Source organism: Tamandua tetradactyla, chromosome X, assembly GCF_023851605.1.
Source record: "Tamandua tetradactyla isolate mTamTet1 chromosome X, mTamTet1.pri, whole genome shotgun sequence".
Taxonomy (NCBI): Eukaryota; Metazoa; Chordata; class Mammalia; order Pilosa; family Myrmecophagidae; genus Tamandua; species Tamandua tetradactyla.
In genome coordinates this window covers 99,570,078-99,714,256 of record NC_135353.1, presented here as the reverse complement: position 1 = coordinate 99,714,256, position 144,179 = coordinate 99,570,078, and the positions used below count along the sequence as shown (strand labels likewise).

The 144,179-nt window shown below is 39.7% G+C and overlaps 1 protein-coding gene, 1 long non-coding RNA gene, 2 other non-coding genes and 1 pseudogene across 4 annotated transcripts; 2 read left to right on the top strand and 3 right to left on the bottom strand.

Moving 5' to 3' along the window:
• Positions 1-4,254: 4,254 nt before the first annotated feature.
• LOC143671962 (beta-2-microglobulin-like) lies at positions 4,255-4,687 on the bottom strand (annotated as a pseudogene).
• A 12,757-nt stretch (positions 4,688-17,444) lies between these two features.
• LOC143670443 (uncharacterized protein CXorf49-like) lies at positions 17,445-23,434 on the top strand. The gene is made up of 6 exons (XM_077145237.1): positions 17,445-18,754; positions 21,209-21,377; positions 21,896-21,972; positions 22,245-22,290; positions 23,050-23,091; positions 23,197-23,434. Exons 1-5 carry the CDS (start codon positions 17,570-17,572, stop codon positions 23,088-23,090), a joined length of 1,518 nt encoding a protein of 505 aa, XP_077001352.1. The 5' UTR covers positions 17,445-17,569; the 3' UTR covers position 23,091; positions 23,197-23,434.
• A 15,318-nt stretch (positions 23,435-38,752) lies between these two features.
• LOC143670575 (uncharacterized) lies at positions 38,753-101,550 on the top strand. Its single transcript, XR_013169403.1, has 3 exons — positions 38,753-38,927; positions 39,272-39,377; positions 101,446-101,550. It is a non-coding gene; the product is annotated as an uncharacterized LOC143670575 (long non-coding RNA).
• On the bottom strand, positions 45,405-45,511 carry LOC143672282 (U6 spliceosomal RNA). Its single transcript, XR_013169751.1, has one exon. It is a non-coding gene; the product is annotated as a U6 spliceosomal RNA (small nuclear RNA).
• Positions 80,058-80,165, bottom strand: LOC143672275 (U6 spliceosomal RNA). Its single transcript, XR_013169744.1, has one exon. It is a non-coding gene; the product is annotated as a U6 spliceosomal RNA (small nuclear RNA).
• Positions 101,551-144,179: the final 42,629 nt, after the last annotated feature.

The window sequence follows — 144,179 nt, the reverse complement described above, 5'->3', positions numbered from 1 at the left end:
GTTTACAGAGTAAATATAAAATGATTAAGCCATGAAACTACTAGCCAGGTCAAGAAATAGTGGTTCACAGCTTCAGAGTCCCATATGTGTTCCTTGGTATGAAAGAAGCCAAAGTCAGTAGACTACATGCTATAGGATTTCATTATGTGACATTTTGGAAAAGACGAAACTATAAGGACAGAAATTGGTCAGTGGTTGCCAGGGTCTGAGGGTTTTAAGAAGGGATTTAGCCTAAGGGTGTGTTATTTCCCTTCACATTATTGTTTAAAAAATTTTTTTTGTGTGTGAACTGCAACATATATAGAGGAAATTGAACTATATAAATGTCCAGTTTTATAAATGATTATGAAGTACCTATCTATATGAACATCACCTGTGTCTCATTGGAAGACAATTTTCAGTATCTCCAAAAGCACCTGGTTTCCCTGACTGATTTCAGCCCCATTCCTTCCCAAAATAGGAAAAGTCTGTCCATACTTTTCTGATCATCCTGTCCTCAATTTTGTTTCTGGCTAATTAACCTTAAATAATAGACTTTAATGATGTCAGTTCTTCACATTTTTATGAGAGGTATCATAAGATGTATTTCTTGCTTTTTGCATTTAATGTTAGGTGTTCGGTTTTGGACATATGTGCTTGAGATATCTGTTATACCTCCAAGTGGAGATGTTGAGTAGTCAGAGTTCTGGGTTAGGGTTGGAGATATAAATACAGGAGTCATCACAATATAGATACTTTTTAAAGCCAAGGACATTTATTACTTAGGAAAAGAGTGTAGCTAGGAAAAAGAATAGGATCAAGGACTCCTCCCTTCTGGGAGAAAGGGAGGAAACAAGGACTGAGAAGGAATGACCAGTGAGCTAGGAATAAACCTAAGGTCTTTTACTCCTGGTAATGACAGACTACATAAATCAGATAAACCCTTCCATTGGGAACTACCAGAAGGAGGTGGGAAAAAAATCTGCATTAAGGCATTGGAGATTTAACGAGGCAGTGATAAATTATAAGGCCAATATCTGGAGAAGGATACTCAGAGGTAAGCTCTACCTTTGAGGATGCTTTCCCCCAGGAGTGTCTATTAACTTCATAGCAGCAGCTGGAAAGTTACGAAGCTGAGCAGAGCTTTCGGTTTGGGGAAATAGAATAGGTGGGCAACAATTGGTATCCAGGGCTTGCCAGGAAAGGTTGGCATGATGAAGTTTCCCATGCTCTGGTTTGGAATCCCAAAGAACTATGCTCCAGTAGTAAGGATGTCTGTAAAGATATCAGTTTTAGAAGAAACAGATATCAGTTTTAGAAGAAACTAAAGCTGGCTTCAAATAATCTCTATCACACAAACAGGCTTGAAATAATTCTAATTACATGCTACTCAGTGATGTCTGCTAAAAGCAAAAGTAAATCCACTCCAAAGGAAAAAGAATTCTAGAACTCAAATGATTTCCACAGGTTTTCATATTCAGTGTTTGATGGTCAATAAAGAATAACCACATGCACAAAGAGAAAAGGCTATACTTTTGAAAAGCAAGAAAAACTAGAAAATAGAAACAGACCCACAGGAGGCTAGGTAAAAGAGTCATAAGACATAGATATTTAACTTATTGTTTATGGGCTTATTGTTTATTGTACTGTCTATGCTAAAAATTTCATTGTCTCTTTTGAACTGGGTGACCTTGGTCAAACTGTTAAACTTCTCTGTGTTTCAGTTGTGTCATTTGCAAAATGGAAATAATAATAGCACCTATCTCACTGGTTGGAACAATGGGTTAACATGCTTGGAAAAATGCCAAGCAGTGTAAGAGCTACCTATTATGATTATAAACTAGGGTTTTTAATATAACATTAATATGATACTTTATAGAGGTTTTATAATTCATGTTTTTCATTTAACACTGTATCATAAACATTTGTCCATGCTATTAAAATAATTTTATATGCTTAATGGGTCAAGGAAATAAATGATGAAATTGAGAATTTTGGCAGAGATGTGTAAATTATAATAAAACAACCAAATATCAAATCTACAACTAAACAATACAAGATGCAAAGTTAGAAACTCAATTCATGGGTTTAATAATAGATTAGCTAATGCAGAATAGCAAATTAGTGGACTCAAAGGTATATTAGAAAACAATAACCAGAATGAAGCTTAGAGAGATTTAATGAAGAAAAATACAGGAGAAAGTAAAAAAAGACAAAGAGATAAGGTGAAAAAGTGTAACGTATGAGTTTGATTCCAGAAGGAAAAGAGAAAGATGGTGTATCTGTGTAGAGATAATTTTCCCAAACTGAGAAAATATATCAGACATAGAGTCAAGATTCCTTATGAGTCCCAAACAGGAAAAAGCAAAAGAAAAACCTAGGCACTTTATAATGAAATTGCTAAAAAAAAAAAAAAACAGAGGCAAAGACAAAAATCTTGAAAACATCCAGAGAGAAAAGATTACCTTCAAAGGAGATAAAATTAGACTGATAGCTAATTTTTCAACAGAGACAATTGAAGCCTGAAGGCAGTGGAATAATGTCTTCCAAGTGCTAAAAGACAATCACTTCCAACCTAGAATTCTATGTATATCCAGACAAGTACCTTGAAGAATTTAGGTGAAAATGACAACATTTACTGAAGAATCCTGGGAGGATTCACCACCAGCATATCAGTACTAAAGGAAACATGAAAAGGTGCTCTTTAGGCATAAGAAAAATGATTATGGATGGGAAGTCAGAAATACAGGCAGGAATGAAGAAAATAAAAAGGGTAAATGAGAGAGAGAGTAGGAGAGAAATAAAAAAAATATTGACTGTAATAGCAATAATACCTTCTGGGAATTAAACATATGGTGAAAATTAAATACATTGACATAGTCAATATCTGAAGAAGTCCTCATCCTCTTTAGTAACCAGGAAAATGCAAGTATGAACCCCAGTACTTCTCCATGCCCACTAGAATAGCTAAGATGAAGGAAAATTACACTGCCTAGTTGATGAGAATGTGGAACTAACGTAATTCTCACACACTGCTCATGATATATTCAGAAAATGGCATATACAGAAAGTCACAGATATGTCCAAAAAGAGACATGTACAAGTATGGTTGTAGCAGTTTTATTTATCACAGTTACAAATTGGAAACAATCCAAATATCCATCAATGGTAAAATATGTAAATAAATTATGATGCATTTATACCATAAATATAATGTATAATGTCCTATACAGTAGCCCCTAACTACGTGTGACTCCTTAAATTTAAGTTTAAATTAATTAAAATGATTCAGTTCTTCAGTACTATTAACTACATTTCAAGTGATCAATAGCATCATTTATCTAGTGGCTATTGTATTGGATAGTAGAGGTACAGAACATTTCCATCATTACAGATAGTTCTATTGCACAGCACTGCTACATTGCAGGGGTCAGAAAACCTTATGTAAAGGGCCTGGTAGTAAATATTTTAGGCTTTGTAGGTTATACGGTATCTGTCGTAACTACTCAACTCTGCCACTGTAGCATGAAAGCAACCATAGATGATATACTAATGAATTAGTATGGCTGTGTTCCAATAACACTTTATTTATAGACACTAAAATTTGCTTTTCACAAAATATTGTTCTTCTTTAAACTTATTTTGAAATAGTTTCAAATTAGCAGAACAGTTGCAAAGATAATACAAAACCCATACAAGGAACGCCAACATACCCTCCCCCCCTCAGATACCCAGATTCATCAATTTGAACATTTTGCTATATTTCATATTTGATGTATCATTCTATCTACCTACCTACCTACCTACCTATTCCTCTCTCCCTCCATTTTCTGAACTTGTGAGAGTAGATTGTAAGCATCATGCTCATGCTCCTCGAACATAAAGTATTTCCAAGTACATTTCCTAAGAACAAGGATAGTCACTTATGTAACTACCCTTGGTATAGTTATCAAGTTGAAGAAACTTAACATAATATAAAGTATAGAGTACATACTCCAATTTTTTCATATGCCCCAATAGTGCCTTTTTTTTCAAGCTATCAGTTTTAATGAGTGAAACAAAAACTCATCCCCATTCTACTTTAACAGATGTAAGAGGTAAAAATGAATTTTATATGACAGAATATTTCATCCATTATACCAATCTTCCAATATGCCAGACAATAATGTTTTCTAAAAACATTCTCAAAATCGCAAGCAGAGCATGCAAAGTAGATATTAATATGAATATGGATAAGTGTCTTATTAGTTTTGTGTGTAGAAATTACTGAAGAGTTTAGATTTGATCAAGAGGTTGATGTTGAACCTGAGCTTTCCTCCTTACCTCTAAACTGCCAGCCTTCCTATCACTGCCTGCGCAGACATCCCAAACCCAGGGACGGATCTGAGGCTCAGTGAGAGTAACCTGTTGCATTTGGCATATATATGTATCTTTATCATTGGGGATGAATTCATTGTGGAGCAGGAGATAGAAAGACCAGTCCTTATGAAAGACAGGTCTGACTGCTCAACTTCTGTCTTCTTTCCATTCTTGAACAGCTCCATTTCAATCTGGGGTGGATGAAATCCAGACATAACAGTTCAGGAAATTTGGCTTTCCATTCTCTGCTGGGTGATGTGAGTAAACTTGAATCTGGGGTAAGCTGGAGAGCATCCAGATTAGGCAAAGAGAGAAATGCCAGCATGGCCAAAGCCACCAAGGCAGACATTGTGACCAGAGCAGTTTCCAGACATGGAACATAATTTTTTGAACCTTTTTGAACCTTCGTTCCTCCATTATGAGATCCAGTCTAGGATCAGGTATTCCATTTATCATTGTCACTTTAGTTGCTCTTTTTTTCCCTTAAATATTTTTATGACAAATCTTCACACACATATATTCCATACATGGTGTACAATCAGTGGCTCACAATATCATCACATAGTTGTGCATCATCAGCATGATCATTTTTTAGAACATTTGCATCACTCCAGAAAAAGAAATAAAAAGAAAAAAACTCATATACTCAATACCCCTCACCCCTCCCTCTCATTGACCACCAGGATTTCCATCTACCCAACTTATTTTAACCCTTATCCTTTCTATTACATATTTATTTTTATCCATATTTTTTTACTCATTTGTCCATATCCTGGATAAAAGGAATATCAGACACACAGTTTTTACAATCACATACTCACATTACAAGTGTTTTATCTTTATAAATCATCTTCAAGAATCAAGGCTACTGGAACACAGCTCAACAGTTTTACAGTTTTAGGTACTTCCCTCCAGCCACTCCAATACACCATAAACTAAAAAGGGCTATCTATTTAATGCATAAGAAAAACCTCCAGGATAACCTCTTGACTCTGAAATCTCTCGGCCACTGAAACTTTATTTTGTCTCATTTCTCCCTTCCCCTTTTTGGTCAAGAAAGCTTTCTCAATCCCTTGATGCCAGGTCCTGGCTCATCCCAGAAGTCCTGTTCCTTGTTGCCAGGGAGATTTACACCCCTGGGAGTCATGTCTCAGTAGAGGGAAGGGCAGTGAGTTCACTTGCTAAATTGGATTAGAGAGAGAGGCCACACCTGAGCAACAAGAGATTCTTTGGGAGTGACTCTTAGGCCTAATTAAAAAAAAAATTTATTACTAAAACCAATCAACATACAATATGAACATTTTTTATCACATAGTTGTATATTCATCATCATGATCATTTCTTAGAACATTTGCATCAATTCAGAAAAAGAAATAAAAGGAAAACAGAAAAAAATTCATACATACCATACCCCTTACCCCTCCCTTTAATTGATGACTAGCATTTCAATCTACTAAATTTATTTTAACATTTCCCCCCCTGTTATTTATTTATTTTTAATCCATATGTTTTACTCATCTGTCCATAAGGTAGATAAAAGAAGCATGAGACACAAGGTTTTCACAATCACACAGTCATATTGCAAAAGCTATATCATTATATTTCATTATATAATCATCTTCAAGAAACATGGCTACTGGAACACAACTCCACATTTTCTGGAAGTTCCCTCCAGTCTCTCTGTTATGCCTTAACTAAAAAGGTGATATCTATTTAATGCATAAGAATAACCTTTCAGATAACCTCTCGACTCTCTTTGGAGTCTCTCAGCCATTAACACTTTATTTTGTCTCATTTCTCTCTTCCCCCTTTCGGTCGAGAAGTTTTCTCAAACTGTTGGTGCTGAGTCCCAGCTCATTCTAGGATTTCTGTCCCACATTGCCAGGAAGGTCCACACTCCTGGGAGTCATGTCCCATGTAGAGAGGGGTAGGGCAGTGAGTTTGCTTGTTGTGTTGGCTGACAGAGAGGCCACATCTGAGCAACAAAAGAGGTTCTCTTGGGGGGTGACTGTTAGGCCTAATTTTAAGTAGGCTTAGCCTATCCTTTGTGGGGTTAAGTTTCATATGAACAAACCCCAAGATTGGGGGCTCAGCCTATTGCTTTGGTTGTCCCCACTGCTTGTGAGAATATCAAGAATTCTCCACTTGGGGAGAATTTTTTTAATACAAAAAAGCTATAAATTTCAAAGCATGGCACCACAGTTATATATAGAACACATTTCAGACTTTGACAGGGTTACAATTTCAAAATTTTAGGTTTTTACTTCCAGCTGCTCCAAAATACTGGATGCTAAAAGAGATATCAACTTAATGATTCAGTATTCATATTCATTTGTTAAGTCCTATCTTCTATGTATAACTCCACCATCACCTTTGATCTTTCCATAACTTTCGGGTTGTTTGGGCTATGGCAATTCTAAATTTTTGATATTGGAAGGGTCTGTCACTAATATGGGGTAGGGAGATGGAACTATCTGATGTTCTGGAGAGGCTGGGCTAGGTTTCAGGACTTATCTGGACCAGGAACCCATCTGGAGGTTGTAGGTTTCTGGAAAGTTACTCTAGTGCCTAGAACCCTTGTGGAATCCTATATATTGTCCTAGGTGTTCTTTAGGATTGGCTGGAATGGTCCTTGTTAGGGGTTGGCAGGTTATGATAGGTAGTAAGGTCTACCTGAAACTTGCATAAGAGAAACCTCCAGAGTAGCCTCTCAACTCTATTTGAACTCTCTCTGCCACTGAAACTTTATTAATCACACTTCTTTCCCGTTTTGGTCAGGATGGAATTGTTGATCCCATGGTTCCAGGTCTGGATTCATCCCTGGGAGTCATCTCCCATGTCGCCAGGGAGACTTTCACCCTTGAATGTCATATCTTACATAGGGCGGAGGGCTTAGAGAGACTGAGGCCACATCTGAGCCACAACAGAGGTCTTCCAGAAGTAACTCTTAGGCATGCCTATAAGTAGTCTATGCTTCTCCGCTACCTACATAAGCTTCACAAGAGTAAGCCTCATGATTGAGGGCATGGCCTAGGAGAAATAGGACTTCTTTCTTATTCTGTGCTCCCTGTGCTTCAATTGTTCAAATGAGTTATACAGATAGGTTGAATTAGATTATGCCCTACAGAAAATTTCAGTTCCAGATCAGATAAACCTTACTTCCATTGGTCTCAAAGAGTATGTATGGTTCTAAAATATAGACACTGTCTTCTTTACCCCTCTGTTCTGAATTACTTTAACCCCAACCTGTTTGGCTTCATTCTTATCTCTAAGTATCAGGTTATATATATAAAACAGCCTCTCACAATCCAAAAATAAGAATAATAATCACCACTCTGGACTTAATGTGTCTGCTCTAAAAGCTTACAATCTAGACCTCTGTTATGAGCATTTTCTAAATGTGACCATACCACTGTTGTTTTCTGTTTCTGGCTTATTTTGTCTCACCAAATGTCCCATGTGTTCATCCACATCGTTGCATACCCCACGACACTGTTCCTTTTTGAAGCAGCACAAACCTCGCTCACAAGTATACACCATCGCTCACCACTACTTCTCCATCAGTGCATCCTTCATCCCCCCACACTCACTGGGCACCATGCAGGGGGCCCAAAGTCCACAGTCCATCAATATTCTCAATTTTAGGTAATTTCATTGTCCCCAAGCCTGATTGACTTTTTATAGCTGAACGAGCAGAGTAAAAGATCATCAATAGATTGTATGAGGGTAGAATTGCCTGGAAATTATAAGTTCCCAAGGATTGCATTTAAGGTTTTAGAAAAGCAGGTGGAGTTTCATTAAAGCCATGGGGCATGATTGTCCAAGTGTACTGTTGGTTGTTCAGGTGAAAGCAAACAGGAATTAAGAGTCAGGATATAGCAGGAATACTGAACATAAGTCTTTTACTGTAAAGGGTAAGGGTTTGAGGTGATGGTGGCCAGTAATTACTGGGGCTGGGTGCTAGTGGGAATCAATCCTGACAATTTTGTTTATGGCTTGAAAATCCTGAACCAATCAGCACCCTTTGCTATTTGCCATTTTTACTGCTAAGATGAGTGTATTATGGTGTTTGGAAGTCAGGATGAGGAGTCCATTGCCTAAAAGACCTTGGATAATGGGTTGCATCTCCTGTAAGCCTTGAGGCTTGAGGAGATATTGTGGTAATTTAGGGAGAGGCATAAAAGGGTCTATTTCCACTTTTAGAGGTTCTGCATACCAAATATGCCCTACATCTGTGGAATTTCTTGTCCAAAGTGAATCATGAGGAAAGTCAACTTAAGTATTGTCAGGAATGAGGGGACATAAAAATTCAGGATAGTGAACTGAGTGCATGGGCAGGGATAAGAGGGGGAAGAGTTCGGTACTTCAAGCATTAGTTCATCAGAGACACATTGGATGTGAATGTCCCAGTTCAAAAGTAAATCACATCCCAACACACTTACTAGGGGGTTAGAACTGAGAAGAAAGCTACGAGCAGTGTTCAGAGGTCTCAAGAAAATGACAAGGGGTTCTGAGAGAAGTAAATCATACGGAAAATTGTCAAATCCCACCACTGGCAAGGTATTATGACTCCAAGGATGGGGGATGGGACAAGATGTTGCATTAATAATAGAATGGGTTGTGCCTGTTTCATTAGAAAGGTGGTTGAATGTCCTTATGCCTGCACAGTAATAATGGTCACAGGAGAGCAGCTTCCTCAGAGGAGAGGCATTTATCTTCTTTTATTCTTCCTTTTTCTGCAGTCTGGGACAGTCTCTAGTTCAATGTCCCTACTCTCTGCAGTATTTATAAGTGTCTTTAGGAACATAAGTGGGTGGGTCTTGAGGCACTTATGATTTCCTTTCAGGTTTCTTTAGTGTTTAATAGTGAAACCACAAGCTTGAGTTGTGCGTTTTCAAATTTTTTGAGTGTATTGTCATGATGTTGGGCCAAAGTCTGAAGTTCTATAATGGGATATTTTGACAGTTAATATTTTTCTGGAGAGTGTCTTGCAATCCTGGTCTTTATTCATTTATAAAATTAGTTGCTAGGCCTGATGGGTTCCTAAGCCAGATAAGTCCTGAAACCCAGAGGGGCCAGCCTCTCCAGAATTTCAACTAGTTCCATTCCCCTATCCCATATTATCAGCAGCTCTTTCCAAAATGAGAAAATCAGAATAGCACTAAAGATTGGGAAAAAAGATCAAAGGAGAAAGTGAAGTTATGACAGAGAAGTTAGGATTTAACAAATGAGTGTGACTGCTGAATCATTACATTGATATTTCTTTTAGTCTCCTGTGTCTTGGAGCAGCTACAAGGAGAAATGTAAAATTGTAGAATGTAACCCATATCAAACTCTAAAATCTTTTCTATAACTAATTGTTGTGGTGTGCTTCGAAATTTATTGCTTTTTTTGCATTTATGTTATTTTTTGCAATAGAACAAGCAGAACAAAACAAAAGGTTTGGTAATTAAAAAAGCAAAACAAAAACTAGTTGCTAGGGCTGACACTGTCTGATTATTTAACTCAAGACTAGAATGCTTATTCAAGGTGATTTTTAATCTACGGTGAAAATTTATGACTGATTTATCCTTTGTTGTCTGCAATTTTGTGTGTATGACTAATCAGTCTTAGTATGATAGACTAAAGGAAAAGCTTCTAGGATCTTTTTCTAGTAATTTTCCACCTAAAGCTTTAGCTACTTTATTAGAATCAGGAGTAGTCTGTGACCCTTTAAGATAACCTACTGTTTTGCCTTTTTGAAGCAAAAAGTGCTATCTCTTGGGTCCACTAATAAATGAATAAGTTGATACAAATCAGGAATCCTGGAGAATAAGCCCCTAATACTATTCTAAATTAATTGAAGAATTTTTCTCTTTGGATCAGGAAAATCCTTGGCAATAGTATGTTTTTTGATCAAGACCAAGGTTTAAAAATGGATCTTTCATGCTCCTTTTATCCAAGGTATAGACAGATGAGTAAAAAAAGAAAAATGGATAAAAATAAATAAATAATAGGGGGGATAAGGGATAAAATAAATTGGGTAGGTGGAAATACTAGTTGTGAATGAGAGGGAGGGTCAGGAGTATGGTATGTATTAGCGTTTTCTTTTCTCTTTTTATTTCTTTTTCTGGAGTGTTGCAAATGTTCTAAAAATGATCATGGTGATGAATACACAACTATGTGATGATATTGTGAGCCATTGATTGCACACCATGTATGGACTGTATGTGTGTAAATATTTGTCAATAAAAATATATTTTTTAAAAAGATATTTTAGGTTGAAGGAGTGAGTTGAGACCAAGTTCCTTGTTGCAATGATTCATTGGCCAGGGGAGAAGGTATTCCAGTGAACTAGGTTGTAAGGGGAAACTGAGAGAGTGAGATGGAAGGTTCAGGAAAGAGAGGGTATAAGGTCCTGGTGAGGGAAGGTATAAAGTCCTGGAACAGCTACGAGAAATGGGAGGGGCTATGGAAAGAGAGGATCAGAAGGGGGCAAGTTTAGGTGGCAGTGAAGAAAATTTTGTGTGTTTTTAATGCATTGTTTTAAAACTTCAATGATCTGGTTTAAACTGGGATATAGTTTCTGTTTTTTCAGGCTCCTCATACCCCCAAAAATATACAGATCATTAAGAATCAAAATTTAGAGCCCTTGTTTTCTAAAGGCCTCCCTGGGGGGAATGAGTTGGATCGATCCCAACATCCCCAAAGTAGACATTGGAGCTTGCGGAAGTCTTTAGTGAAATTACGCCAGTGAGAGTTGAAAGTGGACAGAGTAAGCACCATATTGGCAAAGCATCTAATCAGCAGGAGCCTGCAGAGGAGGAGGCTCAGAAGGCTAAGAATTTTCCATGGTGTAGAGAGGTGCCAAAACAACAAATCAAAATTCAAATGAAATCCCAACAAAAGAGGAAGATCAAAAGTCAAATGAGATCTCAACAAACATAAAAGAGGCCTCACAATAGAGGCTAGAACTTCCTAATTGAGAGTCAGGGAGTAAATTCCTACTGGAAAAGAGCCAAGTAAACTTCCACCGAGGAAGATTCTCACTCAAACAGAAAAGAGCAAAGAAAAATCCCACTTAATGGAGATTCGAGATAAAATCCTCACTCAAAAGAGTCAAGAAGGCTTGGGTGCAGTTAGTTTCTTGTACAAATAGTCAACAAAATTTCAGTATACAAGAAGAGTACTCTAAAAGAATCAGTCAAGCCTTTACTATGCTTCAGTGTACAGAGGTTGGAAGCACAGGATCAGGAGTCATACTCATCAATGCAACCCTGATCAATCAGTTGGAAGTGAAGATAAAGGCTTCAGAGGTGCACACATGGGGTCCTGGGTTATAGGTGTGGGGGTTGAGTGATGAATCAGATTCTATCTGACTCACAGCACTAGCTCTGTCAAAGAAATTTGCACCAGCAAGGATACTATATTTAAGAATATTGCAATAAGGGAGGGAGACCAGAACTGCGAATCCAACTCCACTGAAACAAAGAGCTAGTAGAAAAGCATTTCAGAATTTTGGGGGTAAAGTTTGATTACTAGGATGGGTGAGTGATTTTCTGAGTTTGCAATTGGGGCCATTTGGCTTGGAATGGTTTCTTTTGCTCTGATTAGGCCATCTGGACCTTGCATGGGCTGAGGACGTGGAAGAGGGAGATAAGGGATTCCCTGGTCAGTCACTCTTTAGGTGCCTGGACAGTATAAAGGCCTTGATGAGAGGGATGTCAGGGACCTAGAATCAGTTGAAAACTATTTAAAGTTTAGTCAAGCTAAGGGAAAGTTAAATCTGGATCTATCTATCTATCTGTCTATCTATCTATCTATCTATATCTATTATCTTTATCTTCATTTTCAAACCTCTCTTATCCTCTTATCATCTAACATAAGAGGCATTAATAATAGTTATTTTACATCACAGCATTTACGATACAGCATAGCAAGGAGAAGTGTGATCATACACCTAGGACTTTGATCTTTTTCTGGGAAAAATGTTAGTGCCTATTTGCTTGTATGCAGGATAGTTACATAATGTTACATAAAAGTATAACTTTCTTATTGTCTTAATTTGAGATTAAGTATGGTTTATAGAGATGTGTATGGATGCCAACTTGAAAAGGGGTGGACTGTGATGGTTAGTTTTAGATGTCAACTTGGGTAGGCTATGATACACTGATATTTAATCATTCACCAATCTATGTGTTGCTGTGAAAGTATTTTGTATACAAGGTTTACATCTACATCACTTGAACTTAAGTAAAGGAGATTAACCTTGATAATGTGGGTGGACCTCATCCAATAAGTTGGAAGGCCTTAAGTGCAAAAACTCAGTGTCCAAGACAGGAAGAAATTCTTCTTCACGACTATACCCTCTACTTCTTTCTAAGTATGTAGACTGCTGGCCTCGCCTATGGATTTTTGGCTGAAATTTCAACATCACTCTTATCAGAATTTCCCTGTCCTACAGAATTTGGCCTTCCCTATGAAACCGTACTAGCTAACCCCCAAAACTTCATGAGCCAATTATTTAAAATAAATCTCTGAATGTAGATACATACCTATTTCCTGTTGGATCCTTTTCTCTGTAGAACCCTGACAAATGCAACCATTATATACATATATTAAATTCTTTATAGTAGTAACAAATATATGAAACAAATTTCCAATTTTAATTACTTTCAAGTGATATTTTCAGTGATATTATTTACATTCACCAAGTTATGACCCCATCAGTACCATTCAATACAGAAAACCATGGCATTTTTAAAGGGAAGAAAAAACGGCAAGGACCCTTTTCAACAGGAGAGATTAAATACACAAGAGAGAGCAAAGTGGAGAAGGCCCCCCACCAGAAGGTGGGGGCCAAAACCCAGGGACAGGACCGGCCTGGAACAGAAAAGCCTTCTCAGGCAAAAGAAGTGAAGGTGAGAGGATGGGGGCAGGGACAGAAGGTATGTACATGGGGTATCAGAGAGATAATTGAGTCTCTTTCTGGTACCTTTCCTTTTCTATGGGAAGTGAGAAGAAAGTTGTTCTGCTGAGCAAGGGTAGTTGGAGGCAGCAGAGTCCCAGAAATCAAGAAAATTAAGAAGGTGTGGAAAAGCCCTTGGGATTCTCTATGAGGCAGGGATAGAGGAAGGGAATGGAACTGGCAAGTGGTACACTGGAGGCTTCAACTCAATCAATTGGTAGTGCTTCTTAACATGGTTGGTGTGTACAGGAGACTTTGTTATGCCCTTTGTTACACTTTCGATACACCTGAAATACTGTGCTATTTTCAAAAAGCTATTGGATTTCAAAACAGCACACAAACATTGTCTAGAAATTCCCTACCTCCAAGAATCAACTCAAAATTATCAGACCTCTGAAAGTACTCTGCACTCATCTCTGTTAATGCTTACTATACTGTGAGGGTAATTTTTTAAGGGAATGTTCTGTCTCCATTCCTGAGCTCCTGGTGGTGGGCCCATATCTTATTCTTATACCCACTGCATGGTTAGCACATAGGAGACATTCTGTAAATGTCTGCAAAGCTGAATATATGTATGAATATTAGAAGAGATTTTTTTCAATCTACTAAATTTATTTTAACATTTGTTCCCCTATTTATTTTTTTATTTTTAATCCATATGTTTTACTCATCTGTCCATAAGGTAGATAAAAGAAGCATGAGACACAAGGTTTTCACAATCACATAGTCACATTGCAAAAGCTATATCATTATACAATCATCTTCAAGAAACATGGCTACTGGAACACAGCTCTACATTTTCTGGAAGTTCCCTCCAGTCTCTCCGTTATGCCTTAACTAAAAAGGTGATATCTATTTAATGCGTAAGAATAATCTCCAGGATAACATCTCAACTCTGTTTGGAATCTCTCAGCCATTGACACTTTATTTTGTCTCATTTCTCTCTTCCCCCTTTCAGTTGAGTAGGTTTTCTAAATCCCTTGGTGCTGAGTTCCAGCTCATTCTAGGATTTCTGTCCCACATTGCCAGGAAGGTCCACACTCCTGGGAGTCATGTCCCATGTAGAGAGGGGGAGAGCAGTGAGTTTGCTTGTCGTATTGGCTGACAGGCCACATCTGAGCAACAGAAGAGGTTCTCTTGGGGGTGACTCTTAGACCTAATTTAAGTAGGCCAAGTCTATCCTTTGTGGGGTTAAGTTTCATATGAACAACCCCCAAGATTGGGGGCTCAGCCTATTGTTTTGATTGTCCCCACTGCTTGTGAGAATATCAAGTATTCTCCACTTGGGGAAGTTGAATTTTCCCCCTTTCTCACCATTCCCCCAAGGGGACTTTGCAAATACTTTTTTATTCCCTGTTCAAATCCTTCTGGGATTTATCAAGGCATCAATCTGGACAAACCTATAAAATCTCATGCCCCTTCCACGTACTTATGGTGTTCAATTAAGCTGTCCACATAAGTTATATTAGGAAATGCACTAGTCGAAATATAAATTTTGTACCAAATAAACATTTTTTGCTTTAGTCTCACACATAAGTTAAAGTTTTAAAATATTAATTACCATCTATTTTCAATACCCTGCATTACTGACATTCCTTTGTTCTTCCTCATGTAATACATTTTTAAATTTGTATATTTAGTCACTATCATTATGCACTCTAGGCATTCCTAGATTATACCATCTCAGTCTTTATCGTATTTCTTTCCTTGAAGAGATTTTTAACCTGACATAGAAGGTGAGAGGCAGCTTGATCTAGCTTCAGAGGTTCTAGTCTGAGAGGAACTGACCTGTGTTCTGATTGCGGTACTGCCAGTAACATGCAGATGTCCTCAGCCAAGCCATTTACAATCTCCACACATTGATTTTCACATTTTAAAATGGGGTTTGGGGACAAATGGTGTCTAAGTCTTTTGGCTCTAACTTTCTAAAATTTAAAAAATTTGGAAAATCTTGCAGCCAAAAAACTTATAACAACACCAAGTCAAATACTCAGTTGTGTAGTCTAGATTCCTACAAAAGGAGTTCAGAAGGAGAGAATGGATGGAGAAATAGTGTAGAAAAGGTGAAGAAACACAAAGCAAGGCTCTTCTATGGTCTGTTAGGATCTGTTTCATACCAAACTGTGAATATAGAAATAGGCCTAGCCATATTTTACTCTAATTATCATGTTCTTCCAATTCCTTTCTCATGCTTTGCTTCTTTTCCTCTTCTCTCTCTGGAAATACAGTTACTTTGGGAGTTGAAAATTAAGTTTTCATAAAGATATTAAAACTATTGACTTTATTTTGCCTAAGGAAATAAAGTTAAGAGGCAGCAATGGCTGCATTGATGTAAGAGAAGAGCAAACTATCCGCACTGCACATTTTTTGGAAATCTTACTATTTTTTAATCTATTTTATTTTATTATTATTATTATTTTACATGGGCAGGCACCGGGAATCGAACCCGGGTCCTCTGGCATGGCAGGCAAGCATTCTTGCCTGCTGAGCCACCATGGCCCGAAATCTTATTTTTTGACAAGATAATCAGCAAAGTTGGCATCTTGAAATACAAAAGAGAGATGCTAAACATAAGAGGGCTGTGCTAGAAACCCCCATTTTAGTAGCAACGTCCTCAGGAGTATGGACTCTGGTGTGAAACTGCCTAGCTTAATGCAAGCTCTGCTACTTACTAGTTGTGAGACCTTAGACAAGAACTTAATTTAAAAAGTGGGTCTTTTTTAGAGATAATAGTAATTACCTGTGGGATTTATGTAAGAATTTAAAAGATAACACATGTAAAATAATTAGCACAGAGCCTGCTTGCAACCTTTCTATCTAACCAACCTTTCTTGGACATACATTACTTTTTAAGTACTGCACTTTTAGGAATAAAAAAAAAAAGCCATTGGAGGGAGTGGGAGAAGGAGTTCACTGGACAGAAGCAGGGAGTATAAAGGGCTTATTTGAGGTGGGTGGTCACAAACTTATAGTGGACCCAATGTACCTGCCCTTCTCCAGCAGTATAGGCTTCCGGGGTGCTGGCCAAGAGACTTCAGACATTTGAGTTCCTGCACGCAAGAGATGTTCAGATACTCAAGGCCTCTACTGGAAATTGGTCAGAATAGGATGTAGGAAGGAGAGGAAATGGAAAGACTATTGAGAATGAATGGCAGAGAGAAGAAGGTAAGTTTGCAAGAATGGAGGCCTGTTGGAGTAAGGGTTGGGTTGCAACCAAGGGAAATTCTAACCCTCAAGAGTTTTATAAATACCAAAGGAAGGGGATTATTCCTCATATATCAGGGGAGCTCAGTTCAGGGAAGATCCTAACCATTGGTTTCAGTAAATCTATGACAAAAACTGGGTGCTCACCCACCCATCCACTGCTGCTACTGTCACCTATAGCCAGTATTAGACGTTTGCTATGTGTCCTTCCAGACCTTTAAAGATACTTTTATGTAGATATGCATGTATCCACAGACAACATGTAGGATTGTAATTGGGTTTTTAAACTTAAAAATTTGTATCCAATGCTATGCATTGTTCTGCAACTTGGTCTATTAAGCTCAAAATGCTTTTGAAATCTAAAAAACATTTATTATTCATTCCTTTCGACACCCACATTACAATCTATGGTTTTCCGATTGCCCGTGGCCACTTTCCGGAACAAGGCAGAGCTGAGTGGTTGCCACAGAGACCGTAGGTAAACCTAAAAGATTTCCTTTCTGGCCCTTTACAGAAAAGGCACCGTGACTCCTGATTAGTAACTGTTGGCATCTTTTGTCCATATTCCTATTAAGTTGTGTGTCGTGCTTTAGGAATATTGGCTTGCAGATAATTTCTGTCCTAAGAGCTTCACATCCATCACTACATCCCCTCCTCCCAACCCCAAGAGAGCGGGACACCTATTTTCCTGCTTCACAAAGGGAGAACTGAGGCACGCTCGGATGCGGCTCTAATTCAAAGGTAGCCTCCCTTTGAGAGGAGGAGGGGCAGAAAGAGATGAGCCAGAGCCACAAACCACCAAATCAACTTCAGGCAAACAATGGGCTTTGGAGGAAACCAATGGTGCTCGTGCTTTCTGGCCACATGTTCATGGGGCGGACCAACAAGAGATCTGGTTGGCTGAGGGAGAGCGAATGAGAAGGGCCGAGACTCGAAGTCAAACGGAAGTGATCTCGCGTTGTTTGTGGCGATCTCTTGTGGCTGTGGGGCGACAGCGGCCTAGTTTGGCCCAAGCCATCTGCTTGGTCTGCGCACCAAGGACATTCTTCAACTCTTGACCCGAAGCCACCGACTATTGACATGAGCTCCCCTGATGAGGTGTCTGTTCGCGGAGCGGATCTCGGCCCAGAAGGCCTCAAGCAGGGACCCGGACGAGACCTTGATGTGCGGGCTCCACAGAGCGGTGAGGGTGAGGGTGGGCTCCTGGTCCCGGAGGGTCTCCAGGCCGAGCAGGAAGTAATAGAAGCGACAGGGTCAATGCCGTGGGGCCTGGAAGGCCGACCTGGCTCGCCAGCCGACGAGAAAGAGGACACTCTGGATTACACGCCCCAACTTGCTGAGGAATCTGTGGCCGTCGCCAAGCAGCTGACTGACCAGGACACTCCGGAGGTCCAGAGAAACCCATCCTGCGAAAACCGTGCTTTTCAAATGTCCAGCATTTGGGCAGACCTAGACAAAAGTTCCAATGGTAGAAGCACATCTTCGCCTAGCTCTGAGAAGTCACAGCAGGCTTCTCCCAGAGGCCGGGCCTGGGGAAAGCCTAGAAGAGGCCCTAAAAGTGGGCTGAATATCCCTGTGGATCTCCAGCAGCCCTCGAAGAAAGGCATGGTCGGGCTACCTTCTGACCCCGAGTCATCAGATGACTTCAGTGAGATACAGCTGATGAGGGTGCACATTTACCCCAAGGGAGGCCGCCAAGCAAAGTTCAGCAGCCCAGAGGATCCCAGAGACGCACCCCGACGCTTGAATCGCCAAGTCAGGGAGACCCTCTTTCCCCGTCCAGGCTCTTTCCAGGTGGCCACTCCTCGTGGGTTCACATCAGCCATAGATCAGCAGCCTGTTGGAGAACTTGAGGTCTCATCTAAGAAAATGCCAATTGTGGTCTCAGGGAAGCAAGGCAACAAGCCTAACTACGTGGGAGCTGCTGCTACAAGTGGCCTGCCTCATGCTACCACTAAGAAGAAGGTGGCCCAGGTGAAGAAATCCAGCAGTGGTACCTCTAAAGCTGCCCTGGGGAAAAAATACCAGGCCTTTCCTACTTTTGGGCAGAGAGTCTCAGGAGGCAGCCTGGCACCACCCACCTTCCCCCCAATCTCTGGTCTTCCACTACTTGGGAGATCCAAGAGATCTTTGGTGCATTCGGCAACCAAACAGCCCACATACAGCAATTCTGGGAAGAAACCTGTGTCGTATAGGTCAAGGGAGTATCAGCTGGTGTCCGGAGAAGAGAACGACCTAAACAGAGATCCAGTTCCAAAGGGCCAAGTGAGTAGGCTATCCTTTTCCTTTCCTCTCCTCACCTCCCTCTACACACTCAGCACACACATCTTCACATGTGCCCCTTCTATTGTTTACTCAGTGCATGCCATTGGGTGCCCAAGGTCATTAGGATGCCAAACCGGGATCATTTTAAAAGGAGCAGGTATAAAGAGAGCATTGAACATGTGCCAGGCCTTGTTCTCAACTGTCACACATTTTTGGCCTCCTCTCTGGAGAAAGACTGGGAAAGAATCAAACACTGGCAGCTGATTTGGATTGGCCAACTTCTTAGAGGTTGGGCTGCAAGCTTCTTTTTTATTTTTTTAAATTGATATATATTACATATTTACATACCATGTAATCATCCAAAGTGTACAATCAGTGGTTCACAATATCATCATATAGCTGTGCTTTGTCATCACAATCGACTTTTTTCTTTCTTTTTTTGTGAAAAATAACATATATATACAAAAGCAATAAATTTCAAAGCCCACTGCAACAATTAGTTGTAGAACAGATTTCAGAGTTTGGATATGGGTTACAATTCCACAATTTTAGGATTTTACTACTAGCTGCTCCAAGATACTGGAGACTAAAAGAAATATCAATGTAATGATTCAGCAATCATACTCATTTGTTAAACTCTGCCTTCTCTGTATAACTCCACCATCACCTTAATCTTTCTCCCACTCTTTAGGGGTATATGGGCTATATCTATTTTTTCATGTTGAAAGAGGTTGTCAATAATATGGAATGGCGGATGGAACTAGTTGATATTTGGAGAGGCTAGCCTCTCTGCATTTCAGGACTTGTCTAGGGACCCATCTGGAGGTTGTAGGTTTCTGGAAAGTAATCCTAGTGCATGGTGTTTTTTTTTTTTTTTTTTTTTTTTAAAGGAAAGACAGAGAGAAGGAAGGAAGGATAGAAGGAAGGAAGAGAGGAAGAAAGGGAAACATCTTTTAAGCATTTTCTTGTTTTATTGTATTTTGTTTCTCCGTTTTCGTTACATGGGCTGGGGCCGGGAATCGAACCGAGGTCCTCCGGCATAGCAGGCAAGCACTTTGCCCGCTGAGCCACCGCGGCCCGCCCAGTGCATGGTGTTTTTGTAGTGTCATATAACGCCCTAAAGGTGTTCTTTAGGATTGGCAGGAATGGTTTTGGATGGGGTTTGGCAAGCTATGATAGGTAGCCACATCTAACTGAAGCTTGCATGTGGCCTCCAGAGTGCAGCTTGACTCTAGTTGCACTCTCTCAGCCACTGATAACTTATTTGTTACACTTCTTTTCCCCTTTTTGGTCAGGATGGCATTGTCAGTCACATAGTGCCAGTGTCAGGCTTATCCCTGGGAGTCATCTGCCACGCCTCCAGGGAGACTTTCACCCCTGGATGTCGTGTCCCACGTAGAGGGGAGGGCAATGACTTCCCTTGCTGAGTTGGGCTTAGAGAGAGAGAGAGGCCACATCTGAGCAACAAGAGAGTTCCTTCAGAGGTAACTCTTAGGCATACGTATAGGTAGGCTAAGCTTCTCTGCTACATAAATAAGCTTCACAAGTGTAGGCCTCAAGATCAAGGGCTTGGCCTATTGATTTGGGTGTCCCTAATGTTTGACACAGTATCAATAATTTCCCTGGTGGTAAAATTTAATAGTTCCATAATTTTAGTCCCATCCCTCAAGGGACTTTGCCAATACTTTTTGGTTATCTGCTTAATATACTCTGGGATGTATCTAGGCATTACATTAAGCTATACAGCATTAAAGGCCCTCATTCTTATTCTGGGCTCCCTGTGTTTGGGTTGTTTAAATGATCTAACCAGACAGGTTAAGTTAGACCACGTGCTACAGAAAATTTAGGTTCTGGAAAAAATAAATTTTTCTTCCTTTGGTCTCATAGAACAGGTGAGGTTCTAAAACACAGACAATGTCTTCCTTACCCTTTTATTTTGAATTACCTTAATCCCAACCTGAATGGCTTCGTTCTTATCTCTAAATACCAGGTTATATATATATATAACCTCTCAAAATCCAGAAATAAAATTATTGGTCTGGACTAAATGTGACTGCTATAAGAGCTTACAATCTTGGCCCCAATTTTCTTATAAATATTTTCTAAATGAGATCATATAATATTTGTTCATCTGTTTTTGGCTTATCTTGCCTCACCAAATGTCCCACAGGTTCATTCACAGCATTGCTGCAAGCTTCTTGATTCCCATTTCCCAGCTATTGTCTAAGCCTTTCTTGAAGGGGCCTGGGCTTTCTCACTGCTGCACTGTTCTCCCTGACTCAGGTCTGCCTCCTGACTTGGGATTGACTGAGGGAGAAACTGTTAAGATTAGCCTCTTAATTCACCTCCCAATTCCCTGCTTCACTCCAGCCACTACACGTGTGCACGTGTGTGCACACCCCCACACCTACACCCCACCTCCCCAAATCAACCAGGACTTTTTTTTTCTTTTAGCGTCCATCAAACTGGCCGGAGTTATCTAGCCTGTCCATGCGTCGTGGAGAATTCAGCAGTAGAGACCCCAAGACCAGGAACCCCCAAGTTCCTGGAAGCTCACAGCCCCTAGCCCTGATTCAGGGAGGCATCAATCCCAGGGGGCCTACATCCAGGGGGCCTATACTAGGTGAGTCTGGTGGGTTTGGTAGACGTGAGGGGAGAAGGGGAGGTGAAGAGGGAAAATTCGGGCTCTGTCAGTTCTGGTTCTTCAGCCCTGTTCTCAGGCCTTTCTGCCTAGCCTTCTACTCTCACAGGAAACATGGTATAGACAGGGCTGGCTTTTAGCCAGATCATCTGCGTGGGGATTGGCCATTAGAAGTGAGTTGTGGCAGTGCTCTGAACTCCATTTCCAGAAGTAGACTTTCAGAGGAACAGAACCTTTTGTGTTACGGCCTGTTCAGCCACACTGCTCATCTCAGGGACTGGCTGTGGCTGCAGTTCTGCCAGCATGGACTCAAAGCCACACTTCCTGGGGCCACAGTCTCTGATGGGCCTAGACTGGACAACAGGTAGGGCAGGCCCAGAGGGAATGCTTCAGCTGCTGGGCAGAGCAGGGACAACTTATTGCCAGCAGATGGTGGTGCTGCCTCACTTTAGACCCCACTAAGTCCTTTACACCTCATTCCTAGGCCTGTTCTCTTTCAGGTCACCAGGAGCCCCTTGACCTTTCCTCAAGACATGAAAGGCAACAGCAACCACCTGAAGCACAAGACTGCCCTGGGGTAATGCTCTGATTCCTAGAAACCTGAGTCCATATTAGATAGTGGGATCTGAGGCCAGATTAAACTGACTGAGGCTGCCTCCTTCATTATCCATCCCACTCTCCCCACCCCGCAGAAGGGAACTACCTCCTTTCCATTGCGGATCCCATTATAGTCTAGCCATTGGGCTTTGGGATGTGGAGATGGAAGGGCCTGGGTTAGAGGGGAGGACAAGGAGAGAGTTGGCAGGAATATACTAATACTTTCTCTTTTTCTGGTATCTGCTGGACTAGTGTCTCATGCGACAGAAAGAAATTGATGACCTCAAACATCAACTTGGTATGAAGTACATCAGGCTGGGGCAGGGGCCTACCAGGGTATCTTAGTGTGGAACCTGAGGGTGGGGTGGGTTGCAGGGCAGGCTGCCCCACAGAGTCCAACATTCCTGTGGATGGAGGACCTAGCAGACCTGGCCTGGAGTCTTTTCTGCATTTAAGTCCTGGTATGTACATGAATATGAATGGTTTGTAGGAACTGAATGTACACTTTGCCAACAAGGTCTAGACATCATCTTCCCTTAGGACATTTACAGATACCTCATTTATGTTCCCTTTAACTGCTGCTTTGTGTGGGGTGTGCACAATTCTGTTTTATTTTTCATAGAAGACAAGTTGTAGGTTTACAGCAAATTCACCCAGAAAATACTGAGTTCCCATACCCCCCCATTATTACCACCTTGCATAAGTGTGCTATATCTGTTAGAATCAATGAGAGAATATTAGCATAATTACATTATTACCCATGGTTTACATTAGGGTTCCCTTTTTGCATTGTAAAGGCCTATGTTGTTGTAAATGAATTCTAAGTTGCTGTGATATGCACCAAAGTTTGAGATCCACTGGTACATTGTGTTCCAGTTTAGGAAACATTTCCACATTTAATTCAGGTGATGGGTAGATGAGTCAGTCCCTGGGTTGCTGGGATAATGGCTGGAGCGGGTGTCACGTTGCGGGGTTTGACTATTCCCTATGGGAATGAGGAGATGGGTTTCTGTCTCCCTGTGTTTGGAGGGCCTGGTTATACCTTTCTCTGTTTCAGCGGTTCTGCAGAGCCTCACTGATGAGTTCCAGGCCCTTTAAAGTGAGTGTTACACATACCATACCCCTCCCTCAGGCTTGGCTATTCAGGAGGGCTGTGGGCTGGCCCTTGTTTATGCCTCTTCTCTGATTCTACTCTGTTTGACAGGTTGAACCCAGCATCCCCATGCCAGAGGAGCAGCTGGTACCTTTTGAGCCCTGAAGCGGCAGCCAGGCTGGATCCCTCCTGTTCTCCTACCTCCACCAGGATTTTTTCTCTTTCCCTTTGTTTTTCTCCTCCAATCCCAGTTCACAGCAGTTTCAAATTAAAGTATCTCTCATATTCCATGATCTCCCTTTTTGTATTTGGGGGTGTGTGGTGCAGGGATGCTTCCTTTTGTTTTAAAATAAAGTACCTCTTGCATTCTGTGGTCTACTTTCTCTCTGTGGGGGAGCTGGACCAACCTTTAGCCTTGCAGTCAGGGTCCCCATAGCACTCTAGGTCTCCTAGAGTTGAGCCCTGCTCCATTAGCATTTCTTCCTTTTCCACTACCTGCCTTCAGGTTCTTTCCCAGTCTCCTTTTCTTTGTTCTACTAGCTCCAGTTCATCACCGTTTTCCCCCTTTCCTTTCAGCAGGAAGTAATTTCTGTTTTCTAGAACCCTGATCCTTCTTACCTGTTCTCATTATGTCTGGTATGGCTACACACTTTGGGGCTGCCAGAATTGCCATGTGAAATATTCTTTCTTGATTCCAGAATGCACCATTTGCATGACTTCAGAGTGAAGCAGTACCCTTTGGTTTTGCAATGTTGAAATCCTGGTAACAATCACTCAGATTAAGAAATAAAATTTTGTCAGTGCCTTGGAAACCCTCTTCTTTGCTCCATCTCATGTACCCCCTCCTCCCTATTCCTCAAGAAGTAACTACTGTCGTAACATTCTAATAATCACTTTTTCTTTTAAAGCATTGTATTAAGGTTCTTTAGAGAAACAGAACCAATAGGAGGTAACTGTAAATATAAGGTTTATAAAACTGTCTCATGCAACCGTGGGGATGCAAGAGTCCAAAACACGTAGGGCAGGCCATGAGGCTGGCAACTCCAAAGAAGGGCCTCAGCGAACTCCACAAAGAGGCGGGCTGGCTGAAGAAACAGTGAAAATTCTCTCTTCCCCCTTAAAAGTCTTCAATTGATTGGATCAAATCTAGCTGATTGGATTCTGTCATTTGTGGAAGCACACCCTTAGTTGATCATAGATGTAATCAGCCACAGATGCAGTCAGCAGACTGATGATTTAACAAGCCAATCACCAAATATCCTTGTGGTATCGGTTAGGCCAGTGCTTGCCTGACCAGCCAACTGGGAAATATCACCTGCCTAAGTTGACACCGGAACCTAACCATCACAAACATTAACATTTTTTACATTAAGTTAAGTTAGGGGGGTGGTGCAACAGTGGCTCAGTGGCAGAATTTTCACTTGCCATGCCAGAGACCCAGGTCCAGTTCCCGGAGCCAGCCCATGCCAAAAAAAAAAGTGAAATTGTCTGTTATGATGTTATGCATTTTTAAATTATGAAATATAAATACATGTGTGCATAAAATAATAGGCCTACAGATTCATGAATAAGTACAAAGCAAATAAGCCATTTATCATCCCGTTCAAGAAACAGAAATTGCACCACCAGAAGTCCCCTATGCATCCCTTTCCTAACATAGCCTCCATATCCCATAGAGGTCCACTATCCTAAACTATGTGATAACCATTTTCTTTCTTTTTTATCCTTTCCACCTAAGTATATATCCCTAAAAATATAGATTAGTTTTGCCTCTTTTTAAAACTTCATATAAATGAAAGCATACAGTATCTACTCCTATTTGTCCTGGTTTCTCCACTCTATTTCCTTAAGTCACCTATGCCGATGTGTGTAGATGTAATTCTATTTTTTTTAAAATAATTCTTTTATTACCCTGTAGTATTCCATTGTGTGAATCTATGACTGTTTTTGTATACATTCTAATGTGGATGGATATTTTACGTTTTTGTTGCCTCGCTCCCATACAGGGATCACAAACATTTAAATGCTTAAAAGGGCCAGTCAGGGAATGTAAATTACTAAAATGGAAAAGAGGGAGGCCATGGCAAACAGGAGACCTCTACCCACTCTGAAAGACAGGCACAACTTAGCTCTATCTAGTTGGCATTTGGGATTGGGATCCCAAATATTCCTGATATTTCCAAATATTTCTGAGAAGCCAGAACTCCATGTTTTTCTACTTTTCCATGTGAAATCAAATTTTCAGATATTGCCAACTAATTCAGTATTTAAAAAAAGATACCATTAAGATGCAGCTACTGTGGAAGACAGTTTGCCAGGTCCTCAGAAAGCTAGGTATAGAATTACCATATGACCCGGCAATCCCTCTACTAGGTATGTTCTGAAAATGATTGAAAACAGACACACAAACAGATATTTGCACACTGATGTTCATGGCAGCATTATTCACTATTGTCAAATGGTAGAAGTGACCCAACTGTCCATCAATCAATGAATGGATAAACAAAATGTGATATATACATACAATAGACTATTATTCAGCTTTAAAAAGAAATGAAGTTCTGATTCATGGGACAATGTGGATGAATCTTGAAGACATCGTGTTGAATGAAATAAACCAGACACAAAAGGACAAATTTGTATGTTCTGACTGATACAAAATAATTAGAATAAGCAAACTCGCAGAGTCAGAGTCTAGAATATAGGTTGCCAGGGACTGGCTTCGTGGTAGGGAATGGGGAGGTAATGCTTAAATTGTACAGAATTTCTATTTGGGGTGATTGTAAGATTTTGGAAATGGATGTTGGTGATGGCAACACAACACTGAATCATATGTGTGAATGTGGTTAAAAGGGGAAATTTTAGGTCATATGTTACGAGAATAAAAATTAAAAGAAAAACATAGGACTATACAACACAGTGAATCCTATTGTAAATGATAGACTGTAATAGAATACTACAATTATAAAAAAGCTCTTTAATGAATTATAACCATGTACCACACTAATGCACTAATGTACCATGCAGAAATGTTACTAACAGAGTGGCATATGAGAAGAAATACACCCTAATGTAAACTATGGACTGTAGTTAATAGTACATGTAATGTTGGGTTCAGGTGTCAACTTGACCAGGTGATGGTGTCAAGTTGTCTGGTCAGGCAAGCACTGGCTTAACTGTTACTGCAATGATATTTCATGACTGGTTAATAAACCATAAGGCTGGTTTATCAAATAATCAGTCAGCTGATGGCATCTGTGACTGATTACATCTATATATAAAAAGACATATATACACATATGCTCATATATACATATATGCAAATATATATACATATATATGCTCTACTATATTTGTCAATGTAGTAGATACATAAAACCACAATGAGATATCACTACAATCCAATAAGACTGGCTAAAATTAAAATGAGTACAATAACAATTTGAAGTTTCACACATTGATGGTGGGAGGATAACTTGTTTCAACCACTTTGAAAAACTGGTAACTAAGTTAAGTATACATGTACCCTAAAAACTAGCAATACTATTCCTATGTATATAAGCATGTAGAAGAAGCTGTATTATTCATAATAGCCTCAAAGTGGAAACAACCCAGTTGTCCATTAACAGCAGAATGGAAAAATAAATTGTAATGCATTCCACAAAGGATTACCGTACAGCAATGAAAATGACACAATATGTAACAACATAGATGAACTTCACAAATAAGATGTTGAACAAAACAAAAACAAGGCACAAGAGAACACATACCATATAAATGCATTTATTTAGTGTTCAAAGCCAGGCTAAATGAATCTATGAAATTAGAAGTCAGGATAGTGGTGCCTTTTGGGGAGGTGAGAGGGGTTAGGTATTGGAAGGAAGCAAAGGGATCCTCTGGGTGGTCACTACATGGGTTTGTCCATTGTGATAATTCATCAAGCTGTACCTTATGATTGGTGCATTTTCCTCTGCCAGTGTTATACTTTAAACATTATTATACTTGGGAGGGGTTGAGATGGGAAACTTTATGTTGTATATACATTTCCACAAGTACTTAAAAAAAGGAAAAAGAACAACTAAAGAAACAATGACAATTAAATGGAATACAATGTGATCCTGGACTGGACCCAATAATGGAGGAAGAAAGGTCCAAAGGGACATTGCTGGACCATATAAAAAAGTTGGAATATGGACTGTAAGCTTTATATCAATATAAATTTCTTGAACTTGATAACTGTACTTAAGGTGGTTACATAAGCAAATATCTTTGTTCTTTGGAAATGTACATGGCTGTATTAAGTGTTCAAGGAGCATGATATATATATATATAACCTAGTCACAATTGCTTATAAAATAGATAACAGCCTTTGATGTAGGAGACCCGGGTTCGATTCCTGGACCATGCACCGCCCCTCCCCCCCAAAAAAAGATAACAGATGGATAGAAAGGTGATGAGTAGATGGATGGATGTTTGAAGAGAGAGAGAGAGAGAGAGGGAGAGAGGGAGAGAGAGAGAGGTCAAATGTGGCAAAATGTTGAATTGGCAGATTTGGGTATTTGGGGGGATAGGGATATGTTGAAGTTCTCTGTATGGGTTTTGGGTTATTTCTGCAATTGTCTTACTAGTGTGAAGTTATTTCAAAGTAAAAAGATTTAAGGAAAAAAAAGGAGCAGTGAACATCAGTTTTTTGAAATACGATGGACCAGGCATCCTGACTATTCCCACCTGTGAAAACAACTAAACGTTTTGGATACCAACTATTTTAAAAGCCTTCTTGAAAACATCCATGAACTAGCCAGAAAGTAAGGAGTATGTGGGCCAAAAATCAAGTAAAGATGAGAACCTAGAAAGATAAACAGAGGCATATACCTGCCTTGAAGGTAGATAATCCCTTCACCTAAAGGGTTAAACTTGAGCCTAACTATTTTTTTTTCAATTTTGTCAAGATATAGTCACACACCACGCAAACCATACAAAGTATGCAATCACTGGCTCATAGTATCATCACATAGTTGTGCATACATCCCCATGATCGATTTGAGAACATTTTCATTACTCTAGAACAGAAATAAGAATAAAAATTAAAACCCAAATCCTCCCATACCACTTCTCCACCCCCAATGTCGATCCATAGTATTGGTGTAGTAAATTTGATACTGTTGATAAAAGAATATTAAAATATTACTGTCAACTATGGTCCATAGTTTGCAATATTTATATTTTCCCCACATACACCTTTATTATTTTCTTATATTTGTAATGGTTCATGTAAGAACTTATTTGCATACATGACTTTAAACAACCACTTTCAATAACATTCATGTGCAAAATGTTACTATTTCTTATAATCCTAAGAACAAGCTACAATCACTTCCATCCATTCCCAAACACTTAAGTTCAACCTGGTTAACAATTCTGTACATATTAGGTAACTGCTCCCCTTTCCCTAGCTTCTGTCTATCTCTAGATGCCCTATATTCTACATTTTCCCCATGCATGTCTTTATTATTGAGCCTAGCTTTTTAACTCTTTGTGATAGTCAAAATAATGGTCCCCCTAAACCCTGGAACCTGTGAATACGTCACATTACCTGGCAAAAAAGGACTTTGCAGATGGAATTAAGGTTGTGGATCTTAAAATAGAGAGATTATTCTGGCATATCCAAGTGGCCACCATGTAATCATTTAGGCCCTTACAAGGTGAAGAGTGCAGGTGATGTGGAGCTGGAGAGATGAAGTGGAGGAGAGGTGGTGGAGAGATGAGGCAAAGGAGAAGAATCAGAGTTTTGAAAGATGAGAGGGACTCAACTTGTTGCTGGCTTTGCAGAGGACCATGAGATAGGGAATGCAGGGAACCTCTAGAAGCTGAGAACAATTCTTGGACAACAATCAGGAAGAAAATGGGGCCTTAGTCCTACAACCACATAAAATTGGACTATGCAAACAACCTGAATGAACATGGGATAAGATTCTTTGGGCAGAGCTTCAGGAAAGAATGCAGCCCTGCCAGCACATTCATTTCAGCTAAATGAGGCCAGTATTGGATTTTTAACCTACAGAACTGTAAGACAATAAATGGATATTGCTGTGCTTTTTAAAAATGCATTTTATTTTTTTAATTAGAGAAGTTGTAGGTTTATAGAAAAATTATGTAAAAATAGTGTTAGTATGGTATGTATAACCTTTTTTCTGTTTCCGTTTTATTTCTTTTTCTGCTCTCGTTTTATTTCTTTTTCTGAATTGATGTAAATGTTCTAAGAAATGATCATGATGATGAATATGCAACTATGCGATGATATTGTGAATTACTGATTATATATGTAGAATGGAATGATCATACGTTAAGAATATTTCTGTTCGTTTGTTAATTTTTTAAAATTAAATAAATATTAAAAAAGAGTTAAGGGGAAAAGAAGTCAACACCAAAAAAAAGTACAGTGTTATTGTTTTAAAGCACAGTTTATGGTAATTAAAAATTTTTTTACAGTGATAGAAAGTTAACACACACTTTATGGGGCAATAGTGAGTGGAAACAAAGCCCAGGACCTGCCCAAGAAGTCAGACAGGCACACACATGATGAAGGTGAACTAGAGATAAACCAACTAACACAAGAAACTGCAATGAAAATTGCTTCTCTTGAAACTTGGTGGTGAGTCAGGAGTCTAAAAAGAAATCTTAACGACTGTAGAAATCCTAACGATGTCGTAGCTCTTAGGTGGGTTTACAACTGAAAGTCACAACATGTGAGTGATCTGAAAAATCTCAATACAAGAATTTGGTTTTCCTTTTTCCTTTCTTTGAGCAAATGTTATCAAAATTTGTGGTCATCAAATATATTCTGAAAGAAAAATACAGTAACATAGAACTCAAGATTGGTACTACAGTACTGTAGGTATAATTCTTATTACTGTTAGCAAAATCTTTGAGAAAAGCCATTACTTTAAATACCATTATATTATTACTAATATGAGGTTTCTTAGAGACAGAAATTGGTTGTTATGTTTTGGTTATAAAGTAATTACACTTGAATGTTACTTGCATTATTTTTTATCAATTTTAAGTGAAATATAATATATATAGAGAAAATTGAATAATATATATGTGTAGTTAAATAAGTGATTGTAAAGTGAACCTCTCTGTTAACACCATCCACGTCACAGAAGAGAACAGTGCCAGGATCCCTCAAAGCTTCTGGTGTTTCCCTTCCTGATCTCAGCCCATTCCTCATTGAAAAAGGAAGACTCAAAAAAAAAAAAAAGAAAAAGGAAGACTCTATCCTTGTTTTTGCAATCATTTTTCCCTCACATTTTTATGTTTTATTGTCCTATGTATGCAACCTTAAATGCTGTAGTTTAGTGCTGTTATTTACTTTATATGAATGGAATATTAAGTATGTTTGTATTGTTTCTTCTTTCTTTCATTCTATATTATGCTTGCAAGATTCATGCTTATTATTCTGTGTAGGAGTACTTGCACATTTTCACCGCTGAAATAGTATTCCATCATATGACTAATCCAAATTTACATATCTGTCCAATGAGAGTGGAGATTTGTGTTGATTCCTGTATTTGGAATTGAATGATAAAAAGAAAACACTACAAAATAAAAAGAAGAAAGAAAAAAGAGAAAACACTACATATAAAAACTTGTGTGTGGGGGGGGGGTCCAAGGATAGTTCAGTGGTACAATTCTCGTCTGCCATGTGGGAGACCCAGGTTCGATTCCCGGCCCATGCACTTCCCAAAAACAAAACAAAAGTAACCAACAAAAACAAGCAACATAAAAAATTTCAACAAATGGTGTTGCAATAATGGGATACTCACATTTGGAAAAAGAATGAAATGTGACCCTGCCATACAGCATACAACAAAATAAAACAAACAAAAAACTAGTGTGATGCAACCAGAGCAGTACTTGGAGGCATATGTGGAGTGTTATGTGCATGTATTTAAAAAGGAGATAGCTGAAAATTAATGTGAAGAAGCTAGAAAAAGAATGGCAAAATAAGCTCAAAGAAAGTGGAAGGAATCAACAAAGTTAAAGCAGAAATCAATGAAATAGGAAACTAGCATATATTGAAAGGATCACAAACCAGAAGTTGGTTCTTTGAAAACGTAACAAAATTGGTAAAACTCTGGTGAGACTGATCAAGAAAACAAAGGAGAAGTCACCAATATCAGGAAAGAAGGCAGAAACATTACAAATGATGCAGACATAAAAAAGATGGTAAGAAGATATTATGGGGGGAACTGGATATCCACACAGCATCAAAGTAACACCCAATAAACTCAAAAGGAAAAAGGTATCTCACAATGCCACAATCTGAAGGATATCTCCCTGACCAAATGATCCAAGTTAACATCACCAGTAGTGGGACAGACCAACATCATGTTATCTCCTTGATGGTAGGCACTGAGGAGGACAAGTCATCGCCTGTACCAAAAATGTTTAACCCGAATCTAATCAGGAGGAAACAATCCAACAAATCTAACTTGAGAGGTTTTCTGTAAAACAATTGGACTGGATTCTTCAAAATTGTCAGTGTCATTCAAGACACACACACAAAAGTTTTGGAAAATTTTCTGGTTTAAGGGGCACTAAAAAGATTTGACAACTAAATGCAGTGCATAATTTTTGATAGGAAACAAAATTTTGTTAGAAAGAACCCATAAAGGTAATAATCGGGACAATTGGAAAATTTTGAACGTGGATCATATACTAGGTAAGGGTACTGGTTATGTTAACATTTCGAAGTGTGATAATTGTATTGTAGTTTTGTAAGAGAATAATCTTTTCCTAAGGAAATACCTGCTGAAATATTTAGGGATGAAATATCATAATGTCTACAAGTGACAATTCAGCAAAACAATGAAAAATACAGAGAGAGAGTACTAGCAAATGTGGGTGCACACTAAAAGCACAATTTAAAACTGTTGACAACCATGAGCTTTAGACAGTGATGTCTATTATTATTTTAATTATGGAATATAGAAAAAGCAGTAAATATAGAAATGTTATTAAAACATGTAATATTTAAATTTTAAAATTCTCATTTACATTTCAACATCACAAATAATATAGTCTAAATATCTCAAACCTCAAATGGGAATGAAAAAGTTGTTTTTGCAATGGAAACTTACTCTCATGTATATATGAAAAAGATGCCAGCATTTAAGCACATCAATATCTGTTAGTAGTGGGCTTTTTACTATGGGAAGGGATGGCCTCTTTCTGGGGAGAAGGAATAATTATTTATCCTGACATTCCGTTCCATTTACTGTAAGATAAGAATGAATGCCTCTATTAAATCAATTCTGTGGTCAGTTAATATACAAAGCGGCCTTTTCCTTATTGTAGACACTTACTCACCTTTCAATAGAAACAGCTAGCTCCTAGGAATAAATCTGAAAGTTTATAACATAGGAGATCATTTTCAGTTTGGTAACGCTTACTACCTCCAGGGCCATACCTGTTTCTATGGATTATTGACCAGGGAGGTGAAAAGGGAGGATGAAGTTATGGGTTTGAATGAGGCAAAACAAGAGTCTGATTGTACTGTTAGGATATTCCAGTTTATTTGGTGACAATTTTTTTATTTTGAAATATTTTCAAAGTTACAGAACAGTTACAAAAATGATGCAAACCCCATACAAAGAACTCCAACATAACCGAAAAACTCAAATCCATGAATTTTAACTTTTTTCCACATTTGCTGTATTATTATATTTATCTAATATCTATTTATCCACCCATTTTCTGAACACTTGAGTGTAGGTTGTATGCATCATGCCCCTTGAAAACTTAATACTGCCATGCACATTTCCTAAGAACAAAGATATTCGCTTACGTAACCACCTTAAGTATAGTTTTCTAGTTCAAGAAATTTAATAATGACCTAAAGTTTAGTTTATATTCCAGTTTTCTCGTTTCTCAATAATGTCCTTTTGAGATTTTTTCATTCTTTGTTAGATCCCATCCAGGATGTTTTCCGTTTAATTTTCATTGTTACTTTAGTTGCTCTCTCTCTTTTTATAATTATGGGAACATACACAGAACATCAACTTTCCATCACAACCACTCCATTTCTAACTGCCTGCTGCAGTTCCCCCAAGTTTGCCCGGAGGCATTGAACTGACTCACTTTCTCTACCCCCAATCCCAAGATTAACCTGCTTCTTTCTCCTGCGCTCCCTGTACTTTCTCTTTGCTCCACAACTCACTGCAGTCTGACTTCTGCTTCCATTGCTCTGCTGAAAGTTTGGAGGAAGATTTGGTAACTCAGTTTCAACGTTTAAGGCTTAAGAGGAAATGTGATGACATGCAAGTTTCTGGTTGAGTTGTCCACGTGCATAGTGGCACCAGTGGGAGAAAGAAGACTGGGACTGGGAAGGGGAAATAGAAAGCTCAATTGTGAAATAACTGTGAAGGATGGACAGACCCGTGAAAAGCCACGGAGAGGTCACGGATGCCCATGATCGAAGAGAAGGGGTGAGAGGGCAGTTACAGGACATTGATCCTGAGGAGAAAAGGTAATAAGGGACTGAGGCTCTGGAACACAGGAATTACTTCCTGCTGAAGGGGAAGGGGAAAAGCGGTGATGAACCATAACTAACAGAAAAAGAAGAGAAGATTAGGAAAGAACAAGAAGCTGGCAGGTAGGAGAAAGGGAAGAAATGCTAATGTGGCAGGGAACAGCCTACATGGTGCTGAGAAGCAGGGTGTTTGGTGAAAAGGACCTCAGGGCGCCTGTGAGAGGCTGGCCCAGCTCCTCTACAGAGAGAAGGCAGAGCATAGAATGCAAGCGGTACTTTGGTGAAGATGGCTCTGATATGGAGTACTGCCACACTGCCCCACACCCACCACAACACAGAGGGCTGACAATGGAATATAAGAGGTACTTTAATCTGAAACTGCTTAAATTTGAAATGGGGGTAGAGGGCAGGGTGGGGAGGAGACAAATAGAGGGAAAGAGAGGAAACCCTGGTGGGGGTAGGAGAATAGGAGGCATCCAGTCTGGCCGTGGCTCCTGGGCTCAAAAGGTACCAGCTGGTCCTCTGGCATGAGGATGCTGGGTTCAACCTATCAAACAGAGTAGAACAGCAAAGAGGAACAAGCCAGGGTCATCTCACAGCCCTCCTGAATAGCCAAGCCTGAGGAAGGGGTATGGTATGTGTAACACTCACTTCAAAGGGCCTGGAACTTGTCAGTGAGGCTCTGCATGGCTGCTGAAACAGAGAAAGGTATAACCAGGCACTACAAACACAGGGAGACAGAAACCCATCTCCTTATTCCTGTGGGAAAGACAGCCAAACCGTGTAACCTGAAACCCCCTCCAGCCCCCATCCAAGCAGCCCTGGAATTGACTCAACCCCCATCACCTGAATTAAGTGTGGAAATGTTCCCTAAACGGGAACACAATGTACCAATGGATCTCAAACTCTGGTGCATAGCACAGCAATTCAGAATGCCTTAAAAAAACAAACTGAAAACCCTGACAGGACTGTACAACACAAAAAGGGAACCCTAATGTAAACCATGAGCTATATTTAATAGTGCAATTACACTAGTATGTTCTCATCCAATGTAACAGATATAGCACCCTAATGCAAGGTGGTAATAATGGGAGGGAGGGATATGGGAACTCTGTCTTTTCTATATGAATTTTCTGTAAATATACAACTTCTCTATTAAAAATAAACAAAGTAAACAAACAAAAAAATTGTGCATACCCTACACCAAGCAGGAGCTAAAGGGAAATTAAATGAGGTATATTCATATGTCTTAAGGGAAGAAGAGCTCTAGATCTTGTTGACAAAGTGTATACCTAGTAACAGCAAACCGTTCCTATTCATACATGTACCTCGATATAAATGCAGAAAAGGCTCCAGGCTAGGCCTTGCTAGGTCCTCCGCCAAAAGGAAAGTTGCTCCTGCAACCCACCCCAACTCCAGGTTCTGCACCAAGATTTTCTGGTGGGCCCCTGCCCCAGCCAGAGTAACTTCATACCAAGTTGATGTTTAAGGTCATCAATTTCTTTCTGTAGCATGAGATTAGTCCAGCAGATACAGGAAAGAGTAAGTTTTAGTATATTCCTACCAATTATCTCCTTGTCCTTCCCTCTACTTCAGGCCCTTCCATCCCAATATCCCAAAACCCACTGGCTAAACTGGAATGGAATCGACTATGCAAAGGAGGTATTCTCCCCACTATGGGGTGGGCGGAGTGGTTGGTAGTGGAGGGGCATAAGTCAGTTTAATATGGACTCAGATCCCACCATCTAGTTTGGACTTGAGTTTCTAGGAACCAGAGAGAGCATTACCCTAGGGCAGTCCTGTGCTTCAGGTGGCTGCTGATGCCCTTCCTAGCTTGGAGAAGGTCTTGTAGCACCTGGACACCTGAAAGAGAACACAAAAATCCTACTGCCAAGCCTAGGAATAAGATGAAAAGGATATAATAGGGTCTAAAGCGAGGCAGCACCACTGTCTGCTGGCAGCAGCTGCCTCTGTTCTGCACAGCAACTGCAGCCTTCCACGTGGGGTTGCTCTCACTGTTGTCCAGTCTCAATTCACTGGAGACTGTGGCCCCAAGGAGGGTGGCTGTTGAATCAATGCTGGCAGACCTGCAGCCACAGCTGGTCCCTGCGATGAGCAATGTGGCTGAACAAGCCCTATCGCAAAAGTTTCTGTTCCTCTGTAAGTCTACTTCTGGAGTTGGAGTATCAGGGGACACTGCCACAACTCACTCCTAATGGACAAACCCTATGCTGAGGACAATTTGGCTTAAAGCCAGCCCTGTCTACACCATGTTTCCCATGAGAGAAGGGAAGAATAGGCAGAAAGGACTGAGAGCAGGGCTGAGGAGCCAGAACTGACAGAGCCAGAGTTTTTCCCCCTTCACCTCTCCTTCTCCCCTCTACACCTACCAAACCCACCAGACTCACCTGAGAGTGTAGGCCCCCTGGGACTGATGCCTTTCTGGCTCAAGACCAGGGACTGTGAGCTTCCTGGAACTTGGAGGCCGCTGGTCTTGGTGTCTCCACTGCTGAATTGTCCACAATACATGCACAGGCTAGATAACTCTGGCCAGTTTGATGGAAGCTAAAACAAAAAGATCTGACTGATCTGGGTGTGTGTTTGTGTGTAGGTGCGGGGGTGTGCACTTATGCAGGGGCTGTATTGGAGCAAGGAATTGGGAGGGGAATTAAGAGGCTCATCTCCTTACCACATTCTCCCTCAGTCAGTCGGAAGCCAGGAGGTAGACCTGAGCCAGGGACAACAGTGCAGCAGTGAGAAAGCCCAGGCCCCTTCAAGAAAGGCTTAGAGAACAGCTGGGATATAGGAATCAAGAAGGTTGCAGCTGGACCTCTAAGGGGTTGGCCAATCCAAATCAGCTGCCAGTTCTCCATTCTTTCCCAGTCCCTCTCCAGAGAGGAGGCCAAAATGTATGAAGGTTTTGAACAGCGCCTGGCACATATTTAACGCTCTCTTTATATCTATTCCTTTTTAAGTGATCCTGGTTTGGCATCTGTCATGGTGAGGAACATGTGTCAACTCGGCCAAGCTGTGGTAGCTGTTTGTCTGATTGGGCAAGTACTGGCCTGTCTGTTGCAATGAGGACATTTCATGGGATTGGGTCATGATCAGGTCAGCTGCATCCACAGCTGATTCCATTTGTAATCAGCCAAAGGGGTGTGTCTTCTGTGGTTAATGATGCTGAGTCTAATCACAGGAAGCCTTTTAAGGAGGACTCAGAGGAGACAGGCCCCATTCCTGCTTCGGCTGGTGAGCCTCTCCTGCAGAGTTCATCCAGACCCTCCATCGGAGTCGTTGGCTTCACAGCCTGCCCTGTGGATTTGGACTCTGCGTTCCTGCGGTCACATGAGACACTTTTATAAACTTTATATTTGCAAGTGTTCCCTGTTGATTCTGTTTCTCTAGAGAACCCTAACTAATACAGCATCCTAATGACCCTGGGCACCCAGTGACATGCACTGAGTAAAGGACAGAAGGTGCACATGTGAAGATGTGTGTGTTGAGGGTAGGACAGGGGTGAGGGGAGGAAAAGAGGAGAATGGCTTACTCACTTGCCCTTTGGGACTGGATCTTTGCTCGGTTCACTGTCTTTTCCAGCCCTTGGCTCAGACTCCCTTGTCCTACACAACATAGGTTTCTTCCCAGGTTTGCTGTATTCAGGCTGTTTGGTTGCCGAATGAGTATCTCTTGGATCTCCCAAGCAATGGGAGACCAGAGATTTGGGGGGAAGGTGGCTGGTGCCAGGCTGCCTCCTGAGACCTTCTGCCCATAAGTAGGAATTTGGCCTGGTATTTTCTACCCAGGGCAGTTTCGGATGCACCACTGCTGTATTTCTTCTCCAGGACCACCTTTTTCTTAGGGGTGGTGCCAGGCAGCCTGCCTGCAACAGCAGCTCCTGTATAGCTAGGCCTGATGCCTCTCTTCCCTGAGACCACACTTGGCATTTTCTTAGATGATGAGAGCTCAAGATCCGTGGCTGATGTGCGCCCATGAAAAGTGGAGGCCTAGAAAGAGCCTGGGCAGTGAAAGAGGTTCTTCCTGACTTGGAGATTCAAACATCAGGGTGTGTCTCTGGGATCCTCTGGGTTGCTGGACTTTGCTTGGTGGCCTCCCTTGGGGTAAATGTTCACCCTCATCAGCTGTATGTCATTGAAGTTATCTGATGACTCGAGTCAGAAGGTGGTCTGATTATGCCTTCCTTCGAGGGATGCTAGAGATCCACAGGGATATTCAGCCGACTTTTAGGGCCTCTTCTAGGGTTTCCCCAGGCCCAGCCTCCAGGAGAAGCCTGCTGTGACTTCTCACAGGTAGGAGAAGGTGCACTTCTACTATTGGAACTTTTTTTTTTTTTTTGCATGGGCAGGCACCGGGAATCGAACCCAGGTCTCCAGCATGGCAGGCGAGAACTCTGCCACTGTGCCACTACTGCCTTCCTTACCACTGGAACTTCTGTCTAGGTCTGCCCATGTGCTGGACATTTGAAAGACACAGTTTCCGCAGAACGGGTTTTTCTGGACCTCCGGCATGTCCCGGTAGTCGGCTACTTGGGGATGCCCAAGCAAGGTGGGGCGTGTAATCCAGAGTGTCCTCTTTCTCGTCGGCCGGCGAGCCACGTCGGCCTTCCCAGCCCCAAAGCACTGCCCCTTCCCAATCTGCCTGGAATCTCTCCAGCACCTGGAGCCCACCCTCGCCACTCCACGGACCTGGCACATCAAGGTCTCTTCCAGGTCACTGGTGGCCGCAGTTCAGCTCCCACCTCTGCGATCCGAGATCTGCTCCCCAGTCACTTCATCCAGGAAGCTCATGTCGTCTGTCGGTGGCCCAGGTCAAGAGTCAAAAAATGTCTTTGGCACACGGGCCAGGCAGGTGTCACGGTTCAAGCCAGGCCGTCGGAGGACAAGATGCAGTCACCACCACAGCCACAAGAGATCGCCACAAACATGAGGCTCGGCCTTTGTCATTCATCCTCCTCCAGCCAACCAGCGCTCTTGTTGGCCCACCCTATGAGGACGTGGCCAATAAGCATGAGCACCATTGGTTGCTCCCAAAGCCAATTGTTTGCCTGAAGTTGATTGGATGGTTAAACCCCCTTCGTGGCTCTGGTCTTTTGTTTTTCTGCTCCTCCTTCCCTGGACGTGAATCTGCTTTCCAATAGCAGTTGCATCTCTGAGTGCCTCAGTTCTGGCCCTGCGAAGCCAGGAGAAAATTCTCGCAGGCCCGGGAAGAGGCAATGCAGTGATTGATGTGACGTCCCCATGGCAGAAATTATCTGCAAGCCAGTATTCCAAACTGAGAAAGAATACCAATGGTTAGTTATTGGGGTCAGGGTAACCTTTTTGGTAAAGGGTCAGATAAGAAATGATTTAGGTTTACTTACAGTCTCCATGGCAGCTTTTCAATTCTATCTTGTTTCAGAAAGAGGTCACAGAGGATTGGTAAACTAGTCGGCCTGGCAGTGTACCAGTGCAGCTTCATTGCCAGGAGGGTTTGGCTGGCAGGACAGAGTTTGTTCCACACATACCTCCCCTCCCCTCTCCTCCACGCGAAGTAATTCAAGAAGAGGGAATCCCCAGGGCCAGTGGACATCCCAGAAGTTGCTTGCCGTCACCAGTCGCAGAGGGAGAAACTGAAACCACAAATCCATTTTTTCAGTTTGCAGCAATTCAGGGCTCAAAAATTCCAAAAGTTGCAGAGTTTATGAGGAAACCAGCATTTCTGCATTCCTGGTGGGCTGGACATCAACAGACAAAGGATTTAGGTAAGTGGGAATCTTTGCCTTGTGCCTCTGTACCTGCCTCCACGACCTCTTTCTGCACGTGCACATTTGGGGAGTTTTTTTTTTTTCCCACCGATTTCAAAGGTTAACTCACTTTTGTTGGACAATTAATTTAGTCTATGTGGTGGTTTGGTGGCTCTATGGTGGTAAATGCTTTCCTTTCCAGCATTATATGAAGCAAAAATCTTCATGCTTTGTTCCCACTTCCATATGTCCATCCACACCTCTACCCAGAACTCCTTGTCTCTGATCTGTCTTTTTCCTTCCAGATCCCTGACCACGTGGCCAGCCCATTGTCCACTGCCCAGAAAAGTTTATATATTATCGCTGCTGGCCACTTCCCCTTCACACAAAGTGGATGACCAGTGCACTGCTGAAATCTCTGCCAAATAGGAAGATTTTTCTCTGTCTTTCAATGCCCCCACCCCAACGTGGCAAAAATGAGGCTGCCAGCTAGTGTTGGCATGTATTACAAAACGAGCTGATCCATTCATAAACCAAGCTCAGACCAGCCACATAGGACCTTTCATTTGTCCTAGGTTTGAGCTAGGTGACAGTCCCTGTTGAAATTGCAGCAGGTGTCATAGTAGTTTGTGTTTCTTGCATATGCAGCTTATTTGGGTTATTTACTTATTTTAAGCCCTGCTTGAGTCTGATGCCCCTTGTATCATTTCCACCTTACAATGGATAGCTGCTGGGCCCATTTGACTTTGTGACTTGTAATAATAATTTCTAATTCATGGCCCTTGGTGCCCCATGGCAAATATTTTGTCTCATCAAGGCCCAGTAAATCACCAGTAAAACTTTTTCTCAAAATTTTCCATCATAGATGGCATTGGCTTGATCATAATCACAGGGACCTGCATTATGATTCTCCCATTTGGGCTTGACATGTTGACATGAGCTCCACCCACACTGGCACTTCCAACATTGTATGGTCTGCTGAATCATGTGAATTGAAGCCTGGTCCTGCTGAAGAATCTTTTCCTGCTCCAGGCCCCACCAGCAGCCTTCCAAGTTATCTAGTTTACATTAGGTGTTTCATCTGTTGCCTCCCTAATAACCTACCAGGAGCTATGCTTTCTTCTTTGTGGTAGGGGATGCAAAGTGTAGCAATTTGTCTTTTACTTTGGAGGGACAGCCCAGCATTCTCCTGATCACCAAACCCCTAAAAACTCACTGTAGTGGCATATCTCTGAAGTTTCAAAGGCTGCTTGTCATCTTCTAGATCCTATTTGCTTCACTAAGACCTCACACAAACTAAACACCCTTTGCTTCATTTGTCTGATTATCATGATGACATTCATATAATGGATCAATGTGATGTTTTGTAGGATGACAAGATGGTATTGATCTCTTGTGAAGAGGGTACGAGAGTTAACATCGCCCTGGGGTAAAAATGTAAACAAGTATTATTGTCCACCCCGTATAAATGTGAACTTTTTTTGATACTCTTTTCTGATTTACAAAATCAGTGGCCATATGCCTCATAACCGAGATTTTATTTATCTGCTCTGGCAGCAATACCATGTCCTTCATACCAGGGTGATTGAGCATGTGGTAGTTTACGGTCATTCCGTTTGATGCATCCAGTTTCTGCAGAGGCCAGACTGGCAAATTAAAAGGGCCACTAATCCTGCCACCTTTAGGTCTTCAGTGGTGGTGCTAAAAGCTGCCATCCCTCCCCCAACCCCTAACTTCTGATATTGTTTATTTTCCTTCACAAACCTGTTTAATGTGTGCTTATCACTGACTTCAAAGTCTAAGAGAATTTTGATGCTTATTCCAGCCCCAGCCTGTTCTCAGTAGTCTAGATCCAAGACTTTGCTTCATAACTCAATGAAATCAGGTTGCTACCAGGTGAGGGTGAAGCTAGAGGGCTGAGGGGAGAACAGACTCTCCCTCCAGTACTACTCTATTTGTAGCAGGTGATGGAAGTGATATGCACATCACTTGCATGTGTATCTATTTCCATAGCTTTTGTGTGGTGGTTGAAATGATGCTGGTGGGCAGATCCTGATTCCTTTGGAAAAGTGTTGGGTAGCTGATGGCTGGGGGTAAGCGGCCGTACTCAGTCAGTCACACAGACACACAGCACACAACTCAGGAGACAACCCTCAGGGGTGAGTGGAAGGCATCCACTTTATTGAAGAAGTGCACAGGCTTATATAGGCTGGGAGCATGCAGGGACACGTGTTGGGCTGGGATTGGTCACCATTGTTGCTAGGGTGGAGGGCAGATTTCTGGGATTGGTCTCCGTTGTTGCTAGGGCGGAGGGCAGATTTAAGGTCAGCCATTTTGTGTTGCCTTGCATCAGCCACGGCAGCCATTTTGGCGATATTTTATGATTTCTCCATCAGAAAAGGAAGCTATGAGAGATGGAGAAATGAATCCCTCTTTGACTCTCCTTTCCTCTTCCTCCCTAAGATTGACTTCCTATATTCTGCCCCCCTCCCTAAGCACATATGCCTGACCCACCAACACATAAGCTCTACAACAGAAGAAAACTATCGCCCAGTCCTTGGAGGAGAAGACAGTTTCTGAGCAATCGTTCCTACCAGGAAACTTCAGGATCCTTCGGGAGCACCCTTAAAAGTCAAACCTCTGGGTCCTACCTGTTTTCCCAACAATTTCAGGAAAAGAAATAGGGAAGGGATTCCTACTTGATCATTGGCTATTTTCCAACACATCAGCCTGATGGAGGATGTCATGAAGGCTGTGTTCCTGGGTGGCTACATTTTTCCAGCCCAGAAGAGTTCAAAGCAGACCCATCAGACCTGCTTTGTCAGTGATACCCATTAGACCTCCTTTGTCAGCTATTGATGTGCGTTTAATTTGTGGCACTTCCCTTGTGATGTTCCTTTTTCCTCCTTTTCAACCAACAATTTCTTTTAATCGCTCCATCTTTCTAGTAGACACTGTGGCCTGACACAGCACCTTTGCCTTCATGGCTAGCATTCTTAAAGATTAATTAGACTCTTAAGAAATAGTAAGTAAAAAGCTTTTTTGTGGGGAACTGATTCCCTACAAATTTGTTTGTACTTTCTGTTCAGAATAAAAGTTCCCTGCCAGGACTTGTGAAGAGAGCCCACGTCATTCATTCTCTTGGGTTTCCTACTGTTTGGGAATTCTCAGATGTGGGGAAGTGTTTTTTCCCTCTTTACCAGGGCAGAGGTTGAATTTGCAACTTGTCATACAATTTTGTTGAAGAAAGACAGACAGAAGGTCACAAAGGCAAAAACTCCATTGCTCTTGGGGAGTGGTTTGGGAGAAAAGCTAATGAATAAAAGCTGTGGTGCAACTCCCTTTCTGGAAGGGGTGTGAGGTATGAGGTGGATTTACCGGAAGCTTTGGCAGTCTGCTTTGAAGTCTTCTGGGCTGGAAAAATGTAGCCACCCAGGAACGCAGCTTTCATGATATTCTCCATCAGGCTGATGCGTTAGAAAATAGCCAATGATCAAGTAGGAATCCCTTCCCTATTTCTTTTCCTGAAATTGTTGGGAAAACAGGTAGGACCCAGAGGTTTGACTTTTAAGGGTGCTCCTGAAGGATCCTGCAGTTTCCTGGTAGGGACGGATTGCTCAGAAAACTGTCTTCTCCTCCAAGGACTGGGAGATAGTTTTCTTCTGTTGTAGAGCTTATGTGTTGGTGGGTCAGGCACATGTGCTTAGGGAGGGGGGCAGAATATAGGAAGTGAATTTTGGGAGGAAGATGAAGGGAAAGTCAAAAAGGAATTCATTTCTCTATCTCTCATAGCTTCCTTTTCCAAAGGAATCAGGATCTGCCCACCAGCATCATTTCAAACACCACACAAAAGCTATGGAAATAGATAAACTTGCAGGTGGTACACATATCACTTCCATCACCTGCTACAAATAGAGTAGAACTGGAAGAAGAGTAGTGTTTCCCTAGGTTCCCTTCTAGGAATTTTAAATTCTTATACTTAGGTCTTTGATCCATTTTGATTAACCTTTATATATGGTGAGGTAGGTATCCATGTTCATTCTTTGTATATGGATATCCAGTTTCCCCAGCACCATTTGTTGAAGAGACTATTTTTTTCCCATTGAGTGGACTTGGCACCCTTGTCAAAAATCAGTTGGCTGTAGATATGAGGGTTTATATCTGAACTTTTGACTTGATTCCGTTAGTCTACATTTCTGTCCTTGTGCCAGTACCGTGCTGTTTTGATTGTTGTAGTTTTGTAGTAAGTTGAGATGTGAGTCCTCCAACTTCATTCTTTGCTTTCAAGATGGTTCTGTCTATTCCTAGCCCCTTATCCTTCCATATACATTTGATTATTGGCATTTACATTTCTGCAAAGAAGGCTATTGGAATTTTGATTGGGATTATGTTGAATCTGTATATTGCTTTGGGTGGTATTGACATCTTAACAATGTTATGTCTTCCAATCTATAAACATGGGATGTCCTTTCTTTTATTTAGGACTTCTTTGATGTATTATAGCAATGCTTTTCTAAACAAATAAATTTTAGCAACATGTTCTTGATATCCTCTTCAGATTGTTCATTGATTTTTTTTAACTTTTTTTATTGTATAGTATAACATATGCACAAAGCAAAGAAATAAAGAAGCAATAGTTTTCAAAGCACTCTTCAATAAGTAGTTACAGGACACATCCCAGAGTTTGTTGTGGGCTACCATGCGATCCTCTGATATTTTTCCTTCTAGCTACTCCAGAATATAGGAGGCTAGAGGGCTTAAATATTTTTTTATCATCACAATCGACTTGTTTTGTGTGAAAAATAACATATATACAAAAAAAGCTATAAATTTCCAAGCACAGCACCACAATTAGTTGCAGAACATATTTCAGACTTTGACATGGGTTACAATTCCACAATTTTAGGCTTTTAATTCTGGCTGCTCTAAAACACTGGAGACTAAAAGACTTATCAATTTAATGATTCAGTATTCATATTCATTTGTTAAATCCTATCTTCTAAGTATAACTCCACCATCACCTTTGATGTTTCCATACCTCTCTTTAGGGCTGCTTGGGCTATGACAATTCTAAATTTTTGACATTGGAATGGTCTGTCACTAATATGGGGTAGGGAGATGGAATTATCTGATGTTCTGGAGAGGCTAGGCTAGGTTTCGGGACTTATCGAAACCGGGGACCCTTCTGAAGGTTGTAGGTCTCTGGTGTTCATTGCTTTTGAACAGAATCACAACTGATTTTTGGGTATTGAACGTGTACTCTGCAACTTATAATAAAAATTCATTTATTCTACTAGTTTTCTTGTGAATTCTTTGGCATTTACTTATAAATGATCATGTATTCTGTGAATAGATATAGCTTCTACTTTTCCAATTTAATTTTTCTCTTGCTTAATTGTTCTTTCTAGAACTCTCAGTACAATATTGAATCTCAGTGTTGGTAATGGACATCCTTGTCTTGTTCCTAATCTTAGTGGAAAGATTTCAGTCTTTCATCATTGAGGATAATGTTTGCTGTGGGTTTTTCATATATGCCCTTTATCATGTTGAGGAAGTTTCCTTGTATTTTTATTTTAAGGAGTGTTTTATCATGAATGAGTGTTGAATTGTGTCAGATGCCTTTTCTGTATCAATTGAGATGATCACGTGGGTTTTATACTTCATTCTATTAATAAGATGTATTTTAGTGTATGGATTTCTTATGTTGAACCACACTTGCATTATTGGGCTCAATCCCACAAAGTCTTGGTGTATAATCTTTTTTGATATGCTATTGGATTTGATTTGTTAGTGTTTTGCTGAAGAGTTTTGCAAAAATATTCAAAAAGAATATTTGGTCTGTAATTTTCTTTTGTTGTGATTCTTTATCAGGCTTTGGTAGCAGGATAATGCTAGCCTTATGAATGAGTGAAGAAGAGTTCCCTCCTCCTTAATATTTTAGAAGAGTATGAGAAGGATTCGTGTTATTTCTTCTTTGAATGTTTGGAGGAATTGACCAGTGCTGCCATCTGGTCTTGGAGTTTTCTTTGTTGGAAGTTTTTCTTTTGAATCTGGGAAAGCTTCTCAAATTTGTATGTCATCCTTGCACAGGGCCCATGCTAATATTCTCTGTATCATTTCAATTTTAGTATATGTGCCATTGAAGCAAACACTGTTGGAAGGTTTTTGATTACTCATTCAATGTCTTTACTTGTTATAGGTCTTTTAAGATGTTTTTCTTCTTGAGTCAGTGTAGGTAATTTATGTTTTTCTAGGAATTTGTCCATTTCGTCTAGATTATCAAATTCGCTGCTGTGCAATTTTTACAGTAGTCTCATAGTCCTTTTAATTTCTACAACATCAGTAGTAATGTCACCACTTTCATTTCTGATTTTAATTACTTGCATCCTCTCTCTTTTTTCTTTGTCAGTCTAGTTAAAGGTTTGTCAATTTTATTGATCATTCCAAAGAACCAACTTTTGGTTTTGTTAATTCTCTCAATTGTTTTTCTATTTTTCTATTCTCTATTTCATTTATCTCCACTTTAATCATTATTTCCTTCCTTCTACTAACTTTAGGTTTAATATGCTGTTCTTTTCTAGTTTCTCAAGATGTGAAGTTAGGTTATTTATTTGAGACCTTTCTTCTTTTTAAACATGGGCATCTACAATTATACATTTCCCTCTGAGCACTGCATTTGCTATATCCCATAAATTTTCATATGCTGTATTTTCATTTTCTCTATGAGTTTTTTAGTTTTCCTTATGATCTCTTCTTTGACCCAGTATTTTGAATTACTTAGGTTGGGGTTTTCTCTTTTTTTATTTATTAGAGAAGTTGTAGGTTATAGAACAATCATACATAAAATATCAGATCCCCATATTTGTCATTTCAGATATTGTGGTCTTCACTCCATCAGTTCTGCTTGGTTCCTTTTAAAAATTTCTATCTCTTTACCAAGATTCTTATCTTGTGCATTCATTATTTTCCTGACATTCTTTAATTCTTTCTCTCTAGTTTCCTTCATCTCCTTGAGCATTAAAAAAATTTTTTTTATTGAGAATTATCCACACACATACAGTCCAGCCATATTATACAATCAGTGGCTCACAATATCATCACATTGTTGTGTATTCTTCACCATGATTATTTTTACAGCGTTTGCATGGCTCCAGAGAAAGAAATAAAAAAGAAAAAATAGAACTCATACATCCCGTAACGTTTACCCTGCCCTCTCATTGACCCACAGTATTTTAATCTACCTAATTTTTACCCTTTATCTCCCCCCATTATTTATTTTTTAGTATTTTTTTTTTTTACTAATCTGTCCATATCCTGGATAAAGGAGCATCAGACACAAGTTTTCACAATCACACAGTCACATTGTAAAAGCTATATGGTTATATAGTCTTCTTCAAGAATCAAGGCTACTGGAACACAGTTTAGCAGTTTCAGGTACTTCCCTTTAGTCACTCTTATCCATCACAAATTAAAAAGGAATATGTGTATAATGTAAGAATAACCTCGAAGATTACCTCCCAACTCTGTTTGAAATCTCTCAGCCACTGAAATTTTATTTTGTCACATTTCTCTCTTCCCGTTTTTGGTCAAGAAGGCTTTCTCATTCTGATGATGTCGGGTCCCGGCTCATCCCCAGGAGCCCTGCCCCGTAATGCCAGGGAAACCCCTGAAAATCATGTCCCACATAGGAGTGAGGGCAGTGAGTGCACCTGCCAAGTTGGCTTAGAGAGAGAGGCCACATCTGAGCAACAAAATAGGTTCTCTGGGGGTGACTCTTAGGCATAATTATAAGTAGACTTAGCTTCTCCTTTGCAGGAATAAGTTTTATAGGGGTGAACCTCAAGATTGAGGGCTCAGCCTATTGAATTGGCTGTCCCCACTGTTTGCAAGAATATCAGGAATTTCCCAGATGTGGAAGTTGAATATTTCTTCCTTTCTCTCCAGACCCCCAAGGGGACTTTACAAATATATTTTAATTCTCTGCCTAAATTACTCTGGGATATATTGGGGAATCACACTAACTTATACAAACCAACAAGATCTCACTCTCTATTCAAGATTCCATGTAATTATGGTGTACAAGTAAACTGACAATAGAAGTTAAATTAGATAATGAGCTACCCAGAATATAAATTTTGCACTAAATAAACATCTCTTCCTTTGATCTTGCACAGAGGTTGAAGTTTGAAAATATGGGCCATATCAGCCTATACCCAGTATTCTGATTTACCTTAGTCCTTTCCAGATCAGGTTCATTCATATCTTTACTTGAAGTCTGATCACTTTTTCAGCTTTTTAAACAGTTACTGAATGGGGAAATGCTGACTTTCATAGTTTCAGTGCTCTAATTCTAAGTCTCAGGTGTCACTTAAATACCTGAAATTTCAGGGGCCGACTGGGTTATATACAAATATCTAAGTATTTCAGAATTTAGGAATAACAGTTATAGCACCAGAATATATGTGACTGCTGTAACAGTTTATAATCTAGGACTCTTTACAATAGGCTCCAAGCTAATAGCCCATGGTCTTGACTTCAATTCTCAGAGTATGTATATTCTAGTTAGTCCATATGAGTGAGGCATGGTAATATTTGTCTTTTTGTTTGTGCCATTTCATTTAACATACTGTCCTTAAGGTTCTTTCACCTAGTTGCATACCTCACAACTTCATTCCTTCTTGCAACTGCTCAGTAGTCTTGTATGTATACACCACAGTTCTCCCTTCCATTCCTCAGTTGTTGTACCCTTAGGCCACCTTCATCCATTGTGAATCGCAAACACTGCCACCATGCACACAAGGGTGCAAATGTCCATTCCTGTCCCCACATTCAGTTCCTCCAGGTACATCTTTTTCTTCACGTTTTCTCTAGCACTTGTTCCTCTCTGATCATTTTTTGCATGTGTGCTGTATTGCGGGGTCATATTTCATTATTTTCATGTAAGTATCCTGTTATTGCAGCACCATTTGTTGAATTTTTGTTTGTTGAGAAGTAGTTGGACTGGGAATCAAACCCAGGCCTCCCACATGGCAAGCAAGAATTCTACCACTGAACTACCCTTGCACCCTCTCTCTGTTCATTTTTAATTAATTTTATTCACACATCATGCAATCCAACCTAAGTAAATAGACGTGCCTTCACCATTATAGTCTATATGAAGATATTACCTTTTCTTCTGCATAGAATACATACCCCTCCCCCATGCCCCTCCACTTGTTGACATTTAGTTTTGGCATAATGCTTTTGTTTCATTCAGTGGAAGTATATTACAGTGTTACTGTTGACTATAGACCCTAGTTTGCATTGATTGTACCTTTTAATGTGTACCATCCATTTTCAACCCCTTGCAATTTTGACATTCGCTTTCCCCCATGCAAAAACATTTTTTTATTTGTACAGTTAATCCCCATAATTATCCACTTATGGCATTCTTAAATTATATAGTCAGTCTTTATCCTTTGTCCTATCTTCTGGTTTCATACCTGCCTCCAGCCCTTTTCCCTCATATATTCACATTCAGCTTCATTCAGTGCACTTACATTATTGTGCTACCTTCAGGTAGTGTTGTGCTATACATTTCTGAATTTTTACACTCTGTTCTGCTGTACAATCTGCATTCCTTCAGCACCAAATGCCCAATGTTGACCCTCTTTCTATCTCCTGATAACATGTGTTCTTAACCTTAATTCTCAAAGTTCACTTATTAACATTAGTCCGTATTAGTGAGACCATACAGTGTTTATTTTTTTGTTTCTTGCTAATTTCACTCAACATAATGTCTTCAAGTTTCATCCATGTTGTTATATGCTTCATGACTTTATTCCGTCTTAAAGCTGTGTAATATTCCATCATTTGTATATACCACAGCTTGTTTAGCCATTTGCATGTTGATGGACATTTGGGCTGTTTCCACCTCTTGGCAATCATAAATAATGCTGCTATAAATATCAGTATGCAAATGCCCGTTTGTGTCTTTACCTTCAGTTCCTCTGGATATAAACCTAGTAATGAGATTCCTAGATCACATGGCAATTCTATACTTAGCTTCCTGAGGAACCACCAAACTGCCTTCCACAGTGGTTGGACCACTTTACATTCCCACCAACAGTGGATAAGTGTGCCTCTTCACATTCTCTCCAACACTTGTCGTTTTCTGTTTTATTGATAATGGCCATTCTGGTGCGTGTGAGATGATATCTCATTGTGGTTTTGATTTGCATTTCCCTAATAGCCAGTGAAGTTGAGCATCTTTCATGTGCATTTTAGCCATTTGTATTTCCTCTTCTGAGAAGTGTCTGTTTCATGTCTTTTGCCCATTTTTAAAATTGTGTTGTTTGTCTTTTTTGTTGTTGAGTTGAATAATCCCTTTATATTTTCTGGATACTGAACCCTTATCTGATATGTGGTTTCCAAATATTGTCTCCCATTGCATAGGCTGCCTTTATATTTTCCTGACAAATTTCCTTGATGCATAAAAGTATTTAATTTTGAACAGTTCTCATTTATCTGTTTCTTTTTTCATTGCTCATGATTTGGGTTTAAGGTCTAAGAGACTACCTCCTGTGACAAGATTTATAAGATATTTCCCTACATTTTTTCCCAACTGTTCTCTGGTCTTAACTCTAATGTTTAGATCTTTAATCCATTTTGAATTAATTTTTGTATAAGGTGTGTGTTCTGGTTTTGAATCAATTATGTACCCCAGAAAAGCCATGTTGTAATTCTGATCCAATCTTGTGGGAGCAACCATTTCTTTTAATCCCTATTCAGTACTATAGGTTGGAATCTTTTGATTAGATTTTCTCCAGGGAGATGTGACACAACCAATTGTGGGTATTATCTTTGATTAGCTGGAGATGTGACTCCACCCTTTCCAGGTGGGTCTTGATTAGTTTACTGGAATCCTTTAAAAGAGGAAACCTTTTGGAGAGAGCTCAGAGCAGACAGAAGCTACAGAAACGACAGAAATGAGAAAAATGACAGAAGCCAACAGAAACTTCACAGCAGAGCTGACACAGATGCAGACACATGGAGAATGAAGAGAATATGGATGTTTGGAGATGCTTGGAGCCCAGCAGACGTCACCATGAGATGTTAAGCAAGCCGGAACCTGGAGAGGCAGATGCCAGCCACGTGACTACCCAGCTGACAAAGGTGTTCCTAACCCACGAACCTTCCTTGAATTAAGGTAACCTCATATTGCTGCCTTAATTTGGACATTTTTACTTCCTTAGAACTGTAAACCTGTAACTTATTGAAATTTTTATTAAATTTTTTTTGTTGTGAAAATAACATACATACAAAAAAGCAATGAATTTCCTAGTACATTTTAGCAAGTGGTTATAGAACAGATTTTAAAGTTTGGTATGGGTTACAGTTCCGTGATTTTTTGTTTTTTCTTCTAGCTGCTCCAAGACACTGGGGACCAACAGATATGTCAATATAATAATTCATCAGTCATACTCATTTGTTAAAACTTCTGTTATACTCCTCCTTCTCTTTAAATAACCCATATAAATAAAAGCAATAAATTTCAAAGTACATGGCAACAGTTAGTTGTAAAACAGATTTCAGAGTTTGGCATGGGTTACAATTCCACAATTTTAGGTTTTTACTTCTAGCTACTCTAAGGTACTAGAGACTAAAATATCAATATAATGATTTGGCACTCATACTCATTTGTTAAATCTTAACTTCTCTATAACTCCACCATCACCTTTGACCTTTCTCCCACTCTTTAGGGATATTTGGGCTTGGCCCATTCTACCTTTTTCCTTTTGGAGGAGGCTATCGATAATATAGGATAGGGGATGGAACTAGTGGATGTTCTGGAAGAGGTGGTCTCTCTGCATTTCAGGACTTATCTGGCCCAGGGACCCATTTGGATGTTGTAAGTTTTGGAGGGTTACCCTAGTGCATGGAACCTTTGTAGAATCTTATACAATGCCCTACGTATTCGTTAGGATTGGCAGGAATGGTTTTGGCGGGGTTTGGCTAGCTATGATAAGTAGCGTTGTCTAACTGATGCATGCATAAGAGTGACGTCCAGTGTAGCCTCTTGACTCTATTTGAAGGCACTCAGCCACTGATACCTTATTTGTTACACCTGTTTTTCCCCTTTTAATCAGGATGGCATTGTTGATCCCATGATGTCATCTCCCATGCTGCCAGGCAGACTTTCATCCCTGGATGTCATGTCTCATGTAGGGGGAGGGCAATGATTTCACTTGCAGAGTTCAGCTTAGAGAGAGAGAGGGCACATCTGAGCAACAGAAGAGGTCCTCCAGAGTTGATTCCGGCATACATATAGGTAGGCTAAGCTTCTCCAATACATACATAAGCTTCACAAGAGCAGGCCTCAAGATCAAGGGCTTGGCCTATTGATTTGGATGTCCCTAATGTTTGGCACAGTATCCGGGGTTTCCCTGGTGATAAAGTTTAATAGTTCCATATTTTTTCTCCCATCCCTCAAGGGACTTTGCCAATACTTTTTGATTATCTACTTAATATACCCTGGGATATATCCAGGTGTTACAATTACATTCTACAGGATTAAAAACTCTCATTCTTATTCTGGGCTCCATGTATTTGGATTGTTTAAATGATCTATCCAGACAGGTTGAATTAGATTATGTGCTACAGAAAACGTGGGTTCTGGACATAATAAAACTTTCTTCCTTTGATCTCAAAAAGTAGGTGAAGTTCTAATATACAGGCAATGTCTTCCTTACCCCTGTATTCTGAATTACCTTAATCCTGACCTGATCAGCTTCATTCTTATTTCTAAATACCAGGTTACACATATGTAAAACAGCCCCTCACAATCCAGAAATAACAATTACTACTCTGGACTAAATGTGGCTGCTATAAGAGCTTACAATCTAGGCCCCAGTTTTCTTATAAGTATTTTCTAAATGAGATCAAACAATATTTGCTCTTTTGTTTCTGGCTTATTTTGCTTCACCAAATGTCCCACAGGTTCATTCACATTGTTGCATGCCTCACAACTTCGTTCCTTTTTGTAGCAGCACTGTCTTCGATCATATTTTACACCATCATTCACTAATCTACTTCTCAGTCAGTGCATCTTTCAGCCACCTCTATCTATTGGGCCTAATGCATAATGTCCAAAGTCATAAATTCCCCTGTTTAAAAAGCCATTCCAGTTCTTGTATATTGCATTCTGGCAATTAGCATACTAACACAATGTGAGATTTGGATCCTATTTCATTCTTTTGCATATGGATATCCAGGTTTTCAAACATCATTTATTGTATAGGCTGCTCCATCCCAGGTGGGTTGGCTTGACTGCTTTATCAAAGATCAATTGTCCATAGGTGAGAGGGTCTATTTCTGAACACTCAATTCAATTTCATTGGTCAGTATATCTATTTTTATGCCAGTACCATGATCATTTTGACCAATGTAGCTGCATAATGTGCTTTAAACTCAGGAAATGTGAGACCTCCCATTTCATTTTTCTTTCTCAAGTTATTTTTAGCTTTTTGGGACACCCTGCCCTTCCAAATAAATGTGGCTATTGGTTTTTCTATTTCTGTAAAGTAAGTTGTTGGGATTTTAATTGGTAATACGTTGACTGTATAAATCAATTTGGGTAGAATTGACATCTTAACTATATTTAGTCTTCCAATCCATGAACATGGTATGCACTTCCATTTATTTAGGTCTCCCATTATTTCTTTTAGCAATTTCTTGTAGTTTTCTGTGTATAGGTCTTTTGTATCCTTAGTTAAAATTATTCATAAATATTTCATTCTTTGTGTTGCTATTGTAAATGGAATTTTTTTCTTCATTTCCTCCTCTGACTGCTTATCACTAGTGTATAGAAACACTACTGATTTTGGAGTGTTGATCTTATACCCTGCCAGTATGCTGTACTTATTTATTAGCTCTAGTGGCTTTGCTGTAGATTTTTCAGGATTTTTGATATATACAATCATGTTACCTGCAAGCAGTGAGGGCTTTACTTCTTCCTTTCCATTTTGGATGTCTTTTATTTCTTTTTTTTTTTTTTTTTTTTTGTCTTGTTGCTCTGGCTAGAACTTCCAGCACAATGCTGAATAACCATGATGACAGTGGGTATCCTTGTCTTGTTCCTGATCTTTGAGGGGATGCTTTAAGTCTTTCCCATAGCGGATGATGTTATCTGTGGGTTTTTCCTATATTACCTTTATCATGTTGAGGAACATTTCTTCTGTTCCTATCCTTTGAAGTGTTTTCATCAAGGAAGGATGTTCAATTTTGTCAAGTGCTTTTTCAGCATCAATCAAGATGACATGTGGTTTTTCCACACTGATTAAGTGATTTTCTTGCGTTGAACCAGCCTTGCATACCTGGAATAAATCCACCTGATCATGGTGTATAATTCTTTTAATGTGGTGCTGGATTCAATTTGCAATTATTTTCATTGAGGAGATTGGTCTGTAATTTTCTTTTCTTGTAATATCTTTGCCTGGCTTTGGTATTAGGGTGATGTTGGCTTTGTCAAATGACTATGGTAGCTTTCCCTCCTCTTCAGTGTTTTTGAAGAACTTGAGCAGGATTGGTACTACTTCATTCTTAAATACTTGGTAGAATTCACATGTGAAGCCATCTGATTCTGGACTTTTCTTTCTTGGGAACTTCTTGAGGATGGATTCAATGTCTTTACTTGTGATTGGTTTGTTGACATCATCTTTTCCTGCTCAAGTCAATGTTGGTTGTTCATGCCTTTCTAGGAAGTTGTCAATTTCATGGACGTTGTCTAGTTTATTGCTTATGGTTGCTCATAGTATACTCTCAATACCTCTTTTTTTTTTTTTTTTTTTTTTTTTTTACATGGGCGGGCACTGGGAATCGAACCTGGGTCCTCTGGCATGGCAGGCAAGCGTTCTTGCCTGCTGAGCCACTGTGGCCCGCCCTCAATACTTCCGTTATTTCTGTGGGGTCAGTGGTTATGTCCCCTCTTTCATATCTGATTTTATGTATTTGCATTCTTTCTCTTTTATTTGTCAGCCCAGCTAAGGGTCCATCGATTTTATTGATTTTCTAAGATAACCAACTTCTGGGGGTTTTTTCCTTGATTATTTTCGTATTCTCAATTTCATTTATTTCTGTTCTGATTTTCATAATTTCTTACCTTTTGTTTGTTTGGGGGTTAGTTTGCTGAACTTTCTCTAGTTTTTCCAAGTGAACAATTAATTCCTTGATTTTTACTCTTTCTTCTTTTTTAATATAGACATTTATGGTGATAAATTTCCCTCTCAGTATTGCCTTTTCTATATTCCATGAATTTTGATATGTTGTGCTTTCATTTTATTTGCCTTGAGATATTTACTGACTTCTCTTTTAATTTCTTCCTTGACCCATTGGTTGTTTCAGAGTGCATTGTTTAGCATCCATATTATTTGTGAATTTTCTGGCCTTTTGCCTGTTATTGATTTCCAATTTCAGTCCATTATGGTCTGAGAAAGTGTTTTGTGTAATTTTAATATTTTTAAATTTATTGAGATTTTATTTGTAACCCAGCATAAGGTCATCCTTGAGAATGATCCCTGAGCACTTGAGAAAATATGTATCCTGCTGTTGTGGGGTATATTGTTCTGTAAATGTCTGTTAAGTTTAGTTCATTTATCGTATTATTCAAAATCTCTGTTTCTTATTAATCTTCTGTCTAGATGTTCTATCTATTGATGAGAGCAGGTAATTGAAGTCTCCAACTATTACGGCAGAGGTGTCTGCTTTGCACTTCTGTGTTGTTAATGTTTGCCTCTTGTACTTTGGAGCACTCTTGCTTGGTGCATAAATATTTATGATTGCCATGTCTTGTTGAATTGTTCTTTTTTTCTAATACATAGTGTCCTTTGTTTCTTTCAGTTGTTTTACATTTGTAATCTAATTGGTCACATATTAGTATAGATGCCTCTGCTCTTTTCTGGTTGTTGTTTGAATGAAATATCTTTTCACTTTCAATCTATTTTTGCCTTTGGTCTAAAGTGAATCTTCTGTAGATAGCATATAGATGGGTCCATTCTGCCAGTCTATGTTTTTTGATAGGGGCTTTTAAACCATTAATATTTAATGTCATTACTGTAAAGGCAGTACTTTCTTCTACTGTATTGTCTTTTGGATTTTGTATATCATATCTAACTTCTTTCTCTTTTTACCTTACTGATTGTCTTCATGTCTACATTTTTCTCCAGACCTCTCTTTCCTACATTTTCCTATGTGCCTGTATTGCTCCCTTAAGTATTTCTTGTGGAGCCATCCTCCTGGGAACAAATTCTCTCAGTGATTGTTTGTTTGAAAATATTTTAATCTCCCCCTTATTTTTGAAGGCCAATTTTGATGGGTATAGAATTTTTGTTTGGCAGTGTTTGTCTTTCAGAATCTGAAAAATATCATACCACTGTCTTCTCACCTCCATGGTTTCTGCTGAGAAATCTACAAATAATCTTATCAAGCTTCCTTGTATGTGATGGATTGCTTTTCTCTTGCTGCTTGCAAAATTCTCCCTTTGTCTTTGACTTTGATAATCGGATTGGTATCTTGGAGTATGTCTATTTGGTTCTGTTCTGTTTAGGGTATGCTGCACTTCTTAGATCTGTAATTTAGTGTCTTGCATAAGAGACTAAAATTTTCAGTGGTTATTCCTTCATTAGTCTTTCTTCTCCCTTTCCCTTCTCTTCTCCTTCAGGGATACCAACAACACATATATTCGTGCGCCTCATATTACCATTCAGTCCTCTGAGACCCTGCTCATATTTTTCCATTCTTTTCCTTATATTTTCTCTTATGTGTCAGATTTCAGATACCCAGTTCTCTAATTCACTAATCATTTCTTCTGCCTTCAAATCTTTTTTGTAGGTTTCCATTTTTTGTCTCTTCTCTTGTGCCTTTCATTCCATAAGTTCTGCAATTTGTTTTTGCAAACTTTTGAGATATTTTTATGTTTACCCAATGTCTTCTATATATTCTCCCTCAACTCGTTGATTTTATTTTTTATGAGATTTTGCATGTCTGTTCAATCATCCTGAATTAGTTGTTTTAACTCCTGTATCTCATTTGAAGTGTTGGTTTGTTCCTTTGACTGGGCCATATCTTCAGTTTTCCTAATATGACTTGTTATTTTTTGCTGGTGTCTAGGCATTTGATTTCCTTAATTAGCTTATTCTGGAGATTCTTTGTACTCTTTTACCTAGGGTTTTCTTGCTGAATGCCTTTGTTCTCTCTCTGTTCTTTGACATGCAGTTCAATTTATTCTATAGATCTAGCATAGGTTCTCTCTAACTGATCAGAATTTTTCACTTCTTTTTTTTTCTGTTTCTTGCCCTGTGTATATTGAGCCTTTTTTTTCCTTTTGGAGGGTCTCCTCAGATATTATAGACACCAATCAGATTTTCCCAGACTAAACAGGTTCAGGTCTCATGAGGAGAGAGTAGCCCCCACATCAATTTTCCCTGAAGGTTAGATCCAGCAGGTTGTCAGACTTTTCTATGAAACCTCTAAACTCTGCTTTTCCTATCCTGCTAAGCTTATGGAGCTTGTCTGCCTGCGGCTTCCCACCATCTTGAAGTGATGCAATGCCTGTAATTTCATCAGACTGTCCCTGCCAGGGGCATGGTTGAGACAGAGGTGAGCCAGTAGTGGGCTTTGATTGATTCTGTTTTCCAGTCCTTGGGGCTTGAATTCCTTGAAGGAGGATTCCACTTGAACAGTGCCCTGACTCCCTTTTCTTGGGGGGAAGATATGCTATTTAGTGAATTAACCTCTTTCACCTGACTAGTTACTTTGTCTCTCATACATGCTTTAGTTCTGCCTTTGCCTGGCATAGTGCTAGAGCCTAAGAGTGCTTCTAGTTCTATCTAATGAGCTGTTTAAAAAGTAAAAAGGAAAAGCAAAGCAGCCTTTTCAGAGTTGAACCTCTGCACCTTGGGTTTGTCAATCAAGAGCTTGAGTTGGTTCGTGGTTCTGTGTATCTCCAGGTTCTGTGTGTCCCCTTTTCTTGGGGTCCAGCCCTTTTCCAGTATTTTGTGCTGTCCAACTCTTAAAGCTTCTGTTTTCTTTTTCTTTCTGTCTGCTTTGCCCCCTCTCTGCTGGGACAAAAACTCCTCGTTCCTTTAGTGCTTATTCCACGTTTATGTGCCGAGAGCCTGTTTCCAGTAGTCAGAATTTGTTAATTAATACTTCAGTTGGAGCTTGGTTGAGCTAAGCCCTTGCTACTAGTAATGTCTGTTTCCTTTCCCCTCGGGAAACCAGCCTGCTGTGCTCATGGGGGAGGAGTGCCAGCCTCCACAGTTTGTGGGACTTACAGTTCTTTGTGGGATCTCAGCCATTCCACCTGATCCAGACTGGTGTACACTGTGTATCTGGTCCCTGATGCTCCCCCAGCAGATTTTTGTACCATTCCTGGTTATTTACTAGTTTCTCTGTAGGACAAACTAACCTCCACACCTCACTATGCCACAATCTTGCCCCACCTCCCTCTCTTTGAGCATTTTTTAGATCAGTTTTTTTTCAATTTTTTAAAAACTATTTTTACTGAGATATCTTCTTGCAACATACAGTCCATCCAAAGTATACAATCAGTGACTCACAATATCATTGCATAGCTGTGTATTCATTACCACGACCATTTTTAGAACATTTGCTTCACTCTGGAAAAAGAAATAAAAAGACAAAAGATAAATCCCATACATCCTATACTCCTTACTCCTGTCTCTCACTGACCATTAGTATTGCAATCTACCTAATTGTTTTTTTAACCCCTTATCTCTCTCCATTATTTATTTATTTATTTTCCTTTTTTTTTTACTCATCTGTCCATATCTTGGATAAAGGGAGCATCAGCCACAAGGTTGTCACAATCACACTGCCACACTGTAAAAGCTATATAGTTATATCGTCATCTTCAAGAATGAAGGCAACTGGGAAGCAATTTAACAGTTTCAGGTATTCTCTTCTAGCTATTCTAATACAGTAAAAATTAAAAAGCGATATCTGTATAGTGCATAAGAATAACCTCCTGAATATCTTCTCAACTCTATTTTGAGAAGATACTCAAAATATCTAAGACACTCTACTCTTAGCCACAAAAAAAGCTGTGTCTTATTTCTCTTTCTTCTTTTGGTCAAGAAGACTTTCTCAATCCCATGATGCTGGTCGTGGGATTATTTTCCAACTCATCTTGGGAGTTCTGTCCCATGTTGCCAGGGAGTTTTACACCCCCGGGAGGCATGGCCCATGTAGTGGGGAGGGCAGTGAATTCACCTGCTGAGTTGGCTTAGAGAGAGATAAGCCACTTCTGAGCACCAAAAGAGGTTTTCTGGGGGTGATTCTTAGGCACAATTATAAGTAGGCTTAGCTTCCTCTTTTAAGGAATAAGTTTCATAGGGGTGAGCCCCAGGATCGAGGACTTGGCCTATTAAATTTGTTGTCCCCAATGCTTGCGAGACTATCAGGAACCCCAGATGGGGAAGTTTAATATTTCCTCCTTTCTCCCCAGGCCCTCAAGGGACTTTGCAAATACTTTTTTATTCTCTGTCCAAATGACTCTGGGATGTATCAAGACATCACACTAACTTGTACTAACCAATAAGATCTCAGTCCATATTCAAGATTCCATGTAATTATGGTGTTCCAATAAACTGATGATACACATTAAATTAGATAGTGTGCTACCAAAAATATAATTCTTGCACCAAACAAACATCTCTTCCTTTGATCTCACACAGAAGTTGAAGTTTTAAAATATAGATCAGTTCACCCTGGGTCCTGATTTACCTTAGTACTATACAGATCAGGTTCATTCAAAAGTGAATGATTTGGGGCAGGTCACAGTGGCTCAGCAGGCAGAGTTTTTGCCTGCACGCCAGAGACTCTGGTTCAATTCCCGGTGCCTGCCCATGAAAAAAAAAGTGAATGATTTGTAAGTGATCTAGTTGAAGTCTGATCACTTTTTCAATTTTTTAAACAGTTGCTGTATGGGGTAATGCTGGCTTTCATAGCTTCAGAGCTGTCACTCTGAGTCTTGGTGTGACATAGATACCTGAAATTCCAAGACTGACCAGGTTATACACAAATAGCTCAGAATTTCAATATTTAGAAATAACAGTTATGACTCCGGAATGGATGTGTCTGCTGTATGAGCTTATAATCTAGGAACTTTTACAATAGGTCTTAACCTGATACACTTGATTTCAATTCTCTGAGTTTGCATATTATACTTAATACATGTGAGTGAGGCAAACTTCACTCATTTTTTTCATTTAACTGTGCATTTATCATGGCAATTGACTTAAAAATTTTTTTGTGAAAAATAACACACACACACACACATATATAAATACAATAAATTTCAAACCACACCACAATAATTGGTTGTAGAACAGGTTTCAGAGCTTGGTATAGGTTACAGTTCCACATTTTTAGGTTTTTACTATGAGCTTCTCCAAGACACTGGAGATTAAAAGAAACATCAAAATAATGATTCAGCACGCCAACTCATTTGTTAAACCTTACCTTCTCTGTATAACTCCACCATCACCTTTGATCTTTCTTCCACTCTTTAGGGGTATTTGGGCTATGCCCATTTGAACTTTTCAGTGTTGCAAGGGGCTGCTGATAATATGAGATAGGGGAACGGAACTAGTTGATATTCTGGAGAGGTTGGCCCCTCTGCATTTCACGATTTATCAGGTTTAGGGACCAATCTGGACGTTGTACGTTTCTGGAAAGTTACTGTATTACATGGAACCTTTTTAGAATCTTATATAACACCCTAGGTGTTTTTTAGGATTGGCAGGAATGGTTTTGGTTGAGGTTTGGCAAGCTATGATGGTTAGCAATGTCTAACTGAAGCTTCCGTAAGAGTGACCTCCAGAGTAGCTTCTTTTTTTTTTTTTTTTTATTAATTAAAAAAAGAATTAACAAAACAATTAGAAATCATTCCAATCTACATGTACAATCAGTAATTCTTAATAACATCACATAGTTGCATGTTCATCATTTCTTAGTACATTTGCATCAATTTAGAAAAAGAAATAAAAAGACAACAGAATAAGAATTAAAACAATAATAGAAAGAAAAAAAACAAAAAAAACAAAAACAAAAAACCTATTCCTCACATGCAGCTTCATTCAGTGTTTTAATATAATTGCATTACAATTGGGGAGTATTGTGCTGTCCATTTCTGAGTTTTTATATCCAGTCCCGTTGTACAGTCTGTATCCCTTCATCTCCAATTATCCCTTCTCTTTTTTTTTTTTTTTTTAATTAACGGAAAAAAAGAAATTAACCCAACATTTAGAGATCATACCATTCTACACATGCAATCATTAATTCTTAACATCATCACATAGATGCATGATCATCATTTCTTAGTACATTTGCATTGGTTTAGAAGAACTAGCAACATAACCGAAAAAGATATAGAATGTTAATATAGAGAAAAAAATAAAAGTAATAATAGTAAAATCAAAACAAAACAAAACAAAAACCTATAGCTCAGATGCAGCTTCATTCAGTGTTTTAACATGATTACTTTACAATTAGGTATTATTGTGCTGTCCATTTTTGAGTTTTTGTATCTAGTCCTGTTGCACAGTCTGTATCCCTTCAGCTTCAATTACCCATTGTCTTACCCTGTTTCTAACTCCTGCTGAACTCTGTTACCAATGACATATTTCAAGTTTATTCTCGAATGTCCGTTCACATCAGTGGGACCATACAGTATTTGTCCTTTAGTTTTTGGCTGGATTCACTCAGCATAATATTCTCTAGGTCCATCCATGTTATTACATGGTTCATAAGTTTATCTTGTCTTAAAGCTGAATCCATTCTGCCATTCTATGTCTTTTGATTGGGAAATTCAGTCCATTAACTTTTAGTGTTATTACTGTTTGGATAATATTTTCCTCTACCATTTTGGCTTTTGTATTATATATATCATATCTGATTTTCCTTCTTTCTACACTTTACTCCATACCTCTCTCTTCTGTCTTTTCGTATCTGACTCTAGTGCTCCCTTTAGTATTTCTTGCAGAGCTGGTCTCTTGGTCACAAATTCTCTCAGTGACTTTTTGTCTATAAATGTTTTAATTTCTCCTTCATTTTTGAAGGACAATTTTGCTGGATATAGGAGTCTTGGTTGGCAGTTTTTCTCTTTTAGTGATTTAAATATATCATCCCACTGTCTTCTAGCTTCCATGGTTTCTGCTGAGAAATCTACACATAGTCTTATTGGGTTTCCCTTGTATGTGACAGATTGTTTTTCTCTTGCTGCTTTCAAGATCCTCTCTTTCTCTTTGACCTCTGACATTCTAACTAGTAAATGTCTTGGAGAACGCCTATTTGGGTCTATTCTCTTTGGGGTGCGCTGCACTTCTTGGATCTGTATATTTAGGTCTTTCATAAGAGTTGGGAAATTTTCAGTGATAATTTCTTCCATTAGTTTTTCTCCTCCTTTTCCCTTCTCTTCTCCTTCTGGGACACCCACAACACGTATATTTGTGCGCTTCATATTGTCATTCAGTTCCCTGATTCCCTGCTCAAGTTTTTCCATTCTTTTCCCTATAGTTTCTGTTTCTTTTTGGAATTCAGTTGTTCCATCCTCCAGTTCACTAATTGTAGCTTCTGTCTCTGTAGATCTACCATTGTAGGTATCCACTGTTTTTTCCATTTTTTCTTCTTTGTCCTTCACTCCCACAAGTTCTGTGATTTGTTTTTTCAGATTTTCTATTTCTTCTTTTTGTTCAGCCCATATCTTCTTCATGTCCTCCCTCAATTTATTGATTTGGTTTTTGAAGAGTTTTTCCATTTCTGTTCGTATATTCAGCATTAGTTGTCTCAGCTCCTGTATCTCATTTGAACTATTGGTTTGTTCCTTTGATTGGGCCATATCTTCAATTTTCCGAGCGTCATCCATTATTTTCTGCTGGTGTCTGGGCATTTGATCAGATCTCCCTGGGTGTGGGACCCAGCTGGTTGAAAGGTTTTTCTGTGGAATCTCTGGGCTCTGTTTTTCTTTTCCTGCCCAGTAGGTGGCGCTCGTGGCGGTCGTTTGTCTGCGGGGCAGTCGGCCCGGGAAACCGCGCGTGGAGGCGGGGGTCGCTGGCCGTGGCTTGGGGGAGTGCCGGTCCAAATTGCCCAGCTGGCCCGAGACGCCAAGCGTGACGGGAGGGCCCCGCTATCCAATGTTCCCAGTCAGACCGGGGAGCCACGTGCGTGGAGGGGACCCCAGACGCCAGCCACCCCAGCCGGGAAAACGTGCACCCCTCGGGTATCTCACAGCAGTGGATTCTCCCTACCCGTTCAGCCGTTCCAGAATGGGGTACGCTGTCTTTTTTGGTCTCTGTCGTGACTCCGGGAGCTGTTTTGTATTGTTTCTGTTTCTTTAGTTGCTTTTCTGGAGGAGGAACTAAGACCCGCGTGTCTTACTAAGCCGCCATCTTCTCCGGAAGTCTCCAGAGTAGCTTCTTGACTCTATTTGTACTCTCTCATATCTTATTTGTTACTCTTCTTTTCCCCCTTTTGGCCAGGCATTGTTGATCCCATGGTTCCAGGGCCAGGCTCATCACTGGGGGTCATGTCACAGGCTGGCAGGGAGACTTTCACCCCTGGATGTCATGTTTCATGTATGGGGAAGGGCAATGATTTCACTTGCAGAGTTGGGCTTAAAGAGAGAGAGGCCACATCTGAAAAACAAAAGAGATCCTCAGGAAGTGACTCTTAGGCATAACTATAGGTAAGCTAAGCTTCTCTGCCTAATACATAAACTTTATAAGAGCAAGCCTCAAGATTAAGGGCTTGGCCTATTGGTTTGGGTGTTCCTAATGTTTGGCACAGTATCAAAGGTTTCCCAGGTGGTAAAGTTTAATGGTTCCATATTTTTTCTACCATCCCTCAAGGGACTTTGCCAATACTTTTTAATTATTTACTTAATATACTCTGGGATGTATCCAGGTGTTACATTAGGCTATACAGGATTAAAGGCCCTTGTTCTTATTCTGGATTTTCTGTGTTTGGATTGTTTAAATGATATATCCAAGCAGATTGAGTTAGATTATGTACTACAGAAAATTTAGGATCCAGAAAAAATAAACCTTTCTTCCTTTGGTCTCAAAGAGGAGGTGAGTTTCTAAAATATATACAATGTCTTTCTTATACCTGTATTCTGAATTACCTTAATCTCGACCTGATTGGTTTCATTCTTATCTCTGAATACCAGGTTATAAATATATAAAACAACCTCTCAAAATCCAGAAATAACAGTAACTGCTCTGGACTAAATGTGACTGCTATAAGAACTTGCAGTCTAGGCCCCAGTCTTTTTATAAGTATTCTAAATGAGATCATACAATTTTTGCTCTTTTGTTTCTGGCTTATTTTGCCTCATCAGATGTCCCACAGGTACATTCACAATGTTGCATGCCTCATAACTTCATTCCTTTTTGTAGCTGCACAATGTTTGATTGTATGTATATACGATCATTTGCCAATCTCCTCAGTCAGTGCATCCTTCAGGTACCTCTATCTATTGGGCATCACGTATAACATACAAAGTCAACAGTCCATCAGCTGTCTCAATTTTAGATAATTTCATTATTCCCAAGAGATAGATCACTAATAAATACACCCTCACCAAATAGAAAATCCAGACCTCCCCTTAACTCTTTTCCATCCCCCCTTGTTTACCCCTGGTGTTGCTGCGGTACTGTTGACGCTTTCCTGTTAAACATAGCCCATTGCATGCAATAACAGTTTTCTTCCTATACCATGAAATTATACACTCTTTATACAAGATTCATACCTTTGCAGTAGTTCATGCAAGAACTTATTTATATTTATAGTGTTGATTGGTGGGACATATGGGTCTATACAACCCCTTTCAGTCATGCTCACCTTCAATATAATATTACTTATAGATCCACTAGTGAACTGCCTTCTATTACTTTACATTTAATTTGAACCTCATTAGGTAACTGTTCACCCATCTCTAGCTTCCACATATCTCTAGGTCCCCTATATTCTGTATTATAAGCCTCTGATTTTACCTTTACCGTGCTCATAAATGTGGAATCAGATAGTATCAATGCTTTTGTGTCTAGCTTATTTCACTCAGCATTATGTCCTCAAGCTTCATTCATCTTATCATACACTTCAGGATGTCATTTTGTCTTACTGCTGCATAATATTCCACTGTATTAAATATACCACATTTTGTTAATCCACTCGTCTGTTGTTGATTGTTTCCATCTTTTGTCAATTGTGAATAATGTTGCTATGAACATCTGTGTGCACATGTCTGTTTGTGTTACTGCTTTCAGTTCTTCTGGGTATATACCATGTAGTATATTACTGGGTCATAGGGCAACTCGATATTTAGTTTTCTGAGGAATTGTCAGACTATCTTCCATTGTGGCTGTACCATTATACATTCGTACCAGCAGTGCATAAGTGTTCCAGTTTCTCCACCATCTCTCTAACATTTGTAGTTTCCTGTTTGTTTAATATCAGCTATTCTTATAAGTGTGAGGTAGTGTGTCATTGTAGTCTTGAGCTACATTTCCCTTATAGCTAATGAAAATGAGCCTCTTTTCATGTGCTTTTTAGCCATCTGTATTTGTTCTTCAGAAAAATGGCTATTCATATCTTTAGCTCATTTTATGATTGGGTTGTTTGTTCTTTTGTTGTTGAGTTGTATGATTTCTTTGTGTATACAGGATATCAAACCTTTATTTGATGTGTGATTTCCAAATATTTTCTCCCTTTGAGTTGGCTGCCTCTTCACCTTTTTTTTTTTCACATGGGCAGGCACTGGGAATTGAACCCAGGTCTCCAGCATGGCAAGCGAGAGCTCTGCCTACTGAGCCACTGTGGCCCGCCCTCTTCACCTTTTGTTAAAAATATTTTTATTGACACATCTTCACCCACGTACGTTCCATACATGGTGTACAATCCATGGCTCCCAATATCATCACATACTTGTGCATTCATCACTTGCTGGTTTGAAAGTATCATGTACCCCAGAAAAGCCATGTTTTAATCCTAGGAGTAAATCTTGTCAGAGCAAACTTTTCTTTTAATCCTGATTCAATATTGTATGTAGAAGCTTTTGATTAGATTATCTCCATGGAGATGTGATTTGCCCAATTGTGGGTGTGACCTTTGATTAGAGGGAGATGTGACTCCACCCATTCCAGGTGGGTCTTGATTAGTTTACTGGAATCCTTTAAAAAAGGAAACATTTTGGAGAGAGTCAGAAATGACAGAGCTGACAGAATCTTCAAGGCCGACAGAGAGAGCAGAGACACGAATGTTTGAAGATGCTTGGAGCCTAGCTGACATTGCCATGTGACTTCCCGTGAGATGTTAAGCAAGCCAGAATCTTGAGGGAGCCAAGGGAAGCCAAGAGATGAAAGCCAGGCCCCGAGAGGCAAAGTGAGGAACCCCCACATGGACAGAGACTGAAAGCAACAGAGCTCAGGAGTAAGGGACCACGTGACTTTGCAGCTGACAGAGCTTTCTGGACAGTATCAGCCTTTTTTGAGTGAAGGTATCCTCTTGTTGGTGCCTTAATTTGAACACTTTTACTTCCTTAGAACTGTAAACTTATAAATCTATTAAATTCCCCTTACTAAAAGCCATTCCAGTTCTGGTATATCGCAGTCCAGCAGCTAGCAAACTAACACAATCACCATGATCATTTTTTAGAAAATTTGCATCGCTCCAGGAAAAGAAATAAAAAGAAAATACTAAAACACACCATACCCCTTACCCTGCCCCCTCATTGATCACTAGTATTTCTATGTACCCAATTCATTTTACCCTTTATCCCTTCTATTATTTATTTATTTTTTATTAACATTTTTTTTACTCATCTGTTCAAACCCTGGATAAAAGGATCACTAGACAGTGGTGCAGTGGTGGCTCAGTGACAGAATTCTTGCCTGCCATGCCAGAGACCTAGATCCAATTCCTGGAATCTGCCCATGCCAAAAAAAAAAAAAAAAGAAAAAAAAAGATCATTAGATATGGTTTTCACAGCCACACATTTGCATTGTAAAAGTTATCTCATCAAACAGTGATCTTCAAGAATCAAGGCTACTGGAACACAGCTCAATGGTTTCAGGTACTTCCTTCCAGCCATTCCAATATACCATACACTAAAAAGGGATATCTAGATAATGCATAAGAATAACCTCCAGGATAAACTCTTGACTCAATTTGAAATCTCTCAGCCACTGACACATTATTTTGTCTCATTTCTCTCTTCCCCCTTTTGGACAAGGCTTTCTCAATTCCTTAATGTCAGGTCCTGATCATCCCAGGAGTTCTGTCCCATGTTGCCAGGGAGCTTTAGACCCCTGGAAGTGATATCCCATGTAGGAAGGAGGGCAACGAGTTCACCTGCCAAGTTGACTGAGAGAGAGAGGCCACATCTGAACAACAAAACAGGGTCTCTGGGGGTGACCCTTAGGCCTAATTTCAAGAAGGTTTAGCCTATCGTTTGCAGAAATAAGTTCTATAAGGCAAACCCCAAGATTGAGGGCTCAGCCTATTGATTTGCTTTTCCCCACTGCTTGCAAGTATATCAGAAATTCTGCAAATAATGAAGTGGAATTTCCCCCCCTTTGTCCCTAGTTCCACAAGGGAACTTAACAAATACTTCTTTATTCACTGCCCAGTTTACTCTGGGATATATCTGGATATTACACTAACTTGGACAAATCAACAAAATCTCATGCTGTATTCCAGATTCCATGTACTTATGGTGTTCAACTAAACTAACCGTACAAGTTAAATTAGGAAATGCACTACCCAAAATATAAATTTTGCACCAAATAAGCATCTCTCCCTCTGGTCTCATACAGGTGAAGTTTTAAATTATGAATGATATCATCCTTTACCGTGTATTCCAATTTACCTTAGTCCTATCCAAATCAGCTTCATTCATCTCTCTACCCAAAGTCTGATCACTTTTTCAACAGTTCCTATATGAGGTATTGCTGATTTTCATAGCTTCAGAGCTCTTACTCTGTGTGCCAGTTTGAAAGGATTTATGTACCCTAGGAAAGTCATGTTTTAATCCTAATCAATCTTGTGGGAGCAACCATTTCTTCTAATCCTATTCAGTACTGTAGATTGGAAACTTGATTAGGTTATCTCCACGGAGATGTGACTCACCTAATTGTGGATATTAACTTTTGAATAGAGGGAGATGTGACTCCATTACTCAGTTGTATCCTTAGGCCACCTCCATCCATGGTGAATTATGAACATAGCCTCCATAAACACCAGTGTGCAAATGTCCATTCCTGTCCCCACACTCCATTCTTCCAGGTACATACTGAGCAATGGGGTTGCAGAATCATATGGCAACCCCACCCCTAGCCTCCTGTGGAACCACCGCACTGCCCTCCGAGGGGCTGCACCTCTCACTTTCCCTAACATCAGTGAATAGGTACATCTCTTTCTCTGCATTTTCTCTAGAACTTGTTTCTCTCTGTTCACTTTTTTTTTTTTAAAGGAAAGACAGAGAGAAGGAAGGAAGGATAGAAGGAAGGAAGGAAGGAAGAAAGGGAAACATCTTTAAACATTTTCTTGTTTTTTATTGTATTCTGTTTCTCCGTATTTGTTACATGGGCTGGGGCCGGGAATCGAACCGAGGTCCTCCGGCATAGCAGGCAAGCACTTTGCCCGCTGAGCCACCGCGGCCCGCCCTCTCTGTTCACTTTTAAGCAGTTTTATTCACACATCATACAATCCAACCTCAGTGAATAGATATGCCTTCATCACCATAATCTATATGAAGACAAATCCATACCCCTCCCCCATTCCCCTTTCCCCCACCTGTTGACATTTAGTTTTGGCGTAATGACTTTGTTACATTAAGTGGAAGCATATTAGAATGTTACTGTGGACTATAGAACCTAGCTTGCATTGACTGTACTTTTACCCATATACAATCTATTTTCAACACCCTGCAATGCTGAAATTCATTTGTTCTCCCTTATGCAAAAACATTTCTTTATTTGTACATTTAATCACCATCATTGTTCCTAGGCATTCCTAAATTATGCCGTCTCAGTCTTTATCCTCTATCTTACCTTCGGGTTTCATATGTGCCCCAACCCTTTTCTCTCAATCATACTCATTCATTTTCATTCAGTTTACTTATATTATTGTGCTACAATCAAGTAGTATTATGCTATCCATTTCTGAATTTTTACAACTAGTCCTGTTGCATAATCTGTATTCTTTCAGCAACAATTGCCCAATCTCTACCTGCTCTAGTTTGCAAGCTGCCAGGATGTGATATACCAGAAACAATGGCTCTTAAAAAGGGAAAATTATTAAGTTGCAAAGCTTACAGTTCTAAAGCTGTGGAAGTATCCAAATTAAAGTAAGGATTTAGAAATGTCCAATCTAAGGCATCCAGGGAACAATACCTTGGCTCAAGAAGGCTGACATTCAGGATGGAAAGGCACGTGATGAACATGGCAATGTCTGCTAGCTTTCACTCGAAGCTTCTTGTTTCTTGAAGCTCCCCTGGGGCATTTTCATTCTTCATCTCCAAAGGTCACTGGCTGCATGGGCTGTCATGGTTCTTGTGGCTCTGAAGCTTTTTCTAAAATGTTTCCTCTTTAAAGGATTCTAGTAAACCAATTAAGAGCCACTTGTAATGGGGGGAATCACATCTCCCACTAATCAAAGGTGAATACCCGAAATTGCATGTGTGAAATCTCTGTGGATATAATCTAGTCAAGTTTCCAACATATAGTGCTGAATTGGGGTTAAAAGAAATGGCTGCCTCCATATGATGGATCAAGATTAAAACATGGCTTTTCTAGGGTACATAATCCTTTCAAACTGGCACAGTACCCTATTTGTATCTGCTGATAACCTATGTTCTTGACTTCAATTCTCAAAGTTCACTCATTAATATTAGTTTATATTAATGAGACCATGCAGTATTTGTCCTTTTATTTCTTACTAATTTCACTCAGCATAATGTCCTCAAACTTCATCCATGTTGTTACATGCTTCATTACTTGATTTTGTTTTACAACTGTGTAATATTCCAACATATGTATATACTATAGCTTGTTTAACCACTCATCCATCGATGGACATTTGGGCTGTTTCCATCTCTTGGCAAATTGTAAATAATGCTGCTATAAACATTGGTTTGCAAATGTCCGTTTGTATCCTTGCCCTCAGGCCATCTGAATATATACTTAGTAATGGGACTGCTGGACCATGTGGCAATTAAATATTTAGCTTCCTGCGGAACCACCAAACAGCCTTCCAGAGCAGTTGTACCCTTTTACATTCCCACCAACACTGCATAAGTCTGCCTCTTTCTCCACATCCTCTTCAGCACTTGTCATTTTCTCTTTTATTCATAGTGGTCATTCTAGTGGGTGTTAGATGATATCTCATTGTGGTTTTGATTTGCATTTCCCTTATAGCCAGTGAAGTTGAGCATCTTTGCATGTACATTTAGCCATTTGTGTTTCCTCTTCTAAGAAGTGTCTGTTCAAGTCTTTTGCCCATTGCTTTGACTGGGTTGTTTGCCTTTTTGCTATTGAGTTGAAGAATCTCTTTATATATTCTGGATACTAAACCCTTATCTGATGTGTGGTTTCCAAATATTGTCTCCCATTGCTTAGGCTGCCTTTTTGCTTTCTTGACAAAGTTCTTTGATGCAAAAAGTGTTTAATTTTGAGAAGTTCCCATTTATCTATTTCTTTTTCAATGCTCGTGCTTTGGGTGTGAGGTCTAGGAAACTGCCTCCTTTTACAAGATTTATAAGGTATTACCCTACATTTTCTTCTAAGAGTTTTATGGTCTTAGCTGTAATGTTTAGGTCTTCTAGCCATTTTGAGTTAATTTTTGAATAAAGTGTGAGATATGACTCCTCTTTTGTTCTTTTGCATATGGATATCCAATTCACCAAGCACCATTTATTGATGAGTCTGCTCTGTCCCATGTGGGTTGGTTAGACCACATTATCAAAGATCAATTGTCCATAGATGAAGGGCCTATTTTTGAACACTCTGTTCTATTCCATTGGTCAGTGTATGTATCTTATATGCCTGTACCATGCTGTTTTGACCATACGGTGGCGTTGTATTATGCTTTAATGTCAGGTAGTATAAGACCTCCCATTTCTTTTTTCTTTCTTAAGATATTTTTAGCTATCTGGGGCATCCTTCCCTTTCAAATAAATTTGATTATTGGTTTTTCCATTTCTGCAACATAAGTTTTTGGGATTTTAATTGGTATTGCATTGAATCTATAAATCAGTTTGCATAGAATTGATATCTTAACTATATTTAGTTTTCCAATCCATGAACATGGTATGCACATCTTTTAGCAATTTCCATTAGTTTTCTGTGTATAGGTATTTTATATCCTCAGTTAAATTTGTTCTTAAATATATGATTCTTTTGGTTTCTATTATAAATAGGCTTTTTAAAATATCCTTCTCAGATTGCTCATTACTAGTGTATAGAATAATTACTGATTTTGGGGTGTTGATCTTGTACCCTGCCACTTCACTATACTCATTTATTAGCTTTAGTAGCTTTGCTATAGGTTTTTCGGGATTTTTTACATATAGTATCATATCACCTGCAAACAGTGAGAATTTTACTTCTTCCTTTCCATTTTGGATGCCTCTTATTTCTTTTTCTTGTCTCATTGCTCTAGCTAGAACTCCTAGTACAATATTGAATAACAGTGGTGGCACTTGGCATCCTTGTCTTGTTCCTCATCTTAGAGAGAAAGCTTTCAGTCTTTCTCCATTGAGAAAGTTCATTTTGAGGAAGTTCCCTTCTATTCCTATCCGTTGAAGTGTTTCATCAAGAAAGGATGTTGAATTTTGTCAAATGCCTTTTCTGCTTCAATCAAGATGATTGTGTAGTTTTTCTGATTTGATTTGTTGATATGGTGTGTTATATTAATTGGTTTTCTTATTTTGAACCATCCTTGCATACCTGGAATCACTCCCACTTGGTCATGGTGTCTAATTCTTTAATGTACTGCTGGATTCTATATTTTGCATCCATATTCATTAGAGAGATTGGTCTATAATTTTCTTTACTTATAATGTCTTTGTCTGGCTTTGGTATGAGGGTGATGTTGGCTTAATAGAATGAGTATGGTAGCTTTCCCTCCTCTTCAATTTTTTTTGAAGAGTTTGAGTGGGATTGGTACTAATTCTTTCTTGAATGCTTGGTAGAATTCACATGTGAAGTCATCTGATTATGAACTTTTATTTTCTGTGACTTTCTTGGGGACTGATTCAAGCTCTTTACTTGTGATTGGTTTGTTGATGTTATCTATTTATTGTTGAGTCAGTGTTGGTTGTTCATGCCTTTCTAGAAAGTTGTCCATTTAATCGACTTTGTCTTGTTTATTAGCATATATTTGCTCATAGTATCCTCTTATTACCTCTTTTATTTCTGTGAGGCTAGTGGTTATATCCTCTCTTCCATTTCTGGTTTTATTTATTTACATCCTTTCTCTTTTTTGTCAATCTAGCTAAGGTTTCATCAATTTTATTGATTTTTTTCAAAGAACCAACTTCTGATTTTATTGATATTCTTCATTGTTTTCATGTTCTCAACTTCATTTGTTTCTGCTTTAATCTAATAATAAGAAATATTATTTCTTTCCTTTTATTTGCTTTGGCATTAGTTTGCTGTTCTTTCTGTAGTTCTTCCAAGTGATCAGTTACGTCTTTGATTTTTTCTGTTTCTTCTTTTTTAAAAGGTAAAAAGGTAAAAAAAAGTTTCCCTTGCAGCACTACCTTTGTTGCGTCCCATAAATTTTGATATGTTGTGTTTCATTTTCATTTGCCTTGAGATATTTAGTGATTTCTCTTGTAATTTCTTCCTAGACCACTGGTTGTTTAAGAGTGTGTTGTTTAGCATGCACATATTTGTGAATATTCTGGCCTTCTGCTTGTTATTGATTTCCAACTTCATTCCATTATGGTCTGAGAAAGTGTTTTGTATGACTTCACTCTTTTAAAATTAAAATTCATTGAGATTTTCTTTGTTACCCAGCATATGGTCTATCCTTGAGAATGATCCATGAGTACTTGAGAAAAATGTTGTGGGGTGTAATGTTCTGTAAATGTCTTTTAAGTCTAGTTCATTTATCATATTATTCAAATTCTCTGTTTCTTCATTGATTCTCTGTCTAGATGTCTATCCATTGATGAGAGCAGGAAATTGAATTCTCCAATGATTATGGTAGAGATGTCCATTTCTCCCTTCAGTGTTGTCAGTATTTCCCTCATGTACTTTGGAGCAGTCTGGCTTGGTGCATAAATGTGCATATGATTGTTATTTCTTCTTGTTTAATTGTTCCTTTTATTAATACATAGTGTCTTTCTTTTTAAATTATTTTACATATAAAGTCTAATTTGTTGGATATTAGTATAGCTACTCCTGCTTTTTTCTGATTGTTATCATGAAGTATCTTTTCCCAACCTTTCACTTTCAACTTATTTTTGTCTTTGGGTCTAATATGAGTCTCTTGTAGACAGTATATATATGGGCCCTGTTTTTTAACCCATTCTTAGCCAGTCTATGTCTTTTGATTGGGGAGTTTAACCCATTAACATTTAATGTTATTACTGTAAAGGCAATACTTCTTCCATTTTGTTTTTGGATTTTATATGTCATATCTATTTTTTTTCTCTTTTTACCTTTACTGATAGTCTTCATTTCTACACTTTTCTCCAGACCTCTCTATCCTGCCTTTTTCTATGTGCCTGTAGTGCTCCCTTTAGTATTTCTTGCAGAGCCAGTCCCTTAGCCACAAATTCTCTCAGTGATTGTTTGTCTGAAATAATTTTAATCTCCCCCTCAGTTTTATTTTTTGTTTTTTTGGCATAGGCAGGCTCTGGGAATTGAACCTGGGTCACCAGAACAGCAGGCAAGAATTCTGCCACTGAGCCACTGGTGCACCACCCTTGCCCTCATTTTTGAAGGACAGTTTTGTTGATGTACAATTCTTCTTTAGCATCTTTTCTGTTTTAGAATCATATCACTGCATTTTCACTGCCGTGGTGTACTGGTTTGAAAGGCTGTATGTCCCCTAGAAAAGCCATGTTTTAATCTAAATCCCATTTCATAAAGGCAGAATAATCCCTATTCAATACTGTATGTTTGAAACTGTAATCAGATCATCTCCCTGAAGATGTGATATAATCGAGAGTGGTTGTTAAACTGGATTAGGTGACATGCCTCCACCCATTCAGGTGGGTCTTGATTAGTTTCTCAAGTCCCATAAAACAGGAAAACATTCTGGAGAATAAGAGATTCAGAGAGAGCAGAGAATGCTGCAGCACCACGAAGCAGAGAGTCCACCAACCAGCGACCTTTGGAGATGAAGAAGGAAAATGCCTCCCGGGGAGCTTCATGAAACTGGAAGCCAGGAGAGAAAGCTAGCAGATGCCGCTGTGTTTGCCATGTGCCCTTCCAGCTGAGAGAGAAGCCCTGACTGTATTCGCCATGTGTCTTCTCACTTGAGAGAGAAACCCTGAACTTCACCGGCCTTCTTGAACCAAAGTATCTTTCCCTGGATGCATGCCTTTGGTTGGACATTTCTATAGACTTGTTTTAATTGGGACATTTTCTCAGCCTTAGAACTGTAAACTAGCAACTTATTAAATTCCCCTTTTTAAAAGCCATTCTGTTTCTGGTATATTGCATTCCGACAGCTAGCAAACTAGAACACATGGTTTCTGCTGAGAAATCCACACATAGTCTTATTGGGCTTCTCTTGTATGTGATAGATTGCTTTTCTTTTGCTGCTTTCAGAGTTCTCTCTTTGTCTTTGACATTTGACAATCTGATAGGAAGTGTTTTGGAGTATGTTTGTTTGGATCTTTTCTGTTTGGGGTATGCTGTACTTTTTGGATCTGTAATTTTATGTCTTTTGAGATGGGAAATTTTCAGTGATTATTTCCTCTATTAGTCTTTCTCCTCCTTGTCCCTTCCCTTCTCCTTCTGGAACACCCACAATATGTATATTCATTGCCCTCATGTTGTCATTCAATTCACTGAGACCCTGCTCATATTTTTCCATTATTTTCCCTATATATATTTTTGTGTGTTGGATTTCAAATGGCCAGTCTTCCAGTTCACTAATTTTTCTTCTGCCTCTTCAAATCTATTGTAGGTTTACATTGTTTTTTCATCTCTTTTATTGTGTCTTTCTTTCCCATAAATTCTGTGATTTGTTTTTTCAAACTTTCGAGTTCTTCTTTCTGTTAGCCTAGTGTCTTTTTTATATTCTCCCTGTACTGGTTTGAAAGGATTATGTACCCTAGAAAAGCCACGTTTTAATCCTGATCCATCTGCTGGAGTCAGCTGTTTCTTTTAATCCCTATTCAGTACTGTAGGTTGGAAACTTGATTAGATTATATCCATGGAGATGTCACATGCCCAGTTGTGGATATTAATCTTTGATTAGAGGGAGATATGACTCCTATTCCAGTGAGTCATGATTAATTTACTGGAATCCTTTAACAGAGGAAACATTTTGGAAAAAGCATGAGAACCATGAAAACCACAAGAGCCCACACAGCCAGAGACCTTTGAAGATGAAGAAAGAAAATGCCTCCAGGGGAGCTTCATGAAACAAGCATGGAGAGAAAGCTAGCAGACATTGCCATGTTTGTCACATGCCTTTCCAGTTGAGAGAGAAACCCTGAACATCATCGGCCTTCTTGAACCAAGTTATCTTTCCCTGGATGTCTTAGATTGGACATTTTTAGTCTTGCTTTAATTTGGACATTTTCACTGCCTTAGAATTGTAAACCAATGACTTTATAAATTCTCCTTTTTAAAAGCTGTTGTGTTTCTTGTATATTGCATTCAGGCAGCTAATAAACTAGAACAGTCCCTCACTTTGTTGATTTTATTTTTGACGCTATTTTGCATTCTGTTTGAACGTCCTGAATTAATTGTTTGAAGTTCTGTATGCCATTTGAAGTGTTGTTTTGTTCCTTTGAACCATATCTTCGATTTTCCTAGTATGACTAGTTATTTTTTTGCTGGTATCTAGGTATTTGATTTCCTTAATTAGTTTATTCTGCAGGTTGTTTCACTCTTTTACCTAGTATTTTCTTGCTGGATGGCTCTGTTCTCTATTTGTTGTTTGACATTCGGATCAACTTATCTAGACCTCAAGCATAGGTTCTGTTTAAATGATGAGACTTTTTCAATTTTTATTTTTCTGTTTCTTGCCCTGCCTATGTGGAACCTTCTGGCTTTTTTTTTTTTTTTTTTTTTTGAGGAGGGTCTCCTCAGATATTATAGACCCATTAGATTTTCGCAGACCAGACAGGTCTACTCAGTAAGAAAGAGTAGCCAGCATCAGTTTTCTGTGAGGGTGAGACCTAGCAAGTTGTCAGACTTTCTTATGAAACCTCTAGACTCTGTGCTTTTCCTATCTTGCCTGGCATGTGGTGCTTGTCTGCCCACGCTTTCCCACCAGCTTAAAGTGATGTGATGCCTTTAATTTCAGCAGACTTTCCCTGCTGGGCATTGGTGAGACAAAGATGAGGTTGTAGGATGGCTCTAATTGCTCCCGTTTTCTAGTCCCTGGGGCCTGAATACATTGAAGGAGGGATTCCACTTGATCTGGGCCTACCTTTCTCTTGGGGTAGATATACCCTTTAGGGATTTCACTCCTTTCACCTGACTAGTTACTTTGTCTTTTAGCAAGCTTAATTTTGCCCTTGTGTGGGGCAGTGCTCTATACTCAGAGTGCTTTCAGTTCTGTCTAATGAGCTGTTAAGGAGTAGGAAAAAAGCAAAGAAAAAGGCCTTTTCGGGACTGGCCCCCTGCTCCTAGTGTTTCATAATCAAGAGCTTAAGTTAGTACATGACTCTGTGCATCTGCAAGCTCTATGGAACCCCTTTTCTTGGGGTCCAGCCCTTTTCCAGTATTTCGTGCTGTCCAACTCAAAAAGCCTCTGTTCTTTTTTTTTTTTTTTTTTTTTTGCTGTTAGCCCTGCCTCCTCTCTGCCGAGGCAAAAACTCCTGAACCTGTGGTGGGGATGCGTGGAGTGGAGCAGGGTGGGTGTTTGGAGCGTGGTGGGGGAGCAGGTAACAGGGTTCAGGTGCGTGGGGTGTGAGGGGAGTCGCAGGTCGCAGGGCAGGGATGGCACGTGTAGTTATAGCGCATTCAAAGATTGTGGTTTTGCTTACTTCCTTGTCCCTGTCTCCCTGTCCCTGCACTCCTAAGGGTTCCGGGCCTCCTTTTGGAAAGGGGCATGTTCTAGTTTGCTAGCTGCTGGAATGTGATATACCAGAAACAGAATGACTTTAAAAAAGGTGAATTTAATAAGTTGCTAGTTTACAGTTCTAAGGCTGAATAAATGTCCCAGTTAAAACAACTCTATAGAAATGTTCAATCTAAGGCGTCCAGAGAAAGATTCCTAGGTTCAAGAAGGCCGGTGACATTCAGGGTTTCTCTCTCAGCTGGAAGGGCACATGGGAAGGTCTGCTAGCTTTCTCTTCTGGCTTCCAGTTCCATGAAACTTCCCGGGAAGCATTTTCCTTCTTCATTCCAAAAGTTGCAGGCTGGTGGACTCTGTGCTTCATGGTTCTGCGGCATTCTGAAGCTTTCTCCAAAATTCTTCTTTTATAGTATTCCAGTAAACTAATCAAGACTCACGTAGAATGGGTGGAGACACGTCTCCATCTAATCAAGTTTAATACCCATATTTGAGTCACATCTCCATGGAAATTACCTAATCAAGTTTCCAACCTATGGTACTGAATAGGAATTAGAAGAAACTGATGCTCCCACGAGATTGGTTAGGTTTAAAACATGGTTTTTCTAGGATACATAAATCCTTTCAAACCAGCACAGGGCATGCATGTTAGGTTATTTGCACTAGCTGGATGGTCTCTGGTTCTCTCAAGGTCATTTTTTTAAAGTCTTTGTTTGGTGTGTCAACATTCTGGTTTTCTTTGCTGGTGTTTTCTGGATTTTTTTTTCCCTCTTTCTTTGGATAGGCCATCATTTCCTGTTTCTTTTTTGCCTTATACTCTGGTTGCACACTGTATATTTTAATATTTTAAAATGTTAACTCTGGTATTTATTCCCTGAGAGGTCTGTTTCTTGATTTTGTAATCGGCTAGTGATAAGGCAGAGATTTTCTTGAGCTTCAGCCCTCCTATCTGGAAGTTTTTTGCCCAAGGCCAGTGCACTCTGAAGGGTTTAGGTTGGGTTTTAAATTTGGGTCTGGTGTCATGAGCACCAGTTTTTTTTGTTACTCATAGGCTCCATATAGAGAGGGTTGCCATGAGAGGTGGTTGGGAAGCACAATCTTCTTGGGTGACTCAACCAGCAGGTGGGGAGCACATAAGCACAGTGAGAGGGACCTATGGGCTTTATTATGTTCTAGGGGTAGAGGTTAGCAGATTTCCCATGGGAGTCAGGGATTGATTAGCAAAAAGCAAATGTGCATAAAAAGTTGAAGGGACTGCGGGTCTGAAAGTGGTGGGTTTTGTTACCTTATCATTTATTTAACTTATCAAGCTGTGGGTTTGGGGGGAGCTTCTGTGGTGGCCGCAGATGCGGGTTTGGGCTCTGGGGGAGTTTATGCCCCAGAGATGGAAAGCTGCTTATTAAATGATCAAAGTCCAGTAGTGAGGCAAGTGGCTTAGCCAGTGTAAGATGGAGCTGAGGCAGCACACAAAAATTTTTGATAGTTGTGACACATACTGGTTGTTAAGACATATCCTTTCTTTTCCACATATTCATGAGTTTTCTTTCTCTTATTGATTTATAGCTTCATTCCATTGTAGTAGAAGATGCCTTGCATGTTTTCAGTATTTTAAAGTGTTTTGAGACTTGTTTTGTCACCTAACATATATGGTCTATCCTGGAGAATGTTCCATATGCACTTGAGAAGAATGTGTATTCTGCACTTGTTGGATGGAGTGTTCTATAGATGTCTGTTAGGTCTAGTTGTTTATAGTGATATGTTTGTAGTGAAAACACATAGTATTTATAGTGATTTTCAAGTCTTCTATTTCCTCATTGATCTTCTTTCTAGTTGTTCTAGCCATTATTAGAAATGGTGTATTGAAGTCTCCAGTATTATTATTGAATTTTCTATTTCTCTCTTCAATTCTGTCAGTTTTTGCTTCATGAATTTGGGGGTTCTGCTGTTAGATGCATACATGTTTATAATTTTCTTATCTTCTTGATGTCCTTCTATCACTTCTGTTATAAAATATCTTTCTACGACTGTTCTAGTTTGTTAGCTGCTGGAATGCAACACACCAGAGACGGATTGGCTTTTAATAAAAGGGGATTTATTTTGTTGGTTCTTCAGAGGAAAGGCAGCTAACTTTCCGCTGAGGTTCTTTCTTATGTGGAAGGCACAGGATGGTCTCTGCTGGTCTTCTCTCCAGGCCCCTGGTTTCCAACAACTTTCCCCAGGGTGACTTCTTCCTGCATCTCCAAAGGCCTGGGCTGAGCTGCAAGTGCTGAGATGAGGAATGCCGAGCTGCTTAGCTTTGCTACATTGCAATCTCTCATTTAAGCACCAGCCAATTAAGTCAAACGTCACTCATTGCAGCAGACACGCCTCCTAGCTGACTGCAGATGTAATTAGCAACAGATGAGGTTCACGTACTGTTGGCTTATGTCCGCAGCAACAAGACTAGGTATGCTCACCTGGCCAAGTTGACAACTGGATCTAACTAACACAACGACTCTTGTTACAATTTTTGTTTTAAAGTCTATTTTGTCTGGTATCAGTTGTTTGGGGATTGCATCATGTGCTCCACAAAAGACATATTAATCTACATTCCTGTGGGTGTGAACGCATGTAAATAGTGTCTTTGAATATGTTAAAGTGAGTGAGAGTGTGAATTCATTTTTGAATAGGATCTTTGAAGATCTTATTTCTTGTGAATAGGATCTTCGAAGATCCTAAATTGAATCAAGATGGGTCTTAATCTGTATAACTGTAAGCCTTACAGGGATAAAAAAAATTTTGGATTCAGTGATTTAGGAGAAGCAAGAAACCAGGTGAAGACAGAAATCAACAGAAACCAGAAAAGCAGACACAAAGAGAGTGAGAGATCACCATCTAATGGAGTATGTCTACAAAGCTATTTCTAGAGCATGAGAGACTTTGGAGAAAGCAAGGCTTGCCAATACCTCAATGTTGTGTATCTAGTCTTCAAAACTGTAAGCCAATAAATTTTTGTTTTTTAAGCCAACCCATAGTGTGGAATTTGTCATAACAGCCCTGACAAACTAAGGCATTTGTTTAGCCACGCAGCTCTCTTTTGGTTGTTAGTTGTACAGAATATTTTTTCCATACCTTCACTTTCAAGATATTTGCATCTCTGTGTCTTAGCCGAGTCTTCTGTAGACAGCATATAGTTAGATCATGATTTTTTTTGATAGGTGAATGAATATCAGATTTTTTATTGACGAAGATGTTGGGTGACAGGATTTTGGTTCCATGTTAAGAAACAAAGAGTTGCTTAATATTGAACCACAGAACTAAGCAGATCTGTCCATGCAGACCAGGAAGGGCTAGGTAATGACTTACCTGCTTCTGCATGGCAATGAATGCTTTTTTATATTAAAGTGACAGAGAGAAAGAAAAAAAGAATAAAGTGACAGAGTATGCAGAACAAAATATATGGAATGCTTCATGAATTTGCGTGTCATCCCTGTGCACGGGCCATGCTAATCTTCTCTGTGTCGTTCCAGTTGTAACATATGTAGTATATGAAGCAAGCACAGATCATGTTTATTTAAGAATCAGTTTTGCCAATCGTTGCCTTTTAATTGGAGTGTTTAAACCATTTTCTTTCAAAGTAATTACTGATAAAGCTGGGCTTACTTTAGCCATTCTGCCCTCTTTTGGGTACATTTTCTACCTTTTTGTCTTTCATTGTCGCCACTGTTGCCTTCTTCTGTTTAAAGTTGACCATTGCAAGTGAAACGTTTTAATTACGTTTTCATTTTTTTTCCGTATATTTTAGAAGATATTTTCTTTTTGGTTAATGTAGGGTAACATTTAACAACCTAAATCTCTAACAATCTAGTTTGAATTGAAGCCAACTTAACTTCAATAGCATACACAATCTCTGTTCCTATACCCTACCCCATTTTATGTCATTCTTATTACAAATTAGGTTTTATATTTTTCCTGCCCAATAACATAGAATTATGATTAATTTATGCATCTGTAATTTATATCATGTAGGAAATAAAAATATAGTTATAGACTAAGAATGCAATAATAATGGCATTACTTATGTAGTTACCTTTATCATGGATCTTTATTTCTTCATATGGTTAAGTTACTGTCTATTATCCTTTCCTTTCATCCTGTAGGACTCCTTTCCACATTTCTTGTATGCAGATCTAGTAGTAATGATCACCCTCAGCTTTTTTTCCCTTAAATTTTGTATTTTGAAATAATTAAAAATTTACAGAATAGTTGCAATCTTAACTTCTGTTTAACTGGAAATGTCTCGATTTCTCCCTTATTTTTTGAAGGGCAGTTTTTCCTAATATAGAATTCTTGGTTCAGTTTTTTTCTTTTGTCACTTTAAATATGTCATCCAACTGTTTTCTGGCCTCCTTGGTTTCTTTTGAGAAATCAGCACTCAGTGTTATTGGTGGTCCTTTGTATGTGATGAGTCGCTTCTTTCTTGCTACTTTTAGGATCCTGTCTTTGTCTTTATCCTTTAGCAGTTTGACTATAATAGGTTTCCGTGTCTCTGTCTTTGAGTTTATCCTGTCTGATGTTTGTTGAGAGTCTTAAATGTGCGTATTCATATCTTTTGACAAATTTGGGAAGGTTTTAGCCATTATTTCTTCAAATATTTTTCTTCCCCTTTCTCTTTCTCTTCTCCCCTGGTCCCATAGGTTCCGCTTACTTTTTTTCATTCCATTTCTGCTCCTCAGACTGAATAATTTTAATTATCCTACCTTCAAATTCACTAATTCTTTCTTTCAGCTGTGCCAAATCCCGCCCAGTGTCTGTTTTTATAAGGCCTGTGAACTAACAATGTTTTTTACATTTTCGAATGTGTGGGGAAAAATAACAAGAAGAATGACATTTTGTGAAATACAAACTTTAGTGCCTATAAAGTTGTATTGGAATACAGTCACACCCTTTTTTTAAAGTGTTGTCTCTGGATACTTTCATGATATAAAGGCAGAGCTGAGTAGTTGCCACAGAGACCATATAGCCTGCAAAGTCTAAAATATTTACTGCCTGGCCCTTTATATAAAAAATTTGCTGAACCCTACTCTGTAGCAGTGTTTTCTAAATTTTTTGCCACGGTGAAAATGTTCTGTGTCTTCACTGTCCAATACAATATCCAGTAGCCACATGAGACTATTGAGCACTTGAAATGGAGATAATGTTACTGAGGAACTGCAATTTCATTTTATTTTATTTTAATTAATTTAATTTTAAATCTAAGGAGCCACATGTGTCTAATCTAGAGGCTACTATATTGGAAAACATGGCACTAAAGTATTCCATTGTATGAATAAACAATAATTCATTTAGTCATTTTTCTCTTGATGGTTATTTGGGCTGTAACCAGTTTGTAACTATTAAGAATAAGGCTGTTGCAACGTTTCTCACACATGTCTCTTGTTGCACATATCTGTGACTTTCTGTCTAACTGAATGCTGCATTATAAGCAGTGTGTAACTATTCTATTAGCTCCACATTCTTACCAGTGAGGCAATCTTTTTAATGTTAGCCATTCTGGTGGACATATAGAGTATCTCATTGCAGTTTGCATTTCCATTTTTCTGGTTACTAATGAGGTTAAGCACTTCTTCATGGATTTGTTTCAATGCAAATACGACAATGCTGTAATTTCATGCACCTTCTCTCCTGACTTACATGCTATTGCAGTCATGTATTTTAATTTTTACCATATATTTAAATTCAACAACACATTATTATTATTGTTATTATATCAGCATTTTACAAATTTCTCTTCTCCCCCCTTATTTATTCTTTTTTCCTTTATTTACTAGTTTCATTTTCTTTTTTCTTCCTACATCTCTGACTTCCCATCTAGAATAACTTTCCTTACACCTAAAGAGCCTCCTTTAGTATTTCTTTAAGTGTTGGTTTGCTAATGGTGAAACCTTTCAGTTTTTGTTTATCAGTAAATAAATATTGCCATTTCACCTTAATTTTTCAAGAATATTTTTGATGGGTGTGGAATTCTAGATTGGTAGGTATTGTCTTTTAGTACTTTGACGTATCATTCCACTGTCTTCTGCTTCATGGTTTCTGTTCAAAAGTTAGCTATTAGTGTAATTATTTTTCCTTTGACATTAATTTGCTCTCTCTGGATGTTTTCAAGATTTTTGCTTTGCTTTTGGGTTTTAGCAGTTTCACCTCAGGGTGGCAGGACTTGTTCTTCTTTTGATTTTTCCTGATTGGGGCTCACAGGGAATCTCTAATCAATGCATGGATATATTTTCTCAGTTTTGGAAAATTATATCTATAAACACTGATTCTGTCAAATTCTTTCTCTTCTCCTTCTGGGAATCCAATACATATATGTTACACCTTCTGACTATGTCTCTATGCCCTTTACCTTCTCTTTTATAGTTTTCATCATTCTGTCTCTCTGGGCTTCATTCTAGATATTTTTCCTTATCCTATGTTTGAGTTCACTTATTTTCTCTTTTACTATGTCTAATTTTTTATTAAACCCATTGATTTAGTTCTTAACTTTGTATAGTATATTTTTAGTTATATGTTCCACATTAGGTTAAGTTGGATTTTAAATATGGGACCAGGGGAGACCAAAAATGCCTAGAATTACAATAATAATGACTAAATGTACAAATTGAAGAATGTTTTTGCGTGAGGAAGAACAATGGAATGTCAATATTGCAGGATGTTAAAAGTAGATGGTCATTCGTATTTTAAAACTTCAACTTCTGTGTGAGACTAAAGCAAGAAATGCTTATTTGGTACAAAATTTATATTTTGATTAGTGTATTTCCTAATTTAACTTATGTGGACAGTTTAATTGAACACCGTAAGTACATAGAGCCTTGAAAAGGACATGAGATTCTATTGGTTTGTCCAGGTTAGTGTGATGCCTCAATAAATCCCAGAGTGATTTGAACAGTGAATAAAGAGGTATTTGCAGGGTCCCCTTGGGGGAATGGGCAGAAAGGGGGAAAATTCAGCCTCCCCATTTGGAGAATTCCTGATATTCTCGCAAGCAGTGGGGACAACCAAATCAATAGGCCAAGCCCTCAATCTTGGAGTTTGCCTCTATGAAACTTATCCCAGCAAGGGATAGGCTAAGTTTACTTAAAATTAGGCTTAAGAGTCACCCCCAGGGAACCTAGTTAAACATTCTGCACTTATGAAGCACCTGGTTCCCATTTTTTAGTCTTATGTCCTGGTAACAAATTCTCTATTTTATGTCTATGCATTTACATATTATATTTAGTTCATATCAGTGAAATCATACAATATTTGTCCTTTTGTGACAGACTTATTTCACTTAACATAATGTTCTGCAGGTTCATCCATGTTGTCACATACTTCAGGATTTCATTCCTTCTTACTGCTGAATAAGATTCCATCATATGATATGTATATACCACATTTTGCTTATCCATTCTTCTCTTGATGGACACTTGAGTGTTTCTGTATTTTGGCAATTGTGGATAATGCTACTATGAACATCAGTGTGCAAACGTCTAATCACATCCCTTCTTTCAGATATTCAGGGTATATCCCGAGTAGCCTTATTGTCAGATCATAAGGCTACTCTATAACTTAGCTTCCTGTGGAACCACCAAACAGTCCTCCATAATGGCTGTACCATTTTACATTCCCATCAAGCAGTGAATAAGTGCTCCAGTTTCTCCACATCTTCAGTACTTTAGTTTCCTGTTTGTTTAATAATGGCCATTCTAGTGGGTGTGAGATGATATCTCATTGTGGTTTTGATTTGCATTTCCCTAATAGCTAGTGAAGCTGAACATCTTTTCATGTGCTTTTTTAGACATCTGTATTTCTTGAGTCGTCTTTTGTAAGTTGGCTTTGATCTACCCTGAATTATATATGTATTTGCAGGAAGAGGTGTTTCTTATGGCATAGGCATCCCTCTTTTTTGGCCAAGAGGCAGTCTAAGGCTAGGTGGTTATCTAAGTCTACCTGGGCTAAGGAATCTATTTGTTGTTGTATTAGCCATTATTAAAATACAGAGGGATTGGAGCTTAGGCAAGGAAACTGAGGACAAACATGTAGGCCTCTAGATGGTGAAAGGTTGTCCCTGTTGTGTAATATTAAAGTTATAATGTTTAGTTTTTAGTAGGGGATGGCAGAGTGCAAGGCAACTTTATAATAGTGGGGAGCATGACTCGCAGTGATAATGTATTATGGTTCTCTAGAGAAACAGAATCAACAGGAAACACTCGCAAATATAAAATTTATAAATGTGTCTCATGTGACCATGGGAATGCAGAGTCCAAAATCCGCAGGGCAGGCTGTGAAGCTGACGATTCCAATGGAGGGTCTGGACAAACTCCACAGGAGAGGCTTACCAGCCAAAGCTGGAAGAGAGCCTGTCTCTTCTGAATCCTCGTTGAAAGGCTTCCAGTGATTAGATTGAACATCACTCATTGCAGAAGACTCCCCTTGGCTGATTACAAATGGAATCAGCTGTGGATGCAACTGATGCGATTTAATTCTATGAAAACTGATGATTTAATTCTATGAAATGTCCTCATCGCAACAGACAGGACAGTACTTGCCCAACCAGACAAACAGGTACCACCCCTTGGCCAAGTTGACACATGAACCTGACCATGACATATCAATATTACATAAGGAAGAGGGATCCATGGTTAAGCAGTCTGTCATTTTCATCAGGTAGTGTATTAGTCAGGGTTCTCTAGAGAAACTGAACAAACAGGAGATATCTGTAAATATGAGATTTATAAAGGTGTCTCATACAACCATTGGAATGGAAGACTCCAAAATCCATAGGGCAGTCTGTAAAGCTGGCAGCTTCCATGAAGGACGAGGCTCACTGACTGAAGAAGCAGTGAAAGTCTCTTCTCTTTCTTTAAAAAGTCTTCAACTGATTGGATTATCTCTTGGTGGGCCGCATGCCTTAGTTGATCACAGATGTAATCAGCCACAGATACAATCAACTGGCTGATGATTTAATACACTAGCCTTCCAGTTTATCAACTAGCCACAAAATACCCTTGCAGCAATGGTCAGGCCAGTGCTTGCCTGACCAGACAAATGGACATCATCACTTGGCCAAGTTGACACCAGAACCTAACTGTCATAGATAGTATTGTGACAGATTTTTCTTCCCGTTTCCCAAGGCAGTATCTTAATTTATTAGCTGGTTTGAGAATAGGGGTGGCTCTGATTCTTCAGGGTGACAGGAATGGCAGTGGGTATCCCTCAGTGGTGGTTTTGGGTGGTGTTGTCTTCAATGGCAAAATAAGGGGCTGGGGTGATGTTATCTGAGGTGATGTGATGATCACTGGGGGAGGGGGCAACCCAGTGTGGGTATCCCTTCCAAGTAGCAATCTATAAAGGATAGGGAATTTTGTCATGGGATTTTAAATACCACTGGGCAATTCTAGTCATGATGTCTCTGTAGGTTTTTGTAAAATGGTTGTCATCAGAGCTCTATGACTTTTAGGATGTTCTCTAGGATGCACCTAACAAGGACTTTGGCTATGTGTTCTTGTGCAGCCCCCTGTACTTTCCTCCACAGGAAAAATATGTTTTGTCCACACTTGTATGACAGTTGGGCATTAATTTCTTTTAGGCTCTCTTTGCAATCTGAGCTCTTGTCTTAGAATAGTATGTAGGCAGGCTTGGGTAGGTGACAATTAGCTATGCAAGTTTGATTTGGTTATACTTGTGAGGCCATTTAGGTCATGGCTGGGTCAAGAATAATTTATGCACTGGTGCCAGTGGGCCCATTTGATATATAGATTGGACAGCCTTGGGTCATTAGCCACATTCAGTGGCATATTGGGTGTAGGTAGTTGAGGGTCGATAGCCAGCACTCTCCTCTGCCCCATCCTTGGATATAATTTTAGGATTAGCCCAATATTGTTTGAACAAAATTGTTTGACCATGGCCTTCATGGTGAGCCCTTATGGGTCAGTAAGCAAGCCTGTGACTTAACTAACCAGCAGAAATACTAAAACCCAGAGTCAGGGTGAACATTGACAAAGACCTGCTTCTGAGGCTGCTATTTGTGACAGCTGGACCTGGTGGTCCAGGTTTCTCCATTGCTAAGAGATTGTGTAATGCTTTCTCTCAGGGCTTGTTCTCATTTGATGTTTTCCAACCCAGGTGTTTGCTTTGCATGGGTAATGGGCATTCATGGTGGGGCAAAAGGAGGTCATTTTTTTTGGTTCCAAATTACTTTATTTGAAGGGAAAGTACAAATGAAAGAACCCAGTGGATGTTGATACAACTTATAGGAATAGTAAAGGTAAACCCAACGTGCATGCATGCCCTGCTGTGGTGACCATAGAAGTCACCCTGTGGCTCTTGGGAGGATGGCATAACGCTTAGCTCTCATCATCACTGTTTCAAAGTGTGTGCTTGTCAAAGAGACTCTGCCAAGCCAGAATCTGGGACCCCCATCTTGTCCAAGCTGGTTACTAGTCACCCAATTATTTGATGAACTTCACCTGCTCATTCAGGTAACGTGTCTCTATGAAGTCACATAAGTGGGTGTCCTTTTTGTTGGTGATCAGTTTGTGCAGTTCCAGTAGTGACTGATTCTCCCCTTTTCCCAAGTGTGACGCACCCTGCATTGCATTCAGCCCACGTTCTTAGTTGTATCGTTCTGGTTTCTTGATATCTTGAAGGAAGATTTGGCCACCTCGTTGGTTTTGCAGCTTCATGAGTTTCTCAGCATGTTCCCTCTCCTCATGAGATAGGTGAAAATATTTGGCAAAGTTCTTCAAAGCCACATCATCATGGTCAAAGTAGTAAGATATTGACAAGTAGGCATAGGGGGCGTATAGCTCCAGGTTGATCTGGCAGTTGATGGTAGCCTCTGAGTCCTAGTTGTAGTTCTGGCACACTTGGGATGGGGACACGGTCATCATGGTAGGTGGTTGAGGAGAGAAGGTGATAGCTGTGCAGTGCAGGAATGGTGGTGGGAGGGCTGCTTGGGGTGGCTGGCCAACAGGGTGAATGCTGGGTTCCCTTCAAGCACTGTTGAAGCAGGAAACCACGATGACTCTCCATGAAGACGTCTGGACCAGGAGGTCATTTTTTTATTTGACTGTCATCTATCAGATGTAGCTTTCCTTCAGCCCTAAAAGTGACCCAGACTATTCCACTGCTTGGTTTGGGAGCTATAATCTCTACTTCCTGGTGGCTCCTGCAGTGATGGAAAGCGGTTCCATTTAATTAACATTGCAATGGGAGAAGAGTTTATCCTTACCCCATGGAACATGTCCCTATCTATAGGATGCCAATGTTTGGTTTTGGAGTACAAGTCACAGCCTTTAGTAACCATTTTGGCCAGCAATGGGCCTAGAGGCAATATCATTTTATGTGCCCATTCCACCAGGACAGAGGAGGCTCTGAGGCCTGAGGTACTGTGAGCTCAGAATGGCAGTAAGTAGGAAGAGCTTGGAGACCTGAGTAGGCAGTTTCTGAGGACCCCTTAGATAAAATGTGTAGGAATGAATTTTACGTGGTTTATCACCAGTGTAATTGAACAGTGACTCCAGTGTGGAGAGTTCTGTGTATGTGGAAATGGGTGTGGCTGTGAGCTATTTACAAATGTGGAGCTTTCACAAGGGTCTTCCTTGAGTGAGAAAATTATTTTGTTTCCATTGGCCTGCCTCCCTGCCAGCTCTTTGGCCTCCGCCAAGAATTAGTGAAGGTGTGGAGACTGGGCAACAGGCAGTTCAGGGCATCCTGGAGGTCTGACCCCGTTGCTTCCACCTCTGCCAGCTCTGCAGGCCCCAAACAGCTGTCTTGAGTTAATGCATATTTGAGGCCAGGTGATATGCTATGGCCCTCCAGCGAGTTGTGTTGTGTACGATAATAGTGTTGCCATTGGTGAGATACACCTTCTCCATTTCCATGTTAGACATTGTCCCAAGGGGTCTCCACTTGGCTGGTGAAGAGAGCAGTGGGGTCACCATTGCCAGTATCAAGATCTGTGGGCAAAAGGCTGAGCATGGGGGAAGCCACATTCTGTTGTAATTTGGAAAATCCCTGTTTGTCTGGTTTAGCCCTCTCCTGTAGGCACCATTTCCACTTTACCAGTAAGGTTGCAGTGTCTGTGCTGAGCTCTTTCTGGGAACTCTCTCTCACACAGGGCATTTTGAGAATTTCTATGTGCAGACTGACCAGTTGTGGCCCTGAAGTACCTCTATTTTTAGAAGATCCTATGCCGGTTTGAAAATATTGCGTACCCCAGAAACGCCATGTTTTAATCCTGACTCAATTTTGTGGAAGCAGCTGTTTTAATCCTGATTGAATACTGTAGGTTGGAAACCATTGATTAGATTATTTCCACAGAGATGTGGCACACACAGTTGGGGGTGTTACCTTTGATTAGATGGAGATATGACTCTACCCATTCCACATAGGTCTTGATTAGTTTACTGGAATCCTTTAAAAGAGAAAACACTTTGGAGAGGATCAGAAACTACAGAAGCCTCAGCAATGACAGAGCCATCAGAAACTTCAGAGCAGAGCTGACACAGATACCAGCACTTGGAGAACAGAGACATGGATGTTTGGAGATGCTTGGAGCCCAGCAGACATGTCATGAGATATTAAGCAGCCAGAATCTGGAGAAAACCAGGAGAAGCCAAGAGATGAAAGCCAGCCTTGGAGAAGCAAAATGAGGAATCCCACAGGAGCAGAGGCTGAAAGCAGTGGAGCCCAGGAACAAGGGGACAGCACATGCCAGCCACATGACTACCCAGCTGACAGAGGTGTTGCTGACCCATCGCCTTCCTTGAATTAAGGTATCTTTCATTGGATGCCTTAGTTTGGACATTTTTATAGGCTTAGAACTGTTAACTTGTAATTTATTAAGTTCCCTCTTTTAAAAGCTGTTCCATTTCTTGAATATCACATTCCAACAGCTTCTGCAAACCAAAATAGAGCCCAATAAGCAGCTGAGGTTTTCTATGCTTACTCCAAAGACTCCCAAGAGGCATATTCGGAGACATTCAAGGCCTCTAATGTAAAATATGTTCCCAGTGAGTCAAGGAGCATGGCTTGAGAAATGGCATATTGTGCCAATTCTAAGGTGCATTTTGGGACTTTCCCCAGTAGAAAGTAGCAGATTTACATGTGATTTTGTATATGGGCTGTAATGAGAGTGGGAGATGTGGGATATGTTACCTCAAAAACATGAATAATCCTATTAGATGTTGTGCATGTCTTAGTGCCTGGGGTGGGCTTGTGTTTGATGGTAATGGGAATCTGTCTGCCTTCATATGACGCAGAGGAATTTGACAGAGTTTGGTCAGGGTTACAGGATGTTACTGCCCATCCTCATTTTTGTAAGTGATGTGTGAGTATAGCTAGGTCATCTTGGAGGCCCTTTTTAGAGTCACTCCTTAAATGGATGTCAGGTGTATGGCACCAGCGGTAAGAGTTTTTTAAAGACCATTTGTTAAGGTCTTAGCAGCAGTGGTCAGGAATATTTTTTTAGGGTTTTGGCACTGAGTTAAAAACACATTGGCCAAGTCAGTCACAGCAAAGCCATTGACTGTTCTCCTGTATATGTCTTTTATTAGATGATGGAAGAATAGGAGCTTTGATTGGTAGGATTTGTAGATTAAGGTAAGTATAATTGACAGTTAATCACCCTTCATTGGTGGAAATTTTAAGAACTTCCACCCCATTGTGATCAGAGAAGGTGCTTTGAATAATTTCATTATTTTTAAATTTATAAAGACCAGTTCTGTTCCCCAGCATATGATTTGTCTGGGAGAATGTTCCATGAGTACTAGAGAAGAATGTATAACTTTGTGCTTTGAGGTGCCATGACCTATATTCTATTAGGTCTAATTCATTTATCAAATTATGTAACTTCTCTATTTCCTTGTTGATCTTCTGTTTTTGTTGTTCTGTCTATAGAGGAGAGTGGTGTATTGAAGTCTCCTATTATTGTTGTTGAAGTATCTATTGTTCCCTTTAGTTTTACCAATAGTTTGTCTCACGGACTTTGGAGCTCCTTGATTGGGAACATAAACATTTATGATTGTTATATCTTCCTGGTGAATTGACCCTGTAATTACTATATACCGTCTTTCTTTATCTCTTATGATGTCTTTACATTTAAAGTCTATATTGTCCGATATTAGTATCTTTTTTTTGGTTATAACTTGCATGGAAAATCTTTTTCCATCCTTTCACTTTCATTCTATTTGTATCCTTGTGTCTAAAATGAATCTCTTGTAAGCAGCACGTAGCTGGATTATGTTTTTTAATCCATTCTGCCAATCTGTATCTTTTAATTGATAAGTTTAGTCCATCAACATTCAAAGTTAGTACTGAAAAGGTGTTTCTTGATTCCACCATATTATCTTTTTAATTTTATTTGTCAGATCTATATATTCTTTTCCCACATATCACATAGACAAATATGTATTTTTAAAATTACCCTTAGTGGTACTCTTCAATTCTGTGCCCTCCTCCAGACCTCCCTCTCTTGTCTTTTTTTTTTTTTTCAGCCAGCAGAACTCCTTTTAGTATTTCATGTAGAGCTGGTCTCTTGTTGACAAATTCTTTCAGGACTTCTTTGTCTGTGAAAACTTTAATCTCTCCTTCAATTTTGAAGGACAATTTGGCTGGGTACAGAATTCTTGGCTGGATGTCTTTCTCTTTCAAGATCTTGAATATATCATACCACTGCCTTCTCACCTCCAGGATGCTATTTGACTAGTCTGAACTCAGTCTTATTTGATTTCCCTTGTATGTAGTAGATTGTTTTTCTCTTGCTGCTTTCAGGATTTTCTGCTTCTCTTCAACATTTGACAGATTGATTAGTATGTGTCTTGGGGAAGGCCTTTTTCGATTTGTTCCATTTGGAGTTCTTAGGGCTTCTTTGACTTGTGTATTTATGTCCTTTATGAATGTTGGGAAGTTTTGCCCATTATATTCTCAACTATGCTTCCTAGCCCTTTACTCCTCTCTTCTCCTTCTGGGACACCAATGATTCTTATATTTGTGCACTTTGTTTTGTCTATCATTTCCCTGAGATCCAAGTCAATTTTTCCTTTCTTTTTTTGCCTTTTGCTCTTTTGAGTCTTCGAAGTCAATTATCCTGTCCTCTATATCACTTATTCTTTCTTCTGTCTCTTCAAATCTGGTGTTGCGTGCATCTAGTATGTTTGCTATTTGGTCAACAAAGTCTTTAATCTCTGTGATATCTGCTATTTCTCTATTTATTCTTTCAAATTCCTCTTTATGCTCTTCTGCTGTCTTCTTGATCTCCTTTAAAAGTCATTTACTGACCCACTTATTTTATTAAGTAGAGTTGTATGAGCATCTTTGATTACTTGTTCCAGTATCTATGTCTCCTCTGGTATTTTAATTTGGTCATTAGGCAGGGCTATATATGTCTGCATTGTGATATGCTTAGTGATCTTCTGCTGTCTTCATGGCATGTGAATGTCTTGATCGATTTACTTTGGGAGTTGATTTCTTTCAGTAGTCTACAGCCTTATGTTTGCAGGATGGTTGTACAGCCGGGAGCAGGGCACAGGGTGGGCACTCAGTGCAGTGATTTGTTCCAGGGCAGGTATAGGCGCAGGTTGGGATGTTATGCTGATGCTTGTGAACATGGGCACCCAGCAGCCAGGGAGGATGTAGCTGTGTGGGTGCACCAGTCTGGGGGTTGTAACACTGGTTTGTGCTGGTCTAAGGCACAGGGCCCTTTGTGCACACGTGTAGAGCTGTGGCAACAGGTCGGCGATATGCCTTCATAGATTGGGAGCATATGTGACCTGGCTGTGCAGGGAAGTGTGGCTGAGAGCCGTGCGCATGTGTGGTTCTAGGAGTGCTGTAAAGTGCGGTTCCCAGAGCTGAATGATGTGATTGGGGGCCCATGTGCATGTGTGGGTCTGGGAGTGCTGTAAATGGGTGTGCAGAGCTCAGGCAGGGCAGAGTGAGGCTGTGCAACACTATGGGCGGGGGCGGGGGGCAGGAGTAGCCTAGGTATGGAGGTTGGTGCCTGCAGCCTTTATGTGCTGGCAACAGCCTGCAGGAAACAGGGAGGGGGAGGTAGTGCTCAGGACTAGTGCAGGAAAGGTGGGTTGGGCTGCACTTGGGGTGGGGGACAGGTGCGTGCACTGGGAGCTCCTGGAGTATGGGGAATGGGAGCAGATGACAGGGTTCAGGTGCGTGGGGTGTGGGATGTGTCACCATTCACGGGGCTGTGCTGGTGAGGGTAGCGTGCCCAAGGAATGCAGCCTGGCTTACTTCCTAGTCCTGGGCTCCCATGCGTGCACTCCCATGGGCTCTGCACCTCCACACCAGGCTCCACCTTTCTGCCTCTCAGTTCCTCGGCCTCTGCAACCAGGGCTGCCATATGTAGTGTGGAAGGCTCTTCCAGGTCAGCTGAACTCCCAGTCACCATCTCAGTCACCCTCCTAGCCCTTCTCTAACTTTTCCATGGAGCAGGGCTAAGCTCGAGCTAATCTATTTGGCCATCTTCCTGGAAGTCTCCTATCCATTCTTCTTTTTTTTTTTTTTTTTGCATGGGCAGGCACCGGGAATTGAACCCGTGTCTCAGGCATGATAGGCGAGAACTCTGCCTGCTGAACCACACCCTCCCCCATTCATCTTTTCATAGACACTTTTAACTTTTGTGAATAGTGCTGCTATGAATGTAGGTATATAAGTATTTGGTTGAATCCCTGCTTGCAATTCTTTGGGGGTATTTTCCAAGCATGGAGTTGGAAGACCCTTGAATTTCCCAGTGGGCACACTGGGAGAGGGACCTGATCTACAAGCTTTATTGGTCATCTGACTTCCACAAGCTACTAATTTGACTAGTGAACCATAGTGATATTTTAGGTATTGAGGAATTACTGTCAGTTCAGAGCTACCGTCCAGTCATCTCCACAAAGTCTTATTATTTCCCTTTCCCCAATGCACTCTCAAATATGTTCTTACTAGGATCCTCAGAGTTCTAAAGTCTTCTTTTCATAACAGTCTATAGTAATATGGAGGCTGGCAGTGGGGCCATACTTTAGTCTGCCAAAGCTGCCAGAATGCAACACACCAGAGATGGATCGGCTTTTAATAAGGGGATTTATTTAGTTAAAAATTTATAGTTCTTCAGAGGAAAAGCAGCTAACTTTCATTTGAGGTTCTCTGTTACATGGGAAGGTGCAGGGCAACGTCTGCTGGCCTTCTCTCTTGGCTTCAGGGTTCCAGCGGCTTTCCCAAGGGCGATTCCTTTCTGCATCTCAAAATGTCAGGGCTGAGTTGCGAGTGCTGAGATGAGGTATGCTGAGCTGCTGAGCTCACTTCTGAACTCTCTCTTTTAAGCCTCCAGCTAATTAAATTAAACCTCACTTGTTATGGAAAGCACTCCCCTTAGCTGACTGCAAATGTAATCAGCCATAGATGAATTTCACATACTGATGATTTAAGGCAACAGAAACAGAATAATGGGGCATCATCTATCTGGCCAACGTGATACCTGAACCTAACTACCAAAGGCCATTTTATTCTTTTTTTTTAATATAAAAATAAACTTTACTTTTTAGAAGAATTTTAGATTTACTGCAAATTGCAAAGATAGTACTGAGAGTTCCCATATACCCCTCAACCAGTTTCGCCCATTATTAACATCTTAATAGTTCATTTAACGATTTTTTTTGTTAGAGAAGTTGTAGGTTTACAGATAAATCATGCAGAAAGTACAAAGTTCCCAGATAACCCACTTCACATACACAATTTTCCCTATTATCAATACTTTGCATTTGTATGGTAACCTTGTTAAAATTGATGAAACAATATTATTAAAAAAACACTATTAACTATAGTGTGTAATTTACATTAGGGTTTACTGTGTTCTACAGACCTATGGTTTTTTAGAAAATTTTATTCTAGTAACATATATAACCTAAAATTTCTACTTTTTAACTTTCATTTTCATTTTCTCTTTATTAGAGAAGTTGTGGGTTTACAGTACAATCATGCATAAAATACAGGATTCCCACATACCACCCTATTATTAACACTTTGTGTTGGTGTGGAACATTTGTTACAATTGATGATAGTACATTTTATAATTGTACTATTAACTATAGTCCATGGTTTACTAAAATTCTACTTTTAACCACATTCAAATATATAATACAGTGGTGTTGAATGCATACACAATGTTGTGCTACCACCACCAGTATCCATCACCAAAACTTTTCCATCACTCTAAAAAGACACTTTCCCATTAGGCGTTAACTCTCCATTCCCTACCACACCATGGCTACTGGTAACCTGAATTATAGTTTCTGAATCTATGAACTTGCTTATTTTAATTATTTCATACCAGTGAGATCATACAATATTTATCCTTTTGTATTTGGCTTATTTCACTCAACATGATGTCTTCAGGGTTCACTCATGTTGTCACGTTTCAGAACTTCATTCTTTTTTGTCAGCTGAAAAATATTCCTTTGTGTGTGTGTGTATATATATATCTCATATTTATTTAACCATTCATTGGTCAATGAACAATTGAGTTGCCTCCATCTTTTGGCCACTGTGAAAAATGCCACCATGGATAATGATGGGTAAATATCTGTTCAAGTTCTTTCAGTTCTTTTGTGTATATACCTAGAAGTGGGATTGCTGGATCATATGGTGATTCTATACTTATCTTTCTGAGGAATCATCAAACTATTTTCTACAGAAGCTGCCCCATTTTACATTCCCAGTAACAAAGAACGAGTGTTCCTATTTCTCTACATCTTCTCCAACACTTGTCATTTTCCATTATTTAATACTAGCCATTCTTGTGAGTATGAAATGGTATATCATTGTGACTTTAATTTTCATTTCCCCAATGGCTAATGTTGTTGAGCATCTTTTATGTTCTTACTGGTCATTTGTATATGTTCTTTGGAGGAATGTCTACTAAAGTTTTTTGTCCATTTTTAATTGTATTGTTTGTCTTTTTGTTGCTGATTGGTAGATTTCTATGTATATTTTGGATATTAAACCCTTATTGTAGGGGTGGTGCAATGGAGGCTCAGTGGCAGAATTTTCACTTGCCATGCCAGAGATCTGGGTTCAAGTCCCAGAGCCTGCCCATGCCCAAGAAAAGAAAAGAAAAGAAAAAAAAACCTTATTGTATGTATGGTTTCCAAATATTTTCTCCCATTCTATAGGCTTTCATACTACTTTCTTGATGAAGTCCTTTGATGCACAAAATTTTTAAGTTTGAGGAATCACATTTATCTCTTTTTTATTTTGTTGCTCGTATTTTGGGTGGAAAGTCAAAGAAACCATTGCCTAACACAAGGTCTTGAATATGCTTCCCTAAGTTTTCTTCTAGGAGCTTGATAGTTTTGCTTCTTATATTTAGTTCTGTGATCCACTTTGAGTTAATTTTTGTATATACTGTGGGTAGGAGTTCACCATCAATCATTTGTATATAAATATCCAGTTTCCTCAGAATCACATGTTGAAGAGGCTATTTGTTCCCCCATTGAGTGGACGTGGCTCCCTAAGACATGAGGGTTTATTTCTGAACTCTCAATTTGATTCTGTTGATCTATGTCTGTACTTGTGCCAGTACCATGTTGTTTTAATTATTGTGGCTATGTAGTAAGTTATGATATCAGGATGTATGAGTCTTCTCACTTTGCTCTTCATTTTCAAGATGGTTTTGGCTATTCCAGGCCCCTTACCCTTACATATAAGTTTGGTAATTACCTTTTCCCTTTCTGCAAAGAAAGCTGTTGGAACTTTGATTGAGATTCTGTTGAAACTGTAAATCACTTTGGGTGATACTGACATATTAACAAAATTAAGTCTTCCAGTCTATGAACATGGAATGTCCTTCCATTTATTTAAGTTTTCTTTGATTTCTTTCAGCAATGTTTTGTAGTTTTCTGTGTGCAAGTCCTTTACATCCTTGGTTAGATTTATTCCTAGATATTTGATTCTTTTAGTTCCTTTGTAAATGGAAATTTTCTTGATTTCGTCTTCAGATCATTCATAACTAATGCATAGAAGCAGTCCTGATTTTTGTGTATCATCTTTTACCCCATGATTTTGCTGAATTTGCTTATTAGCTGTAACGTCTTTGTTTTGGATTTTTCAGGATTTTCTACATATAGGGTCATGTCATCTGTAAATAGGGAAAGTTTCACTTTTTCTTTTGTAATTTGAATGCTTTTTCTTTCTTTTTCTTGCTTAACTGCTCTGACTAGAATATTCAGTACAGTGTTGGATAACAGTGGTAGCAGTGGGCATCTTTGTCTTGCCCCTGTTCTAGGAAGGAAAGCTTTCAGTCTTTCAACACTGAGTATGTTAGCTGTGGGTTTTTCATAGGTGTCCTTATTCATGTTGAGAAAGTTTCCTTCTATTCCTAGTTTTCTAAGTTTTGTTAATCAAGAAGGAATGCTGTACTTTGTTAAATACTTTTTCTATTTCATTTGAGATAATCATGGATTTTTTCCTTTGTTCTGTTAATGTGGTGTATTACATTGATTGACTTTTTTTTTTTTTTTTTTTTTTTTAAGGAAAGACAGAGAGAAGGAAGGAAGGATAGAAGGAAGGAAGGAAGGAAGAAAGGGAAACATCTTTAAACATTTTCTTGTTTTATTGTATTCTGTTTCTCCGTATTTGTTACATGGGCTGGGGCCGGGAATCGAACCGAGGTCCTCCGGCATAGCAGGCAAGCACTTTGCCCGCTGAGCCACCGCGGCCCGCCCTGATTGACTTTTTTTATCTTTAATCATTCCTGCATAACTGGGATAAATCTCACTTGATCATGGTGTATAATTCTTTTAATGTGCTAGTGGATTCAGTTTGCTACTATTTTTTTGAGGATTTTTGCATCGGTATTCATAAGTATATAGGTCAGTAATTTTTTCTTGTGGTATATTTATCTGGCTTTGCTTTAAGAGTCATATTGGCCTCATGAAATGAGTTAAACATCACCTCCTCTTCAATTTTTGAAAGAGTTTGAGAAGAACTGGTGTTAATTCTTGAAAGTTTGGTAAAATTCACTAGTGAACCATCTGGTTCTGGGTTGTTTATTCTTGGGAGAGTTTTTAAATATATACATTTTTATTGAGATATCTTCACACACATACAGTACATCCAAAGTATACAGTCAATGCATACTGAAATAAAAAGAAAAAAGAAAAATCTTGTACATCCCATACCACTTACCTCTCCCTCTCATTGACCCCTAGTATTTCAATCTACCCAATTTTCATTTACCCCTTATCCCCCCTAGTTTTAGTTTGTAAGCTGCTGGAATGCAATGTACCAGAATGGCTTTTAAAAAGAGAATTTCATGAGTTACATGTTTACACTTTTAAGTGTATAGAAATGTCCAAACTAAGGCATCCAGGTAAAGATACCTTGGTTCAAGAAAGGCCAGTGGATCTAGAATGCCTCTATCAGCTGGGAAGTCACGTGGCTGGCATCTCCTGGTCCCTTGCTCCTGGGCTCCATGGCTTTCAGCCTCTATTCCTGTGGGCATTCTTCACTTTGCTTCTCTGGGGCTGGATGCCATTTCTTGGCTTCCCTTGGCTCTCTCCAGGTTCTGACGTGCTTAACATCTCACAGCGACGTCTGCTAGGCTCCAAGCATCTCCAAACATCTGTGTCTCTGTTCTCCACGTGCACACATCTGTGTCAGCTGTCTCTGAAATTGCTGTCAGCTTTGTTGTTTCTGAGGTTTCTACAAAATGTATCCACTTTTAAAGACTCTAGTGAACTAATCAAGACCCACCTCGAATTGGTGGAGTCATGTCTCTATCTAATCAAAAGGCCACACCCACAATTGGGTGTGTCACAGCTATTGATTAGTTTATCTTAATCAATGTTTTCCATTCTACAGTATTGAATGAGGGTTAAAAGAAACAGCTACCCCCACAAGATTTGGTCAGCATTAAAACATGGTTCTTAACAAAGGAATGTCATTACTGTAGGGTGCTGAAAATAGATAGTAATTAATATTTTAAAATGTCACCTTATGTGTGAGACTAAAGTAAAAAATGCTTATTTGGTACAAAATTTATATTTTGACTAGTGCATTTCCTAATATAACTTATGTAGATAGTTTGATTGAACACCATAAGTACTTGGAAGCTCAGGTAGGACATGAAATGTTGTTGGTTTGTCCAGAGTGATGCCCCGATGAATCCCAGAGGGATTCGATCAGTGAGTGGAAAAGTGTTTGCAAAGCCCCCTTCAGGGAATGGTGAGAACGGGGAGAAATTCAACTTCCCCAAGTCAATTCTTGATATTTTCACAAACAGTGTGGACAACCAAAGCTATAGGCTGAGCCCCCAGTCTTGGGGTTTGTTCATATGAAACTTAACCCCACAAAGGATAGGTCAAGTCTATTTAAAATTTAGGCCTAAGAGTCACCCCCAAGAGAGCCTCTTTTGTTGCTCAGATGTGGCCTCTTTCTCCAGCCAACACAACAAGCAATCTCACCACCCTCCCCCTGTCTACGTGGGACATGACTCCCAGGGGTGTGCACCTTCCTGGCAACGTGGGACAGAAATCCTAGAATGAGCTGAGACTCAGCATCAAGGGATTGAGAAAAACCCTAGAATGAGCTGAAACTCAGCATCAAGGGATTGAGAAAACCTTCTCGACCAAAAGGGGGAAGAGTGAAATGAGACAAAGTATCAATGGCTAAGAGATTCCAGAGTCGAGAGGTTATCCTGGAGGTTATTCTTATGCATTAAGTAGATATCACCTTGTTATTCAAGATGTAATGGAGAGGCTGGAGGGAACTGCCTGAAAATGTAGAGCTGTGTTCCAATAGCCATGCTTCCTGAAGATGATTGAATAATGATATAGCTTTCACAATGTGACTGTGTGATTGTGAAAGCCTTGTGTCTGATGCTCCTTTTATTTATCTTGTCAACAGAGGAGTAGAACATATGGAATAAAAATGAATAACGGGGGAACAAATGTTAAAATAAATTTAGTTTGAAATGTTAGTGATCAATGAAAGCGAGGGGTAAGAGGTATGGTAGGTATAATCTTTTTTTCTGTTTTTGTTTTATTTCTTTTTCTATTGTCTTTTTATTTCTTTTTCTGAATTGATGCAAATGTTCTAAGAAATGATGAATATGCAACCAAGTGATGATATTGTGAATTACTGATTATATATGTTAATGTTTTATTTCGTTTGTTAATTTTTTTAATTAATAAATACATTTAAAAAAAAACATGGCTTTTCCAGGGTACACAATATTTTCAAATCGGCATACCCTCCTTTTATTTATTTTTATCCAGATTTTTATACTCATCTGTCCATATCCTCAATAAAAGAAGCATCTGGCACAAGGTTTTCACAATCACACAGTCACACTGTAAAAGCTACATAGTTATACAATTGTCTTCAGGAATCAAGGCTACTGGAACACAGCTCAACAGTTTCAGGTACTTTCCTCTAGGCGCTCCAATACACCATAAACTAAAAAGGGATATCTGTATAATGCATAAGAATAACCTCGAGGATAACCTCTCAACTCTGTTTGAAATCTTTCAGCCACTGAAACTTTATTTTGTCTCATTTCTCTCTTCCCTGTTTTGGTCAAGAAAGCTTTCTCAATCCCATGATGTGGGGTCCTGGTTTTTCCTTGGGAGTTCTGTCTACATTGCCAGGGAGATTTACACCTCTGGGAGTCATGTCCCATGTAGGGGAGAGGGCAGTGGGTTCACCTGCGGAGTTGCTTAGAGAGAGAGGCCACATCTGAACAAAAAAGAGGCTCTCTGATGGTGACTCTTAGGCATAATCATAAGTAAGCTCAGCTTATCTTTTGCAGGAATGAGTTTCATAGGGGCAAACCCCAAGATCGAGGGCTTGTCCCCACTGCTTGAGAGAATATCAGGAATTCCCCAGATGGGGAAGTTTAATATTTCCTCCTTTCTCCCCAGTCCCCCAAGGGGACTTTGCAACTACTTTTTTATTCTCTGCCCAAGTTACTCTGGGATTTATAGGGGCATCACATTAACCTGTATGAACCAACAAGATCTCGTGTCCTATTCAAGTTTCCATGTAGTTATGGTGTTTGAATAAATTGACCATACAAGTTAAATTAGATAATGCACTATCAAAAATATAAATTTTGTACCAAATGAACATCTTACTCTTTGGTCTCACACAGAAGCTAAAGTTTTAAAATAGTCAATATCATCCTTCATCCTGTATTCTGACTTACCTTAGTCCTATCCAGATCAACTTCATTCATATCTCTTGTCGAAGTTGGATCACTTTTTCAACTTTTTAAACAGCTGCTATATGGGGTAATGTTGACTCTCAGCTTCAGAACTCTGAGTCTCAGGTGTCACACAAATACCCAATGTTTCAGGGAACATGGTTATATACACAAATATCTCAGCATTTCACAATTTAGAAATAACAGTTACGACTCTGGAATAGATGTGACTGCTGTAGGAGCTTAGATTTTAGGAACACTTACAATAGGCCCCAATCTGATAACCCATGCTCTCAACTTCAGTTCACCAATTGTATCATAGTTAGTCCTATGAGTGAGGAATGATAATATTTGTCTTTTTGTTTCAGATGTTGCATTCAACATACTGTCCCTAAGGTTGATTCACCTAGTTGCATGCCTCACAAATTCATTCCTTCTTGCATATGCTCAGTAGTCCCGTGTATGTAAACACCACAGTTCCCCCATCCATTACTCAGTTTATGTACCCTTAGGCCAGTTCCTTCCATTGCAAATCATGAACACTGCCACTGTAAACCCCAGTGTGCAAATGTTCATTTGTGTCCCCACTCTTGGTTCTTCCAGATATATATTTAGCAACAAGATTGAAGGATCATATGGAAATCCCACCCTTAGCCTCCAGTGGAACCACCATGTTACCCTTCAGAGGGGCTGCTACTCTCACCTACCCTGCCAATAGTGAATAGGTACGTATCTCCACATTTTCTTCAGCACTTGTTTCTGTCTGTTCATTTTTAAACAGTATTATTCACACATCACACAATCCAACCTAAATAAAAAATCAGTAGTTCCTGGTATAATCACATAGCCATTCCTTTGCCACCATAATCTATATGAAGACATTTCCTTTTCTTTTCCCATACCCCTCCCCCATATCTGCCACTTGTTGACATTTAGTTTTGGCATAATGCCTTTGTTACATTCGGAGGGAAGTACATTACAATGTAATTGTTGACTATAGACCCTAGCTTGCATTGATTGTATTTTTTCCTGTATACCATCCCATTTTCAACACCTTGCAATGTTGACATTCATTTGTTTTCCCTCATGCACAAATATTCTTATATTTGTACATTTAATCACCCTCATTATCCACTCTAAACATTCCTAAGTTATACTGTCTCAGTCTTTATTCTCTGTCTTTCCTTCTGGTGTCATACATGCTCCCAGCCCTATTCCCTCAATCATATTCACATTCAGTTTCATTCAGTGTATTTATATTATTGTTCTACCATTAAATAGTATTGTGCTATCCACTTCTGAATTTTTGCAATCAGTCCTGTTGTGTACATTCTGTACACCTTCAGCACTAAATGCCCAATCCTGTCCCTCTTTCTATCTCCTGATAGCCTGTCCCCTTAACCATTAACTCTCAAAGTTCACTCATTAATGTTAATTAATATTATTCAGCCCATACAATATTTGTCCTTTTGTTGTTGGCTAATTTCTCTCTGCATAATGTCCTCATGGTTCATCCACGTTGTTACGTGCTTCATGACTTTATTCTGTCTTACAGCTGCATTATATTCTATTGTGTATATACCATAGCTTCTTTAGACACTGGTCTCTTGATGGACATTTTGGCTGTTTCCATCTCTTGGCAATTGTAAATAATGCTGCTATAAAACATTGGTATGCAAATGTCCATTCATGTCCTTGCCTTAAGTTCCTCTGAATATATACCTAGTAATGGGATTGCTGGATCATATGGCAATTCTATACTTAACATCCTGAGGAACTGCCAAATTGTTTTTCAGAGCAGTTGTACTATTTTACATTCCCACCAACAGTGGATAAGTGTGCCTCTTTCTCCATATCCTCTCCAGCACTTGTTGTGTTCTGTTTTTTTTTTATATAATGACCATTCTAGTGGGTGTGAGATGATATCTCATTGTGTTTTTTAAAAAATGTTTTTATTGGCAAATCTTCACACACATATAGCCTTTCCAGCTGAGAGGGAAGCTCTGAACATTACTGGCCTTCTTGAACCCAGGTGTCTTTCCTTGGATGCCTTAATTTGGACATTTTCATAGTGATGCCATAATTTAGACATTTTCACAGCCTTAGAACTTAAACTTGCAACTTAAAAAATTTCGCTTCTTAAAAGCCATTCTGTTTCTGCGATATAGCATTCTGGTAGTTAGCAAACTAAAACAAGCAGAATTTGTACTAATTCTTTCTTGAATACTTGGTAGAATTCATATATGAAGCCATCTGGTGCTGGACTTTTATTTTTTGGGAGCTTCTTGATGACGGTTTCAGTCTCTTATGATTGGTTTGTTGAGGTCATCTTTTTCTTCTTGAGTCAATGTTGGTTCATGCTTTTCTTGAAAGTTGTCCATTTCTTCTACGTTGTGTAGTTTATTTGTATATAGTTGTTCATAGTATCCTTTCATTACCACCTTTATTTCTGTGGAGTCTGTGGTTATGTCCCCTCTTCTCTTTCTCATTTTATTTATTTGCGTCCTCTCTCTTTTTTTCTCGGCCTGTCTAATGGTGCATTGATTATATTGATTTTCTCAAAGAACCAACTTCTGGTTTTGTTGATTTTCTCAATTGTTTTCATATTCTCAATTTCATTTACTTCTGCTCCAATTTTTGTTAGTTCTTTCTTTTCATATGCTTTGGGGTTAGTTTGTTGTTCTTTCTCTAGTTCTTCCAGGTGAACAATTAATTCCTTGATATTTGCTTTCTTCTTTTTTAATATAAGCACTTAGGGCAATAAATTTCCTAAACTGCCTTCTCAGCATCCTATAAGTTTTGATATGTTATGTTTTCATTTTCCTTTTCCTCGAAATATTTACTGGTTTCTCTTGTAATTTCTTCCTTGACCCACTGGTTGTTGAAGAGTGTATTGTTTTGCCTCCATATATTTGTGAATTTTCTGGCCCTCTGCCTGTTATTTATTGCCAACTTCAGTCCATTATGATCTGAGAAAGTGGTTTCTATAAATTTCAGTATTTTTAAGCTATTGAGACTTGCTTTGTGACCCAGCATATGGGTCACAAAGCACGTGACCCATATGCTGGTATAGAGTGATCCATTCCATATAGAATGATCCATGAGCATAGAGAAAAATGTGTATACTACTGTTGTGGAGAGTAATAATCTGTAAATGTGTATTAAGTTAAGGATCTGTAAATGTGTGTTATCATTGTGCCAGTTTGAAAAGGTTTATGTACCCTAGAAAAACCATGTTTAATCCTGATCAACCTTGTAGAAGCAATGGTTTCTTCTAATCCCTATTCAGTACTGTGTGTTGGAAACTTTAATTAGCTTATCTCCAGGGAGATGTGACTCTGTCAAGTGTGGGTATTAAACTTCATTAGGTGGAGATATGTCTCCACCCATTCCAGGTGGGTCTTGATTGGTTTTACTGGAATCCTTTAAAAGAAGAAGCACTTTGGAAAAAGCTAGAGAACAAGAGAGAAAGCCACGAGATTTGGAGAGAGCAGAGAACACCACAGAACCACGAAGTAGAGAGTCCACCAGCCAGTGACCTTTGGAGCTTCCTGGGGAGCTTCATGAAACAAGAGGCCTGGAGAGATGCCATTATGTCCACCATGTGCCCCTCCAGCTGAGAGAGAAATGCTGAACATCATCGACCTTCTTGAACCAAGGTATCTTTCCCTGGATGCCTTGGATTGGGCATTTCTATAGACTTGTTTTAATTTGGACAATTTCACAGCCTTAGAACTGTAAACTAGCAATTTATTAAATTCCCCTTTTTAAAAGCCATTCCGTTTCTGGTATACTGCATTCTGGCAGCTAGCAAACCAGAACAATTGCATTATTCAAAATCTCTGTTTCCTTATTGACCCTCTGTCTAGGTTTTCTATACATTGATGAGAATGGGGAATTGAAGTCTCCAACTATTAGTGCAGAGGTGTCTCCTCCCTTCAGTGTTTGCCTTATGTATTTTGGAGCACTCTGGCTTGGTGCATAAATATTTAGGATTGTGATGTGTTATTGTTGAATTGTTCTTTTCATTAATACATAGTGTCGTTCTTTGTCTGTTGTAATTGTTTTACTTTTGAATTCTATTTTGTTGGATATTAGTATAGGTACCTCTGTTCTTTTCTGGTTGCTGTTTGAGTGAAATATCTTTTTCCAACCTTTCACTTTCAGTCTGTTTTGTCCTTGGATCTAAAATGAATCTCTCGTAGATAGCATATAGATTTTTCTGCCAGTCTGTGTCTTTTGATTGGGGAGTTTAATCCATTAACATTTAATGTTAATATTGTAAAGGTAGTACTTTCCTCTACCATTTTGCTTTTTGGATTTTATAAGTCATATTTTCTTTTTTTTTTTCCACTTTTACCTTTACTGATAGTCTTCATTTCTACATTCTTCTCCAGACCTCTCTCTCCTGTCTTTCCCTATCTGCCTGTAGTGCTACCTTTCGTATTTCTTGTAGGTCTTTCTCTCTCTTTGTCACGAATACTCTGAGTAACTGTTTGTCTGAAATATTTTCAACTTTCTCTCATTTTTCTGAAGGACAGTTTTGTTGGGTATAGAATTCTTGACTGGCAGTTTTTCTCTTTCAGAATCTGAAATATATCATACCACTGACTTCTTGCCTTCATGGTTTCTGCTGAGAATTCTACACATGGTCTTATTGAGCTTCCCTTGTATATGATGGATTGCTTTTCTTTTGCTGCTTTCAGAATTCTCTTTGTCTTTGGCACTTGACAATCTGATTGGAGTTTTGGGGTATGTCTATTTGGATCTATTTTGTTGTCGTTCGCTGCCCTTCTTGGATCTATAATTTTATGTCTTTGATTAGAGATGGGAAATCTTCAATGATTATTTCCTCCATTATTCTTTGCACCTCTTTTCCCTTCTCTTCTCCTTCTGGGACACCCATAACATGATTTTTATGTGCTTCATTTTGTCATTCAGTTCCCTGAGACCCTGCTCATATTTTCCCAATGTTTTTTTTTTGTGTGTGTGTAGGATTTCAGATGTCCTTTCCTCCAGTTCATTAATCCTTTTTTCTGCCTCTTCAATGTACTGTTGTAGGTCTCCATGTTTTTTTCCCACGTTTTCAGTTGTGCCTTTCATACTCATAAGTTCTGTGATTTGTTTTTACAGTCCTTCCAGTTCTTCTTTATGTTTACCCAAATGTCTTCTTTATATCCTTCGTCTCTTTTGCCAGATCTTCCCTCAAGTTGTTGGCTTGCTTTTTTTTTTTCTTCCTTTTTTTTCATTAATTAAAAAAAGAATTAACAAAACAATTAGAAATCATTCCATTCTACATGTACAATCAGTAATTCTTAATAACATCACATAGTTGCATATTCATCATTTCTTAGTACATTTGCATCGATTTAGAAAAAAATAAAAAGACAACAGAATAAGAATTAAAACAATGATAGAAAGAAAAAAAAAACCAAAACTATACCTCACATGCAGCTTCATTCAGTGTTTTAACATAATTGCATTACAATTGGGTAGTATTGTGCTGTCCATTTCTGAGTTTTTATATCCAGTCCCGTTGTACAGTCTGTATCCCTTCAGCTCCAATTACCCCTTCTCTCTTTTTTTTTTTTTTTAATTAATGGAAAAAAAGAAATTAACCCAACATTTAGAAATCATACCATTCTACATATGCAATCAGTAATTCTTAACATCATCACATAGATGCATGATCATCATTTCTTAGTACATTTGCATCGGTTTAGAAGAACTAGTAACATAACCAAAAAAGATATAGAATGTTAATATAGAGACAAAAATAAAAGTAATAATAGTAAAAACAAAAACCTATAGCTCAGGTGCAGCTTCATTCAGTGTTTTAACAAGATTACTTTACAATTAGGTATTGTTGTGATGTCCATTTTTGAGTTTTTGTATCTAGTCCTGTTACACCGTCTGTATCCCTTCAACACCAATTGCCCATTATCTTACCCTGTTTCTACCTCCTGCTGGACTCTGTTACCAATGACATATTCCAAATTTATTCTCGAATGTCAGTTCACATCAGTGGGACCATACAGTATTTGTCCTTTAGTTTTTGGCTAGACTCACTCAGCATAATGTTCTCTAGGTCCATCCATGTTATTACATGCTTCATAAGTTTATCCTGTCTTAAAGCTGCATAGTATTCCATCGTATGTATATACCACAGTTTGTTTAGCCACTCTTCTGTTGATGGAGATTTCGGCTGTTTCCATCTCTTTGCAATTGTAAATAACGCTGCTATAAACATTGGTGTGCAAATGTCCGTTTGTGTCTTTGCCCTTAAGTCCTTTGAGTAGATTCCCAGCAATGGTATTGCTGGGTCATATGGCAATTCTATATTCAGCTTTTTGAGGAACCGCCAAACTGCCTTCCACAGTGGTTGCACCATTTGACATTCCCACCAACAGTGGATAAGTGTGCCTCTTTCTCCGCATCCTCTCCAGCACTTGTCATTTTCTGTTTTGTTGATAATGGCCATTCTGGTGGGTGTGAGATGATATCTCATTGTGGTTTTGATTTGCATTTCTCTAATGGCCAGGGACATTGAGCATCTCTTCATGTGCCTTTTGGCCATTTGTATTTCCTCTTCTGATAGGTGTCTGTTCAAGTCTTTTTCCCATTTTGTAATTGGGTTGGCTGTCTTTTTGTTGTTGAGATGAACAATCTCTTTATAAATTCTGGATACTAGACCTTTATCTGATATATCATTTCCAAATATTGTCTCCCATTGTGTAGGCTTTCTTTCTACTTTCTTGATGAAGTTCTTTGATGCACAAAAGTGTTTAATTTTGAGGAGCTCCCATTTATTTATTTCCTTCTTCAGTGTTCTTGCTTTAGGTTTAAGGTCCATAAAACCACCTCCAGTTGTAAGATCCATAAGATATCTCCCAACATTTTCCTCTAACTGTTTTATGGTCTTAGACCTAATGTTTAGATCTTTGATCCATTTTGAGTTAACTTTTCTATAGGGTGTGAAAGATGGGTCCTCTTTCATTCTTTTGCATATGGATATCCAGTTCTCTAGGCACCATTTATTGAAGAGACTGTTCTGTCCCAGGTGAGTTGGCTTGACTGCCTTATCAAAGATCAAATGTCCATAGATGAGAGGGTCTATATCTGAGCACTCTATTCGATTCCATTGGTCGATATATCTATCTTTATGCCAATACCATGCTGTTTTGACCACTGTGGCTTCATAATATGCCTTAAAGTCAGGCAGCGCGAGACCTCCAGCTTCGTTTTTTTCCCTCAAGATGTTTTTAGCAATTCGGGGCACCCTGCCCTTCCAGATAAATTTGCTTATTGGTTTTTCTATTTCTGAAAAATAAGTTGTTGGGATTTTGATTGGTATTGCATTGAATCTGTAAATCAATTTAGGTAGGATTGACATCTTAACTATATTTAGTCTTCCAATCCATGAACACGGTATGCTCTTCCATCTATTTAGGTCTTCTGTGATTTCTTTTAGCAGTTTTTTGTAGTTTTCTTTATATAGGTTTTTTGTCTCTTTAGTTAAATTTATTCCTAGGTATTTTTATTCTTTTAGTTGCAATTGTAAATGGGATTCGTTTCTTGATTTCCCCCTCCGCTTGTTCATTGCTAGTGTACAGAAATGCTACAGATTTTTCAATGTTGATCTTGTAACCTGCTACTTTGCTGTACTCATTTATTAGCTCTAGTAGTTTTGTTGTGGATTTTTCCGGGTTTTCAACGTATAGTATCATATCGTCTGCAAACAGTGATAGTTTTACTTCTTCCTTTCCTATTTTGATGCCTTGTATTTCTTTTTCTTGTCTATTTGCTCTGGCTAGAACCTCCAACACAATGTTGAATAATAGTGATGATAGTGGACATCCTTGTCTTGTTCCTGATCTTAGGGGGAAAGTTTTCAATTTTTCCCCATTGAGGATGATATTAGCTGTGGGTTTTTCATATATTCCCTCTATCATTTTAAGGAAGTTCCCTTGTATTCCTATCCTTTGAAGTGTTTTCAACAGGAAAGGATGTTGAATCTTGTCAAATGCCTTCTCTGCATCAATTGAGATGATCATGTGATTTTTATGCTTTGATTTGTTGATATGGTGTATTACATTAATTGATTTTCTTATGTTGAAACATCCTTGCATACCTGGGATGAATCCTACTTGGTCGTGATGTATAATTCTTTTAATGTGTTGTTGGATCCGATTTGCTAGAATTTATTGAGGATTTTTGCATCTATATTCATTAGAGAGATTGGCCTGTAGTTTTTTTTTTTTGTAATATCTTTGCCTGGTTTTGGTATGAGGGTGATGTTGGCTTCATAGAATGAATTAGGTAGTTTCCCTCCGCTTCGATTTTTTTGAAGAGTTTGAGGAGAGTTGGTACTAATTCTTTCTGGAATGTTTGGTAGAATTCAGATGTGAAGCCGTCTGGTCCTGGACTTTTCTTTTTAGGAAGCTTTTGAATGACTGATTCAATTTCTTTACTTGTGATTGGTTTGTTGAGGTCATCTATGTCTTCTTGAGTCAAAGTTGGTTGTTTATGTCTTTCCAGGAACCCGTCCATTTCATCTAAATTGTTGTATTTATTAGCGTAAAGTTGTTCATAGTATCCTGTTATTACCTCCTTTATTTCTGTGAGGTCAGTAGTTATGTCTCCTCTTCCATTTCTGACCTTATTTATTTGCATCCTCTCTCTTCTTCTTTTTGTCAGTCTTGCTAAGGGCCCATCAATCTTATTGATTTTCTCATAGAACCAACTTCTGGCCTTATTGATTTTCTCTATTGTTTTCAATTTCATTTATTTCTGCTCTAATCTTTGTTATTTCTTTCCTTTTGCTTGCTTTGGGATTAGTTTGCTGTTCTTTCTCCAGTTCTTCCAAATGGATAGTTAATTCCTGAATTTTTGCCTTTTCTTCTTTTCTGATATAGGCATTTAGGGCAATAAATTTCCCTCTTAGCACTGCCTTTGCTGCATCCCATAAATTTTGATATGTTGTGTTTTCATTTTCATTCGCCTCGAGGTATTTACTAATTTCTCTTGCAATTTCTTCTTTGACCCACTCGTTGTTTAGGAGTGTGTTGTTGAGCCTCCATGTATTTGTGAATTTTCTGGCACTCCACCTATTATTGATTTCCAACTTCATTCCTTTATGATCCGAGAACGTGTTGTGTATGATTTCAATCTTTTTAAATTTGTTCAGGCTTGCTTTGTGACCCAGCATATGGTCTATCTTTGAGAATGATCCATGAGCACTTGAGAAAAAGGTGTATCCTGCTGTTGTGGGATGTAATGTCCTATAAATGTCTGTTAAGTCTAGCTCATTTATAGTAATATTCAGATTCTCTATTTCTTTATTGATCCTCTGTCTAGATGTTCTGTCCATTGATGAGAGTGGGGAATTGAAGTCTCCAACTATTATGGTATATGAGTCTATTTCCCTTTTCAGTGTTTGCAGTGTATTCCTCACATATTTTGGGACATTCTGGTTTGGTGCATAAATATTTATGATTGTTATGTCTTCTTGTTTAATTGTTCCTTTTATTAGTAGATAGTGTCCTTCTTTGTCTCTTTTAACTGTTTTACATTTGAAGTCTAATTTGTTGGATATTAGTGTAGCCACTCCTGCTCTTTTCTGGTTGTTATTTGCATGAAATATCTTTTCCCAACCTTTCACTTTCAACCTATGTTTATCTTTGGGTCTAAGATGTGTTTCCTGTAGACAGCATATAGAAGGATCCTGTTTTTTAATCCATTCTGCCAATCTGTGTCTTTTGATTGGGGAATTCAGTCCATTGACATTTAGTGTTATTACTGTTTGGATAATATTTTCCTCTAACATTTTGCCTTTTGTATTATATATATCATATCTGATTTTCCTTCTTTCTACACTCTTCTCCATACCTCTCTCTTCTGTCTTTTTGTATCTGACTCTAGTGCTTCCTTTAGTATTTCTTGCAGAGCTGGTCTCTTGGTCACAAATTCTCTCAGTGACTTTTTGTCTGAGAATGTTTTAATTTCTCCCTCATTTTTGAAGGATAATTTTGCTGGATATAGGAGTCTTGGTTGGCAGTTTTTCTCTTTTAGTAATTTAAATATATCATCCCACTGTCTTCTAGCCTCCATGGTTTCTGCTGAGAAATCTACACATAGTCTTATTGGGTTTCCCTTGTATGTGATGGATTGTTTTTCTCTTGCTGCTTTCAAGATCCTCTCTTTCTCTTTGACCTCTGACATTCTAACTAGTAAGTGTCTTGGAGAACGCCTATTTGGGTCTAATCTCTTTGGGGTGCACTGCACTTCTTGGATCTGTAATTTTAGGGCTTTCATAAGAGTTGGGAAATTTTCAGTGATAATTTCTTCCATTAGTTTTTCTCCTCCTTTTCCCTTCTCTTCTCCTTCTGGGACACCCACAACACGTATATTTGTGCGGTTCAATTTGTCGTTGAGTTCCCTGATACCCTGTTCAAATTTTTCCATTCTTTTCCCGATAGTTTCTGTTTCTTTTTGGAATTCAGATGTTCCATCCTCCAAATCACTAATTCTATCTTCTGTCTCTTTAAATCTATCATTGTAGGTATCCATTGTTTTTTCCATCTTTTCTACTTTATCCTTCACTTCCATAAGTTCTGTGATTTGTTTTTTCAGTTTTTCTATTTCTTCTTTATGTTCAGCCCATGTCCTCTTCATGTCCTCCCTCAATTTATCGATTTCATTTTTGAAGAGGTTTTCCATTTCTGTTCGTATATTCAGCATTAGTTGTCTCAGCTTTTGTATCTCATTTGAACTATTGGTTTGTTCCTTTGACTGGGCCATATTCTCATTCTTCTGAGCGTGGACAGTTATCTTCTGCTGCTGGCGTCTGGGCATTTAGTCAGATTTCCCTGGGTGTCGGACCCAACAAGGTTGTAAGATTTTTCTGTGAAATCTCTGGGTTCTGTTTTTCTTATCCTGCCCAGTAGGTGGTGCTCGTGGCACACGTTTGTCTGCGGGTCCCACCAGTAAAAGGTGCTGTGGGTCCTTTAACTTTGGAAAACTCTCGCCGTCCGGGAGGTTCACTAGCCGAAGCGGCTTGGAAGAGTACCAGCCGGCCGGGCGTCCGAACGCGGGGTGGGTCGCTGGCTGCCGCAGCCCGGGAAAGTGCCCGTCCGAATTTCCTAGTCAGCCCGGGGTGTGAAGTGTGGCGGGAGGGCGCTAGCCGCAGCGGCCCGCCCGGGGGAGTGCACGTTCCCGGGGAGTCACAGGTTCGGAAGGGCCCCCCCCCCCGTCACTGTTCTCCGCGGCCTGGGGATTTCCGATCCAATTCTCTCAGTTGGTCCGGGGGGCTGCGCGTGGTGTGGGCACCAGCCGCCGCGGTTTGAGGGGACCGCCTGTCCAATTCTCCCAGCCGGCCCGGGAAGGGGGAAGGAAGTGACTCCGGCCGCTTGCTGCCCCGCCCGGTGAAGCCCGCGCCCCTCGGCAATCTCACCAGAGCAGGTTCTCTCAGCCAGCCAGCTGTTCCAGGATGGGGTACGCTGTCTTTTTTATCTCTGTCGTGGCTTTGGGAGCTGTTCTGTATCGTTTCTACTCCCCTAGTAGCTGTCCTGGAGGAGAAACTAAGATCCGCGTGTCTTACTAAGCCGCCATCTTCTCCGGAAGTCCTCACGATATGCTTTTTAAGGAGACTCACTTTAAATTGAAAGACCTAAGTAGGCTGAAAGTGAATGATGTGGTGGTCTAAGCTGTTATATACCCCAGAAAAAGCCATGCTTTTAAAATCCATTCCTGTGGGGTGCAGACCTATTGTGGGTTGAATTTTTGCTTAGGTTATTTCAATTAAGATATGACCCACCCCATTCAAGGTGGGTCTTAATCCTTTACTGGAGTCCTTTATGAGAGGATAAATGGCAGAAAAATCGCATAGATCTTAGAAAGAAAAGCTCCAGAAGAGTAAAGAGAGGACCCACAAAGGAAACCACTGGAACCAGAAGCTGAAAGCAATGAAACCTGGGAGTGAAGGACCAGAAGAAGCTGGCCATGTGCCTTGTGTGACAGAGGTGTTCCAGATGGCAACAGCCTGTCTTCAGAGTCCAGGTATTATACTGTTGATGCCTTAATTGGGACATTTTCATGACCAAAGAACTGTAAATTGTAAGTTAATAATCCCCATTTAAAAAGCCAACCCATTTTTGGTATAATGCATTCTGGCAGCTTTAGCAACCAAAACAGATGATTTTATGTATCATATACATATCATGCAAATGGTAACCAAAAGAGAGCTGAAGTGGCTAATAACAGATAAAACAGACTTTAAGTAAAAAACTGTTACAGATGACAAACAGAGTCACTGTGTTCTGATAAAGGGGTCAATTCAACAAGGAGACATAATAATTATAAATGTATATGCATCTAGTGGCAGATCCCAAAAATATATGCAGCAAATGTTACAGATTTGAAGGGAGAAGTAGATGTTTCTACAATAATAGAGGAGATTTCAATATGCTACTTTAAAAAATGGTTAGAATATCTAAACAGAAGATCAGTGAGGAAATAGAAGACTTCAGAAATACTCTAAACTAGCTACACCTAACAGACATATATAGAAAACTTCACCAATAGCACCAGAATACACATTCTTCTGTAGAGCACATGGATAGTTCTCCAAATAGACCATATTTTAGGTCACAAACCAAGTTTCAGTATGTTAAAATCATACAGTGTATCTTCTCTGACCACAATGGAATGAAGCTAGCAATCAATGACAGGGAGAAATGGAAAATTCACAAATATGTGGAAATTAAACACCGTACTCTTAAACAACCAGTGGGTCAAAGAAGAAATAACGTTGATTAGGAAATATCTGAGGCAAATAAGAATGAAAGGACAACACACCAAAACTTATGGGATGCAGCAAAGCCAGTGCTGAGAGGGAAATGTATAGCTCTAATTGCTTACATTAAAAAAGAAGAAACATCTCAAATCAGAGACTCAACCTTACAACAGGAGTATCTAGAAAATGAAGTACAAGCTAAGCCAAAGCTAGCTGAAGGAAAGAAATAACAAAGATTAGAGAAGATATAAATGAAAGAGAAAAAAAAACTGGTAGATAGAATCAACAAAACCAAAATGTGGTTGTTTGAAAGGATCAATAACATCAACAAACTTCTAGCTAGACTGACAAAGAAAAAAAGAGAGAGGAAACAATTGAAATCAGAAATGAAAAGGGAGAGATTACTACTGACTCCATAGAAATAAAAAGAATTATAAGAGGATACTATGAACAACTATATATCAACAAATTAGATAACTCAGATGAAATGGGCAAATTCCTAGAAACACACAAACTATTTAACATCCACCTGATAACCTGTATTCTAGTTTCAGACTGTGATTTGGCTTTTTCTAATTATTTTATATCAGTGAGATGAGATAATATTTGTCTTTTTGATTTTTTATATCAGTGAGATAATATTTGTCCTCTTGAATCTGGCTTATTTCATGCAACATGATGTCTTCAAATTCCATTCATGTTGGAGCACGTATTAGAACTTCATTCTTCTCATGACTAAATAATATTCCATTGTGTGTATATACCACATTTTATTTATCCATTAATTGGTTGATGGACACTTGGGTTGCATCCACATTTTGGCAGTTGTGAATAATGCTGCTATGAACATTGGTGTTCATATATCTATTTGAGTCCTGGCTTTCAGTTCTTTTAGAAACATACCTAGAAGTGGGATTTCTGGGTCATACTGGTGTTTTGGTTTGCTAAAGCTGCTGGAATACTATATATCAGAAATGGGTTGGCTTTTAACAATGGGATTTTATTTACTTACAGTTTACAATTCTTAAGCTGTCCCAATTAACGCCTCAATAGGATGATACCTGGACTCTGAAGAAAGGCCACTGGCATCTGGAAGACCTCTGTCACATGGGAAGGCACATGGCCAGCATCTGCTGGTCCTTTGTTCCCAGGTTCTGTTGCTTTCAGCCTCTGATTCCAGTGGTTTTCTCTCTGAGCATTTGTGGGTCCTCTTTTAGCATTTCCAGGGTTATTCTCTCTCTGTGCATTTCTCTCTGAGCTCTCTCTCTTTGTTTTCTCACTCTGAGCGCTCTCTCTTTTTTTGTCTTTTATGTTCTCATAAAGGACACAGTAAAGGATTAAGACCCACCTTGAATTTGGTGTGTGTGCTAGTTTGAATCTGTGGTGAACCCCAGAAAAGCCATGTCATTTAATCCTCATTCAATATTGCTGGATGGGAGCTTTTTGATTGTTCCCATGGAGATGTGACCCACCCAGTTGTGGGTGGTAACTTTTGATTAGATAGTTTCCATGGAGTTGTGTCTCCACCCTTTCAAGGTGGTGTTTCTTACTGGAGCCCTTTAAGAGAGAACCATTTTGGAAAGAGCTTGAGAGCCACAGAGCCCATGTAGCCAGAGACTTTTGGAGATAAAGAATGAAAATGCCCCCAGGGGAGCATCATGAAATAAGCAGTTGGGAAAGAAAGGTAGCAGACTTTGCCATGTACCCTTCCAGTTGAGAGAGAAACCCTGAACATCATCAGCCTTTTTGAACCAAGGTATCTTTCCCTGGATGCCTTAGATTGGACATTTCTATAGCCTTGCTTTAGATGGGACATTTTCACAGCCTTAGAAAGGTGGACTTGCAACTTAATAAATTCACCCTTTAAAAAGCCATTCTGTTTCTGGTATATTGCATTCAGGTAGCTTGCAACAAGAGCAGTGTGTCACATCTCAATTGAAACAACCTAGTCAAAAGGTCTCACCCAAATTAAGTTTGCCTCACAAGAAAGATTAAAAGAGTATGGCCTTTTCTGGGGTACATACAGCTTCACACCAGCGCATATGGTGATTGTTTACTTAACTTTCTGAGAAACTGCCAAACTGTCTTCCATGGCAGCTGCACCATTTTTACATTCCCACCACAATGAATAGGTGTTCCTGTTTCTCCACATCTGCCCCAACACTTGTAATTTTCCATTTATTTAATAGTAGCCATTCTAATGAGTGTGAAATGGTATCTCATGGTGATTTTGGTTTGCATTTCTCTATTAGTTAATGAGATTGAGCATCTTTTCCATGCACCTTTTTCCATTTGTATGCACTGTTTGGAGAACTGTCTATTCAGGTATTTTGCCCATTTTAAAATTGGATTGCCTTTTTTTGGTTGCTGAGTTGTAGGATTTTAAAAATTATATTCTGGATAATAAACCCTAATCAGAATGTGATTTCCATACATTTTTCCCATTTTATAGGTTGTCTTTTTACATTCATGATAACGTCCTTTAATGCACAAAAGTTTTTAATTTTGATGGGATCCCACTTACCATTTTTTCTTTTGTTGCTCAAACTTTGCATGTAAAGTCTAAGAAACCGTTGCCTAACACGAGATCCTAAAGATGCTTCCTTAGGTTTACTTCTAGGAGTTTTGCAGTTCTGGTTCTTATATTTAGGTCTTTGATCCATTTTGAGTTGATTTTTGTATATGGTATAAGGTAGGGATCCACTTTCATTCTTTTGCATATGGACATCCAGTTTTCCTCACACTATTTGTTAAAGAGACTATTCATTCCCTACTGAGTGGACATAAACATGAGGATTTATTTCTGATCATTCAGTTCAGCTCTATTGGTCTATATGTCTGTCCTTGTGCCAGTGCTATGCTGTTTTGATTAGTTTGGCTTTGTAATAAGTGTTAAGATTGGGGAGTATGAGTCCTCCACCTTCGTTCTTCTTTTTCAAGATGGCTTTGGCTATTCAGAGTTGATTACCCGTCCATACAAATTTGATAATTGGCTCTTCCATTTCTGCAAAAGCTGTTGGAATTTTGATTTGAATCTATAAATCACTTTGAATAGAATTGATATCTTAATAATATTCAGTTTTCCAGTCCATGAACATGGGATGTCCTTGTATTTATTTAGCTCTTCTTTGATTTCATTTAGCAATGATTTGTAGTTTTCTATGTGCAATTCCTTTACATCCTTGGTTAGATTTATTCTTAGTAATTCATTTAGTTGCTGTTGTAAATGAATTTTGTTCTCAAGATTGTTCATTAATAATGTACAGAAACACTAATGATTTTGCATGTTGATCTTATACCCCACTACTTTGCACTATTCGTTTATCACCTCTAATGCCTTTCTTGTGGATTTTTCTGGATTTTCTATATATAGGATCATGTCATGTGAAAATAGGGAAAGTTTTACTTTTTCCTTTCCAATCTGTGTGCGTTTTCTTTCTTTTCTTGTCTAATTTCTATGGCTAGAACTTGTAGTACAGTGTTGTGTTACAATGATGACAGTGGGTGTCTTTGTCTTGTTCCTCATCTTAAAGGGAAAGCTTTCAGTTTTTTTACCATTGAGTGTGATGTTATCTGTGAATTTTTCATATATGTCCTTCATCCTATTGAGGAAGTCTTTTTTTATTTATTTATTTTTATTTTTTATTTTTCAAATGCCTCTTCTGCATAAATTGAGATGATCATTTTGTTTTTCCCCTTCATTCAGTTAATGTGGTACATTACATTAATTGATTTCATTATGTGGTACTATCCTTGCATACCTGGGATATATTCCACTTGGTCAAGGTGTATAATTCTTTGAATGTGTTGTTGGATTCAGTTTGCTATTATTTTGCTGAGTTTTGCATCTATATTCATAAGGGATATTAGTGTGGAATTTTCTTTTCTTGTGGTAACTTTATCTGGCTTTGGTATTAGGGTGATGTTGTCCTAATAGAATGAGTTAAGAAGTGTTCCTTCATAATAAATAAATAAATAAATAAATAATGGGGGAATAAAGGGCAAAATAAATTGGGTAGATTGAAATTGGGTAGTGGTCAATGAGAGGGAGGAGTAAGGGGTATCAGATGTATGATTTTTTCTTTTTTCATTTTATTTCTTTTTCTGGAGTGTTGCACATGTTCTAAAAAATGATCATGGTGATGAATGCACAACTATGTGATGATATTGTGAGCCACTGATTGTACATCATGTATGGACTGTATGTGTTTAAAGATTTCTCAATAAAAATATTTTTTAAAAAAAGAATTGTTCCTTCCTCTTTAAATTTTTGGAAGACTGTGAGAATTGGTTTTAATTCTTCTGTAAATGTTTGGTAGAATTCAGGAGTGAAAACATCTGGTCCTGGGCTTTATTTTAATGGAAGGCTTTTGGTTATTGATTCCATGTTTTTACTCATTAGATGTCTGATGAAGTTATCTATTTCTTCTTGAGTCAATTTAGGTAATTTTTGTATTTCTAATAGTTTGTTTATTTCATCTATGTTGTCTAATTTGTTGGCATACAATTGTTCACTGAATTCACTTATATTCCCTTTTATTTCAGTAAGGTCAGTAGTGATATCACCATTTTCATTTCTGATTTTAGTTATTTATGTCCTTTCTCTTTTTTTCTTTGTCAGACTGTCAAAAGATTTGTCCATTTTGTTGATCATTTCATAAAACCAACTTTTACTGTAATTGATTCTCTCAATTGTTTTTCTATTTGATGTCCAATCTAATATTAAATTCCTTCCTTCTGCTAATTTTGAGTTTGCTTTGCTCTTCCTTTTCTAGTTCCTCAAGATATGAAGTTAAGTTATTCATTTGAGACCTTTCTTCTTTTGGGGGTGGTGGTAGTGCATAGTCTGGAAATTGAACCTGGGTCTCCCGCATGGAAGGTTGAGCTTCTTTTTTAATATAGGCATTTATAGGTATAAATATCCCTCTGAGCACTGACTGCCTTTGTTGACTCCTAAAGATTATTTTTTACATATTTATTGTGAAATAAATGTATAAAAAAGCAATAAATTTTAAAGTACATCACAGCAGTTAGCTGTAGAACAGGTTTCAGAGTTTGGTATGTATTACAGTTCCACAATTTCGGGTTTTTCCTTCTAGCTGCTCCTAGACACTAGAGACTAAAAGAAATATCAATATAAATGATTCAGCAGTCATACTCAATTTTTAAATCCTTCTTCTCTGTTATAAGTCCTTCTTCTCCTTTGATCCTTCTCCCAATCTTTAGGTTTTGGGCTATGCCCATTCTACCTTTTCATGCTGGAAAGGGCTGTCGATAATATGGGATGGGGGATGGAACTGTTGATGTTCTTGGAAATACCGGTCCCTCTGGGTTTCAGGACTTATCTGGCCCAAGAATCATCTGGAGGTTGTTGAATCCCACATATGTTGTTATGCTATTTTTTGTTTTCATCCATCTCTAAGTATTTTCTAATTTCTCTTGTGATTTCTTCTTTTTTAAAAATGTAATTTTATTGAGATATATTCACACATCAAGTAATCCATCCAAAGTATACAATCAGTGGCTCACAGTATCATCATATAGTTGTGCATTTGTCACCACAATCAATTTTAGAACATTTTCATTAATCCAAGAAAGAAAAATAAAATAGAGAAATGAAAAACAACTCCCCAAACATTCCATACCCCTTATCCTCCCATTATTTTTAAATTTATCTTTGGTCTTTATTTATTACTTATCTGTCCGTACACTACATAAAAAGAGTGTCAGTCACAAGGTTTTCACAATCACATGGTCACATATAAAAGCTATATAGTTGTACAGTCATCATCAAGAATCCAGTATACTGGGTTACAGTTCAACAATTTCAGTTATTTCCTTCTAGCTATTCTGATACACTAGAAACTAAAAAAGGAATATCCATATAATGCATAAGAATAATGGCCAGAATGATGTCTTGACTCTACTTGAAATCTCTTAACCACTGAAACTTTGTTTTGTTTCATTTCTTTTCCCCCTTTTAGTCAAGAAGGCTTTCTCAATTGCATGATGACAGGGCCAGACTCAATCCTGGGAGTTATGTCCCACATTACCAGCGAGGCTTATGCCCCTGGGAGTTATGTCCCACATAGCGGGGAGGGTAGTGAGTTTATTTGAAGATTCAGCTGCACGCGAGAGAGGCCACATCTGAGCAACAAAAGAGGTTCTCTGGAGGTGACATTTTGGCATAATTATAGTAGGCTTAGGTTCTCCTTTGTAGAAATAAGTTTCACAAAGGCAAGCCCCAAGATCAAGGGCTTGATTAATTAAATTGGGGAGTCCCTAAGGCTTGTGAGAATATCAGGAATTCCCAAGGTGGGGAAGTTTAATAGTTCCACATTTCCCCTCAGTTCCTCAAAGGGTCTTTATAAATACTTTTTTATTTATTATTAATTTTTTTCAAATATTAACTTTATTGTATAATTTTTAAGTACACATGTGGATGACTTAACAAATGTATACTATTAGGTAGCAACACACCCCCTGTCATGATATAGAACATTTCCATCTCTCCCAAAAGTTTCCTTGTGCCCCTTTGCAGTCAGTCACTGTACATAACATTATAATAATTTTCCATTAAACATATGAAATGAGAAACTTTGTATTAATATATTTTTGAATCGGATTCAAAAATCAAAATTTATATAGTACCTTATTTGAAGCTATGTCTCTTGGCATTTGTAACTAACTTTAACAGATTGCAAATACTTTTTTATTTTCTTAAGAGTCTTCTCTGATTCCTACATATTTATATATTTCCCAGTTTTCCTGCTGTTATTGATTTCTAGCTTCCTTTCATTGTTGTAAGAAAAGGTGCTTTGTATGGCTTCAATATTTTTTCAGACTTGTCTTGTGCCTTCATATATGGTTTTTGTTGGAGAATGATTCCTGTGCACTTGAGATGAATGTGTATTTTGCTGTTGTTGAGTGAAGTGTTCTATATATATCTATTAGTTCTAGTTGGTTTAAAGTGTCCAAGTTCTCTGTTTCCTAATTGATCTCCTCTAAATATTGAAAGTGAAATGCTGCATTCTCAGCTATTATTGTAAACCTATCTAGTACCCCCTCAATTCTGTGAATATTAGTTTGATATATTTTGGGGCATGTTATCAGGTGCATACATGTTCATATTTGTTATACATTCTTGTTGAATTGTTCCATTAATCTGTTTATAATGTCTTCCTTTGTCTCTTGTAACCAGTTTTTACTTAAAGTCTATTTTGTTTGATATTTACTGTAGCTGCCCTAGCTCTCCTTTGGTTATTATTTGCAAGGAATATTTTTTCCCGTTTTCATTTTCAACCTATTTAAACCTATTTGTCTTTGGCTTTAAGGTGAGTCTCTTGTAAACAGCATATAGTTGAATCATTCTGCTTTATGCATTTTGCTCTTCATATGTGTGTTTGCCCATAATCCAGCTTCATGTATTCATTCATTTAACATTTATTTTATGAATGTCTATTATGCAGCAGTCACTGGCTTGGCATAGAGCATAGGCAGTGAATAGGACAGACATGATCCCTGCCTTCATGAAGCTAACAGCCCAGTGGGAAGACAATATTACTACAGAATAAATCTTATTGCCTTAAAACAAGGACAGTAGTATTACCCTCTAGTACACAGTGCTGAATGCTGTACTGAAGGGTGATGTGGCAGCACAGGAAAGAACTCTTGCCTTAACTGCTTTCCTGCCCTGGTGAGCTTGGTTGGGCTGTGGCAATTCCAGGACCCTAACTCTACCACTGCTAACCAGAGGCAGGCCCTGCTTGCCTTACCCAGTGGCGTTCCTTTAAATCCAAGGCCTCACTTGAACTCTAACCTTTCCTGTTGGAAAAAACTGGAGATAAGAAGGAAGACAAAAAATTATATTAATTTGACTTCATCCACCATACATACAGTCCCACCCTAGTCCTGGGATGGGAGGAGCGGCTCTATTCTTAGGTAGCCTATTGCAAGTCCTTGATGAAAGCCACAGCTGGTGCACTGAAGAGGGTAGAGTGAGAGGACTTGGTTGGGGGAAGGGCTTGGTGCCAACATTGATTGCTTGGAGTTGAGCTTTTTATTATAGAGCTCTGTAGTGGTGTGAAGCTGTATGTGCCCCAGAAAAACATGTTCTTAAATTTAATCCATTCATGTGGGTGTTGAACCTATTGCAAGTAGGACCTTTTGATGAGGTCACTTCAGTTAAGGTGTGCCTACCTCAATCAGGATAGGTCTTCGTCCTATTACTGGAGTCCTTTATAAAATGAATGAAATACAGACAGAGGGAAAGCCACAGGGAGCAGTCAGAAGCTGGAATTCAGCAAATCTCAGAAGAGAACGGAGAGGCCAGGAGCAATTGCCATGTGACAGAGGAGCTAAACACCAAGAGTTGCCAGTATACAGCCCCAGAATGCCACAAGACTGTGGGGAGAAAACATTGCCTTGATGATGCTTAGATTTGGACATTTTCCTGGTCTTAAACTGTGAGGTAATAAATTACTATTGTTTAACCTGCCCCATTTCATGGTATCTGCTTGAGCAGCCAAAGAAATTTTAAAAAGCACTGAAAGATTCATCAGTTTTAGGAATCAGATTAGTAAGAGCTAGGCCCAGCTCAGGCCTCCGGCACTCAGGCAGTGAAGCTCTGCCCACACAGTCTCTTCCAATCTGTTCATACTTCATTTCTTCTCCCAAGCTGAGATCAGTCTAAACAGTTCATAGGTCAAGGAAAAGTATCCTTGGAGAGTTCAGCCAAGTCCCTGTTTCCTGCCAGTCACTCTCTTGGCTCAGGTTTGAGTTTGCTAAATAGAGAATTTCAGGGTCCTTGTTCTGCAGCTGGATTTTACAATTTAAAAATGAGGTGGTGATTTCCCACTTGTTTATTCTTATTTTACTCAGAACTGAACTTTTTAAATATACATGTTCCAATTTATTGAACTGCAAACTAGTTCCTGAAAAGGGTAATCAAATTACTCTTAATCAGTTATAGTACTTTTTTTTTTTTAGACTAAGCAGGCAGAAAATTTATTGAACATACATATGAGAAGACATGCAGGCATTCTCGCAAAGACAGAGGTGAGGGAGGCTAGAGGCCCCAGCAATGTGGAGCCATTTGCTTTTATAGATTAGCTTTACTTACTCCTCCTCCCCCTTCCTTGTTCCAGGCTTTCTCTTCCCCTCCCTTCTCTCCAGGGCGGTGCCTTGTAGTACTTTTTTGAATTGCTTAAAGGACAATTGTTTGAGGGAATGAATGAAAACAAGCCACACTCAGGATCCTTAGGGCAGACACAGGTATTTTGTTCACAGTGTTCTACTAATAGATTATAATGTTGTGAACATTTTTAGGAGGGAAGAAGAAAGAATTACAAGAAGGAAGAAATAGAAGCTCACCAAATTCAAATGGATAGTGGACAATCAGATGGAAGTACAGTGTGTTGAAAATAAGTGTTCTGAATGGAAACTTGCCAAGTGCACAGGAACATACACTCACACACTCTGGTTTTCTGAGGATGCCAATGTCACCCTGTCTTTTGTCTTCCAGAATGGAGAGCAATCAGGACATGACCACAGGATTGTCAGCACTGAAAGCACATCTCTGTTCTTGGAACACCGCCTCGGCAAGCATCCCAGGAGCCCAAGCATCCCAGGAGCATGGCCAGGGATGAAGCCCAAGCCAGCTCTGGGCTACCTTTTTGCATAAAATATGGAGCGGTGAAGCAGGAAGCGAATCTGTCCTTCCAGAGAATGGGTTTGTTTTCATTCATTCATTCCAGAGCCATGGCAGCAGCCCAGGGACTACGGGACACCCCAGAGACACTGCCCTTCTGAGCTTCATAGTTGAGTAAGATAATTTGTTTTGTGCCCCCTCGTTTCCAAGCCCCTGGGTGTTAGAAGGCTGTACCTACAGCCTAGTCCAGCCGTGCCTGGCACGCAGTACATGTTTTGGGAAAGAAAGGTGGATGAATGAAGTCAGACTAATTAGTTCAAGCTCCGCTGGCTACTTAATGGTGTGGGCACGGGTGCGTTTGAATTGTTATTATTTACATGGAAAAAGTTTAAGTTAAAAAACAAAGCAGAAAAGAACCTTAACCATCAGTATTGGGATTCGAGGTCCGCGGGAGGACGCGAGCACACTTCACACACATACACACACACCCCACTCAAGCAGATTCCTCCACGCTCCACTCGCTCTTTTTACTCCTACTTCCCTTTCCCTCCTCTCTCGGATCAAGCCTTAATCTGCGAATCTCTGACCGCAAAAGAGAAAGAGAGAGAGAAAAAAAAGGTGGGTGAGGGGGATCCCGAAGTAGCAGAGCGAGGGAGGAGGAGGAGAAAGGCGGGGAGGAGGAGGAGGAGCCCGGCGAACCAGAGTCAGAGGGCCTGGTGGCTCCGGCGAGTGTGCAGCCCCGGGGGGAGCCGGCGCTCCCAACTGGGAACACGTCCCCTGGCCCACCCGCCAGGCATCCTGGGCGCCCGCCCGCTTGCCGGCCCACAACCAGGAGCCTGTTACCACCCGGAGCTGTAGCCGCCGCTCCCTAGGGCTCCGGCCAGGGGCGCCTCTCGGAGACAGGCGCCCGCGCCCGGGATGCCGTTTTACAGGCGCATCGTGGTGCCCCAGCGCCTGTGCCCTCGCAACTCGCCGCAACCGCTGGCGGAGCTTCGTGATGTGAGCCATCTGGCCGCTCTCAGTCTGCTCCGGCAACTCGCCGACCTCTGTGGCCACTCGCTGTCTTTGCTCGAAGACCTCGAGGGGCACCTGCTGGAGCTGGGGCGTCGCACCGACAGCCTGCACCGGCGCACGGTGCGCCTCCGCCGCCGCCTTCCCTGCCGCCTGCTGGGTCCGGAGGACAACGAAGAAGAGCTAGGTAAACTGCGCTCGGGCGGCTCGCGGTCCCGCGTCTACCCCGCCTCTGGGGGCGCCAGTAGGCGCCCGGCTCTGCGCCCTCCCACTCCCCGCCCCTCCTCTCCCCTCGGGAGTAAAGGGATCCTGTTTCCCCGACTCCCACCCGCTGCTTTACCGCTGAAACTTCCGGCTCCTGGACCCCGCTGCGCGCTCCTAAGCGGCCCTGTGCCCTCAGGGCTACTGGCCCTGTGGTTGTTGGCAGCCCCCTGGGGATCTGGGGGAGGGAGGCCGGGGGGAAGCACAGGGTCCCAGGGAGCCGCCGGGTCCCGGGTGGCTTCGGTGCCGATCGCAAGCCGGGGCACCCCCATCCTCGTCGCATCAGGAACCAAATGGCCGCGTTGCGGGCGTGTTTGCTAGGGTCTAGGAGCTCAGCCACTTCGGAAAGTGCGCCAAAGCCTCCGGCCTCCTACGCGGCCACAGGAGCCTGGCGGCAGCGCCTTCTAACTTCGCACTGAAACGTGAACGGGGCTAGTCCTCTGAAGAACGTCTTTGCGCTCGCCCGCTCTCCTGCTTCTTCGGGAGCGCTCGGAGCCGCGGTGCTGGCAGTGGAGGGAGGTGGGGACTGTCCTGGGCTTTGCTAATGCCCTACCACTTGGGATCGGCGGCATAGATTTGCTGAAGAGAACCATTTAAAGGACTGCCATCAATTTCCTGAAGTGCGTTCACATTAGGAATCAACTGTGCCTGGGTCTCAGTCGTGCTTTTCCTGAGCATGCAGGGGACCCATGAAAGGGTCTGTGGGCATCATGTGTCCTTGTCCTTTTATTACTTTGGGCCCCGACACTGAATGAAGAGCCTCTTTCCGTGGAAATGCAGTGTCCACTTTAGAGTGTGGGGCTTGTGCTGAAAGCATGGGGACTGAATGTACTGGAAATACTGACCACGTCTGGGCATGCCAGGTACCAGGGCCAATTGGCACCTCCAGAAAGTTAGAGGAGAGAAGCAGCAGTGTGGCCAGAAAGTTTCAGATGGAGGTGGAAGATGGCTACTGGCTGACTTTTGAGTGCAAGCCTCTGCATTGCCTTCAGCTGCCCTGGGAAAGAATGGCCCAGAGCAGCCCTTCTCCACTGCAGACCCCGCCCCACTTCCATCTAGTTGAACAGGAGTCCCCAGCATAAAAGGTTCTGACCTCTGAAGTAGATGGTGGAGGGCATTGGTGGAGAAGAATGAACAGAATCCTGTGGGAAAAGGAAGATGGAAGAAACAGATGATTGCCAGATGGAATGTAGGCATGAACCTAGAAGCCCTGCGTGGGACCAGGAAAGCCAGGGCCCTAGGTCTGGCTAGTTCTCAGTTAACAAAGGGGGTAAGAAGAGCTTTGTTGGTTTTGTTTTCCTGGGGGTTGCTGACTGCCAGGATTAGCCCAGGGGAAATTTGTTAAATCAGCCTTGGGGGTGGTTCTGATAGTCCCCACACAGCTTGCAGAGAGTCACCTACTGAGTTCAGCAGGATAAGTTAAGGACAGGGAGGAGGTTCTGCTTTTCCGATTTACATCTTTTGTCCATTTAATCAGTAAAGCCCTTTCCTTGTGAAGGAAGGCATGTCTCCACCCAGCTGCCTTGGGACCTAGCCCTTTTGGAGCATCTGCTGTGTTAGAGAGGTGGCTTTTTTCAGGGGCCTTTTAAAGGAAGGGAACAATGATTAAGAATAATTGGATTGATTTAGCTTCTGAGAATTGGTGTCTTTAAAATTTGCAAGAGCTGGGAGAGTGACTATCTCTCATTTTGATGGGGCCACTTTTTGCCTTTGGAGGTAGCTCAGCTCAGAGACACCGAGGGGGCTGCTGCTAAAATGGAACACAATTTCCTTCTGTAAGTTGGCAAAGATGTCTTCTTTTCCATTTTCTGGTCTAATGCCCTACCCTAGACTCCCCTTGTGGTTCCCTGTACACACTTTTCAGGAGCTCTGATTGCATAGCACTTAAATTAGGTCTTCTCAGCAATGGTCTGAGCTAAATGCAGAGAGTTGGGGAGAATAATCAGTGTGCCATCTGGCCACCCCCTTGTCACCCAGGGATAAGCTTCAACAGGTTGTTCAGCAGGCTGTGTTTGAGCTATATGTTTTGACCCCAAATAAATCTCCTTTTTTGTTTTTACAGTTGTCAGGTCTTTCCCTTTTTTTCTTCCTTCTGCCTTTTCCTCCTGGCGCTTCTACTCCCTTACTGAACTCTTTACTAGTGGTCAGCACTCCTAGTCAGCATTTTATCCTGTATTTCTTCCATCGGGTACACTTCCCCCAAATTCTTCCTCTAGCTATTTCTGTCAGTCACAGGGGCAGGAGAGACCCAGGAAAGAGGAAAGAAGGTTTGGAAGCCACATGGCTGGAGTGACTGACCCTGACAGGCCAGCACTTGTAGCCTCCTTGCAGGGACAGCATGATTGCTGCTGACTGACTGAAGAGTGGCAAGTCAGACTGGCCCATACTTTCCCGGCTTGCAAAGACCAGACTTCAGGCTGAGCTAGGGCCCTGGAAGGAAAGGGAGAGGGAAGGGATTTGGTTAGAGGAAGAAATAGTTGATGCTAAAGAAGTCCAAGGTGCTCCTCTACACAATTACAGGTCACCCCCCTCTTACTATCTCCAAGGTAACATGAGGGGGGCTGGGCTGGGCTGGTTGCTTGGCAACACCCTCTCCCCACTGAAGGCTGTTCTTTTGTGGCTTGAACCCCTTTGACACTGCCCTAGAAGTTCTGGTATGGGGTGGGGGATGGGCAGTGGGAGGAGGAGAAGACACATAACAGGACTAACCCAGTGGCCCAGATCGTAGCCTCTCTGGTTGTGGATCTGTGCCACATCCTTGGCATGGCCCTGACTATAAATTGGGCTCCCCCCCCCATCTGGCTTTGAATTTGGCCTGTTTTATTGCAACTGAGGCCCATACTCTGGGCTATTCAACTCCAGGATGGTATGGTCAGAGCCAGTGGGAAATAGCTCCATGCCTGCTACCATATGCTGAGTAAATCCGAAGTTTCCAACCCCTCTTTCAGAGATCTATTTAATGTTTGTAGGTGCTTCTATGATAATTACAAAAGCAATCAGGCCACCAGCGTAGGGTTATAATATATCCTTTGCCAGCAAGGAAGCCACTGAAGTACTAGCTGACTCTAGGTATGTTTAATAATACTGAAAAGTTCTCATGTTTCACTAGCCCATGAACTTGCTATGAGAAAGATGCTCTTTTGCTCTTTGCAATTACTTTGGCTTGAGTACAGAGTACTCAATGGTGGAAACTCTTCATTTTAATGTGAAATTCCTGCCTCTTGATTTTCTAACTTTGTGGCAACCCTTGGCTCCAAATCAGACAGAACAGCTGATTTATTTATGTTTAAATCATAATTCCAGTGTGAGGGGAGACTGATGTAAATCTATATAAAGATGAAAAAAAGAAAACAGCACTTCTAGACTGCAACCAGTTTGCCATTAGATGAAGTGTCATAGACCCTGAATTTGACCTGCAGGGCTACTGAGAAGGGAACATGGCCTGTTTGAGTTCGTTGGACTGGATGGGGTGAGGAGGTCTTTGGGGACTTGGAATAGGCACTCTTCCAGGGAACACTTTGCCTCCAACCTACCTGTCATTCCCAGAGGGTCCCGGGACAGTGGACTGACAGAGTGGAGATGGGGAGCAAGCTTATTTTGTTTTTAAATACCATGAAATTCCTGGTCTGCTTCATATTTCCATGTTTTGAAAGTATCTTCCTGGAAATTTGGGATACCAAAATGCCCACTAGAATTTCCTCCATTTTGGAAACAAGAAATTTAATCTCCTTTTTTCAGACATGTGAACAGCTAATGTGATGAAAGCATCAGGGTGAATGAACAGAACAGTGATAGAAGAAGATTCAACTTCTTTGGACTCAACTTTGACTTTATGGAGTTGGACAGAGGTCAGTAGGAGAGTGGCACATTTGCATTATCTGTCCCTGTACCTCTGGCTTGGGTGGACCCATGTTTAGACCAGTGACACCAAAAAAGTTCAGTCATTAACTATTGTAAGCAGCATAACACACAATACCTGAGGCCCAGAAAAGGGAAGGGGCTTGTCTAAAAGCGCCCAGCTGGATCAAGACCTTTAGTGGCCCTGAGTACTGAAAAGGCCATAGACTCTCCCCATCTGTAACTGTAAATAAAAGCAGTACTAAATGCTAAAGTAATATGATGCTTTTAAAAATGGCTCAAAAGCTCACATATGTGTTGAAATTAAATGGCTTCTTAATAGATTCTTTTTTTCCTGTGTTTTCTTTTCTTGTAGCCCTTTTGTTGGTGCCCTAACCATGTAATTAATCTGCCTATCAGGGAATGTGGCACTGGCCAGGTCATGTCAGCGACAGGAGGCCTGGAACTAAAAGCCAGGCCTTCTGACTTCCAGGTCAGGGCTCGGCCCTCTGCAGTGACACTAAGTTCAAAGTCAGCTGTTCATCGAAAGCCACTTCTCTGGCATTTTCTCTAGTTAGAACTTATACTGGATGGGGATTGGTTCTTGCTACCTTTGGAAACTGAGGGATGCTCAAAAGAACATGCCTCTTATGGTTTCAGCAGTTAGGAACTTGTAGGGGGAGCTCAGGGTAGAAAAGAGGAAGGAAGGTCAACTGCATTGTATAGAGAATGGGTAGAAGGCAACAGGCTTCCTTGTTAAAACTTCCTTGTTATTTAAAACATAGTGATCTTTAAGATTTGAGTAGGAAATAGCTCAGGCCAAGAATCTTCAAGTGGGAAGGGGTGACTGGGCCCCTGACACTGTCTTCTGAGGATCACCTTTCCGTTGGGGTCCTTCACTCATAATCTTTCTGTCATCTTCGCACCTGCTATTCTCCCTTGTTGCTTTCAACACCACTGTGGACATTGCTCTCTACAAACCCACATATTGACTCTTTTCCATTATGATAGCAGAGACTGGTTGGCATTTCAAAAGGAACTTTTATTAAAAACCAAGGAGACTGCAGACTATGGTGAGTAGTGCATTTATAAAAATATGCTTTCATTAATTATAACAAATGTTCCACACCAATGCAAGGTGTTAATAATAGAGTGGTATATGGAATCCTTTATTTTATGCATGACTGTTCTGTAAACCCACAACTTCTCTAATTGAAACAACAAGGGGAGCAAGAAAGAGTGATTACCAAAGATGTATTTAGCATAAAAATAGGCATGTTTCCAAAGTATGGATTTCTTATCCTTCCATACTTAAGTAGCCTAATAGGCTCACTGGCTTTCCTGTTCTATCCTCTTTCTGGGGGCCTTAGATCACCTTTTCTTTTTCTGGCTTTGAAGGAAGGGCATAACTTTGCCTGGGTCCTGTCTTCTTTTCTCCTCTCACCCTTGTACTGGTGCTAGAGACCCAGAGATAAATAAGACCCAGGCTCTCCCTTCAAAGAGTTCCCAGCATGCAGGGGTGGGTGTCATCTAATTTCCTAGCACCTTAGCATGTGGTACCTGGGCACAGAGTCTTTTCCTTCTCCAGGAGGGGGAAAGTTGATAGCCAGAACCAGGGAGTTGATAGCGGAACCAGGTTCACACCCCATAGGATTCTTCCATTCAGTCTGGTTTGGGGTCCAAGGATGGAATTTCGATTTTTAGGAATCCAAACCTTGATAGCACGCTACTGTGAATTCAGCAATGCTTTCACTAGAATTTCAACCATGCCATTTTAAGCATTATAACCTTTCACTAGAATTTCAAGCATGCCATTTGAAGCATTATAACCTTATCTTCACACATATACAGAGAAGTGTTTATTCAAGACATGGATGATACTTGGTGCATCGATGAATTCACAGACTTCTTGTGACTACTCTGTGGTCCTCTAGAATCTTCCACCTCCAGTTGGAAGCCACTGCTCTAATCTTCCCAATGCAAGCTCTCAGCTCTTTCCTTCTCTGTAGAATTCCATGATTTCACTCAAATAAATGCTCATTGAAATTTTCAAGTGAGACTGCATAGGATGGTAATATCTTAACAGACAAAGCTACTTTAGTAATATGCAGCAAGGCTTATGTTGAACGAACATTAGTATAAGTAGGCTTGCAGCTTTATATGTGAGGCAGTGGGTCTAGTCATGTACAAGACCAGTAGATATGAGGCAGTTTTCCACTCTTTCCTTCTTTTCTTCCCTATCCTTTTCTCAAAAGTAAGCTCCTCAATAGAATGCTAGATTCTGGAGGGCACAAATCTTTATCTGTTTTTACTGGTGTATCTACAACCCCTAAAAACTGTGCTTGACACCTAATGGACACTTAATAAATATCTGGTAAGTTGAATTCCTTCCTTCCTTCTTTCTAGTCGTCACATATTACTGCGTACTTGACTCTGGGCCAGGCCCTGTGGTGGTTTCTGCTGATACAGAGATGAACTAGAATGCAGTCCCACAGGGTAGTGGAAGGAGCAGCAAATTAGAATACGGTGTAGAGGTTAACCTGGGGTACCAAGGAAAGGCAGAGGAGACACACTTTTCTTAGTCTGGAGGCTTGGAAAAGCTTCCTGGAGGATGTGATGTCTGAGTTCCAAAGGACTTCTGAAGGACGAACTGGAGTCAGCCAGTTGAAGAAGGTGGCGTGGGGTGGGGGGTGGGGAGGAATTCCTGGCTCAGGAAGTAGCCTGAGTTAAGGCCCTGGATGACTGAGAGAGCCAGTGTGGGGGAGGAACTAACAGCAAGTGATTTAGGAGGAGAGGGTGCAAGGTACCTCTTGCCTCAGAATGAGTCCCTGCAGTGGAGGTGGGGGAGGGGAGTTCCTCACATCCTGTTTGCTGACCAAGTTATTAGATATTGAAGAGTCTTGGGAAGGTTAAAATCCATAGTTAAAACGAAGTTATAATATTAAGTGTGCATTTTCTTTATCTACATTCAAGCTTTTATTATCCTTGGACAGTGAGACCTGGGCAGCCTAGGACCTTCTCTGCTTTACAGAGCTGGGTCCTGTGCCACCCTAAGAAGTCCAGACTAGGAGGAACCCATGCCACAGTGACAAAGAAAGAGAAGGAAATCAAGAGTCCACCTGCCTGTATATTCCTGGCTGTGTGTCTCCAGTTGCACTCCAAAGCTAAATATATTACTCATGTCCTTGCTTTTCTGATGGGGGTGGGGTGCGTTGTTTCTAAGTAGCGTAGATTCCTAACAGTGGTTTGCAGTTCGTCTAGGGGAAAATTAGAAAAAAAAAAGCTTTTTTCCTTGGGAAAATGTACTCAAAGAGGAGATAAGTTTAAAAAAAATGTATCCACTTTTAAATGAAGTCACTTGCTTCTGAGAATAGTGTAATTAGTTGTCTGACAGTTTACAGAATCTGATTCTCACTTCTGCAAAATAGTAAATTCATATTATCCTCCCAGACTAGGAGGCACTTTGAGGCTCTCATGTAGGGGGCAGTGTATCATAGTTAGCAACACAGACTTTGTTGTTATTCTGTGTGTTCCTTTTAACCCAGACACTATACTTCTAGGATTTTATGTTAAAGAAATAATTAGATTTTGTGATTATCAGACATTGTGCATCTTTCAGTTATTTATATTAACCGAAAAATTAAAAGAACTTAAATGTCAATAACAGGGGTGTTGTTATATAAATGTTCGGAGGTCTATATGTTAGAATACTATACAGCTATGAAAAATCATGCTCTAAACAAATATATAAGTATATGTAGAAATGCACAAGATACAATAATGCTAAGTGAAAAAACAAGATATAAAATTGCAGGTACATGACATCCAGGGGTGAAAGTCTCCTTGGTGGTGTGAGAGGTGACTCACAGGGATGAGTCTGGCCGTGGCACTGTGGGGTCAACAATGCCATCCTGACCAAAAGGGAAAAAAGAAGTATAACAACTAAGGTATCAGTGGCTGAGATAGTTCAAATAGAGTCTGGAGGCTACTCTGGAGTTCACTCTTATGCAAACTTCAGTTAGACATTGCTACCTATCATAACTTGCCAAACCCCAACCAAAACCATTCTTGCCCATCTTAAAGAACACTCAGGGCATTATATAAAGATTCTACAAATGTTCCATGCACTAGGGTAACTTTCTAGAAACCTCCAATCTCCAGATAGGTCTCTGGACCAGATAAGTCCTGAAATGCACAAGGCCCAGCTTCTCCAGAACATCAACTAATTCCATCCCCCATCCCATATTATCAACACCCCTTCCAACATGAAAAAATTAGAATGGGCATACACAAATACCCCTAAAGAGTGAGAGAAAGATCAAAGGTGATGGTGGAGTTAAACATAGAAGGTAGGGTTTAACAAAAGAGTATGAATGCTGAGTCATTATGTTGATATTTCTGTAAGTCTCCAGTATCTTAGAGCGGCTAGAAATAAAAACCTAAAGTTGTGCAAGTGTGACCCAGATCAAACTCTGAAATCTGTTCTACAATTAATTGTTATGATGTGCTTTGAAATTTATTGCTTTTCTGTATATGTGTTATTTTTCACAAAAAAGAAAAAAAGTCTATTGCGATGATAAAAAAAAAAGTAGGGGAAAATTTCCATGCACTATGATTACTTTCCAGAAATGTACAACCTCCAGATGTGTCTCTTGACCAGATAGTCCTGAAATGCAGAGGGGCCAGCCTCTCCAGAACATACTAGTTCTATCCCCCTGTTCCATATTATCAATCGCCCCTTCCAACATGAGAAAGTTGAATGGGCATAGCCCAAATACCCCTAAACACTGGAAGAAAGATCAAAGAAGGTGGAGTTATAACAGAGAAGATAGGATTTAACAAATGAGTATAACTGCTGAATCATTATGTTGATATTTCTATTGGTCTCCAGTGTCTTGGAGCAGCTAGAAGTAAAAACCTAAAATTGTGGGATTGTAACCCAGACCAAACTCTGAAATCTGTTCTACAACTAATTGTAGTGTGCTTTGAAATTTATTGCTTTTTTGATAATGTTATTTTTCACAATTAAAGAAAAGAGCAAAAAAGATACCCTAAAAAGTTGCATGTACAATAATATCTTACACCAAAGCACACATATAGACACACACATAGCGAAAAAAGACTGGAAGGATGTATGCCAAAATGTTGACAGTGCTTATCTCCATGTCATGGGATTATGGGTGTGAGTGTTAGATATTTTTTCCTTATACCTTTCTGCATTTTTCAAATTTTGAAAATGAACCTGTCTGAATTTTAATAAATAGAAAAAACAATAAATGATACATGAAAGGGAATCCATGGGATTTGGAATCTGTAGCTGTGGGTTTAAGTCCCACTTACCGAAGCATTTATTAGCTGACCCTAATTTCTCTGAGCCATTTATGTCATCTGTAAAACAGAGTTTAAACTACTCAGCCCAGAGGACTGTTGTGAAGATAAAAAATAACGTATTGAGCTGTGCAACGGTGGCACAGTGGCAGAATTCTCTCCTGCCATGCCAGAGACTTGGGTTCCATTTCTGGAGCCTTCCCATGCCCAAAATAATAATAATAATTTAAAAAGTAATAATGTATGTAGAATCTCTAGAGCATAGGACATGATCAGTAAATATTGAGGATTACATTCTACTAAACTTTTTGTAATCCCTGGTTGGGGGTTCTGTTAATATGAAGTTATAATAAGAATGTTACCTAGACAGCTCCAAGTTGCAGTCGTTCTTCCTTTTTCCAAAACAGGTAAAGAATGCCTATGTGCCCCGAATTTGAGGCTGCCATCTTGTGTCTTCTAACCCAAGGATTTTCCTTTCCTTCATTCTCCCTCGCTGACATCTGTTCACTGCCCTGCCACACAACAGGAAAAACATTCTTTGGAACTGAAGCTGAGGCACCTCTGAGACTCCTGGCAGCCATAAGACGTTTATTGTCACTGAAAGTATGTGGTGCTAGCTGACTACAGAACCTGCCCGGCTGGCATGCCGTGGAGGGGCTTTACTGAAGCAACAGAGGAGGGGACGTAGGCTGCAAGGCTAGATAATGTCCTTTGTTCACCTCTTCCCTTTGGGATGGCTCTGTGGCTCCTGGCTTTGGCTCACCAGTTTTCCAGAACCAGCCTGATTTATGGATGAAGGAACACTTTCCTCTCAAAAATCTTAGGGGGTCTAAAGGTGTTCAGATGAAGAATTGGGCAATTTGCCTGAGAGTCCAAAAGGCTTAACTCTTACCAAGTTTGGATCTGGAACAAGTAAGCCCTGAGCTCACTAGCAAGTAGCCTCAACGTCATGGGCACACCTTGGCAGTGTCTAGAAGATGCTCAAACCACCAGACATTTCAGTCACCTCCCTGGGTAGAATCCTTCTTACTACCTACTGATTGCCTTTTTCATTTTTAAATTACAGCCATAGAATCCTATAGACTTCTGGCTGCAAATCTTAATCACTTGAAGAGCTTTACAAAATTACGAAGGCCATGTTCCATCCCATACAAGTAAAATCAGAATTTCTGGTGGATGAGGCCCAAGAATTAGTATTTTTTAAAGGTCCCTGGGTGCAGCTGGAGTTGAGAACCACTGTACAGTACACACTTATTGAATTCCTGTTAGATGCCAGGGGGACTTAGTAGCATATATGGAAAAAGGGTGCCTCCTCTGGGGGAACCAAGTAAGAAAATCCACTTCCTTCTGGTGGAACCATTGTATAAAGGCACTGCCTCTGGCCATAGCAGTTAGAAAAATGTCAACTCCTCTAGTCATAGCAATTAAAAGAATGGAGCTAATTTTGCAAAGAAACCCTCTCAGTTAGATAAAGCTGCCCTTTTTCCACATGCAGGCAGATGGCATATCAGGCTTGGCTGAATTTTGCCCCCCAGCTTGAGAACCCCCTTGGTGGAGTGCCCTCATAAGAGTACACCTTGCACAATAATAAAGGAGGTCAAAATATAGGGATAAGTGTGAACCTGACCCTGATCTTGAGGAATTCATATGATACTCTTTCTAACCTCCACCCTCTTTCCCGGCTGCCAGGCCCATCCACGCTTTGTATGTCCTGGCAGGGTTTCTCTTTATGGTGACAAAATGTCTACTCGCCAGATGCACACTCAGGTTGATGCCGGCTGTTTGAGGGGGTTGTACTGTTCTTATCTGAGGCTCCAGGTGAAATTATTGCTAAAAACCAGCAATAATTGCTCATTATAATGGCCCATTTAGGATCCTGATTGGAAAATAGGGGCACTACTTCGCACTTCAGTATCGGTTTAAAAACTTTGCCATGTTCTGTTTAAATGTGCTTTTAAATAGTGAGTTTGAGCATAGTTGAGATATTTTCCCCTTTTAATTTTTTGTGTTCTTTATTAAAGGAAAGCAGTTTAACTCTAATCTGGTGATTTAGCATTGGTTTCAAGGGCTAATTCCTATCCCATTCATTGTACTAAGACTGTGCCAGGCTCTGTGCCAGGTATTGTTGACATTAATTGATAAGTCTCACCTTTTGCTCTTGAGGGTCTGAACACAGAGAGGGAGAGACAGAATGAAAGGGAGACAACTTCCTTATAGACCGGTGGGTCTCATGTGAAAAGCAGGGAAGCAAGGAAGGCTTCTAATAGCCTTCTCTCTTATCTTCCTGGAAACTCCTCTTCATCCTTCAAGTCCCCCACTCTGACATTCCCTCCTTTCTATAGCTTTCGCTGGTGCCCTCTGCTAGGTACCCACCATTGCTTGTTCATTTCTGTAACCTTTGGATCTTCCCGTTTGTGCCTCCTGCGGGGAGATAATTGAGGTAGTGGCTGCCAAATATTTATTAACCCTTCTTAAATTCACTTCTATTTCCATCCCTTTACACTCTTGAAAGTAACAAGACCCAGTTCTTTGGAACTTGGAAGAACAATCTGGCCATTCTTTGGCCAAAGATGAGCTGGAAGCTAGAAGCTAGTACTCTCTCCCTAGAAGAGTTTGAAGGTTTTCCTCCAGCCCCAGGGAAATCAGAGTTACATTAGGTGATTGTGGGTTAGGAACAGATCTTTGGGGTAGAAAGATGCCCTGATATGAGCCTGACTTCCCCTACAGGTAAGCCCAACTCTGGTATTTGCTAAAAAGGGGATAATTTTCAATGCTAAGCTTCTGTTTTCTGTTTGCCTGGAGGATCCAATGAAATCATGTATGGGAAAAGACTTTGTAAACAAAAAAGTATCCCCAAAATGTTACATATTATCATCTTTGAGGGCAAGGATGGTAGCTGACTCATCCTTCTTTCCACAGCCTCAAGTTTGGAAGTAAGCAAGCCACAAATGTTTGTTGGTAGGAGATAGGTGTCTGCATTTCTTTAGATCTTTGTGTACTACCTAATAAATCTACTATACTAGCTCATGCTTATCCTTGGATGTTTTGCAGTTTTGGCCATTACAAGCACTCTTAAGCTCACAGTACCCAAGAGGTGGTTTATTGTCTCTTAGATGTTTTGCCGGCAGTAGAATATACCACTACCAAATTGACAGCGGTGCCTGGGTTACATCGGGCCTTTTGTCTTAAGAGCTGAGGTCTTCCAAAAGCAGGGACTATATCTTATTCATATCTGTGTTCCTCCAGTACCCTGGTATGCGGTAAGTAAGTACTCAATACATATTTGCTGGCAGACTAATGTGGAGAGGGGGTAGCATGCTTTGCACTCCTGTTTGCCTAGCCAAATCAACCCCAAATATGAGGCAATCACACACACCCCCGTTTTAAAATTACACAATCTTTGGACACAAAAGCATGACTTTTTTATTTATGAGAGCTTACTGTGTGCTCAGCAACATGTGAAGCATTAATTCATTTACTTCTTACAACAATTCCATGATATAGTTATAATTACTATTCCCATTTTCCCCATAAGGAAACTATGGATCAAAAAAGAGCTTTCTTATGAGTTGTGGAATAAGTTGAGGATCCAGAATTTTAATACCTGTTCATGTTCTCAGTCACAATGAATGGGGAGTAAGAAGTACTGAAAGCAAGGAGCAGGAGAGGAATGATTTTTTTACCACTTTCAGGGAGGAGCTTTGGGTGGGATATAATCAGATGGAGGGCTTTGTAGTGGAACCCTGGGGATTCAGCAGGACTACAACTGGTGAGAGTAAACAGAGAATTGAAATTCCTTGGGCAGGGGGGTAGGGAGAGAAAATGGTAAATTGAATTTTTCTCAGTGAAATTACCATTTTTACAATTCTTTTTAATTTACAGAGCTCTTGTACATATATAATTATTTCATCTCATTCTTGCAACAGAACTGTGAGTTATTATTTCTGTTTGAAAAGTGAAAAAATAAGCTTAATAGATTGTAAGTGACTTGCCCAAGGTGGCAAATAGGAAGGTTTGTGAAAACCAAGAAACAATTCATTTATGAATTCAATAAATATTCACTGAGCAGCTACTCTGTACCATGCAATATTTTAGGTGCTGGGAATACAGCAGTGAACAAGACAGACAAAAATTTTTTACCTTGTGGAGTTTATATGGTAGATAATCTATTATTTATTTCTTTTCAATTATCCTCTATAAAAGCAATCAATATTTGCAGATTTAGTTTGGGTTGGTCTTCAGCCCTGACTTTGTTTTAGAACCACCTGGCACACTTTGATTAAAACACTCCAAACCAATTAAATTGGAATCTCCGGGGGGGGGGGGAGGCCCAGGCATAAGTGTGTGCATGTGCGCGTTTTAAACTTGTTGCAGGTGGTTTTAGTGTGCAGCCAAGCTTGGCTGTTCTTTGGAGTCACCCTGGGGACTTAAAAAAGAAAGAAAGTGTACCAATGGGAGGGTTTTGCTGCAGAGGCTAAATTGGCATCAGCTGTGTGCAGATATCTATATTCTTAAAATGTGCCTCTTCAAATGGTGTTATTGAGTTCAGGGTGTAAGGTTTGTGTGAAGCACTGGTCATTCATTCTTGCATTCCTTGGGTCCTGTGTATAATGAGAAACTTGGACATTTCCAAGGCCTCGTCTAGCTCAAACAGTCTTTAATTCTACAAGGGAAGTTGAACTGTGAATCTTAATGGCTTAGAAGACCCACTCTTAAATTGTCCTCTTGACAATAATGCATGTTGCATTTGAGAGACAGAAATCCTTGAAAATCCAAAAATGTCTAGGCAGCTCTTTTTCTCACATTAAGCAGTCTGTCCAAAAGGAGCAGATGAAGTCTTTTTCCTTTGTCTTTATCACTGTATTGTTGGGCACGCAAGGGCAGTATCAGAGGGGAAGACTCAGTGGGGTCATACATTTGAAAGTCAACCAGAGGGCAGAAGAAACAAAAATTTTTGTCTTGTAGATCAAAGACATCTGGGAGCAGTAGAAAGCAAGTTAAGAGGAAGGCAGTCCATTGGCCTATTTGCACCGATGATTGGTCTAATACGGGCAGAAGAAAGATGATGGTGATAACTGTTCAGAGATAGTACAATAATCATCATGGTCAAATACATAGACCCTGAAGCTGCTCTTCCCGGGTTTGAATCCTGGCTTTGCCACTTGCTTTCTATATGACCCTGGACAAGTAGCCTGACATCTCTTTGCTCTAGTTTCTCTACTTAAAATAAATTGCAGATTATGATAATCATAGTACCTACATCATAGGCATGTTATGAAGGCTATAAGCCTGGCATATAGTATGTATTTGTTAAACAAAAATTATGAATAGTAATTTTTGAGTAAGTGGCTGGCACTTGTATCTGCTCCCTAATCTTTACTCTTATGCCATGTAAGCAGTCGGATTTTATCCTAAGAGCAACCGGCAGCCACTGAAGCAGAGAAGTAACCTGATCTAATTTTTTTTCATAAGAAACAGATATATTTGGGAAGAATAAATATAACTTTTATGAAAAACAGCGCTCTTTCTCTTCAGAAGATATACCAATGTGAGAACCAATTAATTTTTTCTAATTACATGTTCTGGATATTAAACCATTATCTGATGTGGTTTCCAAATATTTTCTTTGATTCTGTATGTTGCCTTTTTACTTTTACGATAAAGTGCTTTGATGCACATAAGATTTTAATTTTGATTAATTCCCATTTAGCTATTTTTTTCTTTGTTACAGAAGTTGTGGGTTTACAGAACAAACATGCATTAAAAGACAGGGTTCCTGCATACCACCCTATTATTAACATCTTACATTTGTGTGGATAATTTGTTTCAATTGATGATAACACATTTTTATAATTGTACTATGAAGTATAGTCCAGGTTTAACTTAGGGTTCACTGTCTGTGTAGCGTAGATCCATGAATTTAAAAAATTGTTTTTATTCTGTTACCATATATACAATTTAACATTTCCTCTTTGAATCATATTCAGATATATATATTTCAGTACTATTCATACAATTTCAAAATCGCTCTGGCTACTGCACAGAGAATGGACTGGAGAAGGGTGGGTGAGCAGAGGGCCAGTTAGGAGGGTATTACTGTAGCCCAAAAGAGACATGATGATTGTTTGGACAAGGGTGATGATGGTGATGCTGTTGAGGAAGGGGAAAAATTCACAGATGAAAAATAAAATAAATTGAGGAGGTTTTAGAGACGGAATTTGGTGGTTGATTAGGGTTTGGGGGGCAACTGGGTTTCTGCCCTGTGTGACACTGTTGGAAGGGGCTGTAGTCACTAAGATAAAGGACACTGGAGTCTGAGCAGCTTTGGGTGTGGAATAATCAGGGCTATATTGAGTTGGAGGTCTTGCAAACATCAGTAAGTTATTTGGTCCTCACTCCAAACCAGTCCTATGAGGAAGGTCTTCATTTTGCAGTGGAGAAAATGAGTATCACAGAGGTTATCATATCTTGGCCAGGACTGGACAACCAGCAAGTGGTAAAGCCATATTAGAATCCCATTATCCTGAGAGCAGTCCCTGTGCTCTTTCTTTTCTCTGATGCCATAGCTGATTGTCTAGAAAGGTCCTTCCTAAATAGTTTCAAATAATCAGAGCTAGGACTTCTGTGACACATATTAAGTACTTCCCAAATCTCAAGGACTGTGCTTCCAGAGAAGTCTTAGCCTTCTTTTTACAAACTTTCGTCTCCACAGAATTGCTACCAAGCCTCCTCCAAAGTGTTTATGGTTCCCAAGTTCCTGATACCTGGACCCAGATTTATTGTCAGTACATAGAGATCTGTGCTACTTCTTTCCTGGTGAGGATCACCCTGTCCAAAAGGTTTCCTGCTTCTCTGCTGTCTCATCCTGGTCTCAGAAGAGTCAGATGTATCCTGTGGTTATAGACAAGGGTCACTTTTCAGTGATCAATGTACTGTGGAAAGCTGAAATGATGAGATATTGAGCCAGGAGGTATGTGGCTGAAAAGTTAACAATGGATGACAAGTCATGGTGTAGTCAGTGACATCAGTCACTCCTCATGTCAAGTAGAGGAGTGTGGGGAGAAGGAATGGAGCAGGTGGCAGGAAATGGGGTGACATGAGAAACTAGAAGAAAATAAAAACAAAGAAATGAATTCAAGGAGTAGGAAGAAAGAGGAAAAAAAGTGATTACGAGCATAAGTTGGGGAAGGAGACATCCTAGTTTCAAATCAGGGCTCTGGCATTGACTAGCAGTATGATGGCAAGTAAGTTATGTAGTGTCTCTTGGTAGAGATAAAATAGTACTTACTTTGTGTTTTTTTTTTTTAGATTAGGATTCTAGAGAGATCATGCATGTAATATACTTGCCACATAGCCAAGCACTTGATAAGCACTCAATAACAGTTGTTATGATTATCGAAGCTCTTGTTGTATTTTCAGTCCCTACTGCCCCCAGCTGCTCCCAGGCAGGAAGTATCCTGGCAGCTTCAGCAGACCCAAGGGGTGGTAAGCAAGCCTGGGGCATGACAACATCCGGGGTCCAAAACTGATTCCTGAAGGGTCTTCTTATTGCCAATTTGTTCTGAAATTAGGCACCTTAAGAGTGACCCTTGGAGATCCATGTTGCCTCTAAGTTGTTTTCTCTTCACTGCTTTTACTCCCCCTTCCCAGTCCACCCTCCACCATGTTGATTCCTACTCTTAAATTCTACCCAGTCACCCTGCTTTGTACCCCTGTTGCCCTTTATCTGCTGAGCAATCAGTTTGCTTGGCTTACTTTAACGTAATGCCGTTACCTGAGTATACATAAATAACTAGGCTTGTTAAATTGTAACCTTCTGAACATTGTGCCTCACTTAATCAGCTCCCTTCTCCTCTTAGAACAGTGGTTAAGAGCATCCTTTGGGATCCCAGACTTCTTTAGAAATCAGATGATGCCATGCTGTCCATCCCAGAAATATGTAATGACTGAGGCTAAGTTATGCTGCAGTAATGACAATTATAAAATTCTCACTCATAGTGACTGTCCAGTGTGGATTGGTTGGTAGGAGCTATGTTCACATAGTCACTCAGAGATCTAGGCTGGTAGAGGTGCTATTTGGAATTTGTGCTTCTGTAATTACTGTGACAGGAAAAGGAGTATATGATCTTATTTCTGATACATGATCTGACCGATCCCTCTGGCTGCAGTGTAGAGAATGGACTGTGGCTTCCATGCACTAGGGTAACTTTCCAGAAACCTACAACCTCCAGATGGGTCCCTGGACCAGATAAGTCCTGAAATGCAGTGGGGCCAACCTTTCCAGAACATCAACTAGGTACATCCCCCTATATCATGTTATCGACAGCCCCTTCCGACACGAAAAAGTTAGAATGGGAATAGCCCAAATACTCCTAAAGATTGGGAGAAAGATGAAAGGTAATGGTGGGGTTATACAGAGAAGGTAGAGTTTAACAAACAGCTATGATTGCTGAATCACTATATTGATATTTCTTTTAGTTTTGAATACCTTAAAGCAGCTAGAGATAAAAACCTAAAGTTGTGGAATTGTAACCCATACTCTGAAATCTGTTCTACAACAAATTGTTGTGACGTACTTTAAAATTTATTGGGTTTTTTTGTATATATGTTATTTTTTCACACACACACACACACACAAAAGTGAGCAAAGGAAGTATAACAGAGAAGATAGGATTTAATAAATGAGTATGGCTACTGAAGATACTGATCTTTCTATTGGTCTCCTGTGTTTTGGAGCAACTAGAAGGAAAAACAAAAGATCATATAACTGTAACCCACACCAAACTTTAAAATCTGTTCTATAACTACCTGTTAAAATGTACTTGGAAATGTATTGCTTTTGGTATATATGCTATCATTCACAATAAAAAAAGTTTAAAAATAAAAATAGATTACTGCTGAAACACCAGCCACCAGGAAAAAAAAAAAAGAATGGACTGTAGGGCAGCAGGAGTAGAAGCAGGGAGAAGATTGAGGAGGCTTGGCCCAGGGTTAAGGTGGTGGTGACTTCAGTCCGATTGATGGCAATGAAGAATGGAAAAACTGAATAGATTTGGGGGTGTATTTTTGAGTAAAGCAGACAGAATTTTTGATGGATTAGATGTGGGGGTCAAGGAAAATAGGAGAATCAAAGATAACTGCTAGGTTTCAGCTCATACATTTGGATACATTTGGGTGAATGATGTCCATTCTTAACTGGGATTAAAAACCCAGACTCCTTGTATTTGTCAGGACATATCTTCCATGACAACTCAAAGGAGCCTCAGCTTGTAGTTATTCTTTCAGGGTGCTACTCCAGCTGTTTTGTAAATACTTAACTGGCAGGGCCATTTTGTTTTTCAAAAGGAGAGCTCTTTCGAAATAAATGCACGTACCTATACACACACACACACACACACACACACATGTTCATAAGCACACATGCACACACGTATCGCATACCACACATACTGCTGTGACAGCTTCTTCTAGATAGAGTCCCTCACAGCAATTTTCTTGGGGATCCTTAGGATCTCTAACATGTCTCTGTCAATATTTTTGTTTCTGATACGAATGAACCTTTTGCTAATGATTTCTAGTTTAATAAAACAACAGCAATAGTTGTACCCTCTTGGAGCCTCTTCCTAGGTAGCAGCCCTCTTTTGCTTTGCTCCTAGGAGGGGGACAACAGCAACGGGTGATTTAGGTAGTCTGAAGGACCGTCGATCCTGTCAGAGTGGTTTCTAGTCCAGGGAAATGTGAAAACCGTAGCTGTAGCACATTTATTAAGCCAAATGTTCACAGTCCAAAGTAGCAGTTTGCTGCTGAATGCACTTGCTCACTAACTAAATGAATAGCCTGTTGCCTGGGAAGTTCGTTAGAAGAGGTGGAAGTTGTGGAAAAATGGAAATAAAATAGATGAGTCTTGGCCACTGACCGGTTGGTCTAAGGCAGAGTCAGTTCTGACTCAGGTACAGTTTATAGCCTCTATGTTTCCAGAGCCTCAGGGCTGGAGTTTGCATTGGTGATGCAAATGGGTACTATAGGGTTCAAATCACATGCTGGTTGCCAAACTTTCTCTCAGAAAAGGCCAGTGGGGCACTCCTTTAGTCTGTGAGCTTGACCAGGAAAGTGGTATGAAAGGACAGACGTGAGACGTGGCAGGGTGAACCAGGCTGGAAAGCAGCCTCTTTGCTAGGAAAAGCCTAGGGGATGCATGAGATGCCATAGGTAAGAATTGGGGTTCTGTGAAGGGTAGTGAGGCTCCCTTCTGACAAGGAAAAGAAAAAAATGTATATGGTGCCTATCTTCCTTCCCACCACCATTGTCAGTATCTCTCCTAGAAATTCTGAAAGCCAAATATTATCCTTGAGTGCCTTTTTTTTTTGTATGCTGTATGGCAGGGGTCACATTTCATTCTTTTTCCATGTGAATATTCCATTATTGCAGCAGCATTTGTTGATTTTTGATGTTTGTTTG

Coding starts and splice junctions, on each gene's coding strand:
- LOC143670443 (XM_077145237.1), top strand. CDS start 17,570: ATGAGCTCCCCTGATGAGGTGTCTGTTCGCGGAGCGGATCTCGGCCCA. Junction 21,378..21,895: donor ATCCAGGGGGCCTATACTAG/GTGAGTCTGGTG, acceptor GTTCTCTTTCAG/GTCACCAGGAGCCCCTTGAC. Junction 22,291..23,049: donor TGACCTCAAACATCAACTTG/GTATGAAGTACA, acceptor TCTCTGTTTCAG/CGGTTCTGCAGAGCCTCACT.